The 127,980-nt window shown below is 43.0% G+C and overlaps 1 protein-coding gene, 1 long non-coding RNA gene and 1 pseudogene across 8 annotated transcripts; 1 reads left to right on the forward strand and 2 right to left on the reverse strand.

Annotated features, from left to right (window-relative positions):
• Positions 1–6,613: 6,613 nt before the first annotated feature.
• Positions 6,614–8,867, forward strand: LOC138815574 (uncharacterized). The gene is made up of 3 exons (XR_011368381.1): positions 6,614–6,864; positions 7,366–7,421; positions 8,756–8,867. It is a non-coding gene; the product is annotated as an uncharacterized lncRNA (long non-coding RNA).
• Positions 8,868–15,047: 6,180 nt separating this feature from the next.
• On the reverse strand, positions 15,048–97,096 carry LOC138815576 (hepatoma-derived growth factor-related protein 2-like). 7 transcript variants are annotated; one of them, XR_011368382.1, is made up of 7 exons: positions 96,874–97,096; positions 34,845–34,921; positions 25,827–25,965; positions 23,925–24,218; positions 23,477–23,524; positions 22,048–22,130; positions 15,048–18,400 (listed from the first exon to the last, which is right to left on the reverse strand). XR_011368382.1 is itself a non-coding variant. In XM_070004990.1 (5 exons), the coding sequence occupies exons 1-5, from the start codon at positions 96,997–96,999 to the stop codon at positions 23,480–23,482; spliced, it is 681 nt and encodes a 226-aa protein (XP_069861091.1). In that variant the 5' UTR covers positions 97,000–97,096; the 3' UTR covers positions 22,137–23,479. The 7 variants fall into 7 exon arrangements, 1 of the variants encoding a protein (XP_069861091.1); XM_070004990.1 differs by lacking the exons at positions 15,048–18,400; positions 22,048–22,130 and having other exon boundaries at positions 22,137–23,524; XR_011368385.1 differs by lacking the exons at positions 15,048–18,400; positions 22,048–22,130; positions 23,477–23,524; ... (1 more) ...; positions 34,845–34,921; positions 96,874–97,096 and adding exons at positions 57,494–57,588; positions 63,617–63,638 and having other exon boundaries at positions 25,678–25,965.
• Positions 49,541–51,493, reverse strand: LOC138815575 (heterogeneous nuclear ribonucleoprotein A3-like; annotated as a pseudogene).
• Positions 97,097–127,980: the final 30,884 nt, after the last annotated feature.

Consider the following 127,980-nt stretch of genomic DNA (forward strand, 5'->3'; position numbering starts at 1 on the left):
TATACAACCAAAGGGTAGCATCACTATTGCCATACACAGCCAGCAATGTTTCAAAGGCTGAGTGCACCAAGGCTCCAGGAGTGACCATGATGTCCTGCATTCAATCCTAAGTTCCACTTAGCTCTGATCACAGCATTTGTAGAAGACATAAAGGATGAAGTCTATGGCCCATGACAAATCACATATCTCAGATCCACATAGGAAAGAAATATCCATGGGCCCTGGGACAGACAGGCCATGGACAGTCACATCACATGCCTTCCCATGAATCCCAACAACATTTAGACTGGACAAAACATGAGGACTTAAGTTCTGCCATGGAACTATAAGAAGAAATCGAGAATGTGCCATGTGCTGTGGAGGCCCTGGCCACTTGGGGTTTCCTCCACCAGGGGTGGGGAGCTAAGTGTCCACTTCATAAGCACGTGTCCCTCCATGACACAGCCACCAAGAGCAGGGCAGGTGGGATGTAGAGAAAAGGAATTTTTCTACAGTGAAAAAAGTTAAATCATACAATGAAAATGATTGCACAGCATCATGTGAGAAAAACAATGCTACTCTTGCCATCACGTTTATGGTAATTGGTGTTTGACATCTGTACCACCAGAAGCATTTTTAAAGGACTCTTTTTATTGTTTTGTCATAATGATCATTACCTAATGAAATGAGACAATGCATGAGAGAGCTTAAAATAATCACCACAAAATACCATGCTTTATGAAGACATCAAGTTCATTACCTATGCCTGGTTGATAGAAAACACGGGGAGGCTTTTAGAAACTGAAAACCTATTAAGTCCGCCCGTGATGGGGAGAGGATGTCTGCCATGCTCTCGGGGAGAGAAGAGCAGCTCCCACTCACGGGCTGTGTGCACCTTGCCAGGTAATCTGTGCCATGCGAAGTTTTGTGTCTCACAACCCCTCAGTCTTCACAGCACCCCTCTGCGGTAGGCGCCACTGTCACCATCACTGTTTTTGCAGATGAAGAGATGGACGCCCTGAGAGGTCAGGTGAGTTGTCCAGGATCACAAAGACAGCATGCAACGGGGCCAATGTCAAGTCCAGACAATGGACGCCCAAACTGGGCATCCATGCCTGAGTGACTGGTCACCCTCATCTCCCTCTCAAGTTCCTTAGATCCTTATCAAACTGAACTTCAGTACAGAGTGCTGATGAACTATGCCACATGGCCTGTGAATGGACTGTGGGAAGAAGAGAGAGTCTACAGAGCCAAGCCACCAAAGGCAGCCATGTGAGTTCATTCATTCATTTGGGAATTATCACTCTCTCGGAGTGGTCATTTTCCTAGCATCATCCCCACCTGTTTATCATTTCACTACCATAACATGTGGCTGTACCCAACCCTCCCAAGGGCCACATGTTCCATCTAGTGCTCGGGTTTAAATTCTCTGTAGCAAACGGAAGCTTGAAGGAATTTTCAAGTTCACCTCCATGTGGGCTGAAAGACGAACCTACCCAGCTGCCAAATGATTGTGCAGGTTCTCTGCTGGCTTTGGGTATGCTAAGACAGATGTGTAGACTTGCTGGGTCTCAGGGTTGGCCACACTGGCAAAGGCGCTGAAATTGAATTTTAAAGGGTTGTGGTTGGGGCATAAGATCCCACCTTGAGACAACCAGGAAAGCTAGGAGTCAAAGGGGTTAATCAAATCAAAATCCGCAGGTGGGAGGTCAGGCTGACAAAAGCACCTACAAATTCAAGTGTGACGCGCCCAGAGGAAGCTGGGGCTCACCTTCAATAAGCCGGTGAAATGAGAAGCAAAGCACCTGCAAGAGAGAAAGGTGGATTGCTTGGGGGCAGAGGGGCAATGCTGTGCGTGCAGGGACAAGTGGCCAGTGCACGGATGCTCAGCCAGGGTTGTGGTCAAAGCCCACAGATGCACCTGGGCATTTTGTTTGCAGAAATTCAACTGGGGTTTACATTTCCATAATACTATACAAGTTAGCTTATCATAAGTAGCCCTGCCAGGACCAGGCCTGCGCCCCTGCACCAGTCCCATCCTCTCTCCTCTGGAAGATGGCCGTGTTCATGGGGTTGCCCTGCAGAAGGTTGTCATGATGATCAAAGGAAACAATATCCTTGGATACCCAGAGGTGTATGGCTCATTTTAGTGCCCAGAATGTGAAGCTAAACCCTTAGGTCAAAAGTCCACCAAAGAAAAAGAAAAACACAGAATAAGTAGGAGTTTCTTTCCCTTAGGTGTGCACTATAATGGGAGTTGGTGTGCTGAGTTCAGTTTCTCCTCCTTAATGGTTTAGAAGTCTGTGCTGCCATGCCACAGAGCTGGGACCATGCTGGAGCCATCCGCCTGTAACCCCAGCCCAGGTGCCCCTCTGACGCAGGGGTGTGGCAGCTCCAGGTGCTCTGGGTGCACACAGCAGGCTCAGGACGCCTCCCTCCAGGCATTCTCAATTGTTTTACATTCCGGAAGAACTGCATGAACTCTTCCAACAGCAATGTTTTGTTCATTCTGAATACCAACAGACTAGGAGCAGAGGGCTCTGCCTGGGCAGACAGCATTCAGAGAAACCACTTCTCCCCCCAGGGTTCCCTGGCTTTTCCATGCAATGACACCACAGTCATTTGCTACTCAAGGACAAAGGCTCCTCACCCCTTTTTAGAAGAATCAAGGACTTGAGCTTGCTGAGAAATGTCCTGACATTTGAGTGACACCACCAATTCTTTTGCTTTTAATTTGAAGGTTGTTTTTTTGTCAGTTGTGAGGCCTGAACTCTGGGCCTGGGTGCTGTCCCTCAGCTCTTCAGCTTGAGACTAGAGTTCTACCACTTGAGGCACAGCACCACTTCTGGTTTTCTGGAAAATAAGAGGTAAGAGTCTCATGCACTTTCCTGCCTGTGCTGGCTTTGAACCACGATTCTCAGAACTCAGCCTCCTGAATAGCTAGGATTACAGGTGTGAGCCACAGCACCCAGCTTTAATTTGGCTTTTTCAGGTAATTCTCATAGTTTTATCCAAGTGATCTATGGACTGTGACCCTCTCATTACCTCCTCCTAAATAGCTGGGCTCCACCGGCGATACACCAGAACCTTTCCTAGAATCCTTGTCCATTTAGGTTTCCAATATAAGTTTTGTGAAAATAACTGAAGCCCATTTCTTTTAGATGTCTTCTTTAGTTCAAATTTCTTACTATTTGCATGAGCCTACCCTCAAATTAGCTATGCCAGCCAAGATCTTTGATGTGCCACATACACAGCTTTCAGGCTATAATCTAAAACATATGTTGCACAAAGGAATCTATTTCTTCATTGATGTCCTGAGCACAAGCAGACAGGCAAAGCAAATGCCTGGCGATGTGCTTTCCCCTCATCTTGTTCCTGCCTGGGTCAGTGTCTGACCTTCAGCACATATAGGCTCCCCACAGTCTGCACAGCAGCATTGCTTCCTGGTCCTGCCTGTGGCCCCTTTGCCATAGCAGAACTAACTTGTAGCTTAAAGTCCAAAACCTGCCCAGGAACTCATCTCATAGAGGAGTTACCAGTAGGCGTCAGGGTAGGGTAGACCATGTTTCCTGAGTATATAATGGCTGCTGCTAATATTCTTTCTTGAAGAGGATGCTATAATATTGCTGTGAGAGTAGAGCCTCTACATCTGAGGAATTAGGATGTAGTTAGAAAAAAAAGGGGAGGAAAAGGACTCATAGGATTTAATTGATAAAAAGTGAATGTAAAGCTGGGAAGGTAGCTCAGTGGTAGAGTGCTTGCCTTGCATGCATGAGGCCGTGGGTTCGATTCCTCAGTACTACATAAGCAGAAAAAGCCAGAAGTGGCTCAAGTGGTACAGCGTTAGTCTTGAGCTGAAGAGCTGAGGGACAGTGCCCAGGCCCAGAGTTCAGGCCCCACAGCGAAAAAAAAAAAAGGTGAATATAGTTTCCCTTTACTGAACTTGTACACTAATGACCTAGGGCAAAACTTAACCGCTCTGCTTTGTTTTCTCTGTTTAGGAAAGCATGCATTCACTCAGAATTCGGGAAGTATACAGAACATAAGAACATTCACCCTTACTTGTGCATACTCAAGGAAATGATCCTCAGTTAAGATTTTTTTTTTTAAATAAAAAGACATTCTGTGAAAGTGTCAGGAAAATATTGAGGAAATATAGAGACAAGAGGCAGTGGGGGGTGGGGATTTAGCTTAGGGGAAGTGCACTTGCCTAACAGTAAGGTCCTCAGCTCTGAAAAAAAAAAAAAAGTTGTTTGATTGTCTCTGTCCCTGGATGTCAGCTTCCTGTTCCCCCTCAGGTGTAAGTAGCTCTATGGGCTTTGTCTTGGTGCCTCAGCCTTGCTTTGCAGAATTTCCACACATAGTGTATTCAGCGTGAACCTGTGTTGAGTCAACTTCATCTTAGAATTCCTCTATGCATCAGGACGTAGGGTATTGTTAGCTATGTGCTTACAGTCAGCTTTCTTAATCCCAGAGGGGTCAGCAGATCAGAGACTGCTTATGAAAAATGCTCTTGACATATGAGGATTCTAAGATACTCACATGTATTGATCCTGCCAAAATGTTGTCCCTGCACAGAAATCGAAAGGGACATCATTCTGTGGGCACCTGCGAGGTTTCCCATTTGGTTTCTCCCTAGCTCTCAGTGGGCACTCCACAATCTGGTGACAAAGACTAGTGGTAATTCGTGACAGAATCCTGAGCAAGCAGCCCCTTTAAAGAGTAATGCATCCCATGTCTTCCCTGGGTCTTTCAAGCACCCACTTCCCTGGGAAGAGCTTCTGTCTTCAGTCAAAGGAGTGCCCTTTCTGCTTCAAGTATCATCCAAAGCCTCATTAATGAAACTGTGGTGGTGTTTGAAGACTATTCAATATAGATTTGCATGGCTACGACATGCCAAGCAATGTTCTAGAAAGACTGTGGTGGGAACCGAGTGTGCACACCAAACACAGACACACACATGCATGCACATACATACACATGTTTGTGCAGTAAATCCACAGAAGTGAATATGCAGTAATTGGTCATGAGAAGTGTTAAGGGAAAGGAAGTAAAGAGGAATCAAAACAGCGGTTGAAAGAGGTGATATTGATGAAGATATATTGTATTCCTAAACTGCTGTGTTAGATAGCAACTCCTTTGTATAATTCCTTAAAGATAATAAATAAAAGAATACATTGCTTTTAAAAGTAAAAGCAAAGAGTTGCCTGGCACTGTTATCTCACCCCTATACTCCTGACAACTCATGAGGCTGAGATCTAAGGGTCCTGTTCAAAGTCCTTGACAGATAAAGTCAGTGAGACTCAAGGGACTGAGCATCATCCATCAACAAAAGAGCCAAACAAGCAAGAGGCCATAAGTTCAAGACTCAGCTCAAGCACAAAAAAGGGAAGAAAAAGAAGGGAGGGAAGGGAAGAAAAGAAGGAGTGAGCACTTATAAAAGGCAAGTTTACAGAAAAATAAAGAAGATGTTAAGTGTGTATTCATATGGTTCCTCTATGGTGGATATAGTAATGACCATAATTGTTATAAATAATCTTTACAGAAGATAGACCAACTAACTAATGTGACAAATAAGCAGAAGGCAGACTAATGGTAGTAGTTATATATATATATATATATATATATATATATATATATATATATATATTGATCATTAGATATTATACCAAACAATTCACCTTTTATCCCCTGGACTATGGGGAGGAGCTAACACTCCACTGAGAACAATGAAACCATACAACAAAGCCATTAACCTGGAGTTACCAGTCAGTGACAGAGCCCAATACCACTCAAGGTTTCTAAAAGTTGCCTTTGGCTACAAACTCAGGGTCACTATCAGACAGATCTATCCCTCTAAGAAAAGTAAGGAGGTTCTTATTTTCAACTGGACTTGTAAAGAGATTTGCAAAATTTAATCTTATCTCCTTGCTCCAGACTACAGGGATTTGGGGAGCAAGCACCCAGCATTCCACAGCTCTTAACCCTTCCTTGTACCTCTGTGTCTAAGACAAAAGAAGCTATTACAATTTATGAAGACAAGAAAGGCAAGACAAACCTGTGGAGTGATTCAAGTATGAGCTCAGGGGAAAAGACACCCAGGCTCCTTAGACCAAGGTTACTGACAAAGATTCAGGGAGAACCTAAACCAAGCCTGGATGGCAAACCCAGCAGCAAAAACCGCCGAGGTCTATGGGAAGGCCAAGTGAGTGGAAGGCAGGAGAGCAACAGGATGGCTCGGCTTGCCCCTCGGCAGCAAAGAAGAGCAAAACAAAGCTCTCAAATTCCACCCTAGGCCCAGGCAATTTAATACATTTTAATTATTTATAACTTCCTGTATTCCAGAACTGCTCTGATAAACTAGGTGTATGAGAGAATGGGAAAGTAGAAAGATATGGATACCAGCATACAATGGAGACAGGAAAGGAGTTAATACAGAAATACACAATGAGTACTACGTAATGACCTCTGTATTCCAAGGGGAGGTGGGGCAGGGTAGGAATTTTAGCTTGAAGATTGGCTTCCAGCCAATCAAACCATGATACAGATCACAGAGTCCAGAAGAGAAAATAGCTTGCCATCTTCATACACAAGGCATCGTTACACCACGCCTCCATTCCCCACAAAGCAATCCCTCCCAACTGTGACCACAGCGGAGAAGGATATCCGTCCTTTACTCTGAAGGGAAGACAGGATGCAGTGGACAGAACACCAGTCCTTCTCTAGATGGATGACCCTGCTCGTTCCACTTAGAACTTTGCATTTGGATCTTTTCCCAGGCCAGGACTATGCAGGAGGCTTTGCTCTCAAAACTCGGGCAGTGGGCCGCAGTTAGAAGCCCCAAGTCAGCCACATGACCACAAGGTGGACAGCTGCTGCTAAGCTGTGAGTTTCAGTGGATAACGGGTATCTCATGTATTTATGACTTCCGATGCTTTTAAGTTATAGTGTGTTTATTGTAACAGTAAATCCATTTGTGAGCTAATCGAATATCCCCATTCCCAAACTGCCTTCTCTTTATCTGGAAATAACTCACTCAGCTTTTCTCTTCCTCCTCCTCTTCTGTTTCCTCTCCTTTCTACTTCTTCCTCGTCTCATACTCCTCTTCCTTTCCTCCTCTTCTCCCTCCTTTCCCATCTCTTCTTCCTCCTCCCCTCTTTCTCCTCTTCCTCCGTCTTCTGTTGCTGCTTCTCCTCCTCCTCCACCTTCTTCTTCTGCTTTCCTTCCTCTTCTTCCTCCTCCTCCTCCTCCTCCTTCTCTTGCAGTGTAGGAGATTGAATTCAGGGTCTCATGTTTGCTGGGTAAGACCTCTATCACTTGAGCCACACCCCCCATTCTGTTTGCTTTTAGTTTCTTTTTTTAGATAAGATCTCTTCTTTTGCCCAGGCTGACCGCAGATCCTAATTCTCCTACCTTCATCTGCCAAGTAGCTTGGATTACAGGTATGTGTAGCGATACATGATGAATAAGTGGTTTTTCTCATCCAGATCTTACCATTGAAGGGCCGAAAGCATGTGTCTTCTTTACCATAATGGCCATGGCATGCAGCTGGTACCAGCAGTAACAAGAACTTAACAAATATTCATCAGACCATGACAAGACAAAAAGCAGATTCAAAACACAAAAGATAAGGCTGTGATGAGCACCAGCCAAGTGGTGGTGGCCAGCTTACCCAGGGTGAGGCTCTGAGGTCAAACCCAAGGCCTGTCCACACAGCTCTCCCTCTGCTCCAAGGGTTCTGACATATTTAGCTGATTGACCTTCCTCCTGGACCTAAAGCATACCATCCACATCCTCAACTGGAACCAACAAGAGCTGGTCTTTTTATTTTTCAAGTAGGTAGCCTGGATCTAGGCTTCTTTTCGACCTGAGTATTTTAGAAGAGTTCAATAGATCAGTTCAACATTCATTTATCTTGGACTGTCATTTTGATCTATCTTTTATGCAGGTTTATACAATTCAAAGGAATTGTAGTCCTCATTATTTCCTCATTGGTTAATAAATCATTAAGAAGTTAGTTTGACGGGGCTTTTTAAGATGGGGGGGAATCAACCTTTGTTGAAATTGTTAAAAGCAGATTTTCCTCTTAAGCACTGAGATCAATTTTTGTTCAGTTTGGTTTTATTTTTTTTAGAGTGAAACCTAAATGTACAAACACACCATTGCCTCTTAATTTCTATTGTTTGAAGTCTTTGATTAAATACAATTCCCTGTATAGCTTATCTGAGTTCCCATGTGTATAGCTTAGATTGCATTGACCATTCAAACCCATTCAGCAAGTAAGATATGAAAAGCCTGGGACACTTTGCAGCAAATAGTGAAAGGGCATTCAAAGTTTTGGTCCTCCACAGCCACAAAGAGATGTAGGGTGTACAAATAGAATGGCTGAGTCTACTCCCTGCAGGCTGCACCCAACATGGTGGCCTTTCCTCCCAGCTTGATAGAGATCTTTCACCTCACAAGTGGTTCCAGAACTCAGGTAAAGAATCTTTGAAACAAATCTGTTCGGAGACAATAGCTATTATCTTCTAGGAGTCAACAAACTAGCTGTCAGCCAGCCTTACATTTGGATACTCCTGAAAAGACACAGTATGACAGTTCACCAGTTTGTGAGTTTGTGTGAAAAGAGGAAACTATCTTAGAGCAAACAGTCCATGCCAGTTAAGAAGTCGCTGGCACTATCAGATAGAGGGAGCAGAAGAGCTCAAATCATTGTCAATGATCAGTTTCCTCTGTGCACTTTCTCACCCTCATTTTGCTCATGCGCTATGAACAGGAAAACTCCTGCAAGTGAACCAGTCAGCAACCATCCCAAAGCCTCAGGACGGAGGAGAAGAGAACTGATCTAATACATTCCTACAATAAATTCATACATGTGTTACTCCAAACCCCTGCCAAATTGATCATTTCATGAGGGCATAATCTGTAAAAGATTCCCCTGGTTGAATGTTTCAACTCAGTACTTTTGCTGCTCTGACACTGAGACTTGTCCCATTGTCACATAAGATGGTGATGTACAGAGAACAAGGTCTGGAGCTCAGGCTGCCTGGCCCTCCCCTGTTCACTACTCAGGGTTGAATCTTCTGTACCTCATTCTCTGAATCAGGAAATCAGGAGCGGAACCTCTCTTCTGAAGTTGTGTTGAAGCACATATGTACACGTACACACCCCCCCCCACACACAAACTGCACGTACGCACACCCTCCCACACACAAACTGCTCTAAAGAGTATGTGCAGTTTGCCCACTTAAGAAACAATTCATAAACACTCTTGAATCCCCCAAAAGAAGTATAGTAAAGTATCCCCCAAATGAGAGGTAGAAGGAAAGAAGTTTCTAGAAGCAAAGTAGGACCCTATTCACAATCAAACTAAAGGGAAGGAACCAAGGATAGCCAGAAGGGAAACTCACAGTTCATAGAAAATGAAGAGTGTAAGCCACAGAATCAGAGAAGAGAATGCAGCAAAGGGCGGGGGGTTGGCTGAGTGGTTGAAACTTCTGGAATGAAAAGTTCTGGACAGGAGTGAAGCCTGGCATGGACTCAAGCCCCAGGCATCCCCCAGGAGTTGGTGGAGAACCAGATTCCCTAGAGAAGACAATCTGGTCAGATATAACCTGTTGTTCTCTGAGAAAGAGAAGTTCCAGTGTGACCGCTGCTCACCACAGTGACCCAAGGCCCAGTGACAGGATGCCTGCCCTGGGCCCTGACAAGTCCCACCTGGGAGAGCGTCTGCCCTGCCTCAGGGCCAGTTCAGGCCTGCCATTGTACACAACAGCCCTTGTTTCCTCCTCTAACAAGCAGCTCAATATCCAACCACCATGGGAACCCAGTCCGAGAGGCACAGGCACGATGGAGGGGAAGCTGCCAAGGCAAGCATTTGGAAAGGAGCTGAGATCACAGCAGGCAAAGCAGCCATGAGGGTGTGTCTGCAAGGAGTCTTTTTAGCTGGGTAAGGGAAAGAGGCCAGTGCAGGTGGGCAGGGCACTTCCATAACCAATTTGAACATCTAATAAAGCTGCCTGTGGTGGATAGATGGCTTCTGATTTGACATCTGCAGCAGAATAAGGGGCTGCAAATTCAATGAACAGTCTCTGGCCAGAGAAAAAAGGTCAAAAGCTTAAGTTTCTGTACTTCCAGTGGTTCCTAGTATCTCCAGTAAGTATACTAAATTAAAAGACATCCTAGGGTTTTCCCTCCTTCTCTTCCCTCTCAAAGGCATTTGTGGTCCCTATGGAGTTCACAACCCCCTGTAAGGCAGTCGCCACTTCTCAAACTCCTTGCATCCGCTGCAATATTTAGGCATCATGCCAGGAATCCATGACTGGTGCCTATAATCCTTGGTACTCAGGGAACTCAGATCTGGAGGATCACCAGTTGAGGCCATTCTGGGAATACAAGTCTGTGGATTCAGCTTGGGTACACCTTTACAGACGTAGGTATTTTCTCTGTCTTGCCACAGCCACCACAGTATGCCCCCCCCTCCCCAAACAGAAGGTCCTGTCCACACAAATGTGTTCACGGTGAAAATGGACACTCAACTGGTGCCCATCAGAGGCAGAGCTCAAGCTCATGGTCCGTGGCTAAGTATGAGAGCCTAGGAAAGAATCCACAGGTGCTCTTAGAGTGACTACATAGCGCAAAGTTCCTAACTCCATGGGGGAGGCGGGATCTCAGAACTTCAACTCTGTAACACATGATCAAACCATATCACTCTACACCCCAAATTGAAATTCTGCATTACCCTGAAATGCATTACTACACTGGGGGTTGGGGGGGGGAAGGGAGATAATCTGAGCCATCAACCAATGATAGGTAGAGTTGAATAAACAAGAGAAGGGGAAAACAATTTCAATGATTTCCACACTGCAAGTGTCCAAAAGATAGGGACTATGGAACCTTCCTATCTCCACCATTCCCTACGAATATTCTCATCACTTCTTTCAGAATTCCAAATGCGACAGAAAGAACTTCTCACTCCTATCAGAGGACTGAAGAAGCACAGGTCCTGAGAAGTCAGGTGCCTTGGTCCTTCAAGTTCTATGAAATAGACTTCTAGATTTCTCCACATCTATGCCTGCATTGCCTGGTTTGGCTCTTGTTTGGAGCAAAATTCTAAGCAACAAAGCTGCCTCAAGCAGTCTTCTCTTCTGGGGGGGCAGGGTGAATGTGTGGAGCCCCAGTTGCTAAGAATAGCTCAGACCACCTTGGAAGGAGCTCTGGATCTGAAAGGAAGCCCACTGTGGAGTGTGTCTCCTTCTCCCCAACCCATCTGTCATTATGAATTTCCCAAAGCGCATCAGAGATGGTTCAATGTGTGGAGGCATGTCTTTTCTCCTATTTCCTTTCAAACACTCAGCTACGCCAACTATTTTTCCTTCCCCAGTGAGGTGCATTTTGGTAACTGGATGATGGATAGACCTTACAGAATCCTCTAAGGAAGAAAGAGAGCAGCAAGAGCCAGGAGAACTTGCCGAAAACAGCAAAGAAATGTAGGCAGTTCCCAAAGGAAGATCTCTTTAACCATATACAGAAAAGCACAACTTTCAATTCACATGACTTTCCCCAAGTTTTGTTTTCTAAACTAGGTAACAAAGATTAGAGGGCCAAAAATGACTGGAGGAAATTTTTGTGGGAATGCATGGGTATGGAAACACACTGCCGGGAAGGAGTGCAATCATCCTGAAAGTCTCCATTTCCAAGTCTTTGCAAACTCAAACTCAGGGGCTCTGTTGTCTAATACACAGATAAGCTTCCAAGAAGAGTTTTTGTATTTCAAAGAAAACTCTCCAACAATGATTGTTTCTTTTTTTTTTTTTTGGGTCCGGTCATGGGGGCTGAACTCTGGGTCAGGGCGCTGTCCCTCAGCTCTTCAGCTCAAGGCTAACGCTCTACCACTTGAGCCACAGCGCCATTTCCGGCTTTTTTTTTCTGCTTATGTGGTGCTGAGGAATCGAACTCAGGGCCTCGAGCATGCAAGGCAAGCGCCCTACCACTGAGCCACCTTCCCAGCCCAATGATTGTTTCTTAAAAAAAAAAAAAAAGAAGTAATTATCTATGGGTTATAGAGTGTGGTTGTTTAAAATTATTTTTCTTATTTGTTCATAACAAATAAGAAAACATGACTTTTTTATTAGTATTTTGATGGGGTTGCACCCAGGGTAACAATTCCAGAAGTCAGGTTACAAGTACAATGCTTCCTGGGTGATGCCCCCCTCCCATCCCTTATTTGTGGAGCTGCTGCTCTGTCTGGAGACAATAGGAGGAACTAGTTGTGGCCAGAACAAGTCAAGCCTTGTGCCTTCGTGGAGTTTAATATAGTCTCTACTTGAGAAAATCATAAACTTACGTCGTAAGGGCAACTTGCTACCTAGTTGCCAAAGCAAGCTAAGGTGTCCCAGGCACATGGGACGGACCAACCAACTCATCCACAGCTGAGTCTCAAGCTGACTTCCATCCTCACGGTTCAAAAACCTCACAAAACCCAAATGTGTCTATGATAGTCACCGCCCGAAAACAGATACACTGAAGCTACATAGTCCAGTCCTCTACCCACTCATCAGGAGCTATGCCTGCCCCTAAGCACAGAGTCATTACCAGTCCTGATTCCTGACCAGTTCTGACCTTGCTTGGCCTCACACTGCCATTTGCTGATGACCAGGGTCCCTTCCATTTACAGCAGCCATGAGGATGTGTCCGCAGTGAGCCTCCAGCTGGACTCCAAGGAGTTGGGGGGGGAGGGAGAATGAGTGCCGTGGGCAGCTGACATTAATGATCCAAGTATGCATGAGAGGTGCTGATGGGTCAGCCTGGAAGCCGTATTTGAAAAATAAATAAAGCAAACAGGGCCGGAGGCATTGCTCAGATGGTATAACTTCTGTCTAGTAAGGGCATGGCCCTGACTTCAAAGCCTAGCATGCAAAGAAAAACAAAATGATGGCAGTCATGTCCTGACCCTTTCACTGTCTGTTACGCAGTGCTGGGCTGGGTGACCCCAATGGGCTGTGACACACAGCCTGCCTCTGGGACTGGAAGCCTAGACTTCAATCTGGTGGCCTCATGCTCTTCCTTAGCTTTTTCTTCCAAAGCTGGCATTTTACCACTTGAACCACACTTCTACTTGAGCTGGCATTTTTGCTGCCAGATAGTAAAAAAGAAAAAAGAAAAAGAAAGCCCAGAAGTACTTAGTCCTTAACAATGGTAAGGAAATAAATATAACACTTTATTTAATCCTTCATGCCATTTAAATGTAGTTTATCTACCCAGAAAACAAACACAAGTACTTCCCAGGTGAAAAAGGTGAACTATGTCCTTTGTCATGTAAATTTGTGCCCCCCCCCACCACTACCACTGTCAACATAAGAAAAGGAGTGGGCGCTGGAGAATCATCCCTTCAAATCAGACCAGGTGAAGACTAAGTTGCTGTTCCAGGCCCGGGACTAGAGAGAGGTGAATGCGGAAGGGACTCCATTTCATATTGCACATTGGCGTGAATGCAGTCTCAGAGAGTGAGCTTGGATGCCCTGCTGTTGAAACTCCAATAAGAAGAGGACAATGCAACTCCATTAGCCACCGCCCTGCCTCTGGACATTTCCATCCTTTCATTAAAAATGAAGCTGGCAAAAGCAGAACTCTACCCCATGAACAGTCACGATGTTATTTTCAAGCGCGTTCCTCCCTTGCTTTTCCTTCCGCGGGGCCCTGGACAGCCAGGATAGAGCTCCTCCCCAGCAGGCTTCACAGTGGCCCTGTGGAGTGCACAGAGGTGCCCTGAGGAGCAGCGAGCAGGTGTGGGACCAGACCTCTTCTCCCAGCCTCCCTCTCCAGTCCCCTCTCCTTCCCACCTCCAACTGCATTCTAAATCCCAATGGCCTAAATTAGCCCTGGGGTACATGTCACACCAAGAGCAGAGAGGGGGTACAGGTCACACCAAAAACAGAGAAGGGATACAAGTCACACTACCAAGAGCAGAGAGTGGACAGAGTCATACCAAGAGCAGAGAGGAGGTACAGGTTACACACTGAGAATAGAGAGGGGTACAGGTCACACCACTGTGAGCAGAGAGCATCCCATGGGGAGGGGAGAAGATGGCACCCACCAAGGCTGATGAGCAGGAAACCAAACCACACTCCCGCAAACAACTACACACACACACCAAACAACCACACACACACACCCCAAACAATCATAAACATCCCAAACAACCACACACATCCCAAACAACCACACACACCCCAAACAACCACACCCCCCCCAAACAACCACACACCCCCCAAACAACCACACACACCCCAAACAACCACACACACCCCAAACAACCACACACACCCCAAACAACCACACACACCCCAAACAACCACACACACCAAACTCAGCAGCATTGCTGTTTTGAGACACATCTGCCTGGATAGTCTTCCATCTCCATGGACCAAGAGTGAGGCTAAGGCTTTGGGCCTAGTCAGGGCTTGGACCTCGACTGTCAATAAATAAGCCATATATGCTGCTCATCCGATGATGTCAATTCGCCAACACAATCACTGGGTGCATCTAAGGTTTGGGCTCAGTAGGATCACAGTGGGACAACACATCCTCAGCTACATGCTGGTGGCTGGCACCTATCATCTCAGCTACTTAGCAGGCTGACATTAGAAGGATCAAGGTTCTAGGACAGACCGGGCAGAAAGGTCCTCAAAACGCTATTTCTGGGGGAGAAAAACAGTGCGGTGACATGGGCCCCTGAGTCCAACATCACCAGTGAACCTAGAGGAGGTGGGTTCAGACTCAGTCATACAACATTGGCAGAAAGCAAAGGAAGCCTGGAGGCAAGGTTCAAGTGGTAAAGCATCCGTATAACAAGTGCAAGGCCCTGAGTTTAAACCCTAGGATCACCAACATTTTATTTTATTTTATTTGAGAACATACTGTACAGAGGGGTTACAATTACATGGGCAGGATAATGCATACATTTCTTACCAAGCATTGCAGCCTCCTCCTTCGTTTACCCTTCACCTACCTTCCCAGCCTCCCCCCTCCCCCGCACCCAATCATACCCCCCCACACACCGACATTGTAAAGCTGGTTTTGACATGACATTTTGTACTTCTCATTGTTGCAACAGGTCCACCTGAATCCTTAAACGACTTGTTTGTCCCCATCTCCTCCACATGTTATACTGACATCAAATATAGTGAAAGCGGGGGTTACACTGTGGGGGAGGGACATACAAAGCAACAAAGAAATAATCTTATAAATGCGTTAGAAACACATGCATGAAAGAAACGAAAACATTAAAATACATATTTAAGGGTTCATTTTCCTAACATCACATTATCTGACCTTTTCGCTTGACTCATACCTATACTAGATATTGCAAATAAGGGAAACCATGGGACCTATGTTTCTTTGGGCCTGGCTTACTTCACTTAATATAATTTTTTCCAAACCTTTCCATTTCCTAACAAATGGGGAAATGTCATTCTTTCTGATGGAGGCATAGAATTCCATTGAGGATCACCAAAATTTTGAACAGCAAAAATGAGCAAAGTGTGCTCATTTTAGGGCTTATCCTGAGCCAAACCCCAGCATACAGGCTTGCATAACCCTCATTGCAACCTTGTGTGTCTTTACTTGACGTCTGAGAAAGAGTGGCTCCGAACGCAGAAACACTTTGCGATTCTACAGATGGAACTCAATCCCAGCTCCCTAAAAAGAGCTGTGGGTGAAGTGTGTCCTTTCTCCTCTGGACCAGGGTTGACATGGTCTCAAGGCCTGGTCCGGCCACATCTGTAACATTCACGGGTCAGGGAGTGTGGCCCTGTGTGTGCTCTCTCTACCTCTGCGGTTCAGACAGTTAACATGGCCTAGAATTCCAGCTTTTGAGCCAGATGGCCTGATGTCCCCACCTGGCACATCAAGACACTTACATTTCAGTCTCATCACTTGTGGCCTGAAAATAGCAACACAGTCCAATGTATGGAAAAGAAGAAGGAAGAAAAAGATGGGAACGTCTCCCCCAAAGTTTCAAAGGCTCCTCAAGTTGACAACAGAAGGCAATAGGAGACTCAGCATGAGAATGTGGCACCCAAAATAAAGGCCTTTATCAAAAACTTCACAGTGGATGGGGAAACTGAGTCTCCAAGAGGCAGACGGTGACCCTAGGCTCTTCCTGCCCAGGGGTAGGTAGAGACGTGGGCTGGAGCTTGAAGTATCTGTGCGCCTGTTTTAACCCAGCCAGCACGTGGGTCAGGACACTGGTCCTCTTATACAACATCCTCCACTGCCTCCCCCAGTCCAAAAGGTGGGATGTATGCAGGGTGCACAAAGAATCGGCACTGAGAACAGGCAAATCCCGGGGAGCCCACAACACAGATGCTTCAATGTATATGATGTACATCCTGGAAAATCACACATGCTCTTGAAAGTGCAAAGTCAGACTTCCTCTTCCCTCCCTCTCACTTTCTCTCCTCACAGGCTCAGCCTTATGCAGAGGTGATAAAAATCAGCCTCAGGATCCAAACCAATGTCCTCAGTCCTGCAAAGCCTTCCAGGAGGCAGGGTGGCAGAACACACACAGACAGACACACACACACACACACACACAGACACACACACACACACACACACACAGACACAGACACACAGACACAGACACAGACACACACACACACACACACACACACACACACACACACACACACACCCCGCCCATCCCAGAGATGGCTTATTGATGCAATTACATGGTTCAAAGCCAGTGGCACCTGATGGGGGAAGAAAAAGACAAAACCAGAAAGGGCGGGATGGCCCCAGCACTACTTCCTGGGGCCGGCTGTACAAGTGCCAAGTGCCTTTTCCTTGTGAACCACAGAGGCAGGTGCGGGCTGGCAAGCAGACAGGACCACAGCCCTGGCAACAGGAGGAAGTGGTAGTTGAGGTTTCCCGGTAGATCTCCTGATCCTCTCTGGACCTCAGGACCTCTCCTAGGCTCCCCAGTGCTTTCCCTCTCTGGTCTGTGCTTGGCCTGCTCCAGAGGGACAGACAGACAGAAGTTAAAAGAGCAAGGTAAGTTTCCTTTCACCCCTACCCCATCTCCTCATCCCTGTCCAGGGGCAGGGAGTACAGAGTTGGACACACAGGGAATCAAGAGCTCCGGGCTGCTGCCATTGGATCAGTGGGAAACTGGGCTGTTTGCATTTCCAAGTGCTGAATGGCCGGCCACTGTGATGTCCATGTTGATAATTCCTGACGCTTTGTATTCCAGCAAATGTTTAATCCCTCACTGATCAATAATCCTCACTAGGCTGTTCTTTTTTCCTTTTTTTAAAGAACCAAATCCCTTTTTACTCTTCAAATCCTTGAATAAAATTAGGCTGCTTTAGCCCTGGATGCGTTATTCCTCAAAGAAGCTGTGTGGTTTCATAACCTCGGTTGGGGTATTTTTAAAGGGGTTGCCTAGACACACTTGCTCTTGGTGTCACCTAACTTGTCTCTGCAATTGCTGTGTGTTATAAATTGGTCTCCTCAGACACTGCTTTCAACACAGATCTACTTTTTTTTCCCTCAAAAGAAGAAAATAATTCAAAGTGAAGTTATTTGCCCTAACTAAACCAGTGAGTCTAATCTTTGCATTCCTGGCTTACACTTAAGACCTTCTGTACAACTTGATTTCTACCTTCCATCTATAATTTCTTTCCAAAACCATATTGAAAAGAAAACAACTCCATTCCTAGGCCATCTTAAGAAGCTGTACTTCTTTCTTAGAGGCACAGCTGAATGTTTTGGAAAATGCACATGACACATGGAAAGAGACAACGGCTCTGTGCTCACAGGGGATGGGCTGGCAGGGGGGTCTCACAATCCACTCCAGGTCCACCAAAGTTCCACAAACAATGGCAACAGAAAGAAACTGCCCTTCCTCTGTAGCAGCAACCAAAGCAGCAACTTTCACCAAACCTAACCCAAGCCAGGAGTGCGTCCCACACACACCAACCACTTCCACAGTTAGCCCATAATAGCCCCAGCAGCTCACCACAATATTTATTAGAAAAACACATAATTTGTGGTGGAGAAAGAAGAGTCTCTCATACAAAAAAGAAAAAAAAGGGGGGGGGGAAGCTCTTTCAAATGCAATTAACCAAAAGACATATTTCCCCTGTGTTTGTAAAGATCACTCTATGAGAAGCATAGTTTTTGTGTGAGAGGAGGGGGGGGGGAGAGAAATGGGTTATCCCCACTAGTTAAGAAAGACAATTACATTACTGGAGATTACCTTCATCATTAAGGAGAATGGGCTTTATTCATATTTACAGACCTAAGCAGACTTCAGTTTACAGGTCACAAATGAATCTCTTCTCGTCTCAGATGCACATGTGGACACTGACATGGGCTGCTGTTGAGTTGATTGGATAATAATCTTATTCTCAAGCTCCTGCTGGAAAGAAGAGCTCCAGAGGAGGGCAGGAGGGGGAGGGGGAGATGGGTGAGAGAGGGAGGGAGGGAAGCAAGGAAGGAAGGAAGGAAGGGATAAAAAGAAGAATCCAATCATGTATTCTTCCTGGTTGGAAAAAAAAAAGTAACCCCAGTATCCTGGAAGGATTTCAAACACAGGCGAACAGTGTGCAGGAGGGTGTGTTAACAGCATGCCTTAGCGGTGTGGCCTGCCTGAGACACTCTTAATGAATATTACTTCCTTCCCATTGGCTGTTCCCGCTAGAAACCCAGACCCATCCCTCCTTTCAGAAGTCAGGAATTCAGCTCCAGCCAAAGTCCAGAAAACATGCTCACGCAGGGACAAGGCCCCACCACCAATCCATAACCTTTGAGGTTGTGTCCTACAGTCAACCTGAACAACAGTACATAGGAGTGAATTTTTTCTGCCTTGGGTTGTGTTCCCAGCTTTGTGTCTGTTCTAAACTGAAGGTCCATCAAAGAAAAGAAAAATAGACAGCTTTCTTTAGAGAGAACATGCTGTCCTAAATGCTGGGGAGAAAGAACTTTCTCAATCAGGCTTCCAAAACCAGATCTGAAACGTTGTCTATATCTTAAAATCCACCCAGGTGATTTAAAAAAAAAAACTCTGTGCCAAAATAAAGTAAAATCCCCAATTAATATGTGTCCTTTTGTGGACTTAAGCTATATCTCCCTCTGAAATGCCACATACCAACGCACCCTTTGAAAAGCTGTTCAGAATCACTTGGAGCAGCAATATCTAAGCAGTATACAAATATGCATTCAGGTGAAAGGATGACTAAGTTTTCTTTTTCAAACAATGCTTTTCTCCCTAACTTCTTTTAAAGCAGATTAATTTTTGAGAATCTGAGAAGATATAATTCTTGCTCATAAGAAAAAAAAGCAACAAAAAATTGAAGGTGGGACAGAAGAAATGGAGAAAAACATTTTATTTTAAAAAATAGTAATAATAAAATATTTTGTGGCCCATTCAGTATTTCCCATATATAATTTATTAAAATTAGATGAAATTATGAATATTAAGTGCTCATTTGAACTAAAGTGCTTCCTCTTTCATACATACATGCACACACACACAATTTGTATTGTATCAGTTTCAGAAGGCAACAGAAACTCTAAGGATACAAAGAAATATGGTGTCCCCAGCCTCTAATACAAAGCATGCTGGGCAGCCCTGAGCTTCTGGATTACTGAAAGGTGTTTCTGTGCACATAATAGCAAGGCCTCCACCTCTCCCTCCCTGCCTGTAACTCATTGCACAGCTGCAGGTAGCTGTGGCTCTAGTCCCCTTATCTAAGGTCCTTGGTCCTTGTTCCATAAAGTATTTTCCTTACCACTATTAAATAAATGAGATGTCCTTCCTGTAATTCTAGGTTTCTGTGTTTAGAATGGAGGTGATTTTGTTTTTAATGCTTTGCTGAAGAGGGAAGAATAAAACTGAGCTCTCGCTCCAAGAGTGTTTATTTATGCTATTATAAGAGCAAACTAACTTTTCAGCACTTAGATTAAAAAATCAGTTTGCAAAGGCTAAACAACTTTCCTGTCGCTACCCCAAGAGTGGGGGTAAAATAAAAATATTCATTTGCCCTAAGATGATCACATGAGAGTTGTAAGTCTTCCCCCCACTCGAGAAAAGAGGGTAAAACCTGGGCCATAACCAGTGCCTGAGTCTGCCATGACCTCACCTAGGGGCCTTCAGCCTATGTCTGTGGTGTGTGTGTGTGTGTGTGTGTGTGTGTGTGTGTGTGTGTGTGTGTGTGTGTGTGTGTGTGTACACCAATGCAGACAAAGTCCCTATGTGTGGCCGATGGCCTCGTGTACTAGGGTGGCATGGTTCCTCAATAAGTGTAAATTGCATCCACGTCTCCAGATTTGTTTCCATGAACTATACTAGAAAAATGCATCTTAACCAAAGATATATATTATCACAGATACAAGATCTATATATATAGTATGTGATATATCATTGTATGATTCAATTCATACAGAGCTGAAGGCATAAAAATAACTTAAGTGGGGGCTGGGAAGATGGCTCAGTGGTAGAGTGCTTGCCTTGCATGCCTGAGGCCCTGGGTTCGATTCCTCAGCACCACATAAGCAAAAAAGACCAGAGGTGGCGCTGTGGCTCAAGTGGTAGAACGCTAGCCTTGAGCTGAAGAGCTGAGGGACAGCGCCCAGGCCCAGAGTTCAGGCCCTCCTACCGGACCCCCCCCCCAAAAAAAACTTAAGTGGATATTGTTCAAAGTGGTAGTCATTCTGGAAGGTAGCACCTTGGAGAGACCTTAACTTATAAGGAAGGCACTATTTGGAGTGCTGGAAGCGTTCCATTTCCTGATGGGAGTGGTACGTATAGGGGGACTCATGTGTATATTTTGCCACTGGATTTTATACTTTCTAGTATGTGAGTCATTCCTCACCAAAAAGAAAAAAAGAATCTACCAAGTAAGTTCACTGATCATTGATGACTTCTTTAAAATCCATTATTTTTGCCAACTTCAAAAAAAAATCTGTGAGAAAAAAACGGATTCTTTGCTCTGTTCATTATGAGAACAAAATCAAATGTGAATAATTTAGTGACGGGTTGAGGTTTGACATCTCAAAGCGTTTGGGGCCTAAATTTTTCAGAAGCTCTTGGTTTCACGGTTCACGTTGGCACTCCAGGGCTTCACACCATCAGAATTCAGATATCTGCACTTGGCAATTTTATATGTGGACGTCTACACGTCACATTCTAACAGCACATCAAAACTCATTACATCCAGAAGCAAGTTTGTTATCTCAAAATAGGCACCTTCTTAACCACCTGCCCCCACCAAATTCCTTCACCTTGTTCTATTTTTGTGTCAGAGAGTTTCTCCTTTTCTCATTACCCACTTGGAAATTTGTCTTTGAGTAACTCAGCTGTGTTTTCATACTGACTTTCCACATCTCTCATATCCTACTCTTGGCCACCCCTCCTATGAGCGTATTAGCAATGAACGCCTAATTAGTATTCTGGTTCCTGTCTCTGCCTCCACAGCACCACCGGGGAAATCTTCCCTCTGTGCTCCTGACAGTCCTCTGCTGCTGCAGCACAAAACCCGTCCTCAATGTGACATTCAAGGTCTCCTCTAGCCTCCTCTCCCCATGCCTCCACCGCAACCCTACTGTCCCTCTGCACCTCATCAGCACAGGAAGGGACCGGGCATATTCCTCCCCCACCACCCCTGCTCGTGCCTCGAATCCTTCCTTTCTATGATATCCAAATATTGCATACCCCCTAAAGACAAAACATTCACTGTCTCCCTGAGATGATTTCTGTGAAATGGTTTTCCCCATTGAAGTACCTGTGTGGTTCTATCAGTGGTCAGGCAGGTAATTCTCACCTATGCCAATGTCTCCCAGTGTTCGCTGCACCTTTTATATTGTGGTTTTGTTATCAGTGGTGGCACACGTCAGTTTATAAATACAATGCACCTTGATCATGCCACTCCTTCATCATTCTCTCCCAACCTTCCCAAAACCAGCCCTGTTCTCAATTCTTGGTTTCACAGAATACATGTTAAGTATTATGGTTGCCTTCCTCTCTTCATTCATCCACCCTCCCTCCCCTTGACCTACTCATACCTTTAAAGTGCCAGTTTCCTGGTATTCATTTCGTTGGACTATGAGTTTGTTTTCCTGAGGAATTTTACCATCCGAATTCTCCCCTGCAAATACCATACTTCAGTTAATACATCTGTGTACACTTGCATACAAACTGTGTCTGTTTAATTGTACACTTACGAATTAGTTTCTCATTTCCATGTTACGTGTAAGGCCTTGTCTTCACAAAGTAAAATAATAAAATTTCCAAGTTGAAAATTATATTAAGTGAAGTAAGCCAAGCCCAAAGAAACATAGGTCCCATGGTTCCCCTTATTTGCAATATCTAGTATATGTCTGAGTCAAGCAGAAAAGGTCAGATGAGGTGATGTTAGGGAAATAAACCCTAAGATATGTATTCAAATGTTTTCTTTCATGCGATTGTTTCTAACGCATTTATAAGATTATTTCTTTGTTGCTTTGTATGTCCTTCCCCCACAGTATAACCTATGCTTTCACTGTATTTGATGTCGGTATAATTTGTGGAGGGGAAAGGGAAAAACAAGTCATTTAAACGGGGATACAGGTGGACCCATTGCGACAATGAGAAGTACAAGTTGTCATGTCGAAAACGAACTTTACAACTTCGGTGGGGAGGGGGCGGGGAGGATTGGGGAAGGGGGGGGATGTGAAGGGATGGGTAGGGGAAACAAAGGAGGAGGCTACAATGCTTGATAAGAAATGTACTCATTATCTTGCCCATGTAATTGTAACCCCTCTGTACAGTATTTTCACAATAAAAAAAATGTAAAAAAAAATTTCCAAGTTGAACTCCAAAGCCAAGTGTTATTTTTCTCTATGACTCAAGTGTCTCAATGAAGATCTGCTCAGAAGTCGAACTCACAAATTACTAAGTAAGAAACATCAGCAGGGAATCTGTGTTATGTTTGCATTGCATTTAAAATGTCCTTACTAGGATATATATCAACAATAGAATGATGATCTTTTATGTTTGCACAGGCTTTTATGCTCCACCTAAAGTATCTCCTGATTCCCCTACCTTTCAAGTGAAGACAACAGCTTTTATTGGGGCGATTTTTTTTTTGGGGGGTTCCAGTCATGGGGCCTGAACTCTGGGCCTGGGTGCTGTCCCTCAGCCCTTCAGCTCAAGGCTAGCACTCTACCACTTGAGCCACAGTGCCACTTCCGGCTTTTTTCTTTTTGCTTATGTGGTGCTGAGGAATCGAACCCAGGGCTTCAGGCACGCAAGGCAAGCGCTCTACCACTGAGCCACCTTCCCAGCCCTGGGGCCATTTAACAGAGCAAAGCCACATTCTGGAGACAGATAGTCCAATTTCCTTTGGAACAAAGAGACGAAGTTCTCCAACTCTGGCAGACCTGTTCACGTGATTACCTGACGCTGAATTACTTAACTTCTTGTGTAAAAAGATGGGGCTGCAGAGGTGCCCACCTCCTATGTGTTGTGAAGATGATTTGAGGAAATGCCAGGCATCAGGTGCTATGCAGAGAAGAAAGTCATCAGGGGCAGAACTCCCATGCTGCACCCAGAACCTCCCCCTACACCTCACCCCCACTACGCCCCCCACTGCTCCCACCGCACCCCTCCATCCCCACCGTGTGGGCCTCCCCACTCCCGGCTGGCCAGTCACCCCCTGACCTGGGCCGCCCTCTCGCTGGACCAGACACCCCTCCACCACTAATGGGATCCTGGCTGCACAAGGCCTCTGTCGGCTCTGCAGGCCGGGGAGACAGCGCCCTCCAGCGGCCACCTGCGGAGCAGCACCTGCTGCCCTGTGGGGGGGGGGGGGGGCGGGCGGGCCCAGAGCCTGGCCAGGCAGCTCCCCCTCCGGGTACAGGGCCCCACCCGGCCTCCCTGCCGTGCCAGGTGCCCTCCTCACCAGTCGCTCTGAGATGAGGGTGAAGTTGGTCCAGACTGCCTCCAACTGAGAGCCTCCAACCTCTGCCTCCAGGACCGCGGGGGCCATGGAGTGGCGGGCGTTGGGCGCAGTCAGGGTGGGAGCCAAGGCCAGGCTGGGCCTGCCAACCCTCAGCCTTGCTGGCCCCGCTGACCCAGCGACCCTACGACCCCGGCCCCGCGCAGAGCAGCGGGTGACCCACAAGCTCTGTGCTCTGCTCCCTGGAGAGCCAATGAAGGGCGGCCTGGAGCATAAGGCAACATTCACACCCAGCACCTAGGACAACGGAATGACTCACACTAACACCACACACACAATCACACACACCACACAGTCACACTCCACACACCACGCACACCACACATGCTCAATCACACCACACATACCACACCCTCACACTCAATTACACCACACACACGCTCACTCACACACCATACACCACTCACACCACACACCACACACGCTATCATTCAATCACACCACCCATTATACTCACACCACATACGTTCACACTCACAATCACACTACACACGCTCTCAAATCACACCACCCACACATCACACACGCTCATACACCACACACCACACACCATACACGCTCACTCACATATACCACACACGATCACACACCACACCTACAGCACTCACACCACACTCAGTCATACCAAACTCACATCACACAGTCATACCACACCACTCACACTCACACTCACCATACACCAAAAATACCACACACTATACGCTCACACTCACTTAATCACACCACACACACCACACTCACACTCAATCACACACACCACACATGCTTGCTCACAATCACACCATTCATACACCACACTCACACCACATGCTCACACTCATACCACACCACACACACCACACACGCTCAATCACATCACACACACACACACCACACACACTCAATCACATCACACACACACCACTCACGCTCAAACACACCACACACCACCCACACTCACACTCGCACACACCACACACACACACACACACACAACCCCCTGGTCTGTCACCTTGAGCTGAAGAGCGCAGAGACAGCACCCAAGCCCAGAGTTCAAGCCCCACAACTGACCCCTCCAAAAAAATATCCTGAACTGAACATAGCATATATGTATATATGTGAAATAACATGGCAAAGTTCCTTTGTGTAATACTCACTTAAAAAAATGAATGAAAGGAAAGTAATATAGGCTCTTCTGGGTGATCAGGTACTAGCAGGAGGGAAGAGGGCCAAGGAGAGGGCAAATTAAGTACTTTACACATGTATGAAAATAGAATAAAACTTATTTTCAACGATTTGTATGCATGTATGGAAATGTCTGAGAGCTAATATAGTAGAAACCAGGCACTGGTGGCTCACGCCTGTAATCCTAGCTACTCAAGAGGCTGAGATCTGAGGATCGAGATTCAAAGCCAGCCTGGGCAAGGGAAGTCCCTGACACTCTATCACCAATTAACTACCAGAAAACTGGAAGTGGTGCTGTGGCTCAAGTGGTAGAGCTCTAGCATTAAGCTGAAGAGCTCAGGGATGGTGCACAGACCCAGAGTTCAAGTCCCACAACTGACAAAAAAAAATAAAGAAAAAAAAGACAGTACATATGGCTTTAAATCTAATATATTAAACTTTATTCTTAGGAGTAAATAACCAAGCATTTCTCAGTTTTCTGAGGTCTCTTTAGCAGTATAATAATTTCAGTAGTTCATCTAGACATAAAAAGTCAAAGTTTATTCCATAAATAAGAACACAATTTAATCCAAAATTACTAAGACTCTTAAATGCCATCTAATTTTCCTATAGCTATGATGGTATTTTTTCCTCCAAGACTGAATAAATAATACTAAACTAAGTGGATATCCAATGACTCACCTGTACACTTGAAAATTTCACTTTTGGATTGTTATCTATCTCCCATAAGCCTTCATTGAAACCTTTTTGTTTATTTGGTTTGCCATACTTTTCCTTATTTTCTGAGTAAGGAAATATATCCTTTGGTCCTAAAAAAGCACTAAAACAGAAGAAGATAATAAGTGCAATGCAACCTCAAATAAATATATACATAGTACATTACTAAAATAACACTATTATAGGATGCATTTCATAAAATACAAATTAAAGGGAAGACAAGGATATAAAGTCTGATGAATTCATTTCAATGAACACAATCTCACCAAGACATGAGAAGGCTCTAAGTACTGGCAGAACAAATGTTGGAAAAGTCTTTTTGGGGGGAGTATGTATGCAGATATTTTGGCTTGAACTCAGAGCCTCCCACTATTGCTTAGCTTTTTTACTTAAGGCTACAGTCACTCTACTACAGCCATAGTTCCACTTCCAGCTTGGAACACAAGAGAGCCACACAGACTTTTCTTCCAGGCTGGCTTAGAATTTTGATCCTCATATCTCAGGCTGAATAGCTAGGAGTATAGGTGTGAAACACCAGCCACCTAGCTTCTAAAAGATTTTTAGGTTCCATTTCTTTGCAGAACAATAAATGTTTTCTGTTTAGAGGTAGGGATAAAGTAGGCTATATTTTATTCCAAATACTACTGGTTTTTTTCGCTTACAGTACTAAGGATTGCATCCAGGGTCTCACAGAAACAAGTCAAGCACTAAACCACAGAACTACATGTCAATCTGATATACTTTATTAATTCAGTAATGAGTTCCTAGATCCATAACACTATCTCATTTACATAAACTTTTTTTTTGGTACTGATCCTGGGCCTTGAACTCAGAGCCTGGGCACTGTCCCTGAACTTTTGTGCCCAAGGCTACAGCTTTAGACCACTTGAGGCATAGCTCCACTGGTTACTGAAAATGGGATTCTCATGAACTTTTGAGCCCAGACTGGCTAAGAACCTCAATTCTCAGATTTCAACCTCATGTGGCTATTAGAGGCAGGAATCAACAGCACCTGGTCTCATTCAGTTTAATTAAACAGGCTTTTCAGGCCCATAGTTCAAGCCCCATGAACGACAAAAAACAAAAAACAAAACAAAAAAAAACTTCCCCCCCAAACTGGACAAAGCCAGGCTGGGGAGAAAAAAATCACCAAGTCTGAATAACCAGCAAAGAGATGGTCTGAAAGCATGGTTCAAGTGGTAGAGAACCAGCCAAGCAAACGAACCAGGCTCAACGCCTCAAAGCTCAAGCTCAAACTCTAGTACTGTGAAAAAACAGAAAGTACCTAATTTAAACATCATTATATACTTCTAATTAAATATGAACAGATTTTCATGTCAGTAATTATTTAATACATTTTGCTAAATGGTCCTATCAATCTATTGTTTGAGCACTTTTTCTGTGCCAATAGTGAGGGCTTGAACTCAAGGCAAGGCTTCATACTCTTGCTGTCTTTTTTCTGCTCACAGCTGGTGTTCCATCACTTGAGTCACACACTCCAATCTGCTTTTCTGCTGGTTAATTGGGATTCCCAAGCACTTTTCTTTGGGCTTCAAACCAAGATACTCAGATCTCAGTTCTCCTAAGTAGCCAGGAGGCTGCAATATTTTAAGAGTCTGGGACCAGTGGCTCATGCCTGTAATCTAGCTACTCAGGAGGCTCAGTCTGATGTTGGTTTGAAGCCAGCCAGGCAGAAAATCCAAGGGACTCTCCGATTAACGAGCAAAATCCTGGAAGTGCAGGTGTAGCTCAAAAGTAGTAGCACACACCAGGCCACTGAAAAAGCCAAGCAAGAGTATAAGACCTTGAATTCAATATTCAGCATCAGCACACACAAAAAAATAAAATAAATATTGTAACAGTAAATATACTGTTCAGTGTTTGATCTTCACAATCAATTCCAAGTATAGGTGGGGTAAAGAATATGCTCAAGACTGATAAGTCAAAAACAAAGCTGATAAAAAAGAACTGTCCACAGGGATACAATCCCCTAAGATTCCTGAATAGTACATAAATTAGCCCAGAGACCGCACCGCTAGTTACCAAGGAACACCTTATGGTGGCTGTGGCTATGGTTTTCTCTTAGAAATGTTCCATTTTCAAATGGCCTACAAAAAGTGTTTTATATGCAAAATGGAAATAGGACATAATCTAATTACATTTTGATAGCAAATACAAAAAAATTGTGAAGCCAGGAACCCATGGATCACACCTGTAATCTAGCTATTCAGGAGGCTGAGATCTGAGGTTCATGGTTAGAACCCAGCTCAAGCAGAAAAGGCCATGAAACACTTATCTGCAATTAACTATCCAAAAGGTAGAAGTGAAACTGTGGCTCAAGTAGCTGAGCACCAGCCTTGTACCAAAAACAAAAACACTAAAGGAAAATGCCTAGGCCCTGAGTTAAAGTGCTGGTACCAGCTCGAGAAAGAGATTAAAGGGAGGAAAGAAGGGAGGAAAGGGAAGAAGGAAAGAAGAGAGGGGAGGGAGAGAGGAAAGGGAGAGAGAAAGGAAGGAATGAAGGAAGGAAAATTGTGAAAGTTCAGAGGAAAAAAAATCAGAACACAACAGGTTTAGAAATTCTAAAATATAAAAATATTATTCTTTCTCTTTAGTGGTTAAATTGTAGAACTTTCCTTTTATTATTTGCTTTTTAAAAGCAATGAGAAAATTAAGCAGTAAATTCCAAATCTAACAGTAAACTTATGTGGATTGAAGTTCTTTTGCAAATATATAAAAAAGCAGTTATGTCTCAGATTTTACCTTTTTACTAAACAGTATGGATGCCCATAAGAAAGCCCACACAAAGTCACCACAAACTTAGAACTTTTTTTTTTTTTTGGGGTCCAGTCATAGGGCCTGAACTCTGAGCCTGGGCGCTGCACTTGAGCCATAGTGCCACTTCCGGCTTTTTTCTTTTTGCTTATGTGGTACTAGGGAATCGAACCTAGGGCCTCAGGCATGCAAGGCAAGCACTCTACCACTGAGCCATCTTCCCAGCCCAAACTTAGAACTTTTAAGTCAAACCAAAGGGGCCATAATCAAAATATGAAGGCCTATCAGAGACAAGGACATCAAGATCAAGTCATTTATCTTTGTTAAGTAGTATTTTCTAAACAAAACGTTTCATTTTCAACTTATCAACTCTAACTTGCTGCTTCATTTACCTATTATAAAATCACAAAATATGAAACAAATCTGAAAAAGGATGTTTACTAAAATTTTATAACAAGTCAGGCACGAGTGATTCATACCTGTAATCCTAACATGTTGGGAAGGTAAGTAAAATTTTATAACAAGTCAGGCACGAGTGATTCATACCTGTAATCCTAACATGTTGGGAAGGTAAGAGCTGAGGATCATGAGACTTTTAACTGCCAAAAATTCCGAAGTGGAACTACAGCTCAGATGGTAAAGTACAAGCCATGAGCAAAAAAAAAAAAAAAAAAAAGAGAGAGAGAGAGAGAGAGAGAGAGAGAGAGAGAGAGAGAGAGAGAGAGAGAGAGAGAGAGAGAGAGAGAGAAATCAGAGACAGTGCCCTAGCCCTGAGTGAAGGCCCAGGCTTGGCTCAATAAATAAATAGATGCTATGACAGTAAAAGGTAGAATGTTGGGGAAAAACGACCGGCAGAAGGAGAAAGGACAAGCTGGGTGCCAGTGGCTACGCCTGTAATCCCAGATCCTCAGGAGGCTGAGATCTGAGGATTACAGTTCAAAGCCAGCCCAGGCCAAAAAGTCTATTGAGACTCTAATCTCCAATAAATCAGCAAAAAATTGGAGTAACACTGTGGCTCCAGTGGCAGAACATTAGCCTTGAGTTGAAGAGCTAAGGGACAGAGCCCAGGCCCAGAGTTCAAGTCCCACAACTGACCCCCCCCAAAAAAAAGGAACATAATTTCAACAATATACATTATATGCATGTATGAAAATACAACTATGAAATCTCTGTAAATTTACAGTAATTAAAAATTATATGCATATGTGTACACCGTTATATGTTATAGACCGTGATAGACAATTTGCTCCAGGAAAGTTAGAATGAACTTGTGACTTTAAATGAGCATCATTATTCCAAAATACTGTGAAATTTGGGAAATTATGTAATCACTTAATCACAATTAAAAAAAAAAAAGAACCTCGGGGAAGGTAGGGAGGTAAGGATGGTGGGGGAAAACAATGGAGGGGGTAGCAATGCTCAATAGGAAGTGTACTCGCTCCCTTGCTCATGTAACTGTAACCCTCTGTATAGTATCTTCACAATAAAAAATTAAAAAAAATTATATGCATACTATACACTACATATACTATATAGTATTTTTTAAGTTTCTAAAGTTGAACATTAATAAGAGACAAAAGCAGCAAAGTATGACTAAATTTTCAAGAGTTTGGAAAGTTCGAAGACATTCTCTCAATTAGCAAAACTAGTCAGCAAAATTCAAACTGAGCTGATCTAAACTTAGTAACACTACAATAACAGCCTTAGAAAAAAAATATGCAATGTTACTATTAATTTATAAATCCCAGCAAGTATTGCTCCCAAAACAAGTCTTTCAAAGCCATACAATTCTTACTGGCATTTTATTCAACACATACTTAGCATTAGTCTAAGTAATTATTATTATTATTTTTTAATTGTATTTTATTTTATTTGAGAACATACTGTACAGAGGGGCTACAATTACATGGGCAGGATAATGCATACATTTCTTACCAAGCATTGCAGGCTCCTCCTTTGTTTACCCTTCACTTCCCTTAAGTAATTATTTATGAAAGCACCTTAGCTGTGGCCTAAAGTTCTAAGATAGAAGATATCCCTATTTTACAAATTCAGAAGGACACAAAGGTAAGTAATTTGCTGAAAGTCACATAAAATAGGCAAATGTGACTGCTGTAATCTACTTGTATTAAATCCTGTGTCAAGTGTTACAAAGCAAATTCATCATCAACCCATGACTTTACTCTCCAAGCTTTTGGGAGGTACTGACTTTGCAAATGTAAATGGTATACTTAAAAGAACACTGATAATAGCTGGGCACCAGTGGCTCCTGCCTATAATCCTGGTTACTAAGTAAGCTGAGAGGATGAGAGCTGAGGACCACAATTTGAAGCCAGACCAGCAGGCAAGTCTATAGAACTCTGACCTCCAGAAATGAATCTATGGCTCAAGTGGTAGAGTGCTAACCTTGAATAGAACACCCCAGCCCTCAGTTCAAGCTCTAGGACTAGCAAAAAAACAAAACAAAACAAAAAACACTGAAGATCAAAAACATTAAAGTATACTTTGAAATAAAAATGCCACTAAATTTTTATGAAACAAGTAGTTTTTTTTTTTTTGGGGGGGGGGAGGTCGTGGGGCTTGAACTCAGAGCTTGGGCGCTGTCCCTCAGCTCTTCAACTCAAGGCTAGAGCTCTACCACTTACGCTACAGTGCCACTTCCAGTTTTTTGGTGGTTTATTGGAGATAAGATTTTCACAGACTTGGGGCTGGGAAGGTGGCTTAGTGGTAGAGCACTTGCCTTGCAATGCATGAGGCCCTGTGTTTGATTCCTGAGCACCACATAAGCAAAAAGAAAAAAAGCCAGAAGTAGCGCTGTGGCTCAATTGGTAGAGCGCTAGCCTTGAGCTGAAGAGCTGAGGAACAGCGCCCAAGCCCAGAGTTCAGGCCCCACGACCTGACCCTCCCCCCCCAAAAAAAAGATTTTCATGGACTTGCCTGCCTGGGCTGGCTTTGAACCACGATTCTCAGATCTCAGCCTCCTGAGTAGCTAGGATTACAGGTGTGAGCCACCGGCACCCAGCTTAAAGCAGGTATTTTTAAATTTGAATATATCTTAATTTCCTTTATTTTGGTCAGTCATGGGCCTGAACTCTGGGCCTGGGCGTTGTCCCTCAGCTCTTCAGTTCAAGGCTAGCTACCGTTTGAACCACAGCGCCACTTCCAGCTTTTTTTGCTTAGGTGGTGCTTAAGTGGTGCTGAGGAACCCAGGGCCTCATGCAGGCAAGGACTCTAGCACTGAGCTACCTTCCCAGGCCTTAATTTCTTGATTATTAATAGCCTCGTTTTTTTTTCCCCCTTAACCATCTTAATACCTAATTAACCAAGTAATACCTAATCAGTTTAGGTACCCAGTGTAATGCTGTGATTTAAATACAGACTTTGGGCTACATATGCTTCTAAGTGGTAACACTGCTCAGCAAGTTCAAGACCCTAGGTTTAATCTTCAGCATTGAAAATAAAAGTTCTCCATTTTTTAATGTTGGGGAAAGAATAGTCACTTTTAAATTTAAAATAGTAACCTAATGCTGGAGGTTTTAGCTCACTGAAGGAGCACTTGCCTTGTATGAACTAGGACCTCATTGGATCTCCAAGACTGTTAAAAGAAAAAAAAGAAGTAACAATGGTCTACATAAGTGCCCTATAAAACTGTAAGAATGTGTATATATATATACATACGCGTATATGAATATTTTATAAAATGCCTTAAAATCAGAGAAATCAGAAGTAATTTTTTTTTTTGGGGGGGGGAGGGAGGTCTGGTCATGGGGCCTGAACTCTGGACCTGGGTGCTGTCCCTCAGCTCTTCAGCTCAAGGCTAGCACTCTTCCACTTGAGCCACAGCACCATTTCCAGCTTTTTTCTTTTTGATTATGTGGTGATGAGGAATCGAACCCAGGGCCTCGGCCTCATGCATGCAAGGCAAGTGCTCTACCACTGAGCCACCTTCCCAGCCCACTCAGAAAGAATTTTTTAAAGTTACAAAAATAAAAAATTGGAGACTGGGAATGTAGCTTAGTGGTAGAGTGCGTGCCTAGCATGCCATGATGCCTTGGGTTTGATTCCTCAGTACCACATAAAAAAGCAAGAATTAGCGCTGTGGCTCTAGTGACTGTAGGGTGCTAGTCTTAAACAAAAAAGCTAAGGGACAGTGCCCAGGCCCTGAGTTCAAGCCCCAAACTGCCTCCCTTCCCCTCCAAAGAAAATTCAACTAATGCCAGCTACATTTAATACAGTATTTGTAAATTTGGTATGGCTCAGGATCATCCCCAAGGCTTGTTAGATTGTTGAACTCCATAGCTTACAGACTGACTCAGAAAGTCTTGGATAAGCCCTAAGAAATGTTTCTTTAGGGGCTGGGAAGGTGGCTCAGTGGTAGAGCGCTTGCCTTGCATGCATGAGGCCCTGGGTTCAATTCCTCAGCACCACATAAAAAGAAAAAAACCAAAGTGGCACTGTGGCTCAAGTGGTAGAGTGCTAGCCTTGAGCTGAAGAGCTGAGGGACAGCACCCAGGCCCAGAGTTCAGGCCGCTCCCCACAAAAAAGATGCATTGTACTTACAAATTTATCAATTTGTTGAATTGAAATCCCTTTGTACAACTAAAGACAATTTTTTTAAGTTTCAAAAAAATAATAATTTGTGGTATTTTATAATACCACTAACATGAAATGGCCAGAAATGGTGATTCAACTGTGTAGATTAGTGGTTGTTTAGAACTGAAGAGAATGGAATGATCATGAATACAAGAAACTGCTAAAATCTAATGAAATTCGTATTAAAATCAACTTAGTGGTATACATTTTGTGTATATTATCACAGCGAAACATAACTGTTGAAAAAATTATGTGAGAGCTAGGATAATGGTACAGCAGTATAATCCTAGTTACTGGAGGGGCAGGTAGGACTGTAGTCCAAGACTAGCCTGAGGCAAAAATACAACTCCCTTTCCAAAAACAACCAGAATTTAAAAGGGCTGAAGGATAACTGATTAGTAAGCAGGAGGCTGAGTTCAAACCTCAGTACCACACATACACATTAATAACTGAAAGCTGGTTGCTAAGAAACATTAAATCAGACATTGTCATTGTAGCCATTTCTAGGAAAATAATTATAATTAGAAGAGGAATACCAAGCTTTGTTTCTCTTCATCCCAAATAAGCAAGCCTAAGCTACAGAAATTATTTTAAGTTCAAAACCAGTCAAATTATATAGTACTTAGAAGGCTACTAAATGATAGGTATATACAAATATAATCATTGGAAACCCATGAGATAGCTCCCAGAAAATCTTATGCATGTAAAAGTAACAGCTCAATTTTCAGCTAATTTTTGAAAAATTAAAATTGTCTCACCAAATCAGTTTGTGCCCATATCCACTAGGGACAGTAGAACAAATCAGAGTGGCTCTACTACCCATAAGCCTCTAGTACACTCAAAGGAACTGTCCAGATTTCATCTGCTCATATTTCGTACAATATAGCCTAAGGCCTAAAGCATAATATAAGATAATCCTTATGGAAATCACTTAGTTGGGCCAGGCACTGGTGGCTCACGCCTGTAATCCTAGCTACTCAGGACGCTGAGATCTAAGGATCGAGGTTCAAAGCCAGCCCAGGCAGGAAACTCCATGAGACTCTTAGCTCCAATAAACCACTAGAAAACCGGAAGTGGCACTGTGGCTTAAGCGGTAGAGTGCCAGCCTTGAGCTGAAGAGCACAGGGGCAGAGTTTAGGCCCAGAGTTCAAGCCCCATGACTGACAAAAAAAAAAAAAAGAAATCACTTAGTTGGGCCAGAGGCATGACTCAATGGTAGAGCACCTGCCTACCAAGTACAGGACACTGAATTCAAATCCCAGAATGGGGGGGGAGGGGGGAAGAAAGTCCATGTAATTTTACTGAACAGAAATATTGAATGTCCTGTAAAAACTTCCCATACAAACTTTCCACCATTCTTTTGCTTCCTTCCCTGATTAAGAAAATTAAACTTTCAATCAAAATTAAACCTACAGTGCCTTTACTATCTAAAAGTAAAAGATACATAGTGCTTCCTCAACACAAAGAGGTAGCTTGAAAATTTATTCTAAAGTTCAAAAATAATTTTAAAGTTTTGTATTTCTTTCCTATTCCTCTTTAAATTAATCTCTACTTTTTCATTTTATGCACAATCCTGAAACTTCTAATTTGCATCTAAAAGCTAACAGGACTTACATCTCATGAGTTCCAAAAAAGAAAATGGGTAGTTTGTTTGTAGGTAGTTTTACAGCTCCATCAGGAACTTCATCTACCTAAAAGAAACATTAAAAAAAAAACTACCATCATTCAGTCATATACACTTCAACACATCTGAATAAGTTGATAACATATTCAAGACAGCTGGAGATATAAAATCAGACATTTTACAGGTTCCAAATCTTATTCCCCACTCTGAAACCTAAGAAGTTCCATAAAACAAAGGTGTCTTTTTCAAATTCACTTTGTTGCAAAACCAAAGCTAATTCAGTCATTTTTTTTATGCAGTCATGTTTCTATAATTTCTCTGCAGAAAGTTATGTGCCATGCTAGCAGTAGCAAAACACATGGAATATGTACCACCATTAACTTCCTCAAATCCCCAAATTCTCAATTCTTTTTTTTTTTTTTTTTGTCGGTCGTGGGGCTTGAACTCTGGGCCTGTGCGCTGTCCCTCAGCTCTTCAGCTCAAGGCGAGCGCTCTACCACTTGAGCTACAGCGCCACTTCCGGTTTTCTGGTGGTTTATTGGAGATAGGAGTCTCATGGTCTCTCCTGCCCGGGCTGGCTTTGAACCGCGATCCTCAGATCTCAGCCTCCTGAGTAGCTAGGATTACAGGCGTGAGCCACCAGCACCGGGCTCAAATTCTCAATTCTTAAACTTATCTTAATCCAAGTATTTCACATAAAGAATGTCAAAATCTACATGAAGAAATGCTCAACCTCTGTAGCCATAGAAGAAATGCAAATCAAAAAAACGTTGAGATACCACCTCACCCCATTTAGAATGGCTATAATCAAGACCTCTAATAACAACAGATGCTGGAGGGGATGTGGTCAGAAGAGAACCCTACTGCATAGTTGGTGAGAGTGTAAACTTGTTCAACCACTTTGGAAAGTACTATGGAGATTCCTCAAAAGACTCCATGAAGAGCTCCCCAATGACCCAGCAATCCCACTTTTGGGCATTTACTCAAATGATCACAAACAAGACCATACAAAAGCTACCAGCCCAACTATGTTTATTACAGCATTATTTACCATAGCTAATATATGGAACCAACCGAGATGCCCCTCAGTAGATGAATGGATCAAAAAAATGTGTTATATATAAAATGGAATTCTATGCTTCTATCAGAAAGAATGACACTGCCCCATTTGTTAGGAAATGGAAAGACTTGGAAAAAAATTATATTAGGGGCTGGGAAGGTGGCTCAGGGGTAGAGCGCTTGCCTTGTATGCATGAGGCCCTGGGTTTGATTCCTCAGTACCACATAAGAAAAAAGCTGGAAGTGGCACTGTGGCTCAAGTGGTAGAGCGATAGCCTTAAGCTGAAGAGCTGAGGGACAGCAGCCAGGCCCATCCATAGTTGAGGCCCCACGACCGAACCCAAAAAAAAGAAAAAAAATAAGTGAAGCAAGCCAGGTGCAAAGAAACATAGGTCCCATTGATTTTCCTTATTTGCTATAACTACTATATATCTGAGACAAGCAGAAAAGGTCAAATAAGATGATATTAAGTGAAATGAACACCAAGCTAAGGAATCAAGTGTTTTTTTTTTCTTTCTTGCTATTGTTTGTAACGTATTTATAAGGTACCACGTGATTTTTTTTGTTTTTTTCTATGTCCCTCCCCCACGGTATAACCCATTTTCACTGTATTTGATGTTGGTATAATTTGGGAAGCAGAAGGGAAAAAATAAATTGTTTAAACAGGGATACAGGCTGACCCATTGCAACAATGACATGTACAAGATGCTATGTCAAAAAACAAACTTTAAGGGCTAGGAAGGTGGCTCAGTGGTAGAGCACTTGCCTTGCATGCGTGAGGCCTGGGTTCGATTCCTCAGCACCACATAAGCAAAAAGAAAAAAGCCGGAAGTGGCACTGTGGCTCAAGTGGTAGAGCACTAGGCTTGAGCTGAAGAGCTGAGGGACAGTGCCCAGGCCCAGAGTTCAGGCCCCATGACCAGACCCCCCCCCCAAAAAAAAGAAAAACGAACTTTACAATTTGGGGGGGGGTGTAAGTTGTATAGGTGGGAGGGAAGGGATGGTCGGGGGAAAACAAAGGAGGAAGCAATAATGCTTGATAAGAAATGTACTTATTACTTTGCTCATGTGATTGTAACCCCTCTGTACAGTATCTTCATAATAAAAAATTATTTTAAAAAAAAGAATGTCAATCTACTTCACAATTCTAAATGACATTCTAGAAAGCATAAACAGAGTAATGTAAAAGCTGACATTAACAAAAGTTTAAAGCAACACTTCCCACTCTGAAATGTATAATGAAAACATACTTCAATTGTATGGCTGAATCACATGGGGTTACCTGTTCCTTTATTAGTTTTCAATCTTTCAAGCCACCAAGCACTAGTATGTTCCAAGAGTTAAATAACATTTCTATTTGAAATTTCAAAAACATGGGGTTGGAGTTGTGGTTCAGGTGGTAGAGCACCAAGCCAATGAGCAAAAGTATCAGATTACCAGGGTCTGAGTCCCAATCTCAGAGAGGAGGACAAATACAAAACATTTTAATTAGAAAACAAGTTGACTGCAAATACAAGAGCTGACCCTAGTATCTATCTGTATAAGCATTACAGAATAGAAAATCTGGACTCATAATCTATAATAATGAGGGTTTCAGACAATAACAGAATAATCATCCAATAGTTCTAAGAACCTTAATTTCTCTACTTGTCCCCTCCATCCTTATACTATTATGTTGGTTCATATGCTTCTTTCTGCTAGTAAACAGCTTTAAGAGTTTGTTCAAACGCTTACTACGTGTAGGCAAATATTTTAAGTTATTTTCAAAAGTACTGCTAATAGGAAGAGGTGGCAAAGTTCCAAAACAGAAATGTACTCATTACTTATGAAATGGTAACCCCTGTACAAAACACTTTAATAATAACAAAATCTTATTTTTAAACTACCACTAGTGCCGGTGACAGTGGCCTGTAATCCTAGCTACTCAGGAGGCTGAGGATCGAGGTTCAAAGCCAGCCCAGGCAGGAAAGTCGGTGAGACTCTTATCTCAGATAAAATCACTAGAAAACTGGAAGTGGCGCTATAGCTCAAGTGGCAGAGTGCTCACCTTGAGCTCAAGAGCACAGGGACAAGAAGCTTGCAATGTTTCAAAGTCAAAGCATATACAAAAGAGTTAAACAGATTTTCCTAAAGGGAACTGCTAGCTTAAAATACCAAAGGATTATTATATTAAGGATTATTCTAGTAAGACTCTACTGAAAAAGTAGACTAGGGGAAAAAAGGAAACAAACTGAAATTGATAAAGACCTGGAAGGAGAAGGGATCAAGGCACATTGGAAAAGTCCATCAAGCCACATACTGCAGATTTGGGCACACTACTGTACACATTGTTTTCATGAAAATATATAAATATAAAACAAAATCAATGAACAAAGTGATCTTTGTTTTGTTTTTTTTTTTTTTGGGTCCGGTCGTGGGGCCTGAACTCTGGGCCTGGGCGCTGTCCCCCAGCTCTTCAGCTCAAGGCTAGTGCTCTACCACTTGAGCCACAGCACCACTTCTGGTTTTTTTCTTTGTGCTTATGTGGTGCTGAGGAATCGAACCCAGGGTCTCATGCATGCAAGGCAAACGCTCTACCACTGAGCCACCTTCCCAGACCCCAAAGTGATCTTTTAATACTTGGGAAATACTTAGCTTCTCACTCCATGATTCTCTATCTAATGGGTATTCCCCTACCTCCTCTTCCTAGGTACCATAACTAGAACTGTGATTTATTTTTAAGAACTGTCTTTTTAAAGAAAATTAAGTATCAAATAGTTTGAAAATAAAACAACTTTGGAACATCACAGTTATATTTTGAAAAAAGGGTTTTGACTGTACCTAATTAATAGATCTCAATATTCCTGGGTTCTGAGGACCTGAATCCCACCATAAATTGATTAAAAAAAAAAAAAAAGAAAAAGACCTTTCCCTGAACTAAATTCAGAAAGTCTCATGAACTGCAATTTGTAATCCTTTTGTAAGCAAAAAGTGTAAAACAACTTCATCATAGCTGACACTCAAGAATTGATCATCTGCATTAGATTCCATTGGTATTTTGTATCTTACTCAAAAAATTAAAGAAATGGTAATGGTTCACTAAATTTTAAACATACAAACTCCTACTTGGGTCATTTCACCTACAATGGAACCACTCCCTAGCTTGTTTTCCACCAGCAGATCATTCTGTTTAACTCTTTCTGAAATGACTCAGGCCAAAAATCCTATCTGGAAAGGCTCAGCTTCATCTTCCAGTGGCGCCTATTTACAATCTTTCTTGGCAGTTGTAAACTACTTAGAAGTAGACATCATCTTATGCATTGCCTATACTTGGCAGATAATCAATTTTTCTACCAAATATTTAAATGGATGAGAAGAAGCAGGTGATGAACCCTGATGGAAAGATAAGGCATAGAAGGTCGGAGTGCTTGTCTATAATCCCAGCTATCATAGAGGTGAAGGTAGAAGGATCAGGAATTGGAAGCCAGCCTAGGCAACTCAGTGAGACCCTGTATTAAAGAATATAGATGGTTGCCCGGACTCACGCCTGTAATCCTAGCTACTCAGGAGGCTGAGATCTGAGGATCGTGGTCCAAAGCCAGCCCAGGCTGGCAAGTCCGTGAAACTCTTACCTCAAATAAACCACCAGAAAACTGGAAGTGGCACTGCAGCTCAAGTGGAGTGGTAGAGCTCTAACCTTGAGCTGAAGAGCTGAGGGACAGTGCCCAGGCCCAGAGTTCAAGCCCCATGACCGACCAAAAAAAAAAAAAAAAAAAAAAAAGGTATATAGAGGATTAAGATTATAGCTCAGTGATAGAGCTCTACGTTCAATTCTCAGGAACAAAGACACATGCATGAGGATATTTTATCTTTATGAATTTTTCATGTACTAAGATGTTAACCCTTTCAAAGCACTGATTTTTCTTTTAGGACAAATACATTCATTTTAATGAAAATATTTTGCATTGTATTGGCTCAAGTGGTAGAACACTGACCTAATACATGCACTGAGTTCAAACCCCAGTCCTGTACTACCCCAAAATTAACGACAATCCCTTCCTTTATATTTTAATATAATTATTCATCTTAATACACAATAGTACTAACATACCTTACACTTTGTGATTTTATAATTATATAATTATATATTCTATATATAATATATATTATATATAATACGTATAGACATTTCATGTGATGTTTTAAATCTGATGTAAACATAGTGAGAATTAGCAAAAATATAGGGAAATATAATAAAAATAAAGAACATTAGTGAACAAATGCAACAGTGGTATTCACTATGTTGAAAAGTGAACTATATAACTTGTGAGTGAGGACAGGATGGAAAAACAGAGAGAGGGAAGAGGTGACATTGTCCAAAAGAAATATCCTCTTGGGGGGCTGGGAAGGTGGCTCAGTGGTAGAGTGCTTGCCTCGCATGCATGAGTCCCTGGATTCAATTCCTCAACACCACATAAACAGAAAAAATTGGAAGTGGCACTGTGGCTTAAGTGGTAGAGTGCTAGCCTTGAGCTGAAGAGCTGAGGGACAGAGTTCAAGCCCCACAATGAACAACAACAAAAAAGTACTCTTTTCCTAACTTATTGTAACTGTAATTCCTCTGTACCTCACCTTTATAATAATAATAATAAGTTTTTGTAAGAATAGTAATCAAAGATCCAGTTCAGTCAGAGGCGTGATAAAGTCAGTGTAAGTTTTCCACCGTGAATATCAAAAAGCAATCAGAACCTGGGTGCCTATAATGCTAGCTTCTCAGCAGACTGAGTGTTGGAAATCTCCATTGGAAGGTACCCAGAGCAGGAAATCCTGTGAGACTCTATCTCCAATTAACCAGTGACATGTAGGAAGTGGAGCTGTGGCTAAAGTGGTACAGCACTAGCGTTGAACAAAAATAGTAAAGGGAGATGCCCAGGCCCTAAATTTAAGCCCCAGGACCAGTTATACCCCCAAAAACACAAAAAAACAATGAGAGCTTTGACCAGTAGGTTAAAAAAAATTTTTTTTAAATGGGGCAGGGAGGGATGTAGTTGTGGAGATGGGAGGGAAGGGATGGCAGGGAAAAAACAAAGGAGGAGGTAACAATGCTTGATAAGAAATGTACTCATGCCTGGCACTGATGTTTCACTCCTGTAATCTAGCTACTCAGCAGGCTAGATCTGAAGGTTGAGGTTCAAAGCCAGCTGGAGCAGGAAAGTTTGTGAGACTCTTATCTGCAATAAACCACTAGAAAATCAGAAGTGGCGCTGTGGCTCAAGTGGTAGAGCGTTATCCTTGAGCTGAAGAGCTGAGGGATAGTGATGAAGCCTGAATTTCAAGCCCCATGACCAAAAAAAAAAAAAAAAAAAAAAAAAAAAGCATGTAATTCTTTTGTTATATATGTTGTTATCTCTAGTGTCAGCTGTGCATTTCTCCTATAGAAACTGAGATTTGAGTAAGTTTTTTTGGGGGGTCAGGTCATGGGGCCTGAACTCTGGGCTTGGGCACTGTCCCTCAGCTCTTCAGCTCAAGGCTAGCGCTCTACCACTTGAGTCACAGCGCCACTTCCAGGTTTTTTCTTTTTCTTTTTTTGCTTATGTAGGGCCTCAGGCATGCAAGGCAAGTGCTCTACCACTGAGCCAACTTCCTAGCCCTTGAGTAAGTTTTTAATGGCAGCAGTGCAGGTGGATTTTGGAAATACTCATAAGTCAGCTCCTTCTTGTAGTCATGAATACATCTTTGAGCAGTAGAAGGCTAGTTACTTCAAAGAGGAGGGATGGGTAAAAATTATTTTGGAGATACTTGGGGTTCACAATTTTTAGGTTTATGTAATTCTGAAAGCTCTCAACCAAGGTCCTTTATTTCCTAATTATCTCCAAATTGAAACTTTTTAGGAGAAACTTGGTTAGACTCACCATTAAAGATAATTCAGTGTTCAGCATAATTAGAGTCTGGTTCTTGAACTTGTATGTTCTAGGGCTACAGGATATAAGAGATTCTTTAAAAGCCACCATGGAAATTCTCTGAGTTTTCTGAGTATCTTCTAGTACTGAGGCTTGAAATTAGAGCTTCTCACTCTTCTTTGGCTTGCTTGCACATAGCTGGACACTCTGCTACTTAAGCCTCACCTTTAATTCTGGCTTTTTGCCGGTTAATTGAAGACTTTTCCTTCAAGTTTCAGCCTCCTGAGTAGCTAGGACTATAGATTTAAGTTACTAGTACCTGACTTTTTGTCTGTCTTGAGCTGTGTTCCTGAATCCCTGAGATTGTTTTTGCAAATTGTTTAGTAATATTTAGTCTTTTGGCAAAGATAATGCAATAATGGTGAGTTGCTTTTCTACTTCATTTTCTAACTGTTTGGTTTCAAATGGCACTTCATCTTAAACAGCTTTGCATGATAATTTAATTATCTGTGGTCCTGCTGTGTATTGTGGATTACTAGTGGATTACTTGCTGCAGGATCTTCACTATAGTTAGACTTACCTAAATTAGCCCCCCAATGTCAGAAACCCATCTTGAGACCATTTCTGATTCCAAGATGTGAGTATTATTATTGAAGTTTGATCACAAAAATGGAAGCTGAATCAATTAACTTCATTGGAGACATCAGTAGAGCGTATTGATATAAAGATCCAAAGAAACACAGTGGACATTAAAGTAACCTATAAAGCCAGAATTATTTGGAGAGATCAAGGAATAGAGAAGGAACAACTATTTAGAATTATTTACAACCTGAAAAAAAAGGGAGAATGCCTGTGTATAGAAAATGAAAACGATCTGGATGGATTTGAACCAAACAAGGAAAAAAACTAACACAAAAGAGGATCCAGTGCTAACTACTTTAGTATTATGAAAGGTGAGGGAATGGGCAGGGAGTAATGGAATGAAGCTGGAACAAAATATTAGAGTTACCTTAAATTTATAAATAAGGTGATTTTTTTTCTTTTTAAATTTTTGTCTATTGCGGGGCATGAACTCAGGGCCTGGGTGCTGTCCCTGAGCATTTTTTTTCTCAAGGCTAGCACTCTACCTCTGAGTCACAGCAACACTTCTGTTTTTTTGAGTGGTTAATTGGAGATAAGTGTCTCAGGGACGTTTCTGCCCCTGCTGGCTTTGAACCATGATCCTTAGCTAGGATTACAGGTGTGAGCCACTGGGGCCTGGCTGTTTCTCTTCTTACATGCTAATGGACATTTGTAAATTACTATGTCATATGGTTTTTTCTTTCTCCTTCCCCACTTTTTTGCCCTTGTGGTGAATATTGAACTCAGGATCTTGTGTATACTATGCTCTGTCATTAATCCATACCTCCAAACCTCATTATTTATTTGTTTATTTTTGTTGGCTGTGGGGCCTGAACTGGCACTGTCCCTCAGCTCTTCTGCTCAAGTCTAGTGCTCTACCACTTGAGCCACAGCCCCACTTCCAACTTTTTCTGCTTATGTGGTGCTGAGAAATCAAACCCAGGGCCTCATGCATGCAAAGCAAGCACTCTACTACTGAGCCACCTTCCCAGCCCCACTCACTGGTTCTTTATTTGTGAAGAAAGAATGTAGTTTCTGCCACATACATATTAATAGCAGCTAGTAGTAATTTCTGATGTGTCTTTCAGAAGTCCCTTTGTCTTTTCTTTCCTTGTTTGATTTTGACCCTAGGGCTTGAACTTAGGGTTAGGCACTGTCCCTGAGACATTTTACTCAAGGTTAGTAGTCTACAACTTGAGCCACAATCCCACTACTGGCTTTTTTGGTAGTTAATTGAAAATAAGAAACTCTTGGGCTTTCTTGCCTAGACTGGCTTCAAACCATGATCTATAGATCTCAGCTTCCTGAGTAGCTAGGATTATAGGCATGAACTACTTTCACACAGCCTTTTGTCTTTTCTTTATTTGATAGATATATAGACCACAGTCTGATATAGTAAGCAGTTTAACTGGATTTTGTGAGGTACTCTTATAAAACTGAACCTATATACCTTCTGTAGAATTTAATTCCTTGACTCAGTAGTTCAGTAACATTTGGTTTGTATCTTTCACAGTGCTTACCACATAAGTATTTAATATGAATCATTGATTAAATAATATGATTTTAGAATTAGAAAAAGGACCTTTTAAATCATCTAGTTCTCTCTGACCTATTTCATAATTGTTAATGGAGGATCATATATTAGTAGTTTGTTATGATTTTTGCAGAGTTGCCACTTTTTTTAGGGGAGGGGGTCAGTCGTGGGGCCTGAACTCTGGGCCTGGGCGTTGTCCCTCAGCTCTTCAGCTCAAGGCTAGCGCTCTACTACTTGAGCCATAGTGCCACTTCCAGCTTTTTTCTTTTTGCTTATGTGGTGCTGAGGAATCGAAACCAGGGCCTCATGCATGCAAGGCAAGCCCTCTACCACTGAGCCACCTTCCCAGACCCAAGAGTTGCCACTTTTATTACTATATGTTTTGCCACTGATGTCATAATCAACAAAAAATAATATAGACAATGTTTAATAAATTGTACTTTTAGCCAGGTGTTGTCTGTAATCCTAGCTACTCAGGAGGCTGAGATCTAAGGGATGTGGTTCAAATCCAGCCCAGGCAGGAAAGTCTGTGAGACTCTTATCTCCAATGAACCACCAGAAAACCAGAAGTGGCGCTATGGCTCAAATGGTAGAGCACTAGCCTTCAGCTGAAGTGCTGAGGGACAGCACCCAGACCCAGAGTTCAAGCCCTATGACCACCCCCCACCCACACAAACAAAATTGTACTTTGATGCAGTTTTCTTTGTGATTATGTTTATAGAATAGAAGTAGAGAAAATAAGTTTTGTGGGTTTTTTTGTTGGTCGTGGAGCTTGAACCCTGGGCTTGGGCGCTGTCCTTGCGCTCTTCAGTTCAAGGTGAGTACTCTACTGCTTGAGCCACAGCGCCACTTCCAGCTTTCTAGTGATTTATTGGAGATAAGAGTCTCATGGACTTTCCTGCCTGGGCTGGCTTTGAACCGTGATCCTCAGATCTCAGCCTCCTGAGTAGCTAGGATTACAGGCGTGAGCCACCGGCGCCTGGCTGAGAAAATAAGTTTTAATTACTTATGTTTCATGTTCTTTAAGTACTTACTTATCATTAAAAGGCATGATTTTTCTTTATTTGTATAACAATTCATATGAGAGTTTAAATGTTTTTGGCTAAGCTTGCTAGTTTACTTGTATTCTGCTACTTGAGCCTTACCTCTAGCCAAGCTTTTTGCTACTTATTTTGCTACTTATTTTGGAAAGGGAAGTCTCATGGACTTTGCTGGGCTGGCTTTGAGCCTTTGTCTTCTGCATAAAGTAGCTCTGGGTTACTAGGATTACAGGCATGAACTATAGGTGCCTGGCTTTACGAGTTGTTTTTTTTTTCTCCCTCTAAAGCAAGGAACTACTGAATATCATTTGATACAATAATATTTCTAGTGTTTCAGAAAATACAAATTTGTGAATTCTTACAAATGTATGGAATCAAGTTTTTCTAAGAAGTTTAAATGGTTAAGTACATGATATCACTATCTTAGAAACATGTTTTAATGTTATCTGTTAAGCTTACAAATTTGTTTTTACTTGTCAAGCTATGAGAGCCAGATTGCCAAGCTGCGGTCTGAGGTTGAAAAAGGCGAAGCATTACGACAAAGTCTGGAATATGATCTGGCTGTTGCTAGAAAGGAAACTGGCCTTGGAAGATGAGCTGCTGAAGAGCAATTAGCTGAAGCCCACAGGATCCAAGAAAAACTTCATGGTAAGAATATTGTTATTTCGGGGCTGGGAAGGTGGCTCAGTGGTACAGCGTTTGCCTTGTACTCATGAGGCCTTGAGTTCGATTCCTTAGCACACCACATAACCAGAAAAAAAGGGCCAGAAGTGGCGCTATGGCTCAAGTGGTAGAGTGCCTGCCTTGAGCTGAAGAGCTGACAGCGCTCAGGCCCAGAATTCAGGCCCATGACCGGACCACCCCCACCCCCCCAAAAAAAGAATATTGTTATTTGTTTTAATGTTTAGGGCTGTAACATTATTCTAGAGCATTGCTTGATGTGTAAATTTGTGTAGGATCAAAGGGAGGGTTTGGTTCATTGATGGACTTTGCTGAGTGTGCATAAAATCTGGCAATTCTGTGAATACTTACTTACTTTAGATTCTTTAAAAAAAATTTTATGATGTTGAGGATCCAATCCAGGGCCTTGTGTGTGCTAATTAATTATTCATCCTCCTTCAAAATGTATTTCAAGGGCTGGGAAGGTGGCTCAGTGGTGAAGCGCTTGCCTTGCATGCATGAGGCCGTGGGTTTGATTCCTCAGCACCACATAAGCAAAAAAGAAAAAAGCTAGAAGTGGTACTGTGGCTCAAGTGGTAGAGCACTAGCCTTGAGCTGAAGATCTGAGAGACAGCGTCCAGGCCCAGAGTTCAGGCCCCACGACCTGACCAAAAAAAAAAACAAAAACAAAAAAATGTATTTCAAAATTACTTTTGCTTCCTACTACTACCATTGTTAAAGAAGGTCTTCCAAGAGTACAAAGATACCCTGGATTCTAAGGCATATTGGAAAAGACTGGAGCAGATAAATTAGATCAGTCAAAGCATTGCAAAAGTACTTAGAAGGACCAAGAGACATACAAGTCTTCTCAGACACAGTCAAAAGATTAAACCTACAGATGTAGGGATAGATGAGGAAGAAGAAATAAAAACTAAAGGCTTTGAAAACCTATTCAACAAAATAATAGCAGAAAATGTTTGAGAAATAGAGTATCATCCTTGTGCTGGAGGCCTACCATACTCCAAACAGGCAAGATTAGAAAAGAAATGCTCCTAGATACAGTATAGTAAGCTATCTAAATATACAGAATATCGAAAATGTCAAAAGAGAGGAAGCAAGTAACTTACTATCACAAGCTCCTTGTAAAAACAGCAGATTTCTCAACACAGATAACTAAATGCAAGGAGGACTTGGAAAGACATTATTCCAGACCCAAAAGACAACTGTCAACCCAGACTATTTTACATAGTGAAGCTATCCATAAAAATTGGTTGAGAAATAACAACATTCCACAAAAAACAAAAACTACTGGAATTTATGGCTTTCAAACTAGCACCACAAAAGGTAGTTAGGGAAAAATTACCCGCAGAAGAAGCAAACATCACAAAAAAACAAAATGCCAGGAAACATGGCATACTTCTCTCAATACTGACATTGAATGTTAAAGATCTTAGTTCTTTAGTCAAAAGACATACACTAGTCAGGTTCTGGTGTCTCACATCTGTAATCCTAGTTACTCAGGAGGCTGAGATTTGAGGATCGTGGTTCAAAGCAAGCCTGGGCAAGAAAGTCTATTAGACTCTTGCCACCAATTAACCATTAGAAACCTGGAAGTGGAGTGGTAGCTCAAAGTAGTAGAGCACTAGCCTTGAGCAAAAAGAGCTCAGAGAAAATGCCCAGGATGCGAGTTCAACCCCCATGACTGAAAAATCGAAAGATGCGAGTTCAACCCCCATGACTGAAAAATCGAACAAACAAAACCCTCAAAAAACATAATGGATACTTAGATCAAAAAACAATACCTAAAACAAGACCTAACTCTTTGTTGCCTATAAGAAACACATGGCTTGGGGTAAAAGAATGGGAAAAAAGACCTTCCAAGCAAATGGACTTCAAAAGTGTTCAGCATTAGCCATATTTATATCTGATACTATAGATTGAAGCTAAAAATTAGTCTGAAGAAACAAAGTCGCTTCATATTAATGAAGGTAATGATCCATGAAGAAAAATTATGATTGTTAATATATATGCACAAAATAGCTCACACTCAGATTTATTAAATATTTCTGAACTTATAAACTTTGGTAAATAATAATGAGAGACTTCAGTATTTCACTTTCACAGATAGGTTATCCATACAAAAACATCAGTAAAGAAATCCTAGAATGGCAGCATTAAATGGCAGTGTAGACAAAATGAAATCATCAGACATCTATAGATGTTACAACACAATACACATTCTTCTTGGCAGCTCATAAGACTTTCTAGAATATATAGGAAGTCTGAGAAAATATAAGAAAATTGAAATATTCTATCAGACCAAAATGGAATTAAACTAGATCTCAACAGAAAAAAGATACTACAGACAGTATTCAAACATAGACATCAAACATAATACCAAACGTCAAATTATCTTGAAGAACCAGGGTAAGCTGGGCGCTGGTGGCTCATGCCTGTAATCCTAGCTACTCAGAAGGCTGAGATCTGAGTATCATGGTTCAAAGCCAGCCTGGGCAGGAAAGTCCATGAGACTCGTATCTCCAATAAAACCACTCGAAAACGGAAGTGGCACTGTGGCTTAAGCAGTAGAGCGCTTGCCTTGAGCTGAAGAGCGCAGGGACAGCGCCCAGGCCCCCCATGACTGACCCAAAAAAAAAAAAAAAAAAAAAAAGAATCATGGTAACAAAAACATGGTATTGGCACTGTATGTATGTATACTTTACAGGAAATCATGTCATTTACAGGAAAGTGAATGCAATTGGAGGACATTTGTTCAGAAAACAAAATATCACCTTTTTAGTTATATGAAAACTATATATATTGGCAAGAACAAAATATCCTAAATTTCTAAAATTCTATATTTTCATACTGTTAGACCAAAAAGGCTATAGGTTCTTATCTTTTAAAAATATGCACACATAAGTGCTTTGCTTTTTGTTTGCTTTGTTTTTTTGTTGTGCTGGGAATAAAACTCAGTTGCTTGGCAAGCACCATCTATCTATGTATCTATCTATGTATCTATCTATGTATCTATGTATGTATGTATGTATGTATGTATGTATGTATGTATCTATCTATCTATTTGTCAGTTGTGGGGCTTGAACTCTAGGTCTGGGTGCTGTCCCTGAACTCTTCAGCTCAAGGCTAGCACTGTATCATTTGAGCCATTGTACCACTTCTGGTTTTCTGGTGGTTTTATTGGAGATAAGAGTTTCATGGCCTTTCTTGTCCGGGCTTGCTTTGATTGGTGATCCTCAGATCTCAGCCTCCTGAGTAGCTACCAGCGCCCGGCTAGGCAAGCACTATCCCTCTTTTCTTTTTAATTCTGATCAGAGATCTCAAACTGCTTTTCATAAATAAATAAATAAATAAATAAATAAATAAATAAATAAATAAATAAATCACAAACTGCTTTTCATAAATAAATAGCATACACATTACTATACTGCTGAACCAAATTACAAAAGAGACTCAGAGACAAAGGTATAGTAGAGGGTGCATAATTTTTTTTTAAGGATATGACAATAAAGTGTCTTTTTATTCTCTTCCTCTGAAAACTTGCATGGAGAAATTAAACCAAGGAAAGAAAAGTAATAAAATTTATAGGCCTCAGGGGTCTCAAAGGAAAAACAGAATAAAATCAGGTATCCACTAATATGCTCAGACATTGCACACTTAGTGGTCCTGAATCAAAAATTAAGAATGGTTTCTAAAGGGATGGGGAAAACATCCCCTACCCTTTACAAATTTAAATAGAGGGCAGCAGACATGCTTTACACTCCAAAACTATGGTAGCAGTCATTCTCAATGTGATCAAGGTAAATGTAGAATGGAGATGTTCTAAACACAGCTATGATTCAGCAAATCTTAAAACACACTAAAACCATGATTACATTGAAGGAAAATGCACAAATAGGGATTTTGAGGGTTTTTTTTTCATTTGAAGGTAATCTTAATGCTATTAAATTCACAAATATGCTAATTTAAATACCCAATCCTATGTATCTAAAACACACAATGCATACATGCAAGTATCTATTCTCTCCACATGTCAGCGCCCATTCTTATCATGGTTTGGAAATGAGAACAGATTCCCCTTAAACTGCAAGTCAGTAGGTGTTTCTTTACAGTTAACTTTAGCAAAATTCATACAAAATAGTAATTAACAATGATCTTTACTTGTTAACTCACAAGGAAACACCTTCAAAACTGCATTTTGTTAAAGTTTCTGTACTAAAATGTAGAAAAACTGAACTACACAAATATTGAAAAATTAAAAATTCCTTAATTTTTTATTCCTGGTACCACTACCACAATTCACAGGGCAATATAGCTGATGTAATGAAAAGACAAAGACAAAGCTACAACAGATAAAAGACCTCAGGAATATACATCTAATTGACACGACGTTGCATTAATCAATAGCTGCACTTTTTGCAAACTGTGGCTATGACAGTCCTGAACAAGAAGGGTTTCCTGTTTAAGCTGCAGTAACTTTTCTGACTATGGATCATCGTTCCTTCTGTGGCAGATTTTTACAGTTCCTCTAAGGCATTTGGGACGACTGTCTCAAAGTAAACTGCAGCTTTCCTGACAACTCCTCGCTCTCTCTCTCCTGCTAAGAACTGTAGCCTTTTTTTCTGTTGTTTTAAAACCTTCTACTACCATATCCACCACTTCCACCACCAGATCCATAACCACCACCATATGGACTGCCAGAGCTTCTTCCACCAAAACTGTCCCCTTTCATGGGTCCATAATTTGATTGCTGTTGTCCACTGTAATTTCCAAAATCATTATAGTTACCACCACCAAAATTTCCTCCTTCATTGTAACCATCATATCCTCCTCCACCACCCCCATATCCTCCACCTTGGTTTCCATAACCTGGTCCACCACCACCATAGCCTCCTCTACTACTATAACCAGGACGGCCACCATAGTTGCCACCATCACCTCCAAATCCATTGTATCCACCATCACCTCCTCCATAGCTACCTCTGCTGCCACCACCTCCACCACCATAGCCTCCTCTTCCACCAAAGTTTCCATCACATCCAAAATTATCTCCACCACCTCCAAAGTTTCCTCCACGACCCATAATGTTGCCAGATCCACCTCTACGACCTCTTTGTGATCCAGAAGACTGCATCTCTTGTTTAGAAAGGGCCTTTTTCACTTCACAATTATGCCCATTAATAGTGTGGTATTTCTGAACAACAATTTTATCAACTGTATCATGATCATCAAAAGTTACAAAGGCAAATCCTCTCTTTTTTCCACTCTGCCGGTCTTCCATAACTTCTATGGTTTCAATCTTGCCATATTTTTCAAAGTAGTCTCTCAAATTATATTCTTCTGTATCTTCTTTAATACCACCAACAAAAATTTTCTTCACTGTTAGATGGGCTCCTGGCTTCACAGAATCCTCTCTAGAAACCTCTCTCTTTGGTTCCACAACACGCCCATCAACCTTGTGGGGTCTAGCACACATGGCTGCATCCACCTCTTCAACACAAGAGTAAGTCACAAAACCGAAGCCCCTGGAACGTTTTGTCTGAGGATCTCTCATTACCACACAATCTGTGAGTGTGCCCCATTTCTCAGAATGTTCTCTTAAACTATCATCTGTAGTTTTGAAGCTCAGACCACTAATAAACAACTTCCGCAGCTGCTCTGGTTCCTTTGGATCATGGCCCTCCTCCCCCCAGTGACAGGAGCGACGGCCAGAGTCAGGCTGGGGGCGACCCGGGCGGCGGTTTTACCTCCATTTTGAGACCGGACTGGCCTCTTCCAACTCGAGTTCAATATGGGACCGAGAGGAAGAGGCCAAGGGTGCATAATTTTGAAACATATTTTGGAAGGGTATAAATTTGATTGAAAGAAATGGCTTGCAGCTATGAAAATTGAACAAGGAAGCATGTTGAAATTGTTTTGGGATGGTAGGAAGGGGAGAAGGGGGAAAGGAAATTGATATAAGGGGTGAGATTGATTGGGACATATTTTAAACATGTCTGGAAATATAGCAGGTGTGAGCAACTGGTGCCCTGCTCCTTTTTATTTGTATATGAAATTACTCTCCCTTCAAGAATGCTGATACAGTTAATTCCCCTCATTAGAAAATAAAGTTCTAGCTTTCTGTGTTTGTATGAGCTTTCTTCTTTTATGTATGTGTGGTACCAGGGTTTGAGCCTAGGGCGTAAGGTTTGCAAAGTGGTGCTCTATGGCTTAAGCCACAACCCAGCACTGAGGCATGTAACTTTAAAGACATTTTTACATGTAGCTATTACAGCCTTGACACTGAAGACTTTACCTGCTCAAGGAGAGTTCCCCATTAGACCTCCCTTGTACTGGATCCTCTTTATACATTCATGTTCCGTAGAAATACCAGTAGAGTGCCCCTGAATTGTCTTCCCCTAGAGCTTCTACACGGAGACTGTCTGCATCCAGACCCTTGGCAGAAAAGGAAGGAGGGTTGGGGAAAACAATGAACTAAATAAATGGAAGAAAACTTCAATACACGAACTTATCACCTGTTTCAAAATGCCAAGTACAGGATATCATTTTTCCATCTGGGCAGATAAAACACAGAATGGGATGGGGGTACCTTCTTCGAAGAACAAGATATAGAAATACTTGAAATGTTCCCTACCCCAACCACGGCTCCCACCCCTCCAAAAACGGAGAATTCCAATGAATGGTCTGACTACCTGGCTTAGATTTACTTTATATGTACACAAAAGGTAGTGGGTAGGATAAGATGTTCTAAGGCTCTGTCCCATGTAATCCACTATGGCAGCTCAGTCAGAACCCACAGCAACATTCTGCTCCAGCTGAGACTCCCAATTTACCCCAGGGCCTGACCTAGGCTGGAGTCCTGAATGAAGACTACTTCTAAATGACATGACCAAGAAAGGACTAGAAGTCATCACCAGGTCTAATCCTGTATGATCCGGACACCTGCCAGCCGGGCATCCGTGGCTCATGTCTGTCATCCCAGCTACTCAGGAGGCTGAGGTCTGAGGATCATGACTCAAAGCCTGCCCAGGCAGGAAAGGCCATGAGCCTTTTTATCTCCAATTCATGACCAAAAAGCCAGAAGTGGAACTGTGGCTCAAGTAGTAAAGCATTAACCTTGAGCAAAACAAAAACAAAACAAAAAAGGCTCAGGGACAATGTCCAGGCCCTAGTTCAAATTCCTACCACCCCCCCCCCAAAAGATCCAAGAGCTCTTACGTCTAACTAACCACTAAAAGATAGAAGCAGCACTGTGGCTCAAGTGGTAGAGCACTAGCCTTTAGCAAAAAAGCTTAGGGACAGTGTCTAGGCTCTGATTTCAAAGCTCCATTCTCAACTACTGGGTTTTTACTGTGCTAGAGAAAGGGCTTTCAGGGAAGCACCTTGAGTAGATCGAAGACATCATCTGCATCTAGCCGGTAATCATAGAGGCGGTGCAGAATCTCCACACGGGTACGAAGAGGCAGGTCTTGGAAACTGGCTTCTCTCAGGGGGTTGGGTTTCCCCTCCTCAAGCTCCCAGCAGTAGTTGATAATGTCTTCCAGGTAGCTGTGGGTGCTGTCCTTGAGCTTTTTTGCTCAAAGCTAGGGCTCTACCACTTGATCCACAGTTCTACTTCTGGTACTTTTACTTGTTAATTGGAGATATAGAGTTTCATAGGTTCTTGCCTAGGCTGGCTTGATCTGCAGATCTCAGACTCCTGAGTTACAGGTACCCAGCTTGAAAGTGTTTCTTCTTTAAGATCACAGAACCTAGGCCAAAATAGCTAACAGATCTTTTGTTTTGTTTTGGACAGGACTTTACAATGTAGCTAAGCCTGTGGATGAAATCTGAGGATCATGGTTCAAAGCCAGCCCAACAGACAACCTGAGATTCTTATCTAAAACAAAACAAAACAAAAACAGCAAAAAAAATCCTAGATGGAGGTATGGCTCAAGGCATACAGCACCAGCTGTGAGCTAATCTTAGGACCAACTCAAAAAATACTGAAATTGGAATTTTGCAATAATAAATGGGGTGATTTGACAAGAATACCTAGAGAAGTTCTATAAACACCTAACAACAAGACATCACACAGGTGCTGCCCCAAGCTACATCACACGGCTGAGATGACCTGGGAAGACCATGGTTTGAGGCCAGCCAACCAACAAACACAGAATTGGGCATTCCACACCTGTCATCCCAATTCTGAGGAAGGCTAAGATCTGGAACAGTAGGGCTCCAAATCAAGACAGCCAAAGGAAAAAAATCCTGGGACTTCTTATCTCGGCAGAAAATGCTAGCCCTAAATGCAGCGAGAAGACAACTTATAAGAAGCTAAATCTGGAAAAATCGCTAAAAGAAAGCATGTGAAAATGATCCTTTTGTAGTATCACTGATTTCGCACACAGAAAAAAAATGTGAAATATATAGGAAAAAATATATTACATTGACTTGAACTAAATGAAACTTTTTTTGGAGGGAGGGAGGTCATGGGGCTTTAACTCAAGAGACTGGGCACTGTCCCTGGGGTCTTTCACTCAAGGCTAGCACTCAAAGCTAGCTCTCTATCACTTGGAGCCACAAAGCCTCTTTTGGTTTTCTGGTAGTTAACTGGAGAGATGAGTCTTAGGACTTTCCTGCCAGAGCTGGCTTTGAACAACAACCTTCAGATCTCAACCTCCTGAGTAGCTTGGATTACAGGTGTGAGCCATCAGTGCCCAGCTAAATAAAAACTCTTGTTCTTTAAAAACATAAATGGAAAATACACACTAGGAGCAAATATTTACACTTTGACATTGTATGTCTAACAAGGGACTTACATCCAGACTGCATAAAAAATCTAAACAGTTCCATCTACAAACTAGTAAATACCCCTAACGGAACATAAGTAATCAAAAGATGTGAGTAAATGTTTCACCAAGAAGAGATGTACAAATGAACAAGAACGATGTCCAACATTCCTGGTCATCGGGAAAATACAAATTAAAATGACAGTGAGTTACTACCTTAAAGACAAGAGAATAGGTGAAATTAAAAGAGCAAATGTTGGTAAAGATATAGAGCAAGCAACTAGACTTCTCCTATTTCACTAGTAGAAATATAAAATGTCACAACCACTTTGGAAAAAGAGTTTGGAAGTTTCTTGCCGTTAAACATACCATTACCATAAGATTCAGAAATTCTCAAAATAAATGAAAACACATTTACAGCAACATTTGCATGCAAATACTCACAGTAGCTTTATCGTAACAACCTCAAAAGCAACACACATGGAAACACATGGAAAGCAACACATGGAAAGGATAAACAGCTTGCAATTTATTTTTCACTAGATACAATTTAATCCTTCACTTGGCCAAAATGAACAAATTAATACAAACAGCAATCCCAAAGAATTCTGCAGACATTGCACTGAATGAAAGAAGCTGGACTTGACAGTGTGTTGTCCCATTAGCATAAATTCTACAACACTACCACAAGGTATCTTAGTAAAACTGAGGCCGCTGACAGCCAGACCAGTTTACATGGGAGAGCAACTACAAAGACAACTTTCTGGGAAGATGGAAATGTTCTATGTTTCTGAGCAGAATGATGACTACATGGCACATTCATTTGTTCAAATCCATTGGCCTGCCAGGTGCCAGTGGCTCACATCTGTAATCCTAGCTACTCAGGAGGCTGAGACATGAGGCTCCTAGTTCAAAGCCATCCCTGGCAGAAAAAGTCTATGAGACTCCTATCTCCAATTAACCACCAGAAAGCCAGACGTGGAGCTGTGGTTCAAATGATAGGCAGCTTTGAGCAAAAAAAGCCAAAGGACAGTACCCAGGCCTTAGTTCAAACCCCCAAACCAGTACACAGACCCAGTCATGCGCACACACAGAAGTGGCCTGTATGCTGAAGATATGTGATTTTACTGCATGATGTCACAAGTTCAAATAAACACATTTAGCAGGAGCACTGTAATTTCCAAAGAGATAATGTTTAAAGGACAAACTTTCAGTATTAGATTTTGTTTTTGAAAGCAAAGCAAAACAAAACAAAGAAAGTGGGGTTGGGAATGTGGTTCAGTGGTACAGTGCTTGCCTAGCATGAATAAAGCCCTGGGTTCAATTCCTCAGTACCACACACACAGTAAAAGCTAGAAGTGGCATCATGGCTCAGTGATAGAGTGCTAGTCTTGAGCAAAATAAGCTCAGCAACAGTTTCCAGGCCCTGAGTTCAAGCCCCAGGACTGACAAAACAAAAACAACAAAAACACCCCTGTGTATACTAGAGAAGAAAATGGAAAAAGAAACCCCAGCAAGAGTGAACAGAAGAACCCAGGTGCTTATCATCAACCTTGGGGAACAGAAGATAGGCAATATTCTACTACTAGCAGAACTTGGGCGTGCTCCAGAGCCGTTGGCTCCTACGACTCTGAAAGCATGTAACCTCAGACCCCTGCTCTACAAGTGCAAGTGCTGGACCCACACAGTGCAGATAACCCCAATCACCCATCAATGTGAACACCGACACTCTCCCTGCCCAGGAGACAGAACAGCGCTCCTGAGTTGTGTGAGGCAGCCTGTCAACTGCTTTGTACATTTTGTCCATTTACATGTACCCTCAGTTTTCCTTCTTTTGTACTTATAAAAATACATCTCTGATAATGCTTTTGCAACTTGTGCTGATTGCTCGACCTTTTCACCTGTCGTGTCTATTGGCCGGGGCGAGTCTGCTCCTGGTTCTCAGGGGGACATGGGCCTGGCACGGCCGTGCACCCCAGCAAAGCCAAGGAGCTTCGGAGAGTCCACAAGGGCCCAGAGAACCATGAGACCCTCCTCAGAATCCAGCGTCTCTACTTTGGGGAGTGTTTATTTGTGCAGCAAGAGGAAATAAACAGACCCAGGGCCTCATGCATGCTAGGCAGGGGCTCTACAAAAGGGAAGGCTAACAAATGTCAGGGCTCTTTTCCAAAAATAAGGGAAAGGTGAGGTGCAGTGGCACATACTTGTAGTCCAGCTATCCAGAAGGGTGAGAACTTCAAGGAGAACCCCTTGAACCCAGGAGTTCTAGACTAGCCTGTACAACACAGCCCATCCCAGGCTCCAAAGACAACCACCACCAAGAAAACAGATCTCAGCACAAAACAGTTTTGTCAACATTGATCAAATTTACTTGCTAGTGCCTTCACAGACACTAGAGAGCTATTTATTTGGCAGATATAACGGCATCAGAGAGCCCAGAGGCACCAAGTAAATTATGCTACTGCTACCAGGTTATGTGGACAACAGAAGACACAAGTGCAAGAAATATAGAAAACTCTATCGTTTTGTTAGGCGGTATTTCACCAATATTTCAAACAAAAATCAGAAATAGGCACAAACAAGAGACAAAAATTCTACACTTGAGTGGCAGCTGGTGTAGCTACGAGTAAATGGTAACAGATTTGTGAAAAGCAAACTCAACCATCACAGTAAAGAATGAGCAGGGGCTGGGAAGGTGGCTCAGTGGTAGAGCGCTTGCTTTGCATGCATGAGGCCCTGGGTTCAATTCCTTAGCACCACATAAGCAAAAAGAAAAAAGCCGGAAATGGCGCTGTGGCTCAAGTGGTAGAGCGCTAGCCTTGAGCTGAAGAGCTGAGGGACAGCGCCCAGGCCCAGAGTTCAGGCCCCATGACCGGACCTCCCCCCCCCCCCACCCCCGCCCAAAAAAAAAGAAAGCGCAGACACAGAGCCTGGGAGCTCATTTGCATAATATGCATTAGGGTATACTGTCTTATATGGACTAGGGGTAGATGCTATGATTGGCTAGCTATCCCTGTGCGATAAATATGTGCTAAGAGCACAGTTAGTAGTTACTCACTTGATATCCCTTTGCTGATGTCAGCCCTGAAGCAAGCAGGCAATCAGATCGCTAATAAACTCCACATCATCTCTGTGAAGAGCTGCCTCTAACTCCTGAGAGAGAAGAGGAAAGAGAGAGATTAAATACTGAGACTTCTTAAAATCTACACTACCACCAAAAACACAGAGCCCAAACAACAGAAAATGGCTGGTCAATGAAGCAAAGGTCTTGCTGCCATTTTCCCTCTTCCCCCAGTTACTGCTGCAAGAGGAGCAAAGAGAGCTTTCAGGTTTTTCCTGGAGTTTCTCTTACTGCCCCTACCATCCCTCCCATTCCTTTTGTCTACACTCTGGAAGACATACCCACAGTTCTTGGGGAGGGTTGGGGAAGACAGTAATGGGGGGCAGGAACTGAACTCAGGGTCTTGCACCTGCTAGACCTGTATTCTAACACTTGAGCCCCAGTGTTTGTGTGTGGGAGGGAGGAGGTTGGGGAAGACAGTAATGGGGGGCAGGGACTGAACTCAGGTCTTGCACCTGCTAGACCTGTATTCTAACACTTGAGGCCCAGTGTGTGTGTGTGTGTGTGTGTGTGTGTGTGTGTGTGTGTGTGTGTGTGTGTGTGTGTGTGTGTGTGTGTGTGTGTGTGTGTGTGTGTGTGTGTGTGTGTGTGTGTGTGTGTGTGTGTGTGTGTGTGTGTGTGTGTGCGCGTGCGCGCGCGCACACGTGCGTGCATGCGTGCGTGCATGTGTGTGTGTGTGTGTTGATCCTAGGGCTTGAACTCAGGGACTGAGAGCTGTCCTGAGCTTAATCTGCTCAAAGCTAGCGCTCTGTCACTTAAACTCAGCACCACCTCCAGCTTTTTCTGAGTAATTTTCTGGAGTTGAGTCTTAGGGTCTCCCCTGCACAGGCTGGCTTGGCAGCACAATCCTCAGCTCTCAGCCCCTTTTGCAGCTAGGGTTACAAGTGTGAGCCATGGGCGCCCAGCTCAGCCTGCTTTTTTGTTGTCTATTTTGGAGACGGAGCTTGGAAACGGTTCCCGGCTGACTACTTACTAACGGCAATCCTCCAGATCTCATCCCAGCCCCATGGCTGTGATACAGGTGCGTATTTCTTTTTTGCAAAGCCATGCTAGCTGTATAATCAACTAGTTTGCATATTGTATAGTTTTCTAATTTAGTGGCAAAACAAAATACAGGAGCATTAAATTCTTTATAATCAATTACAAGTACTCTTTGTTATATAACGGTTTCAAAAATAAACCAACTGCAGCACTGTATTTTGAACTAAACAGAACTGGGAGGAAGAAATTTGGCAACTTTTACTTTAATGATGCTACTCCTGCATGTCTAGAGGAGATTGCTAGAATAAGACGGCTCTTACATCATCTGGAGAGTAATGCCTTAGTGAGATGCCTTTGTTTTGCTTACGTTTGCAAACACTCATGTGTACAGTCTAGGGCCTGGAAATCCCTTTTCTGGGCCAACTGTACATCACACAAAGACTTTTTTTTTTTTTGGTCGGTCGTGGGGCTTAAACTCTGGGCCTGGGTGCTGTCCCTCAGCTCTTCAGCTCAAGGTGAACATTCTACCACTTGAGCCGCAGTGCCACGTCCAGTTTTCTGAGTGGTTTACTGGAGCTAAGAGTGTCACGGACTACTCTCCTGCCTAGGCTGGCTTTGAACCACAATCCTCAGATCTCAGCCTGCTGAGTAATTAGGATTAAAGGTGTGAGCCACCAGCACCAGGCACAAAGACTTTTCTCTACGGTCTTCCCAGGTGAATTTCACTTTGCCAATCCTCCAATTTCGATGCCTGAACTACAGTAGCTATGTACCCTGCAACACACCTGCCTATGAGTCCCTCCTCTCCCAGAGTACATCAAAAGTGCAACTTGCTTGCTCTTAAGTGTGGCTTCCAACTCTGAAGAATAGTAGAGATGGGACCCAGGCCTTTGCACACGCCAAGTACTATTCCACTGATGTAAAGTCCCAGCCCAAAAATGCTCATTTTTCATTAGAGGTGCTTAGACTGAACTATGTAATGTCTCCTAGAGTTTATATTATTACTAAATATATTACTGGCTCTGCCAAGTAATTCTAACTACCTAGGAGGCCGAGATCTGAGGACTGAACTTCAAAGCCAGCCCCAGACAGGAGTCCATGAGACTCCAATTAACCACCAAAAAGCCAGGACTGGAGCTATGGCTCAAGTGGCAGAGCACTACACTAGCCTTGAAGCAAAAAAATCTCAATGACAATGCCCAGACTCTGAGTTCAAATCCTAGGCAAACGTGCACTCGTGCATGTGCGTCTACATACACACACACAGAGGACATACCAAATTAAGTTGTTTTAACAGCCACACTTGAGAACATAAGGCAAGAACCAGGAGGGCATTACTCAAGAGAGGACTGCCAGAAGTCTAACATAGGATATGCGTGATCTCTTAGAGACCAGACTTGGAAAACATTTAATGGTGACTTTATTTTTAAAAAATAATCATGATTTGGAGTAGAATGTAAGATGTGCATTAACTTTTTTGGCTGAGGACAGCTCCTGGGCCTGGCACCTGTAGAGAAGGCTTCAACCACTGAGCTCGCCCCCAGGCTCCCTAAATCAATATGAAGGGGGAACAAAATCATAAATGATCTTCAGTCAACTACTAAGTGAGACAAGAGGCTTCTCAGGCTTCTCTCTGGGAGAAAAGTTTGCTTTCTTATAGGATAAGTACAATAGAAGGATACAGAGTACGGACTGTTGGATTAGGAGAAATGAACAGGCCCATGCTGTCTTTCAAACAATATTCCAGCCCCTTTCCTTGCTTCCCATTTACCCCCACACCATAGGTTCTAGAATATGGTAAATAACTCAGTACAGTCTGTAGACAAACAGGTTCAAATACAAGACTGCCTTTTAAAACGTAATTCTACAATACTATGTTTAATATAACAGAACGCCACCTGGAAATATACTAGGATGGGGGAGAGGCATGCAGGCATGGATGCACAAATGCCAGACCTGAGTTAAGAAGATGGTTAAATCATTAGGAGTGACATTGTCCAAAAAGAGATGTACTGTACTCATTATCTGACTTATGTAATTGTGACCGGTCACCCTTGTAACAACAATTTTTTTAAGTTATCATTAAAAACTAGAACCAAACTGGGCCTAGGTGGCTCACACCTGTAATCCTAGCTATTCAGGAGGTTGAGATCTGAGGATCAGGGTTCAAAGCCCGCCTGGGCAGGAAAGCCCATGAGATTTTTATCGCCAGTTTAACCACTAGAAAAACAGGAAGTGGCACTGTGGCTCAAGTGGTAGAGCGCTCACCTGGAGCTGAGGGACAGTGCCCATGCCCAGAGTTCAAGTCCCATGACCAACAAAAAAAAGAGAAAGAAACTTTTGCAAAGGTGTAGAAATATTTTCCTGCCAAAGGTCATATGGCCTTTTATAACATCATTATGGGCCATACAAAGTTATCAGTACAATCAGAGCAGATACATTCCTGTCTGTCTGTCCCTTCATTTACCAACTGACTTCCTAGGCCTTCAATGGGCCTCAGGCCAGACTTTCCCCATCTCTGTTTAAAGAGTAGTTTGAGTTGTGCAAGATGAAAAGCTCTGGAGATGTGTTTGTTTCACAACCATAAAAATACACTACTGAATATAACAATGAAAATAATACTACAGAAACACACTGGTGGCTAATGGTAATTAATTACTGTACAATGAAATCTTGTTAACAGGAAAAAAGTCATTTTCATGATTTTTCTTTTTTCTTTTGGCTTTTGCTCTACCACTTTAAGCAACAGCTCCACTTTCTGGTTTTTGAGTGGTTCACTAGCGATAAGAATCTCATAGGGGGCTGTGAATGTGGCTTAGTGGTAGAGTGCTCGCCTAGCATGCACGAAGTCCTGTGTTTGATTCCTCAGTACCACATACACAGAAAGAGCCAGCAGCAGAGGTGTGGCTCAAGTGGTATAGCACCAGTCTTGAACAAAAGAAGCTCAGGGACAGTACCCAGGCCCTCAGGGACAGCACCCAGGCCCTGAGTTCAAGCTCCAGGACTGGCAAAAAAAAAAAATTATAGGGATTTTTCTGCCCGGGCTGGCTTTGAACTGTGATCCGCAAATCTCAGCCTCCTGAGTAGTTAGTGTTACAGGTGTGAGCCACCAGCACCCGACTAATGGGTTAACTTTTAATTGTAGCAATGATATAAATGTTTTAAAATTGTTACCATAATTAAAAAATACTTTTCACAGCAAGATGCTGTGTGTTACTCACACGAAGTATGTGGTCTCCAAGGGGTGGTATGGACAAAGAAGGGAGGTAAATACCACCCGTGATACACAAAACAAATGCTGCACAAAGTAATATTATATTTATCTCATCTTCCTCTATGGAAAGAGAGCAAAGACTGAGGAGATACCAGTATCCTGTTTTTTGATATAAGGAATTTGAATTCTCTTCATACATAACCCACTGCTTTAAGTACGGATAAAACTGTCTCCAAAGAGAGTCCAGCGATCCAGGTTATTCAAAGCTTTACTACTTAAGGTTTCAACCCAGAGCTTAAGTCTTAGACTAAGGCACAAGGGACCCTCCTCCTAAAGACATCCACCCCAAGCTTTTTTTATTTCCTCTTCTCACTTTCTCTCCTTGGGCCTTTTGTATTCTTTCACTGTGCGCATTGAACTGTGAGCACAGAAATCTGAACTTTGCCAAGATGCTCAGGGACAGCAGAGGACGGGGAAAGAAAACAGCAGAAAGGGGTAAAAGGAGACTCCATTCCTACCACAGCTCTGTGGCTTCAGAGGAGCTGCGGAGAGTAACAGGATTTGCCTCTCTTGCAGCTGGTGCCACAGCTCATTAGGGAAAAGCCTGCTTAACGTGTGCACATGTACACACACACACACACACACACACACACACACACACACACACACACACACACACGACTGAGCAAGGGGCACCCAGACTACCTCTGGGGGAAGGGGAAGAAGACAGCGGTTAGAAAACATGCCCGCTAAGGATGAACAACCGCTCACTTTAAAAAATCCTGCCCACGACTGGACCCAAAAAAAAAAAAAAAAAAAAAAAAAAAAAAAAAAAAATCCTGCCCGCCTTACAGCCAGATTCCAGACCAAGAACAGTCTAATGACATACGAACATGAAATTTCCTTAATATAGCCAGTCACTCGACTGTAGCTTTTCTTAAATAACACTCCAGACACTTTCCTTTTGTAATGCGTACCTATTCCCTGTGTAAGTTTTCTTTAACCTTTTACCAATTTGTTTCTTTTCTTCAACTTCCAAGAATCAATATACAGATTTATATTGCTGCCATTTAGTCACAATAATTCCTTTGAGTTTATTTAGAGGAGGGAGGGAGGGGGGAAGGAGAGGCTAAGGAATAAAGTCATGTTGGTTGTATTTGCTTTTGGAGTTGCAAATCTTCCTGATTTGCCCAGGACCGACTACAATGTACATCTAGATGAAAGCCCCGTGTGGGACCAGAACCCCTCATGCACAAAGGCAGGGCAGCGGGCCCCTGAGGGACTCTGGCAGCTGCTGGCCACAGAGACTGCCTAGAGTGCCGGCTCAGGACATGGGAGTAAAGGCACACTAGCCTCCAGAAGGCACCCAGACTGGCAGCTGATGCTTTCTAACTTGGTACACGTTAATTTAACCCCAAAGGATTGTGGCATGCCAATTTAGCAGGAATGTATAAATCAGCCAGAGCAACTGCACTGCCGAGGGGCCTGAAAGCAGCTACGTGGGCAAACCTTTATCTGCGCAGCCCCCAAAGGCTAGCAGGTCTGTTCTGCTCCTTTGTATGCAGTGACCAGACTCAGCTATGTCACCGGCTACAATGCTGTGGAAACCAAACAGCTCCTTCCCTCAGTGTTGACTATAACTCAAAATCATCAACTGGAAAAATGTTAATTACACAATAAATGTGTGAAACTAGAATGACTTTTCTGCAAATGTTTAAATTAGGAATAGTGGCTCCAAAGGCTGTTTAAAAAAAGTATTCAAAATTGCCTAATCTTACACACACACACACACACACACACACACACAAAATACCATGACACAAACAATGCCCAATGACTGAAAAAGCAGGGAGTGTGGTGCCTACCAGGCTGGGGTGGGAGGCACTAAGCTGGACAAGCATGGCTACACAGACGGAAAGGCAGATCCTAGCCAGGACACACATGCTCTGTGCGGGTCCAGTCAGATGTCTGCCTTCACCAGCCTTCACCAGCCGGCAAAGGTCTCCCATCGGGGCTGATGACTTTCCTGGGTTCCACACCTAAGACAGGAGGTAAAAATGGCACAGCTTCCTGGAGTCATTTGCCTTTTTGTTTTATTGTTGGTGCTTGTTGCTCAGAAACACATTTTCATTTTTTTCCTGCAGTTCTGGGAGGTAGCACCCATAGTAGGTAGATGCTCTAAGATTATTTATCTGTTTAGCCAGTCCTGGGGCTTGAACTCAGGGCCTGGGTGCTGTCCCTGAGCTTCTTTTGCTCAAGGCTAGCGCTCTACCACTTGAACCACAGCGCCACTTCTGGCTTTTTCTGTGTATGTGGTACTGAGGAGTTGAACTCAGGGCTTCAAGCATGCTAGGCAAGCTCTCTACCACTGAGCCACATTCCCAGAGTCATCCTCTCAAATTTTTAACTTTTAAAACAAAGATTGGGGCTGGGTGTCAGGGGCTCAAGCTACTCAGGAGGCTGAGATCTGAGGGTCATGGTTCAAAGCCAGCCTGGGCAGAAAACTTCCTATGACTTATCTCCCACTAACCACTCAAACACTGGAAGTGGAGCTGTGGCTCAAAGCAGTAGAGTGCTACCTTTGGGGGGGGGTAGGGTGAGGAACCATCTCAGAGACAGCACCCAAGCCCTGAGTTCAAGCCCCACAAATGACCAAACAAACAAAGCAAAATAAAAAAAGGCTGACCAAACCCAAAACATTTATCTATGTTTGGTCTGCATCTGCATCTACGTTTGGTATGCACAGGACATTGTGAGGGACGGCAGGAAGGTGAAGAGAGAGCCCCAGTCCAGTTGTGAGAAGTGATAGGTTGGTTACTACTGGAGGGATGACAGTGGAACAGGCAATGAGAGATGAAAGGGAAGCATTTCAGAAGCACAGTCAATAGCTTGGCACCTACTTGTAGGTAAAGAAAAAAAAAAAAGACAAGAAAATTTAGGTTGAGTTTTAATTCCGTCTAAAAACAGCTAGATAAGTGTAAACAAGGAAAAGGCTAGATTGGGGTGGCAGTGATAACAAAGAATTACACTGGAGATAAAAGTCCTCTCAGTGTATACAGTGAGATGTAATCGTGTAGTGTTGTACAGACAGCTGTTCACACCCAACTGAACCTCAGCTGTTCATGTCCCAGACTCTTGTGTAAGAATGAAAACATACGCAATCAGACGTGCTTCCCACAACTGTGGAAAGGCACCTACAGTGCCTGGCACGCACGTGCACACACACATACGCATGCACACACACACACACACACTGTGTGTATGTGAAGGATAAAAAGAGAACCTATTCTTACACAATGCTGATCAAGAATGAAAGGTTGGGATAGGATTCGGCTCAGTGGAAGAACACTTGCCTGGCAAATGTAAGGCCCTGAGTTCAGTCCTCAGCTCTGGGGAGGGAGGGAGGAAGGGAGGGAGGGAGGGAGGGAGAGAGGGAGGGAGGGAGAGAGGGGAAGAAAGAAAGAAAGAAAGAAAGAAAGAAAGAAAGAAAGAAAGAAAGAAAGAAAGAAAGAAAGAAAGAAAGAAAGGAAGAAAGAAAGGAGGGAGGGAGGGCAAGGAAGGAAGGAAGGGAGGGAAGGAGGGAGGGAGGAAAGGAAGGAAGGAGGAAGAAAGGGAAGGAAGAAAGGGAAGGAAGGAAGGAAGGGAGGGAGGGAGGGAGCGAGGGAGGGAAAAGAAAAGAAAGGCAAGGTAAGGCTGGCAATTCAACGGAAGGACACTGCAATGTTGGTTCTGTCAGAATGCCACTGTGGTGGTGAACAAGGAGCCGCCAGTGGACACAGGCTGACAACAGAAAGGCACTTAGTGACACACAAGTCACCTCCAAGAATGAAATATTAAAAGTGTTTTTGTTTGCATTTGTTATGTGCAGGTCCTGGGGCTTAAATTCAAAAGTCTGGGCACTGTCCCCAACTTTTTTGCTTAAGGCTAGCACTCTACCACTTGAACCACGGCACCACTTCCAGTCGTTTTTGATGGTTAATAAATCTCATGAACTTTTCTTTCCAAACTGGTGTCACACTGCGATCCTCAGATCTCAGTCTCCTGAGTAGCTAAGGATTATAGGCAAGAGCCACCAGCACCCAGACAAACCATGTTTTAAACTAATAAAATCCTATGCTTAGCTAGGTGCCACTGGCTCACACACCTGTCATCCTACCTATCCAGGAGGCTGAGATCCTCAGACCTCAGTCTGAAGTCGGCCAGAGGCAAGAAAGTCAATGAGACTCTCGTCTCCAATAAACTACTCAGCAAAAGCCCGAAGCATCGCTGTGGCTCAAGTGGTAGAGCACCAGCCTTGAGCACAAAGAGGCTCAGGGACCACGCCCAGGTCCTGAGTTCAAGCCCTAAGACCAGCCCAAAAATACATAAATAAATACTTTTTTAAAAAATCCTGTGCTTAAATTCTGGTACTGACCAAGTCCCTTCACAGAACAATTGGTCACAGATGTTCACCAAGCAAACAAACTGGACATTAGTAGCAACCATTCTGAAAAGATGTGTGTGACTGGAGATTCTCAGGAATGCCTGAACTCCAACCAAGAGAAGAGATATGGAACAGTAATGTGAACTAGGAATCACCAGGATCTGATTCTAACTAAGAAAATGGTGCTATAGCCGGACTCCGGTGGCTCATGCCTATAATCCTAGCTTCTGAGGAAGCTGAGATCTGAGGATCACGGTTCAAAGCCAGCCCAAGCAGAAAAGTCCATGAGACTCTTTTTTTTTTTTTTGGGGGGGGGGGTCCGGTCGAGGGGCCTGAACTCTGGACCTGGGCGATGTCCCTCAGCTCTTCAGCTGAAGGCTAGCGCTCTACCACTTGAGCCACAGCGCCACTTCTGGCTTTTGGCTTTTTGCTTATGTGGTGCTGAGGAATGGAACCCAGGGCCTCAGACATGCAAGGCAAGCACTCTACCACTGAGCCACCTTCCCAGCCCCATGAGACTCTTATCTCCAATTAATCTCCAGAAAACCGGAAGTGGTGCTGTGTCTCAAGCATTAGAGCGCTCTCCTTGAGCTGAAGAACGCAGGGACAGCGCCCAAGCCCAGAGTTCAAGCCCACGACCGACAAAAGAAAAAAGAAAACGGTGCTATAGTTTGAATCTGCAGTGTGTTCAAGGCCTAGCCCCCCCTTCCCCCCCCGCACTGCAGTAGTGGAAGACAGTGGAGGCTTTAAGGAGGAAGGCTAGTGAGAAGGAAGGTAGATGGGCAGGACTCCAGTACTTTCTTCTCTCTCTCTCACCCTCTGCTGGGTAGGTAGATAGTCCTGCCATGATGGACTGTTACACTACAGGCCCAAAGCAACAAGGCCACATGACTATAAACTGAACTCAAAAGCAAAAACAAATATTTCCTCTTTTTTAAGTTTATCTCAGGTCTGAGACAGAATGCTAACTAATAACACAGATAGTATTGAAAATGTTAATATTAATGTCAGGTGTTGGTGGCTCAAACTTGGAATCCTAGCTACTCAGTACGCTGAGATCTGAGGGTGGCAGTTCAAAGCCAAGCCAGAACAAGCAGGAAAGTCCACGAGACTCATATCTCAAACTCAAAGAAAAACAAACGAGCTGTGGCTTTCATGGTAGAGCACTAACCTCAAGTGGAAAAGCTTAGGGACAGTATATTCAAACCCCACAACCAGCACCCAAAGGAAAAAAAACATGAAACCAGGCAATGATGGCTCACACCTGTAATCCTAGCTTCTCAGGAGGCTAAGATCTGAGGATCTCAGCTTGAAGCTAGCCTGTGCAGAAAAGTCTGTGAGATTCTCATTTCCAATTGGCCAGCAAAAAGCCTAAGGCAGAGGAATAGCTCAAGTAGTACAGTGCCATTCTTGAGCAAAAGCAGGCAAGCAAGCATGCAAGGCCCTGAGTTCAAGCCCCAGTACTGGCACACAAAAAAGAAAAAAAGAATTATTAGAATCCAGATATGATGCATGCTATCTACACTGCCAAAAAGATCCCGAGATAAAAACAAAACAACTTGGCAGTGTTTATCCAACCTTATCCTGGGGGAGAGATGCTTTGTTGGGGGGGCGAACTATTTCATCAGCCCTGGGAGAAATTATTCCCTCAAAACCAGTATCTTTTTAACACAATTCATCTGACAAAGGCCTAATATTGAAAATATACAAGGAATAAACCCCATCCAAAGCTAATAAACCAATCACTAATGGTCTAAGAAGCTAAGGAGAGACCTTCTCTGAAGAGGTAAGAATGGTAAACAAACACAGGAGGAAATGCTCATCAGCCCTGGCCATAAAGGAAATGCAAATCAAAACAACTCTGAGATTCCATCTCACCCATGGTGGACTGGTCAGCATTGTGATTTCGAACAACAAATGCTGGGGGAATGTGGGGAAAAGGGAACCCTACTGCACTGTCGGTGGGAACAGAAAGTAGTGTAACTATTCTGGACTGCAGTCTGGAGGTCAGACCCTCCCTACCACTCAGCCATAACCACTGGCCACCTACCCGACCCTCACCAGCAAGGATACCATACAGATACCTGCACATTCAGGTTCACTCCTGCATGACTCACAATATCCAAGCTACAGAAACCACCCAGATGCCCTACAAATAGCTGAATGGATCAAAATAAGAGGTACCTATACACAATGGAAATTTACACAGGCATAAGAATATCGCAGGAAATGCATGGCTCTAGAACAAATCATGTTAACTGAGGTAAGCCAAGTTCAGAGAAACAAATGGTGCATGTCTTCTACCACATGATGAAGCTAGACCTAAAATACATGGGGGGACATGATAAACTATACAGGACTCTAGTAGATGAAGACACAGGCACATCAATATGTATCTGATCACATAACACTTATCAAAATGAACTCCAGGAAATGGAAACAAAAGATTTGTTTTTCTTTTTGTTTTCTTTTTGTCTTGTTACTTCATCTGCCTTTGGGAGAGTAAAGCAGGGCACAGAAATAGAGGGACAGAGGGTGAATAAATGCAACAGTGATACTCAGTAGACACTGTTGAAAATGAACTATATAACCTGTGGGTAGTTATGGGAAGGCAAAACTGAGAAAGTGCAGGAAAGGGTGACACTGTCCAAAAAGAAATGTACTCTTTACCTGGCTTATGTGACTATAACCCCTCTGCATATTACCTCTTTTTTCTTTTTTTTTAAAATCAGTTGTAGGGTTTGAACTCTGGACCTGGGAGCTGTCCCTCAGCTCTTCAGCTCAAGGCAAGCACTCTACCACTTGAGCCACAGCTCCACTTCGGGTTTTCTGAGTGGTTTATTCTAGATAAGAGTCCCACAGACTTTCCTGCCCAGGCTGGCTTTGAACTTGATCCTCAAGATCTCAGCCTCCTGCTGGGTGCTGGTGGCTCACCCCTGTAATCCTAGCTACTGGGAGGCTGAGATCTAAGGATCATAGTTCAAAGCCAGCCCAGTCAAAGAAATCCGTGACTCTTATCTCCAATAAACCAATCAGAAAACCAGAAGTGGCTCTGTGGCTCCAGTGGTAGAGTGCTCACCTTGAGTTGAAGAGGTGAGGAACCACGCCCAGGCCCAGAGTTCAAGCCCCACAACCGACAGACAAAACAAAAACAAACAAAAAAATTAAAAACAAAACACTAGTATCTTCTGATGCTTGATTCTGGTCAGTAAGCTGGTCTTACGTTAGAAATATAGCTTGTGCTGAATTGGCAGGTGTGAACATGAAAGCCACCAAAGGCACCCTATGTATTTTAAATAAATAGTCTGTCCCACAAAAAAGGAAAAAGTAGCATTTTTGTTTGAGTGGTGCTGTTGGTGGTTCTGGAGTGTTGAATTCAGGGTATTACACTCGAGCTCTACCACTTGACCTACAGCCCTTTTTGCTTTGGTCAATTTTGGGTCTGGTAGAGGCTCAGGCCTGGCTGGACTGTGAGGACATCACAGTAGAATCTTCTCACCTCTGCCTTCCTGTAGCAGAGATTACAGGTGCTCATGTCGGTGATGACAGCTCACTACCATATCTGGCACAAGAACTTTAACTTATAGAGCTCAGGGACTAATTTAGTCATCTGAAGGCAATCGTGATAGAGCAAGACACATTTAGCAGACATTCATTATATAATTATATACTTATATAATCAGAGTGACCACTTTCAAAACAACTGGTGAACAGAATGATTTTGCTGGGGAAAGAAAGACTAGAGAAGGCAAAGTACACAGGACATAGACAGAAGGTTTGTTCACTGTTGTTTTTCAGTTGGTCATGGGCCTTGGCACTCACTGTCCCTGAGCTCCTCAGCTCAAGTCGAGCACTCTACCGCTTGAGCCACAGCACCACATTAAACAGGTTTTACACAACCAAGGGCAGGTGCTAGTCAGCCAACATTTGCTGAGCACTCAGTGGTGATGCAAACTTTCTTACTGACTAAAGCTGAGTGCTCCCATGGACAAAGGCCTTAACCAGACAAGACGTTTCCCCGCTTGGTGGTACTGGGGGTCAAACTCGTGCTAGTGAGGAAAGTTCTCTTCTACTTGAGTCATGCCCCAAACCCCTTTTCTGCCTTGGTTTACTTTCAAGATAGGGTTTAGACCAGCGTGAGCCACAATCCTCTTACTTGGGCTTCATATTGCCAGCATCTGCCACCAGGCCGAAGAAATGGTTGATATGGAGTCTTACTAGCTTTTTAATGCAAGATCCCCTCATCTCCCTATGGTTACAGACTTGCGTCAGTACTTACCTGTGAATTTCACGGGGGGGGGGGGGGGGGGGGGGGGAATCATGATGTGCTGAAATTAGAATAGAAATCAGAAAGAAAAAAAAAAGAAAAGAAAAAGGGCTGGGAATGTGGCTCAGTGGTAGAGTGCTTGCCTATTATCCAGGAAGCCCTGGGTTTGATTTCTTAGCACCACAAACACAGGAAAAATGGGAAGTGGTGCTGTGGCTCAAGTGGTAGAGTGCTAGCCTTGAGGAAAAGAAGCTCAGGGACAGTGCCCAGGGCCTGAGTTCAAGAAAGGAAGGAAGGAAGGAAGGGAGGAAAGGAGGGAAGGAGGGAAGGAAGGAGAGAGGAAGGGAGAGAGAGAGGGAGGGAGGGAGGGAGGGAGGGAAGGAGGGAGGGAGGGAGGGAGGGAGGGAGGGAGGGAGGGAGGGAGGGAGGGGAAAAGGAAAAGGCAAGGCTTTGCCAGTACCACAGCAGCCTTTGTTCTGGACTTATCAATGAACTGCCTTCCTGGGCCTTCAGCCATTACACTGAGCCAATCACCCCCTTTCTTCTGTCTCTCCTCTGCCTTCTTGTAACTGGGATTACCCCCTCCCCATCTCCTGCCTTTCTTTCTCCCAAATACAAAATGCCAACTAAATCGTTAGGTTAAGTGTATGGCATGCTTCCTTTCTGCATTTCACCACCATGGCTTCTGAAACACTTATTCTCTGCTTTCTTGTTTTCTTTTAAGCTCCTCAGAAGACCTACTCCACTACCTATTTTCAGTAAAAATGGTTAAAAACAACAAGAGGGCTGTTTCTTCTACAAACAGCCTTTTATTTCCAGTTCCTCCACTGCTGAAACAAAAGGAAGTCCTTTATTTAATTTATTTTTGCACATTGTGGGGCCTGAACTCTGGGTCTGGGCGCTGTCCCTCACCTCTTCCGCTCAAGCTAGTGCTCTAACACCTGAGCCACAGCGCCACTTCCAGCTTTTTTCTTTTTGCTTATGTGTTAGTGAGGAATCGAACCCAGGGCTTCAGGCATGCAAGGCAAGCGCTCTACCACTGAGCCACCTTCCCAGCCCCTCTTGTTCCAATTTTTAATTGGTCTTCTCATAAGTTTATTTCCCACCATCACTGATATCAGACATGCTCATCTGAAATGAGCAAAAGTACTACTTCATTACAGAAGGCAAGAGGAGGAAGAAGATAGCACAGGGCAAACAGCTGATCTACAGAGACAGTAAACACAGGGTAAACAAACAACAGGTATCACATCACAAGCATTCCTCTCCCTCTCACCCAAGGGCACCTTACCCCCATGTGGTAGAGGCTCAGGTCAGAAGCACTGTTATCGCCCTTACCCTATCTCCCCAACTCACTCCGTGTATTTCAGTGTGTCTCACTCCCTCCCTTCCCTCACCCTGTCTCCCCATGAATGAACACCACCATTTCTCCCTGCTATAGTTAAATGTGTTGGGAGCCTAGTCCCTAAATCCCTGTTTCAATGGTGTTTGAAGGCACTGAGAGGTAGGTGAGGTTGGGAGTTTGCACACAGAGACCTGGGCACACAGGTGTGCCAGCTTGGAGTCTGGGAGCTCCCCACCTCCACAGCCTGACGCCAAAGGCCGCCAAACGCTGTAAACTTGTGAGGTATCTTATTTACTAAAGCTTTAGAAAATAAACGTACTTACTACTTCATCCCCCACCTGTAAAACTGGGTGGGGAATGACCGGCTGGCCAGAGGGCAGATCAGGATTGAGAAACCAACTAGTCTGTGATGGGACAGACAGACACACGTGCTTCTGATGTGATTTTCTTCTGCTGTTCTGGGAAGTCTGCCAATATCTTGATCATTTTGTATGTTATAAATATCCAATGGCCCTTGCTTTATGATTGCCACCACTTGCAATAAGATTCCAGCTTGTCGTAGCTTACAAGGTCCTCATGATCTAGTATCCACAAATTTCTGGTTCCAATTCCTGCTATTTCCCTTGACTTACACCTGGACTCCCTTCTCAGTCCATTAAGTTGCTACACCTAAAATTATCCTGGCCTTCAAAACCTGTGCCCCTCACCCTAACCCCCTCCAGCATTTTGGAGATATTTGCATTATCACTCTCTTCCCTCAAAATTCTTCAGCCAACAGATATGGAATGCCATGTCGTTCAGATGCGTGAAGGCAAAGCTCACTGGGTTCACTGCTGTGCATAATACACTCAATGCAAATGTAAATGTACCCCAAAAAGACATTTGAATCTGAGAGCTACAGTCAGCCACGCAAGTATTAGAACTATTAAAGTTTACATTTTTCTTCCTTTTCTCATTTTTGCTACATAAACTCTCTCTTTATTTCTTCACAAGGAAAGCTACACACAGGACATGTACCAGATTAAAAGGGAAGCCCTAATGCCAGGCGCTGGTGTCTCATGCCTGTAATCCTAGCTACTCAGGAGGCTGAGATCTGAGGATCTCGGTTCAAAGCCAGCCCGGGCAGGAAAGACCGTGAGACTCCTATCTCCAAAAAACCACCAGAAAACCGGAAGTGGCACTGTAGCTCAAGTGGTAGAGCGCTCGCCTTGAGCTGAAGAGCTGAGGGACAGCATTCAGGCCCAGAGTTCAAGCCCGAGGACTGACAAAAAAAAAAAAAGGGAAGCCCTAGAGTGTCAGGAGACAAGCATCAGACAACAACGTACTATGCACTGGAGAGCGTAAGGACAGACCTAGACTCAAGACAAATTTCAGTTCCATCATTTATATCATGTATGTCCTAAAGACAGTCATCATTTATCTGAGGCAGTTTCCGTCTTTTCCTAAGAGTTCTGTGTCAGCCAAGCACCAGCTCACTCCTGTAATCTCAGCTATTCAGGAGGCTAAGAGCTGAGGATCATGATTCAAAGCCACCCCAGGGAAGCAAAGCCTCTGAGACTCCTATCTCCAGTTAACCATCAAAAAAGCAAATGGTAAAGTGCTAAAAAAAAAAAAAAAAAAAAAAAAAAAGGTTCAGGGTCAGTACCTAGTCCCTGAGTTCAAGCCAAGACTGGCACAAAAGGAAGGAAGGAAGGAAGGAAGGAAGGAAGGAAGGAAGGAAGGAAGGAAGGAAGGAAGGAAGGAAGGAAGGAAGGAAGGAAGGAAGGGAGGAAGGAAGGGAGGAAGGAAAGAAGGGAGGGAGGGAGGTAAGGAGGGAGGGAGGGAGGGAGGGAGGGACTGGGTGGGAAGGAGGGAGAAAGGAAGGAAAAGAAGAGAAAAGGAAAGAAAAGAGAAAAGGAAAGAAAAGAGAAAAGAAAAGGGGCTGGGAAGGTGGCTCCATGGTAGAGCGCTTGCCTTGCATGCATGAGGCCCTGGGTTCGATTCCTCAGCACCACATAAACAGAAAAAACCAGAAGTGGCACTGTGGCTCAAGTGGTAGAGTGTTAGTTGTGAGCTGAAAAGCTGAGGGGCAGCGCCCAGGCCCAGAGTTCAGGCCCTGCAATGGACCAAAAATAAAAAAAGGGCAGGGGAAGATTTGCCAGACACTGGTGGCTCACGCTTGTCATCCTAGCTACTCAGGAGGCTGAGATCTGAGGATCGCAGTTCAAAGCCAGTCCAGGCAAGAAAGGTTTTTCTACCCATGAGACTCTAACCAACAACGAACCACCAGAAAACCAGAAGTGGTGCAATGGCTCAAATGGTAGAGCACTTGCCTTGAGCTGAAGAGCTCAGAGACAGTGCCCAGGCCCAGAATTCAAGACCCACAAACCAACAAAAAAAAAAAAAAAAAGGGGGGGGAGACTTTAAATTTTCAGGTAACTGGGCTGGGAAGGTGGCTTAGTGGTAGAGCACCGTGAGGCCCTGGGTTCAATTCCTCAGCACCACAGAAGGAGAAAATGCTGGAAGTGGGGCTGAGGTTCATGTGGTAGAGCGCTTGCCTTGAGCTGAAGAGCTGAGGGACAGTGCCCAGGCCCAGAGTTCAGGTCCCAGGAGCAACCAAAAAAAAAATTTTTTTTTCAGGTAATTGGCAAAAAAGAGTAAGTAACTGGGGGATTGGGTATGTAGCTCGGGACGAGCACTTGCCTGGCAAGTTCAGTCCTCAGCCTTTATTTTTTGTGGAGGGCGGAGGAGGGAGAGGGAACAGTAAGTAATTAGCTGTACTATAAAGGTGAGCATATGAGAACTTTTTTTGTGCCAACCATGAGGCTTGATTTAAAATATTTTAAAAGTCTCTTAGTGTTCAATTATTTCTATTGATCATGAACACTGTAACAACATCAAAAGAAAAGATACCTTGGTAAGTTAAAATGCACCCATAAGATGTCATATAAAAGCAAGCACTCAGGCTGGGAAGGTGGCTCAGTGGTAGAGCACTTGCCTTGCATGCATGAGGCCCTGGGTTCAATTCCTCAGCACCACATAAGCAGAAAAAAAAAGTCGAAAGTGGCGCGGTGTCTCAAGTGGTATTGCTACCCTTGAGCTGAGGGACAATGCCCAGGCCCAGAGTTCAGGCCCGCAACTGGACCCAAAAAAATTTTTTTTAAAAAAGCAAGCACTCCTGCTACAAACCTGTAATAACCTACCCCTGGAGAACAGAACGGAATACAAAGAAAGAATAAACCTCCATTTCCAGATCACAATGACTAAATACAAGAAAGAACCTTGTGGGGAAAAATAAGCCACACTACCTCGAGTGTGTGTGTTCTAGTACAGAGTAATTACAGACCCAGTAAGCTGCAGTTTTAAAATGAAGGTTGAAACTGCAGTGGTAGATGAAAGGGGGCCTCTCCAACATTTGCTCTGGGTCCAACGACAGCAGTTGGCTGGAGTCTAAGTTATCCTGCAGGGCTGCAACAAAGGGACAGCCCCTCCAGACCCTGGGTGAGACAATGTGATAAAGGACTGCTCTGTCAAGGGACCCTGAGATGGAGATGTCTAGGAGCAGAAGGGGAATGTATCTAATTTAGGAGGCCTGGATGGAAGGGGAAATAGAGGAAGGCAGAGTGACTGACAGACAGGTGCACCATCTCCTTGTCACACAAACACCTGACCAGAAAACTTTAGGAGTAAACCCTGCAAAACCCCACATCACACAAACTGGAGCTTAATACTACCATGTCACAGGAGACCTAGTTTGGTCCCTCCCAAGTCACTTGGACTTTAAGGAAAACGTTTCCACCTTCCCAGACCTCTATTCTCTATCTCCAAGTCCAAACTTAAGAAACTACTGCTTGTCCGGCTAGGAAAGTGGCTCAGTGGTAGAGTGCGTTCCTTGTATGCATGAGGTCCTGGGTTCGATTCCTCAGCACCACATAAGCAGAAAAAGCCAAAAGTGGCGCTGTGGCTTTGAGCTGAAGAGCTGAGGGACAGTGCCCAGGCCCAGAGTTCAAGGCCCATGACTGACTGAAATAATAACAATAACAACAATAATAATAAATAATAATGCTCATTTGAGTTCTGGGGATGGAATTAAATACAAAGTCCCTTCCTTCCTTCAATGCCCCCAGCCCACTAAAGACTGCTGAGTCAGAACTGAGTCAAAGTACGGGAGCTCAAAGTTCATGCTCAAATTAAGGAAATATCCATTGCCATCGAGAGAGAGAAAGAGAGGGAGACAGACAGACAGACAGACAGACAGAGAGACAGAGAGACAGACAAATGTTAAATCACATGGGAGGCCCATCATTTCAATTCCTCTTCCCAGCTGTCATTGTTTACACAACTCTTCCTAACAGAGGACTAACCCTGGCTGGCTCCACAGGACCTCTCTGCTGGGGAGCTTTACTGATGATGACACTCAGTCAACACAGACTATGAACTCATCAGTCAGCACATAAGGCATTTCCAATTGAAAAAAAAAATGTTATCAGAATTGACTGTGGTATAAATGCCAGCCTTGAAAACAGCTATCCAAAGAATAGTGAATCATTCATTATGCAGTCAGCATGTGATAAAAGAATAGTAAAGCAAGTTTACTAAAGCTGCATGTTCAGGAACAAGCAAGCAGCATGAAAGAGACCTTCATTAAGTCGGGCACGAGTGGCTCACGCCCACAATCTAGCTACTCAGGAGGCTGAGATCTTGAGGATTGTGGCTCAAAGCCAGCCCTGGCAAAAAAGCTCTGTGAAAGTCATTTCCACTAAACTACCAAAGAAGTGAGAAGTGGGGCTGTGGCTTAAGAGATAGAGCACTAGCCTTGAGCAAGAGCAGCTCAGGGACAGCGCTCAGGGCCTGTGTTCAATAAAGTATTATGTATTAAAGTTACTGTTATACAATAATAATATGTTGTATTATTGTGCAGAAAACTTTAAAAGCCAAATTGACTTTTACCTGCAATTAAGTAAAATACGACAGAGTGAAAAAGCTAGAATTTACTTCGGGTGTACGGTTCCCTTTGAAGATTACTGTTAAAACTTATGCTCCCAGGCTGGGAAGGTGGCTCAGTGGTGGAGTCCTTGCCTCACACGCATGAGGCCCTGGGTTCAAATCCTCAGCACCACAGAAAAGAAAAAGGCCGGAAGTGGCACTGTGGCTCAAGAGATAGAGCGCTAGCTTTGAGCTGAAGAGCTCAGGGACAGCACCCAGGCCCAGAGTTCAAAGCCCCATAACCGACAAAAAAATAAAAAAAAATAACTAACTAAATAAACTTATGCTCCGGCCTAATCTAAGTTATTACTGTAGGTTCTGAACATCAGATTTAATAACTACACACCAGCAAGGTATTTATACTCTAATGGCATGTGACAACCAGGAGAAAAAAGAAATCACTATTTTGCTGGATTGAGATGGATTAAGTTGTTAGTTTCTTGAGGGTGAAAAAGAGCTAATGAATCTATTATAGGGAGAACACATCTGTGGCCTTTCTAGAATTTTAATGGATTAAAAGAAAAATGACCTCTCAGGCCAGCTCAGGCAGGAAAGTTAGATACTTGTCTCCAATTAAGCACCAAACCCCCCCCCCCCCCAGAAGTAGAGCTATGGCTCAAGTGGTAGAGGGCTAGCCTTGAGTGAAAAAGCTCAGGGACAGCACCTAGGCCCTGAGTTCAAGCCCCAGGACTGGCACCAAAGAAAACAGTGAGTTCCGGTTCATGAGCTGGCATTTCTAATCACAGAATCTCAGAACTTCAAGAGATTTTATTGTTCAACTAATCAAAGTCATCCGAAGCATAAGAGACTGCAAGAGACTAGCAAGCAGAAACGTAAGATCTGGTCTACAGTTTTGTCTTTTAAATTTTCAATTGGTTGTCTGATTTTGAAGGGAAAAAAAAAAACTTGGGGAAAGTTTATATAAAAAAAATGAGTCCTTCCCATCCCTTGAAGAATCAGTAAGCTCTAATTCTGATTCATGGTTGTTCATGATAAGATCCCACGGAGGCTAATGAGTGACTGGGTCTTTTAAAATGAAAATGTACACTCCATTTCACCAACTAATAATACATCGGGCCTACTCCCAAACTAGATCACCTATCCAGCTCTGTGGGTGAGTTTTCACATCCACAACTTCAATAATGGGAAGTCATCCTGAACTGTGCTCAGTATGTTCTTTTCAAGTTAAACAGGTATTCATACCCCTTTCTTCCCATATGGGCCCTCTCCTCCTCAAGCCCTCTCCCAAAACAGATACTTTCTTTCACCTGTAACATTAAGGAATAACACAACAGTCTTAAGATTGGACACTCAGCTGAGCGCCAGTGGCTCACACCTGAAATACTAACAACTAAGGAGGCCAAGATCTGAGGATCCTGGTTCAAAGCCAGCCCAGACAAAAAAGTCCATCAGACTCTTATCCTCAATTAACAAGTAAGAAGATGGAAGTGGAGGTGTGGCTCAAATTGTAGAGTGCCAGCCTTGCCAAGCAAGAGTGTGAGGCCCTGACTTGAAGCTCTAATACCAACACACGGTATCATGTAGGCGTGGGGATTTTTAATCCCGGGTATTAAAATCTGAAGCAGCAGCCTTGCCCAGAGAGCAGGCCAAGTAACAGGGAAGGCTAATCAATCAGAGCTTGAAGACAGGAGCTGGGGAGTGAGGGAAGAGGGAGCCGGCCAGAGACAACCAAATGTGATCAACTACCAGGGCTGAGAGTAAAATGACTGCTGGAGGATTGTGAAGAACAAGGGGCTAGGATACACATGCCAGATGAGGAAGGGAGGGAAGACATGCAGAAGGAGCAGGGAGCTCAGGTGCAGACAGGCAGGGTCACTTCTGGAGAAACCCACCTGCATGGTTTCTTGGGAATGCTCTGCTACAGAACGTGAGCTGGGCGCTGGGGGCCTGGCAGTGGTCTGAGGATCACAGATCAAAGTCTGGCGGGGGCGGGGGGGGGGGGGGGGGGGGCGGGGCGGGGGGGGGGAGGGCCTCCAGAGCTCCTGGAGCTGGAGCCTGTCTGCATGTGTGGGGGGTGTGAGCGTGAGCATGGTAGGCAGGACAGATGTCTCCTTCATCCAGGAGGGTTTGTCTAGAAAGGAGGCAAGAGCTTTATAAAGCCCGGGATGTGAGTGAGACGCAGAGTGGCAAAGCACCTAAAATCAGAGCCTTACCTCCAATTAACCAGAAAAAAGCTAGTATGGAACTGTGGCTCAGTGGCAGAGTGCTCGCCTAGCATGTACGAAGCCCTGGGTTCAATTTCTCAGTACCACATACACAGAAAAAGCCAAAGGGGTGCTGTGGCTCAAGTGGTGTAGAGTGCTAAAAGAAGCTCGGGGGGGGGGGGGGGGGGGGGGAGCTGGGAAGGTGGCTCAGTGGAAGAGTAGCTTGCTTTGCATGCATGAGGCCCTGGGTTCGATTCCTCAGCACCGCATAAGCAAAAAGAAAAAAGCCAGAAGTGGTGCTGTGGCTCAAGTGGTAGAGCACTAGCCTTGAGCTGAAGAGCTGAGGGTCAGCACCCAGGCCCAGAGTTCAGGCCCCATGACTGGACCCCAAAAAACAAACAAACAAACAAAGAAGCTCTGGGACAGTGCCCAGGCCCTGAGTTCAAACCTCAGGACTGGCAAAATTCAGTTATGTTGTACCTTTAGCCAGGCATTATGACATTCGTCGGTAGTCCCAGCTATTCAAGAGCCAAACCAGAAGGGTCACTCCAACCTAGACATTCAAGTTGCCAGTCTAGCAGCATAGAAAGACTCCACATTCTGTAGGCACCAGTACAAGTGAGTACTAAATGAGTTAACTGACCATCATACTAGAATTCCTTATGTCCCAAATAAGAGACAATGTAGCCGGGCGCCAGTAGCTCACACCTGTAATCCTAGCTACTCAGGAGGCTGAGATCTGAGGATCACAGTTCAAAGCCAGCCTGGGCAGGAAAGTCTGTGAGGCTCTCATCTCCAATAAACCACTAGAAAACCGGAAGTGGCACTGTGGCTCAAGCTGTAGAGCGCTCGCCTTGAGCTGAGGAGCGCAGGGACAGTGCCCAAGCCCAGAGTTCAAGCCCCACAACCAACCAAAAAACCCAAAAAAAACTGTCAATAGGCACATTTCAGAAACTAAACATCAGGGGCTGGGAATGTAGCTTGGTAGGAGAATGTATACTTAATATGCAGAAGGCCTTGGGTTCCATTCCCAGCACTACAAAGAAGGGGGAGGGAGAGAAGGAGGGGATGTTACAAACTTAATCACATTGTTAAGATCCAATGGTGAGGCCCAGTACTTGTATTTTGCAGAAGCCAATGTTTACGCCTCCGCATTTAGTACTAGCCAACACTGGTGGTTCACATTTATAATCCAGTCTACTTGGAGGCTGAGATCTGAGGACGGAGCCAGTACCCAGCAGGCAGGCAAATACTGGTGACCGTTGCTAAATTAACCCGAAAAAGAGTGGGTATGTTTTGAGTGGCTGAGCACCAAACCAAAGCAATGAATCCATTGACAACCCAAAACTCCTAGCTACTTAGAGATAAGAGAATCTAGGTTCAAAGCTAGATCTAAGACTGGATCTCCAAATAGGGAGCAAAAGCTGGCTGTAGCTGGCGGTGGTAGAGTACCAGCCCAGTGGAGCAAGACCACCACCAGGCCAGTCTGGACCACAGCACTGCCATGCGACACACACCTGCATGTGCATGGGCCCTGCCTTCTCTACAGACTCAACCTAACCATAAACCTCTACTGATGTCTTGCTTTTGTTTTCTCAACATTGTTTTGTTCCTGCATCAGCCTTCACAACCTGCCACAACCTTGACAAGTTTCTAATGAACTTCTTTTTCAAGAGAAGGCTGTTTTAAATTTTGACATGTACTTAGCAGCGGTCTAGAATTTACAAGATAAATGGAGAGCCTAATGTCAGCCTTCAGATTTCCCTATCTTGTCTTACAGCTAACATTTCAAGTATGTGTTCGACGGTAATAATGACTTGCAGGGAAACCTACGCTCACATCTGACGTACATTGCATCACATCCTTGCACTCAGCGGAGCTCCAGATGGACCCTTACACTAGATTGGACAGCAGGGACTGATGGACTTGTTCCAAAGCATTAAGCCACCATCTGCAGCCTTTTGTTAATTCCCTCCATCTCATCTGTTCCATTCTGAAATCTTTTTATATACCCATTGCACCAGTAACCAAGATTTGTCCTGCACCTAGCTCCTTCCCATAAGGCAGAAATAAATATAATATTATTCTCAACTAAACAATGTTTTCACATTGTTCTTTAAATCCTAAAACATTACTCTGTATTTAACAGCAAAAGTACCATGCAAGGCACTTTAGAGTACAATACTCGGTCACTAATGACACAGGAACTTGTCATGAAACGGAGAGAAAATTATCATTTTAGGTCATCTTTGTTCTGCTGCTAGGCTTGGCTCTCTCCTGGTTCTATTCTCAATTCAAGCCACGATATGTTGTGTGAGCTGTACATTAAACCCAAATTATTTCTAACATCTTTTCCGTCTCTTACTGTCTGCCGGACTCCAGAACGTGTTGAAGTTGCCTGTACACAATAAAGAGCATTTAACGTCAAGTGAGAGTCCAGCAATGATGTCACTGTATGAGCAACCCCAGAGCTGGAGGCAGAGATGGGATGTAGGGCTACTCAATCCATCAGGACAACCTCAAGTTTTCACAGACTGCGTAGGCTACACCGTGAGATACTGTTTCAGATAAAATCAATCAATATATACAACCTGCAGTTCCTGGTGGTTTTTGTTGTTTTTCTGTGTATGCATGTGCACGCCAGCACATACAGGCACACATGTGCATTATCAGTACTGGAGCTTGAACTCAGGTCAGGGCCTTACACTCAGTTCTTTTGCTCACAACTGGCGTTCTACCACTTGAGACAAACCTCCACTTTAGGCTTTTTGCCTATTATTTGGAAATAGAACTCTCACAGATTTGTCTGCCTGGGCTGACTTGGAACCATAATCCTCAGATCTCAGCCTGCTGAGTAGCTAGGATTATAGGCAGGCATGAGTCACCAGGGCCCAGCTATTGCTTCTTGCTTTGAGACAAGGTCTCATTGCATGGACTAGAATTCACTATGTAGTAGCCTAGGTGAAGCTCATACTCACAACCCTCCTGCCTCAACTTCCCTACTAACTGCGCTGGGATCACAGACATATACCTACACCCACAGTGATCACAACTCTGCTTTTAGGAAATTATTTCTTTCAGTTGTTCATTCATTCATTCAGTCAGTCAGTAAATATTTTCTGAGCCATCGTACAGAGAAGATGACAAACAGATCCTGTGGATATAAGTGTGAAGGAGATAAGATCCCTGCTGATAGGACCCATATTATTAGAGAACCATTTTCGAGAGAAAACAGACAAACTGAAGAGAAAAAGCAGGAAGAAATGAGTTGGCAAAACGGGGAGAAGGTGAGATGTGAATGCTATTTTAAGCCTGGTGACCATAAATAAGAGATATCAGTAATGACTGAAGCTTACGGGTGGGAAATACTATTCTCTTCATTTACTTTTAATTTTTTATGGTGATGGGAGTGGGGATTGAATTCAAAGGCCTCATGCTTGCCAGGCAGGTACACTAGCTTCCACATCTCAGTCCTTTTTCATTTGTACTACTTATATCTGGTTCTTGCTTGCTGCCTGGTTTTGTACCTGGGCCCCAATAGTATTGCACTAACTGGGAGATGATGCATACCACCAACACGCAGCTTCTTCAGGTGAAGTAAGAAAGCTGGGTTGGATTCCTCAGCACCCCACACACAGAAAAAGCTGGATGTGGCACTGTGGCTCAAGTGGTAGAGAGCTAGCCTTGAGCAATTGCAGCTCAGGGACAATGCTTAGGCCCTGAGTTCAAGCCCCAGGACTGGCGATGATGGTGATGATGGTGGTGGTGATGATGATGATGATGATGATGATGCAATTAGATTGTATAAATTGCTGGGAGCAGTTCTGGAGATTCACATTCTAACCAAACTCCAGACAGGAGTATTGTAGAACAGGGTTTCTCAAGCTCATCACTGCTGGCATCTGAGTCAGAGTTCTGTGTTTTGGAGGGCTGCCTTTATGGACTGTAAGATATCTGGCACTACCCCTGGCCTCTGCCATCAGCACACACAGACTTTTCCAGAGTGAGAAAAATACTCCTGCCTCTAGACGGTGCCAATCACCTTGTGTCTGTACTTCTGTCAGAAGAGACCTGGCTTCTCTGTATCTTGATAGCCCATCTATATGAAACAAAGGCTGGCTTATTTTATGTAAGGTCATCTTACACCCAGACAACTTCTGTTCTCAAAGCCCAGCCCAGATCTTGCTCAGCACATTATCTGTGCCTTTTACAGCTAGGGCCTTTCCCTTTCATCAATTACTAGCACCTGAAGGACTGTATGCAGTTTTACATTTGTATTATTTGTGGACTTATACTTCCTATGATGCTTCCCTTTAAACCGTATGAAACATCCCCCACATACACACAGCAGCCTGGGCAGCCAGCTAGGAAAGGGCACACAGCTCTGTACTTGTTTGTATGCCTGGTCCTTGGGCTTGAATTCAGGGCCTGTTGTCCTTCAGTTTTTGGTTTTTGTTTTTCTTTGTTTTTGTTTTTGGTCGGCCATGGGGCTTGAACTCTGGGCCTGGGCACTGCCCCTCAGCTCTTCAGCTCAAGGCTAGCACTCTACCACTTGAGCCACAGTGCCACTTATGGCTTTTTCTGTGTATGTGGTACTGAGGGATCAAACCTGGAGCTTCATTCATGCTAAGCAAGCACTCTACCACTAGGTCACATTCCCAGCCCTGTCCTTGAGCTTTTTGTGCTCAAGGCTAGTGCTGCTCTACCACTTGAGCCACAGCTCCACTCCCGGCTTGTTCTGGTAGTTAACTGGAGATAAGAGTCTCATGGATTTTCCTGCCCCGGCTGGCTTCAGGAAGGGGACCCTACAATTGAACTCTTCAGTCTGCCAAAATGCTAACTACGTAGGAAATGGAACTAATTCAGCTGTTTCTGGTGGTTTTTTGGGAAAAGAAAAAGTTCAACACCCTCCCAAACTTGCTCCCAGAGTTCTTTCCAAAGAGAAGTTTTAGCCCTCGCCTCCTTTCCTCTGGTGCCACAGGACTCAAATACCCTTCTGCAAGTCATCTTTGACCTTCAATGCCCAATGGCTGTTTTCCACTGTCTTTCTCCTGTGTCTGGATTATTACTCAGCAATATCAATCCTGTGACGGGGAGCAGAATCACTTTTTTTTTTTTTTTTAGTCGGTCGTGGGGCTTGAACTCTGGTCCTGGGTGCTGTCCCTACGTTTTTCAGCTCAAGGCAAGCACTCTACCGCTTGAGCCACAGCACCACTTCCAGTTTTCTAGTGGTTTATTGGAGATAAGAGTCTCATGTACTTTCCTGCCTGACTTTCCTGCCTGGCCGTGATCCTCAGATCTCAGCCTCCTAAGTAGCTAGAATTACAGGCATGAGACACCGGAGCCTAGCAGAATCGCTCTTATCTGAATACTCTACTGACTTCCATCACTAAGCCACCACACCTACCTGGAGCTTAGGGGTAGAGGAGAATCTGCAGTGATTACTGACATTTTATTATTTGCAGCCAGAAAAATCATACTTGATACACTTCTGAGTTCAATGTGCACAGGGTCGATCATCTAGTTCTACCCAGTGTTTCAATGGCAAATGACCTTTCCCACTATGACGATCTTCTTTCACTCTGTTCTGGCCCAGCAACCAGTGCTAGATTTAACATACACACAGGGCACACAAGAGTTCTTAGCCTAGAACTTTAAAAGTTTTCCCACTACCTGAAGAAAGATGACTAACAGTGAGCTGATATGCAAGGCTTACTGCAGCAATGCCTCTGTGGTCTCTCTCTCTCGACCTTTTTTTCTACCGGTCTGTATAAGGAAATAACTCTGATCCGGCCAGCTTTGCTAACTTGAACACCATGAACTCCTGAGTCCCGGAAGCTCTTCACTCATCATCATTGCCTCCCCCTGAGCTACTGGTTGCTTTATAGATATAACATGGGTTTTCTACTATATTGTAACAGATCCTTCTTGATAAATTTCCCAAGGCAACGGTAATAATCCATACAACTTCAGCATTAATAATGAAAAGAATGGAAAAGAGAAAGATTTTTTTTGGGGGGGTCCGGTTGTGGGGCCTGAACTCTGGGCCTGGGCGCTGTCCCTCAGCTCTTCAGCTCAAGGCTAGCGCTCTACCACTTGAGCCACAGTGCCACTTCCGGCTTTTTTCTTTTTGCTTATGTGGTGCTGAGGAATCAAATCCATGGCCTCATGCATTGCAAGACAAGCACTCTACCACTGAGCCACCTTCCCAGCCCAAGAAAAAGATTTTTTAATTCCATTTTTACTTTAAAAAGCTGCATATTGGCTGGGAATGTGGCTCAGTGGTTAGAGTGCTTGCATACCATGCATGAAGCCTGGGGTTTGATTCCTCAGTACCACATACACAGAAAAAGCTGGAAGTGGTGCTATGGCTCAAGTGGTAGAGAGTTAGCCTTGAGCAAAAAAAAAAAAAGCTCAGGGACAGTGCCCAGGCCCTCAAGTCAAGCCCCAGAACTGACCAAAAAAGTTGCATATTACAGAAATGGAAGTACAGGAATAAAGATGGGATCTATCCATCACTAATGTGAAAACTCCAGTCAGGAGGCTGTCAAGTAGATCCTTTTCCCAACTTATCCCAGCATGATGCAAGCTGGTCTGTGTGCCATTTGTAACACACGGGGATTGAGAAGAAAGGTCAGAAACAATAGATAAAAATCAGTACATGTGTAAGATATTCACTCAAATCTATATCAGTCTAGGAGTGGGAAACTTCTCATTATGGCAACCTGAGAAATCTTTGAACACCTTTCCCTCCATAAAGGTGTACCAAACGACTCCAGGAAATAAAAAAATTCTTATCCATATGTAGGATTATTTACAAACAATCTTTCGGGAAAAGAGAACACACAATAAAAATGGAAGAAAGGATTTAAAGTAGATCTGTTAATTTAACGGACTTTGTCAAGCAAATCCACCATCCCTGGTGTGCTATTTATTGTGCCTAATAGAACTAACACTCAGGGAAAAAGTAGTCATTAAAAAGGACTGGTCAGAAGGGGGAAAACACAGCAAACAAGCCAGCTTTAAAAGTTTCTCAGTTATAAGTGAGTTACTCTGAGGGAATTATCTGGAGGTGACTTTAAAGTTTAACATTAAAATATGAAGAAAGGATCATCATGGCCCCATCACTCCCCTATTTTCACTTTTTTTGGGGGGTGGGGGGATGTTATGGATGGACGGAGGGGCATGAAAGACCAGGCGCAGTCTGCTATCATGTTAGGTTCAGGTTACCTACTGCCAAGTCACACAATTACTCCAGAAAACCTGCCTAAGGAATGCGGGCTGCCTGTCAAGGTTACAAGCTGTCCACTGCAGTGTAAGATATACAAGAAAATGACACCATGTAAATCTCATAAAGGTCGCATGGTATCAGGAACTTTAAACGAGAAAATAAATACTATCCTCCATCTAGTTTTGTATACTAATTTCAAGTCAGCATACATAAATACCACACAGCACACAAGAGCATTACTGTAAGGGGTCACTTGCTCTGTTAAGAAAACACTGCTTTTGGCTGTGAAAGTAACTGATTTCACACAAATTCTAGGATTTTAGCACCTTAATGCAGGCCAGAACTCTACCCCTCCTCCACCAACCCCAGAGCAAGTCCCAGGACATCAGGAGAAGAACACAAAAATGGAGTGAAGAGAAAACAAAGGCAGGGGGTTCAGGACTTAACCCCAGCTGAGAGAGAGAGAGAACATCATTGTGGCTCAGAGGGCGAATGCTTGCCTGGCAGTTACAAGACCCTGGATTCAATACTCAGCACCAAGGCTTTGGCCTTCATCTGTAAGGACCAAATGAAATAGCCCAGACAAGACTAGGTGATAGGTGCTTCCAGAAAAGACAAGAGCAACGGGTAAGAGGAAAACACTGCCTTGATGTTCTGTAATATGTTCCCTCAAGAAGCTCAAACTCTTCGCACAAGTACACTAGGCTGCCTAGGTCACCACCACAATGCCATCCTCTCTAGAAACCATCTACCCATGGTAGATACCACCTTGGTATCTTTGCCTGGAAACCCATTGACATTCAAGAAATCATGAATGATTATTAGAGTTCTGTCATTTTGAAACTGATGGGAAAATGAATGTGTTATGTGTCCGGAACACATATTATCACCACCATCACATGTGCACGTGCATGCGCGCGCACACTCTCTCTCTCTCTCTCTCTCTCCCTCTCTCTCTCTCTCTCTCCAACTCAAGTCCTGAACTTTTGACCTGGTTGCAGCTGAGCTGAGCCCCCTCCCGGGTCCACCAGGGCACCTGCTCCAGGGCTGACAAGAGTGCTGGCAGGCAATGGCCGCAAGGCTACAACAGCACAAAGCAGCCAGCCTGCAGCAGAGGCCTTTATAGAAAGAGCCAGGCAGCTTCACATCTCCCTCCCTACTGCTCCAAAACATGCTTCTTTAATGATTCCCCAAGAAAGGAATAAAACCTAACATCTGTTTCCCAGGTTTACTGACCTGTACAACCACTGACAGCATGCAAATCTGGAAGCCTCGCAACTTCCTTCAATTTCTCTAAATGTGAATACTGAAGAGTTTGAATGGGAGGGAGGGGATCACTGTTTTGTGGTGTAGAGCCAGGGACACTCCTCGGTGTGCACCAGTCCCCCACCCCTAAGGACATCTCATGTTGGCATCTGGGGATGTAAATTACAGGGATGTAAATTCTGTCTTGCTTAATTTTGTGGAACACTATCAGGACAGCCTAAAATACAACTGGGCGGCTCAGTACAAGCAACCATCTGCCCTATGACCAGGTGAGGCTCAGGGCTAGATTCCTGGTGTGCTAAGGGTCCAGAATGAGGACTGGCCAAGCACAAGAAACACGCATGTGCAGCGCAGAGACGCGAGGGTGGGAGGGCGCCGCCAGGCAACTGGGTTTCCATCTAGCTGTGTGACACCCTTTCTTTCAGGGCTCCCATAGCACATGCACCATTCTGCCACATGCCCTGTCCCTGAGCTCACTCTGAAAAGGAACCACAACTGGACTGCAGGTCATCTCTCTGCCATTGAGTCTGGGTTTCAGATGGCTCATCCGTGCAAGAATTTTATGTTAGATGAACTCTAGGTATTTCACAGACCCAAAATTCCGTGATTTTAGGAGTGTTTTTGAGCATGCATAACAAGCATGGTGGCGAACCCTGGTCAGGATCTGTACCACCAAGTAACGATCTACCAAATGAAACCTACAAATCCATCCTCGGCGCATCTGAACTAGGGATTTCTTCTTTCTGTTCAATGTCCAAATTACTTTTAAAATAGCTTCTGAGGCTTAAAGATTAACCTTTTCCTCAATTAGACCTAAAATTGTGAGGAATTCTGGAGGATAAATGTCTTAAAACTATCTTTTGCCCTTCTTTCACTCTTCTTTGTTCTGTTGTATTTGAGATCCTCGTACATAGAACCACAAATAAAACCCAGGTCTAGTTTGTGGCTTGCCTATCCTCCATGCTGCAACCTCATGTATGAAACTGAGACCTCTTCAGAGAGCGGTGTCACCCACCCTCATATATTTTCATTTTTCACTGGGTGCTGTTCATTGCTTTTTTGTTGTTCTGTCTTCATATTAGCCTCTAGCAAACACTAGTCCACATCTGTCGAAAACATGGGCTCAGTGTCTTTCTCAGTAGTTCTTACTATTAAAAGAGCAATGGTCTAGGCCGAGGAGGTGGCTCAGTGGTAGAGTGCCTGCCTAGCATGCATGAAGCCCTGGGTTTGATTTCTCAGTACCACATACACAGAAAAGGCCAAAAATGGCTCTGTGTCTCAAGTAGCAGAGAGCGGCTCAGGGACAGAGCCCAGGCCCTGAGATCAAGGCCTAGGACTGGCAAAAAAAAAAAAAAAAAGGAACAGGCTCAGGATCTTTGTGATTCTTTCCTCAGCAATGCTATTTGGGGCCAGATACACCTTTTAGTGAGGAGCAGCACCATAAATTAAACTACAGTGACTAAGGGATGGGCCTCGCTCTGTGTGCCCGGCTGGGCTTTATTTCTTACAACCCGTTGACAGACTTCATCCAGGATTTACTGATTTGCTTATTATCTGACTCACTCCACGAAAAAGAAGGCAGTTATTTTTGTGTTGTGTTTACAAGTTTCACACCAGCACCTACTCGACCTGCCTAACACACAAAGGATGCTTTATAAATATTTGCTGAAAGAAACATCAACTCTCCCCGCTATAATCCTAGCTACTCAGGAGTCAGAGGTCTGAAGATCACAGTTCAAAGCCAGCCCAGGCAGGGAAGTCCATGAGACTTTTATTTTTGCCAGTCCTGGGACTTGAACTCAGGGTCTGGACACTGTCCCTGAACTTCTTTGGCACAAGGCTAGCGCTCTACCACTTAAGCCACAGAACCACTTCCAGCTTTTCTGTGTGTGGTACTGAGGAGGTGAACCAGGGCTTCATGCATGCTGGGCGAGCACTGTACCACTAAGCCACATTCCCAGCCCCTCCATGAAACTCTGATCTCCAAGGAACCACCAGAAAACCTGAAGTGGTGCTGTGGCTCAAGTGGTAAAACATGCTCACCTTGAGCTGAAGAGCTCAGAGACAGTGCCCCAGGTCCTGAGTTCAAGCCCCAAGACTAACCACCACAACAACAACCAAAGAAATAGGAACTCAGCTGGATGCTGGTGGCTCATGCTTATCATCCTAGTTATTCAGAAATCTAAGAACTGAGGATGGCAGTTCAAAGCTAGCCTCAGGCAGGAGAGTCCAGGAGTCCTTTTTTTTAAAAATCAATTGTGAAGCTTCTAAACTCTGGGCCTCCCACACTGTCTTGATCTTTTTTGCCTAAGGCTAGAGCTCTACCATTCTAGTTTTCTGGTGGTTCACTGGAGGTAAGAGTCTCCCAGACTTTCCTGCCTGGGCTAGTTTCAAACTTTGATCCTCAGATCTTAACCTCCTGAGTATTACAGGTGTGAGCCACTAGCACCTTGTGGAAGATAGCTAGCCTTGAGCAAATGAGCTCAGGGATAGGGGGACAGGAGAGAGGGGAGGGGTCAGGGAGATGAGGGGAGGGAGAGATGAGGGGAGGGGAGGGAGGAAGAGAATGAGAGAGAATGAGAGAGAGAGAGAGAGAGACAGAGAGACAGAGAGACAGAGAGAGAGAGAGAGCCCATGCAAGAGAGAGAAGAAAAGAAGAAACATGATCTTGCCCCTGTACTCAGTTTCAGTAGAAGGCTTAAAAAAGATCTTCTGGCCAGGTACTGGTGGCTCATGCCTATAATCCTAGCTACCCATGAGGCTAAGGCCTGAGAATAATGGTTCAAAGCCAGCCAGGACAGGGAAGTCTGTGAGACCCATCTCCAATTAACTACCAAAAACCATGAAGTAGAGCTGTGCTCAAGTGGTGGCGTGCCAGCTGTGGCCAAAGACTAAGGGACAGTGCTCAAGCTCCAGTACCAGCATACACAAAAGAACAAAGGAAAGAAAGGGAGGAGAGGGGGAGAGAGGAAGGAAGGGAAGGAGGGAGGGAGGGAAGAGAGAGGGAGGGGAAAGAGGAAAGAGAGGAGAAAGACAGAGACAAGACAGGACAGGACACCTGGGCTCTGGTAGTTCATGCCTGCAATCCTAGCTACAAAGCAGGCTGAGATCTGAGGATCATAGTTCAAAGTCAGCCCAGGCAGGAAAGTCTGTGAGGCTCAGGTGTTACAGCACCAGCCTTGAGCAAGAAAAGCTCAAAGATAGTACCCAGCACCAATACAAAAACAAAGGCCAGTATGTTTCAATTAAAATAGTTTCCTGGGAGTGTAGTTCAACAGTACAACACCTGCCTGTCTAGTACACTAGAGACCTTCTTTCTTGATCCCTAGTCCTGCCAGGAAAAAAAAAATACATGTTTCCTCACTCAGTCCACTACATCTAGTCATCATGAAATGAATACCCTAATCAGGGCTAACTTATTATTTCCTGTAGTTGAGGCCTCTTAAACCTTTGATTGAAGAACCTCCTTCAGAATTGATTAAAATGTTAAACCACAAACACACTGCCAGCAGATTGTGTATAAGTATACGAACTCAAAAATCTACCACCCATCCTTTGGCACCATGTTTAGGAACTGTTGATTGTATTTTTAAGTTCCTCCTAACCTTTAGTCTTTTGGGGGGGGGGGGAAGGGAGGAGCCAGGTTGGGGCTTGAACTCAAGAGCCTGGGCACTGTCCCTGAGCAGCTTTTGCTCTCTACCACTTGAGCCACAACACTACTTCTGGCTTTTTCTGTGTATGTGGAACTGAGGAGTGGAACCTAGAACTTCATGCACACTAGGCAAGCACTCTACCACTTAGCCACATTCAGTACTTATTTTAATGTGTAATTTCATGGCTTGTGCTCCCAGTAAGGAGTTAATCCAAGGAAACACCAAGTATAACATTCAAGACTCAGCATATTATACCCAGGTGATCATGCGGGTTAGGTAAGGGACTTTAAACCACATAAAACCACAATCAGAGCCCAACACCAACCAGTGACTCACAAATATAACCCTTAGTTACTCAAGAAGCTGCCGGCTGAGAATCAAGGTTACAAGCTAACCAGACACACCAGCAGAAAAGTTCAAGAGACTTTTATCTCCAATTCACCAGCTCCACAGATAGAAAGCCAGCCATGAACAAAAAAGCCTAGTAAGATTCAAGGCCCAGACTTCAAGCCACAGTACTAACCAAAAAAGAAGAAAGAACTAGAAAGAGACACAGCAAAGCTAAAGATTAGGTTCTCAAAGGCAAGAAGCTCATTAAAAGATACAAGAAAGCAATCAATTAATTTTCATTATCCTGCTACCATAAGAACTACATAAATGATTCTACATGAACATTTCCAGTTCCCTCGGATCAGACCACTGAAAAATCTCCCTTATCAAGTAAGGCACTAGTTTCTGAGAAGACTACTTGGTTAGGGGAAAGTGCTAAATCTCTGAAGAAGAGACCAATTAACTTTTCTCTTTGGAGTCAACAAAACTTAGCCAACCTAACCACTAAAATATTAAGCAATTACATAATGCTAGATTAAATAGAATACAAGCTGGGCAACAAGCTAGGTGGCTCACGCCTATAATCCTAGCTCCTCAGAAGAATGAGATTTGAGGATCACAGTTTGAAGCCAGCCTAAGCAGAGAAGTCTATGCAACTCTTATCACCAATTAACCACCCCAAAATCAGAAGTAGAGCTGTGGCTCAAAGTGGTAGAGCACTAGCTTTGAGCACAAAAGCTCAGGGATAGCACCCAAGCCCCATGAACAAAAAATAAACAAACAATTGTGGCTCTGAGCTACTTTTTTCTTTTTCTGGTCGGTCTTGGGGCTTGAATTCTGGGCATGGGCGCTGTCCCTCAGCTCTTTAGCTCTAGCCAGCGCTCTACCACTTGTTCCACAGTTCCAGTTTTCTGGTGGTACACTGAAGGTAAGAGTCTCAGGGACTATCATGCCAGGACTGTCTTTGAATCGACATCCACAAATCTCAGCCTCCAGAGTAGCTAGGATTACAGACATGAACCACCAGCACCCTGCTCTGAACTACTTATTAACTGCCAATCTTCTGACAGGACAGTTATGAGCCTAACTAATATTATCTACTTCTATATAAAGCACATAGTAGGTACTTAATGATGCCAATGATTTAATTCAGTGTCACTAATCCACTGTCTTAACCACCCGAATACTTCAGTCTCCTCTGAAAAAATCCCTACTATATGACACAAATACATTGTGAATATATTTAGAAACTTATAAATATGCAATAAGCTACAATGTTACAAGTTCTTAATCTCATGGCTGATAGTGGGTTATTTCAAATTTTTACGTTTTTTTGCTATAATATTCAAGCTTTATATATAATTTTATGCAATTGTATGTGTGCCCATACTGGGACTTGAACTCAAGGCCCAGGCAATTATCCCTAACCTTCTTTTGCTTGAGGTCAGGACTCTTTATTACTTGAGTCGAAGCTCTACTTCTAGCCTCTGCCCCCCTTTTCTAAAATAGTTTATTGGAGATAAGAGTTGCATGGACTTTCTACCCCAGCTGGCTTTGAATCACTATCCTCAGATCTTGGCCTCTTGAGTAGCTAGGATTACAGGCGTGAGCCACTACCACCTGGCAATTTTATGTTATTATTTTTTAAACCACAGTTAAACAATGTAAAGGATCATTAACCGCACACTCACAGATTTCTGGACTGATGATTACAAACACTTTATTTAGGGCACAGAAACATTGAAGTCCTTAGATATATCTCCAAGCCAGGTGCTGGTGGCTCACGCCTGTAATCTTAGCTATTTAGGAGGCTGAGATCTGAGGATCACAGTTCAAAGCCAACCTGAGCAGAAAAGTCTCTGAGACTCTTATCTCCAATTAACCACCAGAAAACAGTAAGTGGTGCTGTGGCTCAATGTGGTAGAGCGCTAGCCTTTAACACAGGGGCAGCACCCAGTCCCACAGTTCAAAGCCCCATGATCAACCAAAAAAAAAAAAAATCTCCAAATGATAAGAGGCTAAGGAGTTTAATGGTAGAAGCCTTGCTAGCATGAGACCATGTGTCCAATCTCCCAGCTCCCAGCACCAGGAAAAAAAAAAAGTATGTTGCCTTTCCTGAAGAAATCCTCTATATTCAAGGCTGAAGTAAAAATATTTTTAGCATGCCAATATAAAAACATCAGCCCTTCAGGGCTGGGAAGGTGGCTCAGTGGTAGAGCGCTTGCCTTGCATGCCTGAGGCCCTGGGTTCTATTCCTCAGCACCACATAAACAAAAAGAAAAAGGCCGGAAGTGGCACTGTGGCTCAAGTGGTAGAGCGCTAGCCTTGAGCTGAAGAGCTGAGGGACAGCACCTAGGCCCAGAGTTCAGGCCCCACGACCGGACCCAAAAAAAAAAAAAAAAAAATAGAATCCTTGAGGATTCTACAAATCCAAATGTTCAGCCAGGTGGTGATCAAGAGTTAAAAAGAGAGGAAGAGATCTGTCCCACAGGTGAAAACTGGCTTCCTTTAAAATAAAATAAAACAAAACAAAACACAGGCTGGGAAGTTGGCTCAGTGGTAGAGCGCTTGCCTACCATGCATGAAGCCCTGGGTTCAACTCCTCGGTTCCACATACACAGGAAAAGCCAGAAGTGGCGCTGTGGCTCCAGTGGTAGACTCTTTTCTCCTATAACCATGCCAGGCTGGCATGTTAGCTACTCTGGAGGCTGAGATCTGAGGATTCTGGTTAAAAGCTAATCAGGGCATGAAAAAGTCTGTAGGACTCTTACCTCCAATTAACCACCAAAAAGCCTGAAGGTGAGCCTTGACTCAAGTGGCAGAGTGCTAGCCTTGAGCACAAAAGTTCAGGGACAGCACCAAGGCCCTGAATTCAAACCACAAGAATGACACCAAAAAAATTTTAAAGCCAGCCTGGAGGCAGAGCTCAAATGTTGGAGCTCCAGCAGTGAGCAAGGAAATTGAGAGGCTGTGAGTTCAAGCCCCCATTAGAGAAGAAATGATATCCAACTTCTACCTGGTATTATTCACCATTTCTATCTTTTTTTTTTTTTTTGGGGGGGGGGGGTCTGGTCGTGGGGCCTGAACTCTGGGCCTGGCTGCTGTCCCTCAGCTCTTCAGCTCAAGGCTAGCGCTCTACCACTTGAGCCACAGCACCACTTTGGCTTTTTTCTTTTTGCTTATGTGGTGCTGAGGAATCGAACCCAGGGCCTCAGGCATGCAAGGCAAGTGCTCTACCACTGAGCCACCTTCCCAGCCCACCATTTCTATCTTTTCAAGTTGCTGTACATTACCACTGTAGGGCCTAGGACCTAACCTAGGAATCTTTTCTTTTTTTCTTTGCCAGTTCTGGGCTTGAACTCAGGGCCTGAGCACTGTCCCTGAGCTTCTTTTTGCTCAAGACTTAGCACTCTACCATTTGAGCCAAAGCACCACTTCCGGCTTTTTCTGTTTTATGTGGTGCTGAAGAATTGAACACAGGACTTCATGTATTCTAGGCAAGCACTCTACTACTAAACCACATTCCCAGCCAGATTTTTTTTCTTAAACAGTCAGGCCAATAAACTATTTGATATTTTTTAATTACCTAAGAAAAATGAAAATCAATTATACTGAATCAAAACTGATTAGTGTCCTCAGTTCTTCACAGTTGAGTCAAGTTTGGTAGACAACTAATTCAACATTTCTCAACTTTTGAAAATTTTTTTTTACTTAAAACATAGCCATATCGCCCATCATCCTAGCTCCTCACGTGGCTGAGATCTGAGGATCATGGTTTGAAGCAGCCTGCTCAGAAAAGTCTGTGAGAAGAGTCTTATCTCCAATAAATACCAAAAGTCAGAAATGGAGCTGTGGCTTAGGGGTAGAATACAAGCCTTGAGCCCCCCCCCAAAAAAAAGCAGCAGCTCAGGGGTGTGCATACACATGCACACGTGCACACACGTACACGCACACACACAAAGGGGGGCATATCAAAATAAATACACATGATCTACGATAGAGATACAAGAACCAGAGCGTTAAGTAAGTAGGTTACCTAACGTCTCCAAAGAAAAAGATGTGTGAAGAATACTTACAGGGCGTACATGTTGGAATCTAAATAGGTATCTGAGGTGTTTTTCAAATTGCATATATTTTAAGTGAAAAGAAAAAAGTTATTCCCAAGGAAGACTAGAATTAGAAGACAGTCACTTCGGGTGTCTGCACCAGTCACTGTGTAAGCTACAATCACTTCTCATTTCTCCTTTAAATATACTTGACCTCTTCAAACAATCTGCGTTTCTCTTTAGGAAGTGAGCCCGCTAAAACTCAGAAGCCACACACGTGTAGGACCCAGGACAAATCATTCCCAGGCTGCTGGGAGCATGGCTGTCTTCAGGCTGAAATGAGCCGACCTCTCCTTTTCCATCCACAAAACGGGTTCACGGGGGACCCGGGGACCCGGGCCGTTTCCCCCCAAAGGCTCTCCTGACGCAGCGTCCTCGCCAAGGTCCCTTGGAGCCCAAGGAGGGGGTACTGGGTGCTGGGCCCGGCGGCCTCCACGGAGAGACGCAGCCCTGATTCGCTGGCCGTCGTCGGGGTGTTTTTTTTTCTGCTGACCCACTAAGGAAATTCAGAACATTCGGGAGTAAATGTCAGAAAACCAACCAACCAACCATTCAACCATTCAACCATCCATCCATCCAACCATCCATCCCTCCTGCGGACTTCAGGCTCGCGAGCCTCGGCTGCCCGGATTCTAGTGATGGGGCTCCCACCGAGAAGAGGGAAAGTCGTTAGGTACCACAGCCCCCTTCCCCTCTCCCCCTCCTTCCTCCTCCTCCCCCTCTTCTTCCTCCCCCCCCTTCCCCCTCCGCTAGAGGCAGCCCGCATCGCATTGTCCCGCGCTCCGCGGGAGCTCCAGCCGCTGGCGCCTGGAACCCCGCTTCTCCCGGCCGGAGCTCGCCTCCCCGGCCCCGGGAGCGCGGCTTCCCACGCCGGGCCGGGCGCAGAGCCGGGGGGGGGGGGGGGAACATCAACACAACAACATCAACAACACAACAACAGGACAACACAACAACCACCACAACACAAAAGCCGTGCAAGTTTCCAGCCCCGCGCCCTCCCCACCGACCCCCCCCCCGGGGCCGGACTGGGCCGGGCGCGGCGGGAAGACGTGGCGCCAGACTTTCCCCGAGGCCCCGGGAGCCCCCGCCCCCCCCGTCCGGAGTTGGCGGCCGGGCGCCGCCGCCTCGCTGGGGAGGGACGAGCTCCCGGCGGCCCTGGCCCGGCCCCGAGGAGGCTCGCGGCGCCTCCCGCCCGCCCGCCCGGCTCCCTGGCGGCCCTGACAAAAGCAGGCTCGACCCCTGACCGCAAGCGGGCGCCCCGCCAGACGTACCGGCGGTACGGGGAGCGCCGCCCGGACTCGCCGGCGGCCCCGGCCCCGGCCCCCTCCCTCACGACACCGTCCTGACCTCCAGCCCGGCCCCGCCGCTCACCTCGATCTCGAAGTCCGGCAGGCAGCAGGCGGTGCAGAAGAGCGAGCAGAAGTGCGCGATGGCCGGCACCTCCCACCAGGAGCGGAGCTCGCCCAGCCCCGTGGCGCCGCGCTCCTCCGGGCACATTGCCGCGCCAGCCCACGCCCGCTCGCTCGCTCGCTCGGCGGCCGGGCGGGCGCCGCGGCTGGGCCGGTCGAGCCCGCGCGCCGCCGGCTCCGGCTCCTGCCCCGCGGCGGCGCCTCAGCGCCTCGCGCCGGCTCCCGCCGCGGCGCCCGCGGCTCCGTGCGACCTGTGGCTGAGGTGCGCGGCTCGGCTGGCCGGGGGGTGCGGGCGGCGGCGACGGCGGCGGGGCCGAGTCTTCGAGGCAGCCGCGGCTTGGGCTGTCGGCAGGGTCCGCGCTCGCCCTGTCCCGCGGCGGCGCTGCGGCCGCCCCTGGTCCCCCGCACAACATAATCCACTCAGCGCCCGGGAAAACAGATAGGGGTCGGGGCCGCCACGCGGAGGGGCGAGGTCTGCGCGCCACAACAACAACCCCACCAACCCCAGGCGCAGCCGACGCTGCGCCTGCGCGGCGCGTGCGAGAGAGCGAGCAGGGGCGGAGGGGAGGAAGGGGCAGGGCCTGAGCAGGTCCCCATTCCCCCTCCCTCCCCGGCGGCGACCCCGAGGGTCGTCCGGGTGCGCCGGCTCTCGCCAGGCCCCGCGGGGTCTCCCAGCTCCTCCCTTGGCCCCCGGCCGCGCACGTGTGGGAGGGAGCGCTCCCAGGCCCGCGCCGGCCCCTGGACGGCGGGGTCCTGCCGAAAACAGCAAGGAGTCAGACCCGGCCCGGACGCCTGGGGTCGGGGGCCGCAGCGCCCACTGGGCCTGACTGCTGCCCGGCCCCGGCCTCTGCTTGGGCGCGCTCGCACCGCCCTCCTGCGGGGAAGGCCGGCCCGGCCCGACCCCCCTGGGCCCCGCGAGCCTCTGTGACCAGCGCTGGGAGGGTGGGATTTGAACTCAGGACCTCGTGCTTCCCGGGTGGGGCTCTAGATGCACGCACGCTCACGCGCACCCTCAGGCCCCCCACAGGGTCCTCCATGTGCGCCCCAGCGTGCGAAGGCAATCCTCCTACAAGCGTCCCCTTCCCGCCTACCTCGGATGGTCCCTCAGTGGTAACAGCCACACCACCAACACACGCGTGCGCACACCACGCACAGATCTGCATCTGCACATGTGCACAGTGGTAACAGCCACACCACCAACACACAAATGCGCACACCATGCACAGATCTGCGTCTACACATGTGCACAGTGGTAACAGCCACACCGCCAACACGCGTGTGCACACCTCGCACAGATCTGTGTCAGCACATGGCACAGTGGTAACAGCCACACCACCAACACGCATGTGCACACCTCGCACAGATCTGTGTCAGCACATGGCACAGTGGTAACAGCCACACCACAAACACACGCATGCGCACACCACGCACAGATCTGGGTCTGCACATGTGCACAGTGGTAACAGCCACAGCCACACCACCAACACACACGTGCACACACCACACACAGATCTGTGTCAGCACATGTGCACAGTGGTAACAGCCACACCACCCACACACGCGTGCACACAACAGGCACAGATCTGTGTCAGCACATGGCACAGTGGTAACAGCCACACCACCAACATACGCGTGCGCACACCACGCACAGATCTGGAGTTCACAACTAGATCTTTTAGTGTAGAGAGGATGATTAACTAGGTCGTGAGCTGGAGTGTCTTTGATCTTCCATGCTTCTGCGGGGCAAGAGTGTCAAAAAAGGAATTTTGATGAGACTGTATAAGATGGAGAGAAATGAACTTTAAAATTCCCACAGATACTTAAAGTAATTCTTATGAGAAGTTAGAATTGAAGAGATGTAGGTATTAATGCCTACTGTCAGGAACCATCCCTGCTTAGGTGAAAGGCAAAGGAATATATAAAACACAATTATAGTCTCCAAATCTAGAAAATATTCCAGTTCCTCACCTAATGGTTGAGAAGCAAAGCAGCACAATATATAAATTATTTCAAGAAAATTAAAGAACACAAAGCAGCTATTCCCCTATGGTCAAACAAAACAATATTTGAAACAACCCCAAGAATACTAAAGGCAAATTTTAAGTGTTCAGCTTAAAACTTTCACAGTACTTAGTTGAATAATTTGAGTAAATATTTCTTCTGATATAAAAAGAAAAACTGAAACACAGAAAAACATTTTCCATTGCTAAATATCAGTATTATTTTTAATTAATACATTAGGGAGAAATCATGTATCATAAATTAATTCCTATTTTGATCATTGAAAATCTGTAACAGAATGGGAGAAAATATCTTCATCTTTATATTACGGAATCTTTGGATCTCATTTATGTTTTTGTCTTTTTTTTCTTTGACACATTTTAGATGTCCAAGAAATGGAGGAGGTGATTAAGACCTGCCAGGAAGGTCCAGATGAATGTCTGTGTGAAGTAGCAGTCACAAAAAGTAACCCAGTGGAAGAAAGAGTGAGATTGATAACATGTTTATCACAGCATTATTACCATAGTTAAGATGTAGAACCAATCCAGATGCCTCTCAGTAGATGAATGGATCAAGAAAATGTGATACACACACACACACACACACACACACACACACACACACACACACACACACACACAAAGACACACACAATGGAATTCTATGCCTCCATCAGGAAGGACATTGCCCCATTTGTTAGGAAAGGGAAAGACTTGGAAAAAATTATATTAAGTGAAGTAAGCCAGGCCCAAAGAAACATAAATCCCATGGTTTCCCTTATTTGCAATAAAAAAGTATGTCTAGGACAACCAGAAAAAGTCAAAAGCTATGTACATATGACCATATAAGATGATGTTAAGGGAAATGAACCCCAAGACAGGGACACAAAAGGTCTTTTCTTTCTTGCTATTGTTTTTAATGTATTTAAAGTGTACTGTGTGTTTGTTTTTTGTTTGTTTGTTTGTTTCTCTGGTATGTTCCTCCCTCATGGTATAATCCCTGTTTTTACTGTATTTGATTCCAGTGACCTGCATCTTGTATATACACTTTTCCGATCTGGGGAGGAGAAGGGAAAAAATTCTTAAATAAGGATACAGGTTGACCCATTGTAACAATGAGATGTACAAGACACTATGTTGAAAATGAACTTTACAACTTCACCCAGCGGGGAGCCATGGGGGTCGGGGGAGTAATTGTGGAGGTGGGAAGGAAGGGATGATAGAGGAAAAACAAAGTAGGAGTCAACACTGCTTGATAGGAAATGTACTCATTACCTTACTCATGTAACTGTAACCCCTCTGTAGTATTTTTATAATAAAAAATGTATTTAAAGAAAACTACCCTAATAGACTTCAAGACTAGTATAAGAGACATTCCTTCTAAATTGTTTTTCTCCCAATTAGATCATAAGATGTCTTTTTAGCACCGAGTCCCTTCTAAACTGTCATTTCACTCCAACTTTGGATAAGAACTACTGGGACATCACATTCAGGCAACGAAAAAGGCCTCTAGGGACAAAGCTTATTCCAGTGATGAAGAACCATTCAGATTCTAATAGTATGAAAGTAAGCATTGAGACAGGGGATGTTGTCAGATTCCAAATGGAGTCATTTCTGTCATACATTTCAAAAGTAATTAAGCCAAGAGATTGTAAAGAAATGGTTGATAAGCATGGTTTTCTGAAGCTAAAGCTTGTCGACCTTTCAACTAGCCAAAAATCAGAACTTTAGCTTTTTCTATCACCCACTATTTTGATGAGTATCAGAAACCCAGATACCCCCACCTAGGTATGGATACACTCAGCTTCTTACGGACAGGATGGTGGTCCTACCTCTGTTAATATGCCTAAAGATTGCATAAGGCATAAGGACAGAAATGGAAAATACAAATTTTCCCATGTGATTTATAAAATTCTGTCACTTCAGGCAATTTGAAGGCAAGTTTTACGTTCTAGAATTAGGAAGTATGTCCATGAGAAGGCTTTGATTTTGAAAACTGGAAAAGAAGCCATAAAGAACATTTTCCACCTGTTTTCTTCAGGCACAATTTTCTTGCATAGTCAATATATCAGACTGGTATACTTTCAACTTCTTTACAGTAAAAATAAGAAACCTTACATCTTTTCAGACAGAGGATGAGGAGGACTGCAACCCACAACTTCATCTTGGGAGTAACAGAGATTAGAAGAGTAATTGTCCATGAAAAGTTTGTTGTTGTTGTTTAGTTTTGGGTCTTAAACTCAGTGCCTAGACACTGTCCCTGAGCCTATTTGTCCAAGGCTAGCACCCATGAGCATATTTTATTGCTAGTGTCAGGGCCCTGATTCAGTACTAACAAAATTCTGAGTTACAAAATGAGGACACCTGAATACAAGTACCTGAGAATCTTGATTCAGTAATTCTCCTGTTGAGTCTGAGACTGCAGAAGTGGCTCTTATTGATTGGGAGCAATTCCTACATTTCCTTCACTCCCAGAGACTTGCCCTCTCATCATTTGGAGGCTGCTGGACAAGGACTGATTTGCAAGATACTTGAGTCAGGCAAGTTCTATGCCTGCTGTGTGAGCAGAAGGTACAAATTCAGCTAAGACATGAGGTGAAGCCAGAGGGTTTGCTTGGGATTATGTGCAGAAAGTACACAACTAAGGGCAGAAATAAAGAAGGGACAGGAAGTTTATGTACTAGAGGCCCCTCCTGAGGCACTGGATTTAGCCTCTTGGCAAAGACATGAAGGAGCTATGCAAGCCTGTTTGTTCAATCACTGGAAAAGAGGTTCTACACCTAGTGAGGTAGAATGCCTGAGTTGTGATAGTGGACAGTGTGAGAGATGTGGAGTCCCTTACAGTGCTGAGCAGAAATACTTCTGACAGGTAATGTTGGACTCCTGCATAAGAGAGGTGATTCTGAAGACAGCCTTGTGCACTATGTGTTCAATTGAGCAATACAAGTGTGATGGCCACCAACAGCTAGTCCTGTAGGTCATGACCAGGTGAAGGTGCAGGTAAATATGTTTGATAGAGTCAGGGATGAAAGGACTATGACATGGTATAGTACACTGGTGTGGTATAATACAGAAACTATGTGAATGACAAATGCAAATAGGATCCAGGACAACTTCCATTTGAATGGAGACAAAGTCAATTAATAAAACATAGCAACAACAGGACAAATCATGTCCCCTACTAAGGAGGATTGAATCTGTGTTGAGGTCCAAAGCCAAACCCTATGACTAAGTTTCCTACAGAGACCAATTTGTGCTGTTCAGATGAAAAGCTGCTCAGATGAAAAGCCCTTTGATAAATATCATGAAGAAAAGAAACAATGTTTTCCTTTCTAACATTTTATTATTCAACATAAATATATAAGGAATGTAAACTTAAACATTACAAATAAAATTTTATGCCATCCTTATTTACTCATAGTGAATTTACAGTTTCTTATGCTGAACTCTTTTTGACTAGCACTTATGTAAATTTTCTATTTCTCATGAGAATGTAAAAAGTCAGTAACTTAATATTGATTTGATATAATTGAAAACTACAGTCACTTTCATGAAATGAAAGATCACAAATAATCTTACTAATGTATGACTTGTACCAGGAAATTTGGCTTCTCTAAACGTTGAGAATTTTTAGTGGTATTTCATGACTGTGACAACAATTAGTGAATTTCCTATTTTTAAAATGTGCATTTTATTATACTTTCGACTAAGAATCTGTTGAACACATTTCTAAAACACATAACTCTCCAAAAATGAGTTTATGGAAGCATGGATATAATTTTCAAAATATTTAATCCTTAGCTAGGTCAATTTTACACAGAAAATTATATATTTTGAAGGAATATTAGACAATATTTTCATATTAAATAAACATTTTGAAATGGTTACCACCATAAAGCTAACACACTTAACAAAGTACATACTTATATGCATGTGACCAGAACTCAGAAAATTCAAGAATGTATTTTTATTGTAAAAATACTGTACAGAGGTGTTATAGTTACATGAGCAAGGTAATGAGTACATTTCCTATCAAGCATTGTTACCTCCTCCTTTGTTTTTCTCCTACCATCCCTTCCCTCCCACCTCCACAACTACCTCCACCCCCAACCCCCGACCCCCTTCCCTGCTAAAATTGTAAAGTTCATTTTCAACATAGTGTCTTGTACATCTCATTGTTACAATGGGTCAACCTGTATCCCTATTTAAGCATTTTGTTTTTTCCCTTCCCCTCCCCAAATTAGAGAAGTGTATATACAAGATGTAAATACAGTGCAAATATAAATACAGTGAAAACAGAGGTTATACCATGGGGGAGCAACATACAAAGAAACAAAAAAATCACATGGTACATTCTAAATATGTTAGAAACAATAGCAAGAAAGGAAAAAACACTTGTGTCCCTGTCTTGGGGTTCATTTCGCTTAGTATCATCTTATATGGTCATATGTACATAGCTTTTGACCTTTTCAAGAATGTATTTTTGATGCCTTACTAAACAAATCAGTTGTGGAAAAGGAAATAAAAACAAATTATAAATCCTTGACAGTAGGTTAGACCATGCAGAAGATCGAATTTCAGGGATTGAAGATAGCCTAGATATTATAGAGAAAGAACATACAACTATCCAAGATATGATAGATCTATTCAACATTTGGAAGACATCATCAGAAGGCCTAATCTGAGGATAATTGGTGTAGGTGAGCATCTAGAGACAGAAGTTAATAGTCTAGGAAATTTATTTAACAGGATCCTAGCAGAGAACTTCCCAAACATGCAAAAAGATAAGCCAATGCAGATACAAGAAGCTTTTAGAACACCAAATAGACCAGAAAAGGACATCCTACCATAACATTAGAATCAACACAGGATCAATTCAGTTAAAAAAGATTCTTAAAGCTGTCAAGGAGAAAACATTAATGACCTATAAAGGGAAACCAATTAGAATAACCTCAGATTTCTCAGCAGAGACAAAGTAAGAAGAGAGTGGAATAATGTATGTCATGCCTTAAAGACAAACAACTATCAACCAAGAATGCTGTACCCAGCTAAACTCTCCTCATAACAGGAGGTCAGATGAAAATCTTCCTTAGCAAAGAAAAACTGAAACTATATCTCCACCAAACCAGCCCTACAAAAGCTACTTAAAAATGTTCTACACATAGAAAACCAACAAGACCACAATAAAGACCAAGAAACCACACCCAAACTGAGAATCCAAGAAGTATAGGAAGAACCCAACTTTTGCATCCCCCAAGAAGGTGAATAACATGTCAGGAACTCCCAAACACCACTCAGTCCTAACTCTCAACATTAATGGACTAAACTCTGCATTTCAGTTACATAGACTGTCTAGTTGGATTAAAAAGCAAGATCCTACTATCTGCTACCTTCAAGAATCACACCTTGCTCATAAAAACAAACATATTCTGAAAGTGAAAGGCTGGAACAAAATCTACCAAGCATAAACAGTCAGGACTTGCAATTCTAATATAAGATAAAATAGCTTTCAAATTAAAATTACTGAGAAGAGATAAAGAAGGTTGCTACATACGAATTAAGGAATCTCTCCTTCAGGAAGATATTACAATTCTAAATATCTATTCACCAAACAAACCGTACTTTCCCTCAAATCTCACATAAATCCAAAGACATTAATTGTTGGGACTTTAACACACCATTATCCCCACTAGGGGATAAAACTCAACAGAGAAACTGCAAATCTAAACAACTGCACAGATCAACTAGATTTAACAGGCATCTACCGAATATTTCTCCCAGTCCCATCAGAATACATGTTTTTCTCAGCATCACATGGAACGTTTTCCAAAATAGACCACAAAGCAAACCTGTCCAAATTTAGAAACATTGAAGTTATGCCCTGCATTCTCACAATGGAATAAAAGTAGAACTCAACACCAAAAGCCACCAAAGAAAGCCGTGTAACACATGGAGGCTAAACAACACACTGTTGAATCACCAGTGGGTCACGGAAGAGATTAGAAAGGAAATTCAAATGATCATGATATTCATCAAAATGAACACACAATTTACCAACTCCTCTGGGACACAGCAAAGGCAGTAGCAAGTTTATAGCTCTGAGTTCCTACATCAACAAATTGGAGAATCTGAAACCAACAATTTAATGAGACATCTGAACCTCCTTGAAAAAGTGCAGCAAGAAAAAGGAAATCAAAACAGAACTTAGAGAGTGGAAAAACCTCCCATGCTCCTGGATTGGAAGGATCAACATTGTGAAAATGGCAATACTTCCCAAGGCTATCTACAAATTCAATGCTATACCTAGCAATATTCCAACCTCATTCTTCAAGGAAATAGAAGAGGCAATCCAAAAATTCATATGGAACAATAAAAGACCCCAATAGCAAAAACGATCCTTAACAGAAAGAACAGTGCTGGAGGAATATCAATACCAAATTTCAAACTCTACTACAAAGAAATAGTAATCAAAACAGCTTTGTACTGGCACAAGTACAGATCTCAGGACCAATGGAATAGAATTGAAAACCCAGAAATGAAACCACAGAGCTATAGCCATCTAATCTTTGATAAGGGAGCTAAAAAAAATAGAATGGAAGAAAGACAGCCTCTTCAGTAAATCGTGCTGGCAAAATTGGTTAATCACTTGTAGAAAACTAAAGCTAGATCCTTATATATCACCCTGCACCAGAATCAACTCCAAATGGATCAAAGACTTCCAAGTCAAAGCAGACACCCTGAAAACATTACAGGATGGAACAGGAGAAACCCTAGGTCTCCTTGGCACAGGCCAAAATTTTCTTAAAGAGACTCAGAAACACAGCAAATCAAAGAAAGGTTGGACAAATGGGATAGCATGAGATTGCAGAGCTTCTGCATGGCAAAGGACATAGCTAGCAAGATCAATAGAAAGCCCACGGATTGGGAGAAGATCTTCACTAGTCATACAATGGACAAGGGTCTCATATCTAAAATATACCTGGAACTCAAAAAATTAAATCCCCCAACATCAAATCTTCAAAGAAACAACTGCCCAATAAATAAGTGGGCTAAAGTCTTAAAGAGAAACTTCTCTGAAGAGAAAAGAAGGATGGCCAATAGACACATGAAGAAATGTTCAACCATAAAAGAAATGTAAACAACATTGAGATACCACCTCACCCAATTAAAATGGATATAATCAGGAACTCTAATAACAACAGATGATGGAGGGGATGTGGACAGAAGGGAACCTTACTGCATTGTTGATTGGAGTGTAAACTTGTTCAACCACTTTGGTAAGCAGTATGGAGGTTCCTCCAAAGACTCCACATAGAGCTCCCCTATGACCCAGTAATCCCACTTTTGGGCATTTATCCAAATGATCACAAACATGACCATCCTAAAGCTACCAGGACAACTATGTTTATTGCAGCATTATTTACCATAGCTAAGGTATGGAACCAATCCAGAAAAAATGATTAAAAAATAAAAAATTAAAAAAGAGGGAATAAATTAAATCTGTAAAAAAAAAACCCATTGTTTCTTTTGAAAATATCTAAATATCTCAACTCCATACCTAGTGGACATTCTTAAAACAAACATGAAAATATTCAAGAATTACCTCCTAAAGGGTAAGATGACTTATCTGCAAAATTCCTTAGACCAGATTTTCTTTCAGTTTTGCCTTTTGATATGTACACATGATGATATCCATGTTGGGTAGGGACACTGTCTTTGGACTTTACAAACATTCACCTTCTGAAACTGTGTCTTGGGTAAAATTACCAATTCTGTGACTGAAAAAAATAAAAATCTTGGAAATAAATTGAGTATCTCTTAAGAATGTGCTTCTTTAGAATGATACTAATTATAGAATTATATTTTCAAAATTAGAACATGGAGAAAAGAAAAACCTCATATACATACATAAAATATTAAATGAGTGTTTTAAAAATTATTTATCTACCAATAACTACTAAGATCATATTTTCTATAATCTTTTATCGTTTTCCTTAATTGGTATGTATTAGTTGTACACTATATTTTTGTTGTGCTGTCTCTATGCATACATAGAACATACCATTGCTGTTTACCCACTTTATTACTCTTTCCTATGTCATGTTCAGCTTTCTGTTTACAATTTTAATTGGCTTCATTTGTATACATAGATATAGTATACTTTGATCATGTGTTCTCAACACTGTCTCCTTCCTCTTTCCTCCTATTAACCACCCTCAAATAGTCTTTTTATATTTGTATCATATATTTATCTCTCTAGATTCCACATATAAGAGGAAATGTAATATTTATTTGGAATCTTGATCTATAGCTTTATATAATCAGATTCAAGTTTTATTTTCAAGAGTGATTATGTTCTGAACAGTGTGATATAAGACCACAAAAAATAATAACATGACATAAATACAGTTCATTAATTCTTGTCAAGGTTGTCTAACCAGTCAGTTTAGATGAAGTAACTTAAGTATACCACTATATACTAACTGCAAGAGATACTGACCAATATGTGCTAAATATCAAATTGGGTAATTTATCTTTACTGGTTGCCCTAGCTTACATTTCCACTATTATGTTATGATGTCTTTTATTCTATACTTTCCAGCATGTTATAACTTATTTTCTTAATGCTTTCCAGTCTGATTGGGATTTAATGGAACCTTACTTTCAATATTTATTTAATTTACCTTACTGCCTGTAATATGTTGGCAATTTCTTCACGTGTTCACAATTTGTATTTTCTGAAACCTATCAACTCATTTACACATTTATGAATTGCAATAGCTTTTAATTTGAGACCTATTTTTGAGCTTTGTGTGTTTTACATAAAAATTCTTTCTCTACTCAATAGTTCTAATTTGATGCAGTCCTATTTTTAATTCTTGCTCTTATTTTTACTCAGTTAAACTTTTATATAATAAGTCGATACAAATGTCAATAACTTTCAAAGAGTTTCCTATGTTTTTTTTTTTTACCTCTAAAGCTATGCAGTTTAAAATTTTTGATATTGACTTGAATTTTGTAGCGCCTAGGAGATTATGTCCTATTTTGTCTTCTTCATATAGAAAACCAGTTTAATTTTTCCATCACCAATTTTTGAAAAGATTGTCTTGTCCATTGTATAATTTCCTCTCTTTTTTTGGAGGGGGGGTCTTGTCATGGGGCCTGTCCCTCAGCTCTTTAGCTCAAGGCTAGCACTCTACCACTTGAGCCACAGCGCCACTTCCGACTTTTTTTCTTTTTGCTTATGTGGTGCTGAGGAATCAAACCCAGGGCCTCATGCATGCAAGGCAAGCGCTCTGCCACTGAGCCACCTTCTCAGCCCCAATTTCCTCTCTTTTTTCAAAGGTATGCCTTGTCAAAAATATTTGTAATCACTTGATATTTTATATTATTTCTATTTTAAATATATGTGGTAAAAATTCACATTTGTTTCCAAAAAGAATGAGTATATGATATTGAAAATGATTGTATCTTTGAAGATGAGACCTAAATGGATTATGGCATACCATAAAATGGAACTCTGAATAGGATGAAACTAAATAAAATAAAACTCTACAAACTTACAAAGATAAAAATTTAAAACATAAAACTGAATAATAAATTTAGGATAAAACAGGTATAAAAAGTATATTTACAATAAAATTTAAAACTATGAAAAATAATAATCCATTTAACATTTTATATTCTGCTACTTTGCCAAAGTTTCAGGTCAACTCATTTAACTTGGAGGAGAAATCTATAGCATTCCTTAAATACAGGATCATGTCATCTGCAAAGAGGGATAGTTTAACTTCTTTCCATATTTGTATTACCTTTATGATTTTCCCTTGCCTTATAGTCCTTGATAGGAATTCCAGTATTATATTAAAGAGATACTGAAAGAGTGGACATCCTTCTTACTGATTTTAGAGGAAATGGTTTTAACTTTTCACCATTAAGTAAAATGCTGGTTTCAGTTTGTCATGTAAACATTTACTATATTGAGGAATGTTGTATGTATTCCTAGGGGGTCTGGTCGTGGGCCTTAACTCTGGGCCTGGGCGCTGTCCCTAAGCTCTTCAGCTCAAGGCTATTGCTCTATCACTTGAGCCACAGCACCACTTCCGGCTTTTTTTTTCTGCTTATGTGGTGCTGAGGGATCGAACTCAAGGCCTCATGTGTGCAAAGCAAGTGCTCTACCACTGAGCCACTTTCCCAGCCCCTCATAAAGGGGTTTTTAATCATGTCAAATGCTTTTTTCTGTTCTGTGCTCATTCTTGCAAAGTCTAACTCCAATCTTGTTCCAGATCACCATGGTCCACATTGTTCCATCCTATTTATTTTCAGGATTTCACAAGTGATGGAGAAGGTGGAATTTGCACAGTAGCCCAGTAAAAGTATAGAGCAGGAGAGGTCATTGGAGGACCACAGCCCATAGTTCTACTCAGAATTCTTCTTAGCTAAAGAAGGGTGAAAATGAGAAAGAATGAAGAAATAAGAAGATGAGAAGGAATGAAGAAAGCCTCAAATGTACTAACAGTGCATGGAGAGGAAAGAGCTTTCATCATGTAGAGGAAAGGTTGCCTGGTTATTGAATCAGGAAGACACATCCTGATGATCAAAAGAAAGAGAGGAAGGAAAAATATAATTGCAAAAGCAATTAAAGTCAAAGAGATAAATGTCCCCAGTCAGTTCCATACATGCTGGCCTTCTTACAAAATGTAGGCAAGGTAGTTAACTTAGCCAGTGGAAGGTAATTCATCCTGAATTACCATCAAATCTATTTTTAAAAGATAGCAAGGGGTCAGAACTGGTGATAAATATTTGTAATCCCAGCATGAAATGAGTTTCAAGATCAGCCACAGTAAGATTTAATGATAGTATGAGATAATGTAGGTGTTCCCTCAGCTATGCCTGAAGGGTAAGTAGGAACATTGTAGTCTCAGCTTAGCTCCAGGGGATAAAAGGATAAAATGGTAGCTAAAGATAAGTCAAACATAAAAATGGAGGCATTGCTCAAGTGGTTGAGCACCTTCCTAGCAAGCACCAGTCCCAAAATTTAAACCTCAGCATTAGAAAGTAATAAAAAAGATGGTAAAGAACTGGAAAGGGCATGTGCCTATGAAAGGTGATGATTGCAGTGATGATTGCAGAATTCTCTGTATCTGCAGCTATGGAACTAGACATGTGCATTCATATTGCTATGAACCTATTCATCACTTCATCTATCTATATACACATTTATTTTGAAGAATTAGTTCATGGAGTTGTGTGACTTGTTCCTAAGTCCAACTTTTCAGGAGGCTGCTAGACTCCACACACATTGAAGTCTGCCTCAACATGGAGGCATGGAATGATTTATTTCACCCGAAGCGTACTGGTTAAAGTACTGATCTTCTAAAAAGAAACCTCAAACTCACATACAGTACTGTTACAAATACTTGCATATGGTGGCATATCCAGGTAGACACATAAAATCTCATCTTTTTCAGTTCCATTAATTCTTTCCTGAAAAAGTATTTTGTCCTTTAAAAATAAATTATACAGCTCTTTTTTGATTTTGAATGTGTATCTTTTCCATTCCCTTTCAACATCATTGTACAGTCATCTCTGTCTTACAATAAGTCCCTATATACCTATAGTGTCTAAATCAGGGGAAGAATCACTAGCCTGCTGGGGACAGCCATTGCTTCTATCTGCCTTGGTAAGGATGTCCAAAAACACAGGGCTCAGGTTCTTCTCAGTCATGCATGTGATAGTGAGAGGAGCTTTGTTTTCTAATGAAACTCAGAAGGGAAGGAATCACAGCTTCAAGCCTTAAATTCCTTCATTCCTTGGTTATAAAACAAAATGTCAGTCTGACCCTGTCCTCTTTATTTCAGGAGCCAGCATGGCCCAGAAGGTAGCTGAAGCTCAAACTTCAATTCTGCTGGTGGAAAAGGAGGCTGTGACCCTAGACTGTTTGTATGGGAATGGGGAATCCTATTATTCCATCTTCTGGAACAAACAGCCCCTCTCAGGGAAATTAATTTTGCTTATTCATCAGAACTCTTATGAAAAGGAAAAGGTAACAGAGGTTTGTTACTTCCTGAACTTCCAGAAATCCTCAGACAGACCAAGAGATCCAGTCAGAGAAGCAGGGCTTCAGGCACAGGTAGGACTTACAGAGGAACTTTAGGGCAATTCACATACAATGTCTGGACACACCACCTAGTTGACATGTATGTCTACTACGAGATGTAGTAGACATACATCTCGTAGTAGACATACATGTCAACTAGGTGGTGTGTCTAGATGTAGTAGACATACATGTCTACTAGGTATGCATGTCTACTAGGTATGTCTACTACATCTAGAATAGTTTTCCAATGATAAAAGCATACACACTGTTTTTTGTTTTTGTTTCTTTTTGGGTCCAGTCGTGGGCCCTGAACTCTGGGCCTGGGAGCTGTCCCTCAGCTTTTCAGCTCAAGGCTAGCACTCTACCACTTGAGCCACAGCGCCACTTCCAGCTTTTTTTCTTTTTGCTTATGTGGTGCTGAGGAATCGAACCCAGGGCCTCATGCATACAAGGCAAGCGCTCTACAACTGAGCCACCTTCCCAGCCCTTGTTTACTATTTAAGTAAACATTTAATATGCATGCCTAGCCTTGAGGCATTTGCTCTGGGACTTCTGGGAAATCACCTAATTTTATAGATACAGAGTTCTATATGAAGTCATCCTCTGAAGAAAGATCTCATCCCCTTGGCCTGCTCCATGTGCTTGCCCAGGATGTGTTTATCTATTTCTCTCATTCTCTGTATCTTACTCTGTCTTCCTATCTCTATGTATATATACATATATAAATTATGTATTAGAGAAAGCTATCTATCTCTATATAAATAGAGATAGATAGAGAGATAATAATGGAAAGAAATCAAGACACTAGAGACCAAAAAAAGCAAACCAAAACTGAGTTTGAGAAATTAAACTGAGAGATTGGACAAGTAACAATCAATAACAGAGCAATTGAAGCATTATGTTCAAGTTTTTAGGTCATAAGAACATAAATAAAAAGTTACATATAATTCATAAATTTATTATATAATACATATGTAATCTCTGTCCACAGAGAACATAAAAATTCTCAGCCAGTTCCAACGAATTAATTCGTAGGGCCATAAGATCACCACTTCAGTGGATGTTGTCCATATCGAATATGATTACAGTATCCTACAACTCAAGAATTGTGATTCCCAATATCATACTGGAAGAATTCCCTAACCAAAAAATTGCAATAGAATTAAAAGTTAACAACAAAGCATAGCAGCAGAACAAGTCCAAGATGTTTCTGACTCCATAGCTTTATACTCAGCAGGTTGAGTCAGCAAGATCAGAAAAACAAATATAAACATTGGACAGGACATAACAAGGTACAAGCTGAATTAGTACTCTGAGGAAAAGTAATTCATGTGGAATAAAATTGTCGGAAACTTCAAAGCTATTGCACTAAGCCTGAAAGAATAATATTTTGTGAGACTAAATCAAGCACAAAGAAAATTATCTGATGTTTTTGCTCATAGGAATCTGGACCGAAATAAAATACTACATGATCGCAAAAGGAGCATTGCATGAACATATTCAAAATGCATTATATGTGTAGCATGCTCTGTGTGTGTGTGTGTGTGTGTGTGTGTGTGTGTGTGTGTGAATAGCATAATGAAATCCACTAAAATGTTATAATAAGGGAAGAAGAAAGTGTTTGTATGTCCCTCCCCCACGATATAACCCATGCTTTCACTATATTTGATGTCGGTATAATTTGTGGAGGGGAAGGGAAAAAACAAATCATTTAACTAGGGATACAGGTGGACTTATTGCAACAATGAGATGTGCAAGTTGTTATGTCGAAAAACTAACTTTACAACTTTGGTTGGGGGGAGAGGGGGGATCAGGTGAGGGGAGGGGAGAGGATGGGAAGGGATGGAAGGGGAAACAAAGAGGAGGCAACAATGCTTAATACGAAATGTATTTGTTATCTTGCCCATGTAATTGTAACTCCTCTGTACGGTATTCTCACAATAAAAAAAAAAGGAAAATATCACAGTACATTAAAAATGACGACGACAGGCTGGGAAGGTGGCTCAGTGGTAGAGCGCTTGCTTTGCATGCCTGAAGCCCTGGGTTTGATTCCTCAGCACCACATAAGCAAAAAGAAAAAACCGGAAGTGGCACTGTAGCTCAAGTGGTAGAGCACTAGCCTTGAGCTGAAGAGCTGAGGGATAGCGCCCAGGCCCAGAGTTCAGGCCCCATGACCGGACCCCCCCCCAAAAAATGACGATGACAACAACAACAACAACAACAAAAAAGAAGAGGTTAATATGATCAAACTATTATATGCCTGTATGGTATCTTATAATGAGACTCCTTTTACTTTATGCTAATAAAACATTAAATTCTTTTATTATTGTTATTATTATTTTTATTATTTTGTCAGTCATGGGGCTTGAACTCTGGGCTTGGGTGCTGTCCCTGTGCTCTTCAGCTTAAGGCAAGTGCTCTACCACTTGAGCCCCAGCGCCACTTCCAGTTTTATAGTGTTTTATTGGAGATAAGAGTCTCACGGAAGTTCCTGTCCGGGCTGGCTTTGAACCACGGTCCTCAGATCTTAGCCTCCTGAGTAGCTAGGATTACAGGTGTGAGCCACCAGCACACAGCCATTATTAAGTTTTTTATTGTGAAAATACCATACAGAGGGGTTACAATTACATGAGCAAGGTAAAGAGTACACTTCTTATCAAGCATTGTTGCCTCCTCCTTTGTTTCCCCTTATCATCCTTGCCCTCCCATCCACCCCTTCCCACCCCCATCCTCCAACCCCCACCCCCTCCCACCCTGCCAAAGTTGTAAAGTTCGTTTTTTGACATAAAACGTCTTGTACATCTCATTGTTACAATGGGTCCACCTGTATACCTATTTAAACAATTTGTTTAAATTCTTTTTTTTTCCAAATGAGATATCTTTTATCCTAGTTTGTAAAAGAGCATAGTTAGTGTCTGATTTATAATCTGTATTAAGGATTCATTTTGTAAACACTGGAAAGGAATAAAATGCCTTAAAGTCTATCTTTCAAGCTCAAAAGCTGGGTGCTGGTGTAATCCTTGCTAATCAGGAAGCTGAGATATGAGTATCTCAGTTTAAAGCCAGCTTGAGTAGGAAAGTCTTTAGTTAAGAGTGTGTGTGTGTGTGTGTGTGTGTGTGTGTGTGCACATGTGTGCATACAATCAGAAATGAAGTTATGGCTCAAGTGATAGAGCACTACCCTTGAGCAAAATAAAGTTCAGTGATAGTGTTCAGGCCCTGAGGTCAAGCCCCAAGACACTCTCTCTCTCTCTCTCCCTCCCCCTTCCTCTCTCATACACACACACACACACACACACACACACACACACACATACACACACAAATATTAGTATACACAGCATCTCTTCTGCTATTAGTGTACATTTTGCTATCACAAATCAAGTACAGTGACAACAGGTGATGTACCATAGAGGGAAGACCATACAAAGGAAACAAAAAAAATCATATAGTACATTCAAAACAACAAAAAAACAAAGAAAAAACAAAGAAACAAAGAAAAAAACAAAGAAAAAGTTCTTGTGTCCATATTTTGGGGTTTGTTTCACTTAGCATTATTTTATATGGACATATGTACAGAGCTTTTGAGCTTTTCTTCTCATCTGATAAAATTATCCTAGACGTACACTAATTATTGCAAATGAGGGAAGCCAAGGGTCCTATATTTATTTTGGTCTAGCATACTTCACTTAATATTATTTTTTTCAAATTGTTCCATTTCCTAATGATGGGATGGTGTCATTCTTTATGATGAAAGCACAGAATTCCATTATGTATCTCTGTGTGTGTGTGTGTGTGTGTGTGTGTGTGTGTGTGTGTGTGTGTGTGTGTGTGTGTGTGTGTGTGTGTGTATCACATTTTCTTGATCTATTCATCTACTGAGGGGCATCTGGATCTGGGTTGGTTCAATATCTTTGCTATGATGAAAAATGCTGCAATAAACGTAGTTGTGCTGGTTGCTTTAGTATGGCCATGTTTGTGATCATTTGAGTAAATGCCCAACAACTTCGAAGTGGGGAGTGAGGGAGGTGGGGGAGGGAAGGGATAGTGGGAGAACAACAAGGGAAAAGGGTAACAGTGCTCAACAAGAAATGGACTCCAGGGGGGCTGGGAAGGTGGCTCAGTGGTAGAGCACTTGCCTTGCATGCATGAGGCCCTGGGTTCGATTCCTCAGCACCACATAAGCAAAAAGAAAAAAGCCGGAAGTGGTGCTGTGACTCGAGTGGTAGAGCAGTAGCTTTGACCTGAAGTGCTGAGGGACAGCGCCCAGGCCCAGAGTTCAGGCCCCATGACCGGACCCCCCCCCAAAAAAAAAAGAAATGAGCTCCAGGATTTGAACCAGGGGAGTCCTCACGAGGGCCAACAAACATGAAAACAAAACTTCAAACTCATCTGCTGCTGGTAGAGAGGTGGCATTTGCTGCCGAGTTTCTACTCCAAATATACCTGGTCTGCACACTAATGTCCTCAGCACAACTTGAAAACTAAAGACAGATGAAAAGTAAGCACTTACAGACGCTGTTGGTCATCTTTCTAGTTATTCATTGTGTTGAATAATTGAATAATAATTCAATTATAATTGAATAATTGAATAATACTGTAGGATAATTGAATAAATGAGAAAGGAACAGATATAAATGTGTTAATTACCAATACGTTTGAAAAAATAGTGGAAATTATAGTCAAAGTAATCAAATAATCCTTTCTGCCTTTAATTCTGCTCTAGACCCCAATAATATAATTCACATGCAGCCTTCTGACGATCTGGCTTCACAGCTTTTGCCCAGTAATCATGGGTGTACTAGGACACAGATCCAGCTGCTGACTTGACCTCACTTTGAGTGCATTATGACTCCATATCTTAGTCAGGCTGTGTGGATAGATCTTGACCTCTTACTTCATCTGGGACCAATGGTCAAATTTCATCTCTGTTCTAAGAAAGCTCCTGTAGATTTAGAAAGGGTTTCCCCCATGCTGAGCTCTACAGCCCCTCACACACTCATTCCAATGCTGTAACATGTTTATCTGTGATGCTGTTTAGGGTTCTTACGAATTAAGAGGCAGTGGAATAGTGAAATGTAGCAAAGCAACAACCTTATGTAAAGCAAAATTAGAAAGGAATCTAAAAGCCTGGAATATATGAAATTCCTCAGGAAAATGTGTCATTTATTCTTTTCCCCTGGCACTTATTTTGCCAGTCAGCACCCCCTGTGAACTTGGAATCCTCAATGGTGTCTGCCACTAGCAAGGGTAGTGGTAATAAGTTGACTTGTTATGCCTAGTCTTGCAGCAGTAGGAACAAAAACATTCCAGCAGGAAGTTAAAGAAGCATTAGATTGGAAATGCAAATTATTATGAGAAGCTTTGGTATGAGAACACACAACAATCATCAAGTTGAGGCATGGCTCATGAGCTAGATCACACCTTTTTTTTTTTTCTTGCCAGTCCTGGGGCTTGAACTCAGCTTCTTTTGTTCAAGGCTAGTACTTTATACCACTTGAACCACAGTACCACTTCCAGCTTTTTCTGTTTATGTTGTACTGAGGAATTGAACCCAGGGCTTCATACATGCTAGGCATGCATGTGGCTACCAGTAAGCCACATTCCCAGCCCATAGATCCCCAGCTTTGAGAGAACAACACCGAGAATGGGTGTGGAGTCCTGAATTCTGATCTCACTGCTGGCAACCACACAAAAAAGTGAAAAGAAGGACAGTAGGAAATGAAGGAAAGAAAGAAGCTAAATTTCAAAATAGGGAAGGGAAGGGAGGGGAGGGAGGAAGAAAATGCTTAGTTGCATTAACATTTTTCCCCCCCCAAGTAACTTCACAGTCTGGGCCTCTGCCAATGCTCACCAGGTCACCCTCAGTCGATGGCAATTGTCTAGGTAGAATGGTTGCCATCCTTACTCCTCTATAGGGGCCGGACTCTCAGAGCCAGATCTTCCATGAATAACAATGGAAACAAGGAAGAAACCTAAGTTTTCTTGCAGTACATATCTATGAAGAAGTATCCAGGCAGGCAGAGGGATTCTGGCTGTTGGTCCCTCTGCAGGAAGGATCAGAGAACATAGCATGCCCCACCTCCATCAGACTAACCTCCCCACAGCTACCACTTCCACGCCCATCCTGAGGTGTCCAGTCAGTTCCACACCTTTAGTGCTGGCAGCACAGAGGATCCATGGGATTCCTGGGCCATGTTTACAAATCCACCTCTGAAAAGGAGCAGAACATTGAAACACCTCCAAATCTGCCTAGTATCATATACAGATGGGGGTTTCTTACTGTAAGTCTGGATCTTTTAGCAGATACTGTATGGGAAGAGCCAGAGTAGGCATGACTACTGATCCCTCATCCAATTCTTCATCCCCATGCAGAGAGGCCAGGTGAGTCTCTCTTGATTATATCCTGTTGCAAATCTGTTCCCATAATCACTTCAAAGACTGGAGCTGCTCATTCAAGGGAGAAGATAGAGTGGATGGAGTTTGCTGGGTTGTGGCAGAAGAGAGGGCACAGGGTGGCAGTACTGGAAGAGAAACTTCCTGTCATCTTGCACGATTCTGGTTATAGCAAAGAGATTAGTTGGAAAGCATGTGTGTGCCAAGGGCCACTTGCTCATGCCTGTAATCCTAATTAGGAAGCTAAGATGTATCAATGTTCAAAGCCAGCTAAGCTATACAAGTCTGAGAGACTTTTACTTTCATTTAACCAGCACATAGATAAACTGAAATAGGTACACACACACACACACACACACACACACACACACACACACACACACACACACACACACACACATATCATGGAAATGTGTTACATATTTGAATGCATTTTGTATACAAGTGGAAGTTCGTTATAAATGTAGATCCTGTTGAAGATTTTATTTATAATTTCCAATTTGTTCTAATGCCCAGAGTCTGATTTTTCTTACATTCGTGGCTCTGTTTTACCGTGGTATTATTGAAATGACATACTTCGGAGAACAGCCAGAACCCAACTAGGCAGAATGCGATTCTCCCTGGCCCCTTATAGACTCAGTTGAAAAATGCCATGTAGATGGGGTCTTGCAAAGAATGGATGTAGCAGTAACTGAAAGTTTTGTTGTATGGAGTTTTCGGTATCAGCTATATTCTCAGGAAGTTTGTAAAATTACAACTTTTTAAGTCATGTTTTTAATAATAGGTTTGAAAAGTTCACATGAGAATATTGTTATTTTATGTATTTTTGTGCCAGTACTATGCTCTTGTTCAGTTTCTAACTTCAACGTAGTTGGCATTGTACCTCTTGAGCCAAACCTCCACTTCTGGCTTGTTCCTTGTTAATTGAAGAAGAGTTTCATGGACTTTTCTACTTAGGATGTCTTCAAGCTGCAAGTCTCAGAATCCGGTCTTCTAAGTACCTAAGTACTTTCTAAGTACCCTCAAGGTACTTAGTTATCTAAGTCCTAGAAGCCTGAGAAAGGCATCCAGATATAAAGTTTTTTAAGTGTAACACAACCACAATGTCACTGATTTTGTTTTACCTGATCTTCAAATACAATAGTATAGTCACTAACTTACACAAGTCTCTCTTGAGTTTTGGGTAACATCTGAAATGTGATATTAGACAAAAACAAGACAACCACAAGCAGAAATTTTGGTAGTATTATTTTTATTTGTTTTTCATTCTGTTGATAAGTATTAAAGACCAAGAAAACATTTTTGGAAGCACTAAATATAATAACAATGATTTTCTACATAATTTCTGAATTGTATTACTCTGTTAAAAAATAAGTATCATATTTTATTTAATACTTTATTCCTAAACATATCCTTTTCAGGGATATTCCTTTTCAGTGATACCCTTATACATTTTGATCATAAAATTTATATTACTAATAGTTTCAAAGGTATTGATATTTGATCTGTTGGGATATGTGAAGCCTTGTCATTGACATTGAGTGAAAACTGGGTCACAAGGGCTTGGAGGTGTGTATACATTTGATTTCCACAAGTGTATGGTAAAGTCATAGTCTGAGTTTTGGTGGTATTTTCAGCCTCATTGATTTTAAGTTTTTGGTATGATATTGCAGCATTGAGCGACATTGGAAAGAAAGGCAGTGAGAAGCAAAGGGAGGCTCACCATCAGCATGGTCTTTGTGTACCTCCTCAGGTTCCTTTCACCAAAGGTGGTCTTGTTGTATTCACTGCTTATATTTGTGCTCTGCTTTGTTCTTGGACTACCACGAGGGAAATTCCTCTTCAATAAGACTTTCAGCTTTGGAAGATTTTTGGGGGGCAACAGTTTTCTCCATTTTGTTTCTTATGATAGAATGAAAAGGTAGGTGCCACATTGTCAGGACCTCTATAATCACTTGATCTCCTTGTTTCCAACAACTTTCAGGAACTGTTTCTACTTCCTAAAACTGCTAGTTGTGGTATGAGGCAGAAGAGTGGACCACAAGGGAGTACGTTAAAGCAGGTAATTTAGGTTTAACCTAAAGCTTACATTTTATTGTTAGGTTAGATAGATGTACACAAGAAAAGTAGACATGATCAGCCTCCCCTACACGCTTTCCAATCCAAGGCAATGCATGAGGTCATGGTAGATTTATATGCAAGGTATTCTAAGAGTACCTGGCTGAACCATGTGGAATTGAGGATGAGTGGGGAAAATTCTTGTGGGGTTGTGCACAGATTGAAGGGACACCAGTGAAGGCCTCCACCTCCCAAGTTAGTTCCTGAACAAAGTGACAGGTCACTCCAATGCAGATGCCCTAGACCTTCATATGCTGATGCTCCAGCAACCTTAGACATACTTCAGGCCTGAGGAGAAAGGTGAAGAGAAAGACAGCCAATAGTTCATTATATTCTAAAGATGTGCTGAAGTGCTATCTCCTAATTGCTTTCATACAATAAATGTCCTTTTTCTTCCCTTCCCTGTGTGTCTTTAATAAAAGGGGAAAGTGGCCATATCGAAGTTGGGACTCCAAATCACCAAAAGCCCACCCACAACAGCTCTAAAGCGTTGTTGCAAGGATTGCTGTGGAAAGAGTCTTGCTGCCCTGGTCAGCCCAGGAGCCTGGGGAATGGTAGGCCTGAAATTCCTTTCTCATCTGGAATTTTGAAGGCTCTGAGAGGCTATGGGTCAAACAGGAAGAGGCTCTAGTGTGAGGGCTAATGGTGATAATGCCCTCATCAAGGAAAGTTGGCACCCTGTTTCCTTTCATGTGTTCCTAAATGTTTGTTATGAAGGAGCAGGCTGGAACAGTGATGTTCAAAACAGACTGAGTCATAGTCAGTAAGGGTCATATGTAATTTCTAAATTCCTAATACCTTACTTCAGTAACTTAAACAGAACCAGGAGATATTTATTTAAATATTGTTTTATTAAAATAAAAATATCCAACCTATATCATTTGAACATGTGTCAATGCAAAACTACTATGAAATTTTATATCTGAATTGTGTATCATATTTTTATTTTTGGATTTAGCTGAACATTTGATGTGTATTTTATTAATCTAGTATATCTTCATTTCACTACCTCCATTCTATTTTTTTACAAGTTCTGATTTAATAGTATGTTTTTGTAACAATGTTTGTGCATTTTGGCCTTAAATATACAAACAATAAAATTTATTCTTGCTAGTACAGGACTCCATGTCTTTTGGAAAATACAGACTTAAGGATATAAAATCATGAACTATGCAACAATGTGCATCACTTTATTTAAAATCACTTTCTAAAACAATTATTCAACAAAACTCATTCTATCTTTCCCAGATTCCATTGCAAAACTCTTTTGTTTTTGTTGTAGCCCTTATCATGGACCCCTCCATTCAAATGTGCAGCTTTAATAGATTTGCCATAGTTTAGCTTTTATTTTGGTATTCACATGAGGTAGCTCACTGTATAATTTGAACACAAAGGGAAATTCCTGTTTTTGATAGAGAGTTTAATTCTCTGTGACAAAGGCAGACTCATGAGTAAACTGCCATAAAATACTCAATAACATCCAAATAAAGATATAAAATTATTCAACAAGTTTATACAATTACCACATAAATGTACTTCCTAATATTTTTAAAACACAATACAATTACACATCTATGTCATAAAATAATTCAGATCACAAGTATAGGACACTAATCTAAATATACTGCATCATCCTCAATATTTCCTTATAAAAATTTTGTCTTTTCATTACCCTTTGCCTCAGACCCTTTTTTTTCTTGCAAATAATGGTCTGGCGATGTCCCTAGAGTTTGGCCACCTCTCAGAAGCCTCTTGCCTTTTCTGCCTCTAGGTAGTCACTCACTTAGAAGACCTGAGGGAATGTTCTCAGTTGACTTGTTCCAATGTGTCTGTCCCAATGTCTCAATTTGACTGACTGTGCCCACTCTTGCTTCGCCTGGTTGGGGTCTGTGGCAATAGCAAGAATGGTGACAGGGACAGGCTAGAACTGTGTTGTTATGAATTAATGGTAGCAGAACAGAGTAACTGAAACTAGACTACCAGGGAAAGGATATTGGTGACCGAGACACAGGATTGGAGGGGCATGGAAGTGGGTGGCAGAATTATGTGTGCAGGGATTGGGGTAGCAAATAGAGGCATCTGGAGCAGTTTATCAAAGTCAGGGTAGCAGAGACAGAGTGGCAGAGAATAAGTTGTCAGGGATTAAGGTAGCACAATCAGGGTAGCAAGAACATGGGTGTGGGATCAGTGTATCCAGTACCAGGGTACCAGTGATTGGCATGTTGCCAATGTATTGGATGTTAGAACTTTAGAGACCTCCAACAACTCATCATCAGCTCTTTGGAAGTGGGCATGTGTCATCTATCAATGCGCACTCCAGGTGTTTCAGGTTCTTGGGAACCAGCTGTAGGATCTTGCCCTTATTTCCTTGAGAATCCAAACCCCACAATACTTCAAAACAGGCTCCACATAGTGAGCTCCAATCACCTCTTGCAAGCCATACTACTCCAATCTAATGTCAATTATCATGGTTGCACCCTGTGCCCTGAGATGTGTTCAGGGCACATAGTGCTCTGGACAGCTACCAGCTTCTGACCCAAACCTTATAGGGCTCCCTGGAAAAGGACAACAACAGATCTGCTACTGTTCCATTCTCTCACTGTGGTTCTGGACAAGCAGTCTGTTGTACTTTGATCTCCAGATCCTCTTCAAGCCTCACACCTTGCTCTGTATTCTCTCTTTAGGCACTCATTTGTTCAAACTGCCCCTCCTTTTCTATCCAGGTGGTGCCCTCCATGTTCACGTCTTTGTTTTCTCCTTCCAATCTACCTGTGGCTTTTGCACCACATCCTTGAAGTTCCTCATCTCTCTCTCCATCTGTGACTGCTGCATTAAAACCATCATCTCCCTTTTATGTCTGTTTGTCAAGTTTGTTCTGGAATCCAAGGCAGCACTAGGTAACTAAGAATGTGGGTGGAGCCTAAATACTCCCCTGCTATTGGTTGTTGAGAAAGATGCAAATGAGGTGTCATCAGTCTCACCTACTCAACCCCTAGGTCAGCAGAATAAAGTGATATCACAATGGAGCCACCACCCAGCAGCAATAACAATATATGACCCAACCATAGATAATTTAGGTAGTAGAGAGTAGCCAAATCTAGTGGAAGACATGCACAGATTTATAGAGCACTACTCAGAGCATCCACCAACCAAGTTAGTTTATAGACAAAGTGGCAGGCCAGTCTTAGGCTCTTAGGCTCTGCCCTACATCTTCCTGTTTTGAAGGACCCCCAGACACACCTCAGACCTAACAACATGGGTGAATAGAAAAGTAGGTGAGTATTGCTTAGTATTCTGAAGGTGCGCTAAGGTGCTGTCTTGTCATGGCTGCCATCTAATAAATGTCCTTTCTCTGACCTTCATGATGTCACTTTGCCATAAGGGGAAAACTGGAAGCTCTAACAAGAATACCTAGAATTTGGACCAGGGGTTGTAAACTCCATTTTGAGATCATGATAAACTCACCACTTACTGAGCCAGGAAGTTGGGTTAGGAATTCACAAGCTGATAATTAACTCCAATTTCCCTACCTAAACATCCCTTAGCACCCCTCAGAATCCCACTTCCCAAATGTGTGGACAGCCTTAAACTCTGTTCTCCTGGAGAAGGATTTGAGTATGGGATATCATCAGCTTCTCATTTGTGGCTGCCTTATGAATGCAGATTTTCTTTTAGGCTCAAAATAACTTCAGTAGTTGGGTTGCTGTGTAACAGGTTATATAGGACTCGGTCAAGGGTTCACACCCCTAGGTAGAATTGTCAAGGGCTAAGGACTACTGAGGGCTCACTTGCTGTCCGTGGTATTGCACCGAAGACTTCTCTGTCAATGTTGCCCACAGTGCCTGGGCCAAAGCCTCTCAGAAAGACTCCAAGCCCACCCTGCCGTGGCTGAGTCTGTGTGAGTTAATTATCATTGAACAACTATGTTTCACAGTCTATGAGCCACACACTTCTATGTGCATACGCATTTGAGAGCCCAAGTATGACTCTTTCAGAACTTCTTTTCCTTCCTCCTGTGTTCCGAGAGCAACAGTTAGTACAGTGCATCTGTCTCCCAGGAGCTGTTTTTAACTGCACAAATTTCTTACAATAAACAATAGGTGGAAGCTGCCATTAAAGCAAACAAGTATGAAATAGCACACAATGCTTCCCCTGCATTCCTGGACCTAACAAGTTCCCAATTCTGAGCACAAAGTGTTCATGGCTGAGTTCTAAAAACCTTCACTGATTGGTGAACTTAAAATAAACTTAACAAGGCAGGTACCATCCAGTACAGTAGTTGCCACCTATAATCCTAGTTATTAGGATGGCTGAGATCTACTAGATCAATCAATTTACAGACCATGCAACACAGAAAATTCTAAGATATTAGTCCCAAAAGAACAAACTGAGACAAGGAGAGCCAAGTGGAAAAGGAGGAAGTCTTAACCAAGAGAATGTTTCTCTGAGCAGAGATGTGGGTAGTAATTCCAAGAAAGTTCTCGAGTTGTGGCTCATTAGTAGAGACTACCAGGTCAAACTTCACTAAAGCCAATAATAAAACATATAAAAATAAAAGCTGAAGGGATGTGAAGGGTAAACAAAGGAGGAGGCTGCAATGCTTGATAAGAAATGTACTCATTATCTTGCCCATGTAATTGGAACCCCTCTGTACAGAATGTTCACCAAAAAAACAAAAAACAAAAAACAAAAAACAACTGAGCTGGGAGCTGGGGGCTCATGCTTGTAATCCTAGCTACACAGGAGGCTGAGATCTGAGGATCACGGTTCAAAGCCAGCCCGGGCAGGAAACGCCATGAGACTTTTATCTCCAAAAAACCACTAGAAAACCGGAAGTGGTGCTGTGGCTCAAGTGGTACAGCACTTGCCTTGAGCTGAAGAACTGAGGGATAGTGTCCAAGCCCAGAGTTCAAACCCCATGACTGACAAAAAAATAAAAATAAAAAAATAAAAAACTATATTTGGATTTCATTACTAATAGCACTTTTAAGGGAAGTGGTGTGTGTGTGCGCGTATGTATGATGTGTGGTGTGGTTTGTCTGAGGTTGTGTATGGGCCAGTACTGGTTCTTAAAAATCATTGAATTGGCACTGTCCTTTAGGTTTCCCATTCAAGTCTGGTGGTATTCTAGCTCTACCACTTGAAACACACAATTCTGGCTTTCTGCTGTTTAACTGGAGATAAATGTCTAATGGGTATGTCAACCTGCATTGGTTTTAAAGTATGATCTTCAGATCTCACTCTCTTGAGTAGGTAATTCTTTAAGAGTGAGCCACTATGCTCAGCCCAGTATTCCCAGTAAGTTACTTAATATTTCTGATCCTCAGCTTCTTTCTGTGTGGAAAGTGAATTATTTTGTGGACCTTAGAATCTGGTGGGAATTATGATGGGCACAGGAAGTATGTGTGGACAGAGCCTGATACTCTCATAAAATTACTAATGTTTATATTGAGATGAATTCCAAGAAATGGAAACAAGAGAGATTTTTCTTTTCTTGTTTGTTCATTTATGGGGAGTGGGGGAGCCACAGAAATTCAAGGAGAACAGAAAAATGATGTAGATACTATGTTGACCATGAACTATACCATTTGTGGACAGGGACAGGAGGGAAAAACAGAGAGATAGCAAGCAAAGGAAGTGGTGAGAATATCCAACAAGAAATGTACTCATTACCTGACATAAAATGATGACCTGTATGTACATTACCTTAACAATAACAATTAAAAAATCCAGGTTGATGATCCTCTCCCCCAGTTTTCTTTAGAGGCCCAGAAGACTAAGGCCCACCTATGGAGTGTTTAAAGGTCAATTTATATGATGATATAGAGACAGAATCTCTAAGAAATGTTATAAAAAAAAGTATTCTATTCTTAGTACCTGTTTTTGTTTAAGAGTGGAGATTCTATATGTTTTTGGCAAAGGTATTTTTTTTACTTTCTTTTTTCAGCACTTGTCAGGTGTTGAAATCCTTCTTAAAGCTTTGGGACAGAGGTCTGCTATATCTTGGTACTTTGCCCCTAGATAAAATGGTAATCAACCTTTGAAATTAATGTACTTGATTATGAGTGTTATTTTTGTGCATACCTATCAAGGAAATATATTGAGCAAATATATTATGAATTATCTGATATTTTAATGCATAAAACTGTTATCACTGTACCCAGGAATAATCTGGCACTGCATGCCAAAAAAGGGGGGGGAGGGCATTTTAAACTAAAACTACAAAATGATTTTAAGATTTTGGTGCTAGCAAATGTGTCCAGGTATTATTACATTGAAAAGAGATTTCAAAATGGTTTTTCTTCATGGATACTTAGTATTTGCTAAAACCATGGAGTTTGATATCAAAAGAGTTTTCAAAATGTCCCCATTACAACAATGAGATGTACAAGTTGTTATGTCAAAAGCGAACTTTGCAACTTTGTGGGGAGGGTGGCAAGGGGAGCGGGAGGGTTGGGGGGGGCAAGGGAGGAGGATGGGAAGGGGAAACAAAGGAGGAGGCTACAATGCTTGATAAGAAATGTACTCATTGTCTTGCCCATGTAATTGTAACCCCTCTGTACAGTATTTTCACAATAAAAATAAAGAAAAACTAAAAAAAAAGAGTTTTCAAAATGTAAATTAAAGAAAAAATCACTAAGGAGGTAAAATTTATATTAAATGTTAATTTTTAAAGAGCAAAAGGAAGATCCTAGATGGCAGACTAGAGACAAAGCAGTATCAGAGAAATAAAAAGGTTTAATTGAAAAATTGAGCTAGAAAGTGGACATCAGGCAAAGGCAAGTAGTCAGAGCCTACCACCAACAAAGAAACATCCCAATATATTATCTCAGAAACAGGAAACAAGTTGCAGACCAGCGCTCATCATCAGTATCCCTGATTTCAATAATGCATGTACATCCTCTACACACACACACACACACACACACGCACACACACACACACATGAATGTATGCAACATCTCAACCTCAACCTACTTACAAGCATCCACTCAAAATGAATCAAAGATCTTCCTGTAATATTTGAAACTTTAAAAGTTTCAAGTTTTGTAAATAATTGATAACAAATGCATAAGCAATTATTTTCTGAATGGCAGAAATGTGAGTTCATGACGATTATAACTATTTAACACATCCCTCCATATCCAAAGAAAGAATTAAACAACAGACAATCCGAATTTTGGGAATATATTTCTACTAGCTATTCCCCAAAGGCTTAATAAGAAAATACATAAGAGATCCAAAATTTAAATACTAAAATAATACAATTAATATATGAGTAAGTGAAGTGAAGGACATTGACCAGAGATCTACTCTGCCTCCTGCTCTCAGCCAGCTGCACATTCCACCACTTTTGAGGCAGCTCAAGCCTGCAGTTTTTTTAGAGTAGCCATGCTGGGATTGGGGCTGGGAGCTAAGGGAAGAAGAGGGTTGGCCACAGGAGGAAGGAGGCAGCAGGCCAGCTGGTTCCTTCAATGGCAGCCCTAATGGCAACCGGTTCTGGGGAGTGTAGGTAAGGTGCAGTGATTGGGACAGATCCCGCGGGGCCTAGCCTGAGGAAAAGGAGTAGCAAGTTCCTCCAAGGTGGACAAGGAGAAATATGACAACCAGTGGCTGAAGCATTTCAAGAACAAAGGCCACAACTTGGAGGTAAACTCAGGCCGTGTGGAAGGCCAGGGCAGAGGGCCTGGGGGCTGGGCGACGCCGGTGGCCTAGAGGCAACAGTGATGCTTCCTTCTATGGACGCACCAGGAAGTGTGTGAGGGAAGGCTCCTCCAAGGCCCTGGCCTAGCCCTGAACTGCCAGGAATGGCTGGCATTTTTGTTTTGTTTTGTTTTTGGGTCTGGTCGTGGGGCCTGAACTCTGGGCCTGGGCTCTGTCCCTCAGCTCTTCAGCTCAAGGCTAGCGCTCTACTACAGTGCCACTTCCAGCTTTTTTCTATTTGCTTATGTGGTGCTGAGGAGTTGAACCCAGCCTCAGGCATGCAAAGCAAGCACTGTACCACTGAGCCACCTTCCCAGCCCATGGCTGGCATGTTTGAAACAAAGTTTCTAATTTTTTTGAACCAAAGTTTCTAATTCCTCCCATGCTGACAATTCTTCTGCTACTCTCATTTCTCCTTGTTTCTTAATTCAACTCCTGTGACCTTTCGGTTCATGAGAAACAGCTGAAGAAATGTGAAGATGGCTTGAAGTCAGAGCTAACTTCCACTCCAGCTCAGAGGATCTAGTGAAGGACCTCCACCTGGGCCTCAGAATCAGGTATTAATTGACCTGTTTGGAATAGACAAACTTACTTTCTCAGGGAGAATCTGTCATTCCTTGACTTTCTCTAAAGAGATCTGATACTAGGGCACATTTCAGAGAATGTGCTTTCCCACCATCATCCATAGCCTTGTCATAAGGAACAGATTCAAAACTGAAAGTGGGCTCATTTCCCACAGGGCCAGTCAGAAG

This window comes from Dipodomys merriami, unplaced genomic scaffold (assembly GCF_024711535.1).
Source record: "Dipodomys merriami isolate MVZ:Mamm:240054 unplaced genomic scaffold, mDipMer1.0.p SCAF_650, whole genome shotgun sequence".
NCBI lineage: Eukaryota > Metazoa > Chordata > Mammalia > Rodentia > Heteromyidae > Dipodomys > Dipodomys merriami.

Bases quoted from the DNA above. Each gene is read 5' to 3' on its own strand.
- LOC138815576 (XM_070004990.1), bottom strand. From the start codon at position 96,999: ATGTGCCCGGAGGAGCGCGGCGCCACGGGGCTGGGCGAGCTCCGCTCC. The intron at 34,922-96,873 runs GTGAGCGGCGGG...TGTTTCTTTTAG, and splicing joins TGCCGGACTTCGAGATCGAG to GTAGATGAAGTTCCTGATGG. The intron at 23,525-23,924 runs GTGAGGAGGGCA...TTCTCTGCATAG, and splicing joins CCCTCATCTCAGAGCGACTG to CACCTGATGCCTGGCATTTC.